General features: G+C 44.7%; 3 protein-coding genes and 1 long non-coding RNA gene across 8 annotated transcripts in view; all 4 read left to right on the top strand.

Annotated features, from left to right (window-relative positions):
- Positions 1-9,267, top strand: part of LOC116990128 (zinc-binding protein A33-like) — a 1,164,093-nt gene extending 1,154,826 nt beyond the window's left edge. For 2 of the 5 annotated variants that reach the window (XM_033047680.1, XM_033047679.1), the window contains 3 exons: positions 5,188-5,210; positions 5,311-5,429; positions 8,670-9,267. In XM_033047680.1, the coding sequence (XP_032903571.1) occupies positions 5,188-5,210; positions 5,311-5,429; positions 8,670-9,208 (681 nt within the window). In that variant the 3' untranslated portion in view covers positions 9,209-9,267. Of the gene's footprint in view, positions 429-519; positions 616-3,863; positions 4,098-5,187; positions 5,211-5,310; positions 5,430-8,669 lie in introns of all 5 variants that reach the window. The other 3 variants (XM_033047677.1, XM_033047678.1, XM_033047681.1) reach the window with 3 other exon arrangements.
- Positions 9,268-37,669: 28,402 nt separating this feature from the next.
- On the top strand, positions 37,670-55,753 carry LOC116990132 (zinc-binding protein A33-like). Its single transcript, XM_033047684.1, has 7 exons — positions 37,670-38,117; positions 38,208-38,303; positions 43,106-43,339; positions 48,036-48,058; positions 48,154-48,272; positions 53,907-54,050; positions 54,268-55,753. The coding sequence occupies exons 1-7, from the start codon at positions 37,707-37,709 to the stop codon at positions 54,297-54,299; spliced, it is 1,059 nt and encodes a 352-aa protein (XP_032903575.1). The 5' UTR covers positions 37,670-37,706; the 3' UTR covers positions 54,300-55,753.
- A 7,304-nt stretch (positions 55,754-63,057) lies between these two features.
- On the top strand, positions 63,058-100,919 carry LOC116989966 (zinc-binding protein A33-like). Its single transcript, XM_033047522.1, has 9 exons — positions 63,058-63,099; positions 63,444-63,593; positions 63,684-63,779; positions 66,379-66,612; positions 74,235-74,257; positions 74,343-74,461; positions 79,608-80,121; positions 99,170-99,180; positions 100,864-100,919. Exons 1-9 carry the CDS (start codon positions 63,058-63,060, stop codon positions 100,917-100,919), a joined length of 1,245 nt encoding a protein of 414 aa, XP_032903413.1.
- LOC116990145 lies at positions 89,321-90,094 on the top strand. Its single transcript, XR_004416439.1, has 3 exons — positions 89,321-89,377; positions 89,469-89,564; positions 90,058-90,094. It is a non-coding gene; the product is annotated as an uncharacterized LOC116990145 (long non-coding RNA).
- Positions 100,920-144,179: the final 43,260 nt, after the last annotated feature.

Below are 144,179 nucleotides of genomic sequence, written 5' to 3'. Positions count from 1 at the left end.
GTGCGGGATATAATAAAATGGATGCGAAACGTTCGGCCGGGAGTTGGACCGAGGAGGTAGTTTGTCCCATCTGCAAAGATTTCTTCACCGCTCCAGTGGCGCTGGACTGCGGGCACAACTTCTGCCGCCCCTGCATCACACAGAGTTGGGACAGGGAGGGGAGAAACTCATGCCCGGAATGCAGAGAGGAATCTGCAGAACGCACCCTTACGGTGAATCGGGCCTTGTTTCGACTGTCCATGAAAGCTCGAACACTGAGCCCGAATCTCAACGCGAAGAAAAGCAAACTTCAGTGCGAGGAACATCAGGAAGAACTGAAGCTGTTTTGTGAAACTGACAAGAAACTGATCTGTTTGATTTGTGCAACTGTGAAGGAACACGAGTCTCACAGCTTAATGCTGTTAGAAGAAGCAATTGAATTCTACAAGGTAAAACCAAATCACTTTTGTTCACATCATTGTCTAGTCTTTTCTTCATTGTCTGACCTTTTTATTCTCTGATCTGAAACCCCAACCACAGGAACAAGTGAAATCTTCTTTCGAATCTCTCACAGAAAAGGAATCAGAGATCCAGAAAATGGAGCAGGAACAGAAAGAGAGCATTTCTGGAGTTCAGGTGAGGCTTTGTGCTATCGATTGAATGTTTTTGTGTAGATTTCAACCCTGTGATGTGTGCAATAATTTGGCACCTCTATAGAACTCAGTAATCGAGTGGCAGAATACTTGGGAGAGGTTGATCAGCCAAGGACTTTACTCCCTGGAGCACAGCAATCTGCAGAATGGTCTGTGGCATGTGTACAATATCATGAAAGGAAATGATACGTTGGATGGTCAGTCTTTTACCCTTAGTAGGGGGGTCGAGAATGTGAGGGTGTGGGTTTTAGGTGAGTGGGAAAAGATTTAAAACGAACATGAAGGACAACTTTGGTAGTGGGTACATGGAACAGATGAGGTAGTTGAGTCGGTTACCGTAACAACATTTAAAAGATATCCAAACAAATTTGTGGAGAGAGAAGTTTGAGAACTGTCTTGGCCAATTGTGGACAAGTGGAAATAGCGCAGATAGGGCATTTTGGTCGGTATCTAACACCCTTGCTGTATGAATCCATGAAGTTTGTCATTCTAAGTGGTGCTGCTGTCTGCTAGTTTCGGTGACCTGGTTCTGTCTACTGAGGGTAAATGGCCACATTAAATTGAATAGGTTGCAGGGAATTGTACTTGTAAAATGGGAGTGATGTGATAGTATGTTACTTTCACCAAATATTTCAGAATTATCAAGACGAGCTCTTGAATTGCCAAGGTCATGAAACCTATGGATTAAATACATGTAAATGGGAATAGTGTAGAAACATACAGAGCCCAGCATAGACATGTTGGGCCGAATGGCATATTTCTGCTCTCAAGAGTGACATATTCACTGAATATTCAAGGGTATACCTCCTATTGAAAAGACAGACAGGTGGGCAGAGGGGGTGAGGTAGCTCTGTTGTTGAGGAATTAAATACAGTCCCTTGCAAGGGGTGACATTGAAACAGGAGATGTGGAGTCAGTATGGATAGAACTAAGGAATTAAAAGGGTAAAAAGACTCTCTTGGGGCTTACCTATAGCCCTGCAAACAGTAGCCTGGATATGGGGTGCAAGTTGAATCAGGAGTTAACATTGGTATGTAGTAAAGGTAATGATACGGTTGTTATGGGAGATTTCAACATGCAAGTAGACTGGGAAAATCAGGTTGGTACTGGACCCCAAGAATGGGAGTTTGTGGAGTGCCTTCGTGATGGATTCTTAGTGCAGCTTGTATTGGAGACGACCAGGGAGAAGGCAATTCTGGATTTAGTGTTATGTAATGAACTGGATTTGATAAAGGAACTTGAGGTTAAGGAGCCTTTAGGAGGTAGTGACCCTAACATGGTCAGGTTTAATCTACAATTGGAGAGGGCGAAGGGTAAATCGGAGGTGGCAGTGTTGCAGTTGAATAAAGGGGACTATGGGGCCATGACGGAGGAGCTGGCCAAAGTTGACTGGAAAGATACCCTAGCAGGGATGACAGTGGAACAACAATGGCAGGTATTTCTGGGAATAATACAGAATTTAAGACCAAAGTTGGACTCTTGAAGACTGAAAAAGGTGAATTTATTATGGGGAACAAGGAAATAAGATAAGTTGAACAGGTACTTTGGATCCATCTTCACTAAGGAGGACACAAACAATCTTCCTGATGTACTAGTGACCAGAGGATCTGGGGTGACAAAGGAACTGAAGGAAATCCACATTAGGCAGGAAATGGTGTTGGGTAGAATGATGGGACAGAAGGCTGATAAATCCCCAGGGCCTGATGGTCTGCATCCCAGGGTACTTAAGGAAGTGGTTCTAGAAATCGTGGACGCATTGGTGATAATTTTCCAATGTTCTATAGACTCAGGATCAGTTCCTGTGGATTGGAGGGGAGCTAATGTTATCCCACTTTTTAAGAAAGGCGGGAGAGAGAAAACAGGGAATTATAGACCAGTTAGCCTGAGTCAATTATAAAAGATGAAATTGCGGCACATTTGGATAGCAGTAACAGGATCAGTCCGAGTCAGCATGGATTTACGAAGGGGAAATCTTGCTTGACTAATCTTCTAGAATTTTTTGAGGATGTAACTAGGAAAATGGACAAGGGAGAGCCAGTGGATGTTGTGTACCTGGACTTTCAGAAAGCATTTGATAAGGTCCCACATAGGAGATTAGTAGGCAAAATTAAGGCACATGGTATTGGAGGTAGAGTGCTGACATGGATAGAAAATTGGTTGGCAGACAGGAAACAAAGAGGAGGGATTAACGGGTGGGTCCCTTTCAGAATGGCAGGCAGTGACTAGTGGGGTACCGCAAGGCTCGGTGCTGGGACTGCAGCTATTTACAATATACATCAATGATTTAGATGAAGGGATTCAAAGTAACATTATCAAATTTGCAGATTACACAAATCTGGGTGGCAGAGTGAACGGTGAGGAGGATGCTATGCGAATGCAGGGTGACGGACAGGTTGGGTGAGTGGGCAGATGCATGGCAGATGCAGTTTAATGTGGATAAATGTGAGGTTATCCACTTTGGTAGCAAAAACAGGAAGGCAGATTATTATGTAAATAGTGTCAAGTTGGGAAAAGGGGAAGTACAACGGGATCTGGAGGTCCTTGTTCATCAGTCAATGAAAGTAAGCATGCAGGTACAGCAGGCAGTGAAGAAAGTGAATGGCATGTTGGCCTTCATAATAAAGAGGAGTTGAGCATAGAAGCAAAGAGATCCTTCTGCATTTGTACAGGGCCATAGTGAGACCACACCTGGAGTATTGTGTGCAGATTTGGTCCCCTAATTTGAGGAAGGACATTCTTGCTATTGAGGGAGTGCAGCGTAGGTTTACAAGGTTAATTCCCGGATGGCGGGACTGTCATATGCTGAGAGAATGGAGCAGCTGGGCTTGTACACTCTGGAGTTCAGAAGGATGAGAGGGAATCTTATTGAAACATGTTAGATTATTAAGGGATTGGACACGCTAGAGGCAGGAAACATGGTCCTGATGTTGGGGGAGTCCAGAACCAGGGGCCACAGTTTAAGAATAAGGGGTGAGCCATTTAGAACGGAGACGAGGAGACACTTTCTCACACAGAGAGTTGTGAGTCTGTGGAATTCTCTGCCTCAGAGGGCAGTGGAGGGAGCTAGATAGGGCTCTTAAAGATAGCGGAGTCAGGGGATATGGGGAGAAGGCAGGAACGGGGGTACTGATTGGGTATGATCAGCCATGATCACATTGAATGGCCTCCTCCTGCACCTATTGTCGATTGTCTATTGGGATAATATATTGATTCTCATCTTTCATCTGGCAGAAAGAGTCACACAACCTTCAGTCACTGATCGCATCCCAGTTTGCTGAAATGCACCAGATTCTCACTCTGAAAGAGCAGCGTTTACTCGGAGAAGTCCGGGAAGAAGAGGCGAAGATTGTAAAAACAATGGAGAAAAATCTTCAAGAGATACAAGAGAATTTAAATTCCATTCAGGAGGAACTCTCAACGTTTCGGGAACAGACAGGACATAAGGACGGCATGATATTTCTTCAGGTGAGGGGTCGCATAGAAACATAGAAAATAGGTGCAGGAGGAGGCCATTCGGCCCTTCAAGCCAGCACCGCCATTCATTGTGATCATGGCTGATCATCCCCAATCAATAACCCGTGCCTGCCTTCTCCCCATATCCCTTGACTCCACTAGCCCCTAGAGCTCTATCTAACTCTCTCTTAAATCCATCCAGTGATTTTGCCTCCACTGCCCTCTGTGGCAGGGAATTCCACTAATTCACAACTCTCTGGGTGAAAAAGTTTTTTCTCACCTCAGTCTTAAATGGCCTCCCCTTTATTCTAAGTCTGTGACCCCTGGTTCTGGACTCGCCCAACATTGGGAACATTTTTTCTGCATCTAGCTTGTCCAGTCCTTTAATAATTTTATATGTTTCTATAAGTATCCCCTCATCTTTCTAAACTCCAGTGAATACAAGCCTAGTCACACTACAGTTTGGCAAAATGGAAGTGCGCAGTCACAAAATGGTGGGTTAAATTCCTGAAATAAATGCTGCATTTACCAGTAATTCTGTACTGGGTCATTGTTCCGTCAGTTCCATCTACTCTCCACATCTGACAATAATGCCCCAAATTCCAAGAATCCTCATGTATTGATCCTACTTCAACTTAAATTTATCTGCAATATTGTCTTCAGGCCACCCTGTGAGTTCCACGTTCTGTTTACTGCATTTCTTGTGGAATTTATTAAAGGCCATCATACATATCAGATTTTATTTTTATTCTCCCCACAAGCATTGATAATATTTCCAACCCCCACACATTTAAATCCGCCTCTGACCTTAAAATGTTCCATCCCATTATCTCTGACATCTCCTCCAGATAAAATCCCACAACCTACTCGGTCTTACTCGTAAGCTGCATACTCGCAGTTATTTTCATCGACATTCCTAATGCTTTCCCCCGTGTTCGATGTCTCTACGACAATATCCACTTTCTGTCTGTGTGACAGCGGCAAGGAGTTGGGAAATGGGAATTATCAGAGGGGTTTTTTGTTGCAATTTGGTGAAATACCCGCCGTCGGGATCATGACGATCCATCTCAGTCTAATGAGATTTGTGTTTTATTTATTTCAGGAGGAAGCTGGTCGCAAGAGGAGGTAGGACATGCTTTTGACTGAAACAATGTTATGTTTTTATAGTACAGCTCAAAATAAACACCTAATGCTCAGCTGCTAACCAGCCGTTAAATATTTGCAGGGATAGTGATGAAAACAAACCAATGTTGGTGGTAGATGGCGCGTTGCCCATTGAAAAGTATGATTGCACCTTATTCTACAACGTGGCATTGAGCGAAACATCTGATATCATCAAACGAGGTAAAACTGATACCTTTTCCATTGTTCTATTTTAAGACATCTTTATGCAATACTTAATGGTATTAATGGGCTCTGGGGGAAGCATCACAGCGAAGTTTGTTTGCACTTGAACAAGTTCCTGGGAGAATAGGTTTACTGTGCTGGGGTGGAATTGCGTAGACTAGGCCTGTGTACTCGAGAGTTCAGGTGTATTGGAGAGGATCTCAGTGAAACACAAAGTCCTTACAGGGCTCCATGGGCTGGATGCAGGGAGGAAGTTTCCCCTGTCTGAGGGGGTCTGGCAGTCCCGCCATCCCAGGAATTATACTTGTAAACCTACGCTGTGCTCCCTCAATAGCAAGAATGTCCTTCCTCAAATTAGGGGATCAAATCTGCACACAATACTCCAGGTGTGGTCTCACTAGGGCTATACAACTGCAGAAAGACCTCTTTGCTCCTATATTCGACTCCTCTTGTTATAAAGGCCAACATGCCATTCGCTTTCTTCACTGCTTACTGTACCTGCATGCTTACTTTCATAGACATGAACAAGGACCCCCAGATCCCGTTGTACTTCCTCTTTTCACAACTTGACGGCATTAAGATAATAATCTGCCTTCCTGTTTTTGCTACCAAAGTGGATAACCTCACATTCATCCACATTAAACAACATCTGCCATGCATCTGCCCACTCTCCCAACCTGTACAAGTCACCCTGTGTTCTCATAGCATCCTCACAGTTCATACTGCCACCCAGCTTTGTGTCATCTGCAAGTTTGCTGATGTTACTTTGAATCCCTTCATCCAAATCATTGATGTATATTGTAAATAGCTGCGGTCCCAGCACCGAGCCTTGCAGTACCCCACTAGTCACTGCCTGCCATTCTGAAAGGGACGCGTTAATCCCTACTCATTGTTTCCTTTCTGCCAACCACTTCTCTATCCATGTCAGCACTCTACCCCCAATACCATGTGCCCAAATTTTGCCCACTAATCTCCGATGTGGGACCTTATCAAATGCGTTCTGGAAGTCCAGGTACACCACATCCACTAGCTCTCCCTTGTCCATTTTCCTCGTTACATCTTCAAAAAATTCCAGAAAATGGGTCAAGCATGATTTCCCCTTCGTAAATCCATGCTGACTCGGACCGATCCTGTTACTGCTATCCAAATCTGCGGCTATTTCATCTTTTATAATTGACTCCAGCATCTTCCGCACCACTGATGTCAAGCTAACTGGTCTATAATTCCCTGTTTTCTCTCTCCCGCCTTTCTTAAAAAGTGGAATAACATTAGCTACCCTCCAATCCGCAGGAACTGATCCTGAGTCTATAGAACATTGGAAAATTATCATCAATGTATCCACGGTTTCTGGAGCCACTTCCATAAGTACCCTGGGATGCAGACCATCAGGCCCTGGGGATTTATCAGCCTTCAGTCCCATCAGTCTATGCAACACCATTTACTGCCTAATGTGGATTTCCTTCAGTTCCTCCGTCACCCCAGATCCTCTGGCCACTACTCTATCAGGAAGACATTACTGTACGCAGACACTGGCCAACCTTTGGAATTCCCTGCTCCGGTGGCTGGGGATAAACAGTCATTCAGTGCTCTTGGAGCCAGAGAGCCATGGTTATACATTACAGAGTCGGGCCCTTCGGCCCATCGCGTCCATGTCCACCTTTTCCCCCAACCACACAAATCCTATTTCCACACATTAGAACCATATTATTCTACACCTCGTTTGCTAAATCGCAATGTCTCTTAGATGTAGTGGTTACATCTGATTCCACCACATCCTCTGGCAAAATATTCCAGGCAATAACGACTCTTTGTGTGAAAAAAACTGCGTAGAAACCTCCAGTATTGATATCCCTGCATGACAATAAGGTTTCGATGATCTAGCCTATATCCTGCTGCAGACTTTGACAGACTACCTTGCTATCCACAACATTACCCGTTCTCCACAATCTTAGTAGTCGCACCTCCGACATTCACATCCAAGCCATGAAAACATAAAATGAACAGCAATGGTTGCAGCACCGATCTCTGCTGCACACCACCAGTCACAGATCTCCAGGCAGAAAAATCATCCTTCTACCGCTACCTACTACCTCCAACCACCAAAGGTACACAAAAATGCTGGAGAAACTCAGCGGGTGCAGCAACATCTATGGAGCGAAGGAAATAGGCGACGTTTCGGGCCGAAACCCTTTTTCAGACTGATGGGGGGTGGGGGGGGAGAAGGAAGGAAAAAAGGAGGAGGAGGAGCCCCCGAGGGAGGGGGGATAGGAGGAGACAGCTCGAGGGTTAAGGAAGGGGAAGAGACAGCAAGGGCTAGCAAAACTGGGAGAATTCAACGTTCATGCCATCAGGACGCAAGCAACCCAGGCGGAATATGAGGTGTTGTTCCTCCAATTTCCGGTGTTGCTCACTCTGGCAATGGAGGAGACCCAGGACAGAGAGGTCGGATTGGGAATGGGAGGGGGAGTTGAAGTGCTGAGCCACTGGGAGTTCAGGTAGGTTATTGCGGACTGAGCGGAGGTGTTCGGCGAAACGATCGCCCAACCTCTGCTTAGTCTCCCCGATGTAAATCAGCTGACATCTAGAGCAACCACCAAGTCAATTGTGGGTCCATTTTACCAACTCGTCAGGGATTCCACCTGCCTTCACTTTCTGGACCAGCCTTACATGCAAAACATTGTCAAGTCCCTCAGTGAAGTTCATATATTGGTCACAATGAGATCAGAGTGTTCTTGGTTGTACAGATGCATCAGATTTACCCTTCTCTAAAGCAAGCAAATAAACAGTAGCAGATTGCCTCGCCCGTCCAGTCCACCCACGTTCAGTATGATCACGGCAGTATGATCCGCCCCACATCTCTACATCCTCTTTAACCACCTCTAATTACCACACACCTCCGTCTCCTCATCTTCCAATCTGTCTCTCCCTCGCCATCTACTGGCAAGATATTTGAATATCCGCCTTATTTCTCCATCTCCACCCGCAATCTCTCGTTCATAGGCACTTTCCACATTTGTTTTCCCTGTCCGCACACCTCGCCCCCTCCTGTTCCCGATAACATGCGGAATTTCCCCTCTCCTTCCCGGTTCAGAAACTCCGGGAAAGATGTCTGTTGTCCTTCCGTTGTGGTTGTGGGGGAAACCCCGGGCAAGGTTTGAGTTTCCCCCCCGCCCCTGAGGCTGAGCGACTTCTCCCCCGATCCCTGGGGACTCTCTGATTCTCTGCTTCTCCCCCCAGTCTCCGTCACCCTGGATGTGGAAACAGCCGGTCCGCTGCTTGAGGTGTCTAAGGATCGGAAGAGGGTGAAATGTACCAGGATCTGGATCCGGAGAAGTCTCCCTGACACCGGGAAGACGTTTACAGGCTCGGCGTGTGTGCTAGGATCGGAAGGATTCACATCGGGGAGACATTACTGGGAGGTGGAGGTGGCGGGGAGTCGGGGATGGTGTCTGGGAGTCATCGCAGAGTCTGTGGAGAGGAAGGGAGAGGTCACACTGACCCCGGAGACTGGAGTCTGGAGCATCGAGCGGTTGGATGACAAGTCTAAAGCATTCACCTTCCCTCCATTCCGTCTCCCCACACGCCGGGTCCCCGGGAAGGTGGGAGTTTATCTCAGTTACGAGTCGGGGACAGTTTCTTTTTACGACGCGGACACCAAGTCCCATCTCCACACCTTCACTGGGAATAAATTTACGGAGAAACTTTATCCTTACTTTGAGAATTGGCATAAAAACCAGTGGCTGAGAATCTGCTCCGGTTCTTCTCCGGGTGTGTAAAAGGGTCGGGTCCCGGGACCCGCGTCAGGAGCGGGGCTCGGGGGCTGTGGGGCAGAAACCCGGTGGACAACAGGTCAGCGCCGAACGGCTCACATTTAATCCCCAAATTCCGCGTCGTGAAACCCCAGTGAGCACGGAAATAAAACCAGGGGGAATGTAAATGTGGGAAGAGTGAAATAAACAGCAACTGAAATCAGAACTGTCTGTCGATCCATTCATTTTAACGTGTTAACCGCGTCCGGCAACGGAACAGAAATACTTTTGATACTTTTGTGACAATATAAAGATTGAAACAATCGCCCTTCCCGCGGGTTCATCAGCAGCCGCGGGCAACGGGTCCTGAGCTCCGGTCTCCCCCAGATCCTAAAGTCCGCCAATTCAGTGGATTCAGAGAGGGTAGTGTTGTGGGCTGACGGGACTGGTTTCCAGAGGGCTAGTATGGACATTGTGGACTGAATGGATTCTTGCAGTTCGGTGAGTCATGGCTGGTGGGCTGGCAGTTCACTAAGTCATGGCTGGTGGGCTGGCAGTTCACTAAGTCATGGCTGGTGGGCTGGCAGTTCACTAAATCATGGCTGGTAGGCTGGCAGTTCACTAAATCATGGCTGGTGGGCTGGCAGTCCAGTCACTCACGGCTGGTGTGGCAGTTCACTCAGTCACCCCTCCTCCCATAACCCCCCACTGTGCTGCCATTCAATCCCGCCCACGCAATCAGTCCCTCTCCCCTCAACGTCCCCCCCCCCCCCCGTGCACTTCGACAGCGCAGCCATTCCTGCCTATTAGGTTCACATTGTGATGAAGAACACTAGGTATGGCAAGACATGGCAAGTGGAAAAATGATTTATTAAAGTTTAAAATGTGAAAATGTGAATTATGTAAAATATAACAACAAAGTTAAAGATAAGATTTATTAAGTTCAGTTCTTTCTTGTTGAGACAATTTTAATATAGAAAGGCTGAGCGCTCAAATTTTAACAGATAATCTGAGAATTTTTTTTTTTTTAATAATATTTTTATTAGAGGTAAACATATTATAAAGTATAGTTACATATTATAGTAAAAAAACTTTTCATATACATCAGTCATACATTATTAACATTTTCAATTGTCGATTACTTCTGCTTCTAGTGTTTCTTTTATATAGATAGAAAAAGAGAGTAAGAGAGAAAAAATAGTTACAAATATCCAAAAAACAGAAAAGGTGGAATGGATTACTTATAATACGTCATTGGAGATAGGTTCGTAGATTATAAAGTATAACTTTTCATCTAATCCTGAGTTCAAGTTTCAGTTGGGTTTTCGTGCTGGGCCAATCTATCCCGTCAGATAATTAATGAATGGAGCCCATATTTTAACAAAGAGTTCTTGTTTGTCCATTAAGACAAGTCTAATTCTCTCTAGATATAGGGTCTCCGACATTTCCACAATCCACATTTTAATTGTGGGGGTTATTGGGCCTTACCAAAATGTTAATATTAATTTTTTCCCAGTTATTATACTGTAGTCGAGGAAATTTATTTGGCTTGTTGTGAGTGTTAAACGTTGTTCTGATATTCCAAGTATTATTAATTTTGAGTCTGGATCCAGTTTAGTATTAATAACTTCTGAAATTATTTCAAAAATATCAGTCCAGAAATGTTTAATTTTTGTACAATTTGCAAACATATGTGTTAAATTAGCATCTAGATGTAGACATTTATCACAAATAGGAGAGATATGTGGGAAGATTCTATTTAGTTTTATTTTGGAGTAGTGTAATCTATGTAAGACTTTAAATTGTATTAAAGCATGTCTGGCATTTAACGTGCATTGATGTATATGTTGTAAACTTTCGTCCCACATATCTTTCGTTATAGGATGACCTAATTCATTTTCCCATGTGTGTAAATGGTTCCATCGGTGGTACCTCGTTGTTTAGGAGGGTGTTATAAATATAAGCTATTAATTTTTCAGTTTTAGGATGCTTGTTCAAACATTCATCAAGGATTTCTGGTTCCCTAGTCCTGTGGACTTGTGTATTAGATTTAACATAATCTCTAATTTGTAGATATCTGAAGAAATTTGAGTGCAGTCCATGATTCTGTTGTAACTCTTGAAATGAAAGAAAAGTGCCTTTCCCATAAAGATGTCCAATCTTTTTAATTCCATAACTTTTCCATTGTGTGAAACCCTTATCCGATAAGGATGGCTTGAATAAAGGATTATTTACAATGGGAAGGCATAGTGGTATATTATTCAATTTTAAAGCTTTTTTTAATTGTTTCCAAATTTGTATTCCACTATGAGGTTTTCCTTATAGGCTTTTTGTGTAGTTTTGTGGTAGCAAATATGATCGGTCCAATTTCAAAAGGTAATCAGTCTTCCTTTTCCATCCTTAACCAATCTGGTTGTTGATCCATTTCTTCCAGCCAGAAATTCATGTTTTTAATATGGACTGCCCAGAAATAAAACAAGAAATTTGGCAAAGCCAAACCTCCATTTATCTGTGACTTACATAAATGTTTTTTACTTATTCTATGATTCTTATAATCCCAAATAAAACTTGTAACAATGGAATCGACTTTTTGGAAAAAAGTTTTTGGGATATATATCAGGATTAATTGAAATAGGTACAGTAGCTGCGGTAAGAAGATCATTTTTATAGCATTAATTCTACCAAGCATTGAAATGGGAAGTGTTTTCCAGAATTGAATATTCTTGTGTAGTTTATTCAGTAAGGGTGGAAAATTTTGTTTAAATAAAGAGTATATGTCTTAGTTACGTAGATTCCTAAGTATTTAAGTTTATCTTTAACTATTTTAAAAGGGGATTGTTGTAATGTATGTAGATTGAGTTTTGTTATTGGCATGATTTCACTTTTATTCCAATTAATTCTATATCCTGAAAACTGACCAAATTGAGTTATTAAATTTAATAGATTTGGAATACTAGTTTCTAACTTTGTAATATATATTAGTACATCATCTGCATATAAATTAATTTTATTCCATGTGTCTCTAGTGTTGTATCCGTATATTCCTGGATGGGTTCTAACGCTTTCTGCTAATGGTTCAATTGCAAGAGCAAATAATAGTGGGGATAGTGAACATCCTTGTCTACAACCTCTAAAGAGATTAAATTTAGTTGATAACATTTGGTTTGTTAATATTCTAGCTGTTGGATTAGAGTATAACAATTTAACCCCTGTACAGTACTTCTCTCCCAATTGAAATTTTTCCATCACCGAAAATAAATATGGCCATTCTACCTGGTCAAATGCTTTTTCAGCATCTAACGAAATAATTGCTAGATCTGCATTAGGAATTCTATTGGAGTATATAATATTGAATAGTCTTCTCAGATTATAAAAGAGTAACGTTTTGGAATAAAACCTGTTTGGTCGGGGTGTATTCATTTGCTAATCACTAAGCTCAATCTATGAGATAGAATTTTAGTTAATATTTTCTTATCAGTATTTAAGAGGGCTATTGCTCTATATGAACCTGGGTCTTCAAGATCCTTATCTGTTTTTGGTATGAGTATGATTGTAGATTCATTTAGAGTTTCTGTTGAGTGTAAGCATATTTGTACAGTGTCTAGGCGTGGTGAAACCAGATAATAATGTTTTTAATAAAATTCAGAACTTAGACCATCAGGACCTGCAGCCTTTCCGTTTTTTAAAGATTTAATTGACTCTATAGATGTGGTCTACCTTCCTGTTTTTGAAAACGTGCTCAAGTTACTTTAAATCCTTTCATCAAAATCATTGATGTATATTGAAAATAGCTGCGGTCCCAGCGCCGAGCCTTGCGGTGCCCCACTACTCACTGCCAGCCATTCTGAAAGGGACCTGTTAATCCCTACTCTTTGTTTCCTGTCTGCCAACCAATTTGCTATCCATGTCAGCACTCTACCCCCAATACCATGTGCCCTAATTTTGACCACCAATCTCCTATGTGGAACCTTATTAAATGCTTTCTGAAAGTCCAGGTACACTACATCCACCATACCTGCCAACATTTTTAAATGAAAAATCTTACTCTGAGTGCACGTGTTGCCGAAGGCGCTCGCCCATTGTGGGTAGGGTCCAGGGGCCCGTTTTAGCTCCTGGATTTTAAGGTTTTTTTCAGTAGTTTGCCGATATCGTGATATATTCAAAGCTGCCAAGTTTTGTCAGAACATTTCAATATTCTAGTACCTTCCAAGATTCCAAGATGGCGGCGCTGCCTTAGCAGCTGCGGCTCGCCTGCAGTCCATTTGTTTTTTTTCTTTTTCTGTTTGTTCTTTTGTCCTGTTTTAGTTAATTTTTGGTTTTATTTTTATTTTATTATGTTGTGTATGGGTGTGGGGGGGGGAAGAAACGTGTTTTTGGTCTCTTCCTTCGGGGGGGATGCGACTTCTCTTGTCGTATCCCGTCTCCGTCTGCGCCGAGGCCTATTGGCGGAGCTGTGGCAGCGTTCCAGCGGCAACAACGGAGCTGTGGCGTTCCGGAAGCAGCGGCGACCCGACAACGGAGCTGTGGCGTTCCGGCGGCAGCGGCAACCCGGCCGCGGAGGATCGGCCACGGGCCCGGTGGACGACGGCGTCGGGAGCTCACAGGTCGCCTCGGAGCAGAGGGAGAACAAGGAGGGAAGAGACAAAGACTAAGATTTTTGCCTTCCATCACAGTGAGGAGGTGTCTGGTGAACTCACTGTGGTGGATGTTAAATTTGTGTTTATTGTGTGTTTTTGTCATTTTTATTATATGTACGACTGCAAGGCAACTACATTTCGTTCAGACCGAAAGGTCTCAATGACAATAAAGGCTACTTTACTTTTCTTTACCTGAAAATCAGTATTTTGCTGAGGAAATCAGCATTTTTCCAGTGCCATTTTGCTGAATTTAAAAAAAAATGTATGTGCAGTCATACCCATGTAAGAGTACCAGAATGCATAACTTGTTTATTGTGTAATTGTAATACGGTTTATTGTGTATTATATGTCATAGTTGCTTTCTTGCATTTGTCCAGACGTTTATCATTTAAAGTCATTTAGTATCAACGTTTCCCCATGGCCTGGGGAAACATTAAGGGACTGGATGGAAGGAAGGAATCTCTCTCCCCCCCCCCCCCCCCCCCCCCCCCCCTCTCTCCCTCCCTCTCTCTCTCCCCCCCCCTCTCTGTCCCGCCCTCTCTCCCCCTCTTTCTCTCCCTCTGCCCCCTCTCTCCCTCATTCTCTCTTTCCCCCCCCCCCCCCTCGCTCCACACACACACACACACCTACACTACACCTGAAATTTCTCATTGCCCAGCACTGTGTGCAAACAGCAGAGACAAAGTGTTGGCTGCAGCCACCTGCTTCAGTAAGGGAAGCTGGTCGGTGATTGGCCGCAACGCCCCTCGGAGACAGCGTCTGATTGGCCGCTGAGTGACCAGCGCATTATGTGATTGGACATAATGCTCTTGGAGACAGACAGCGGCTGATTAAACGTGACTTTTATGGGAAGCTGCTCGGTGATTAGGCGCAACTCCCTTAGAGATAGCGGTTGATTGGCCATTTTTTTCCCTCCTGCAAAATCGTAGTTCCGATATTTCACTTTTTCAACTTAAAAACCGGAACAAATACGATAAAATCGGACTTGTTCGCAGGTATGCATCCACTGGCTCTCCCTTGTTCATTTTCCTAGTTACATCCTCAAAAAATTCCAGAAGACTTGTCAAGTATGATTTCCCCTTCGTAAATCCATGCTGACTCAGACCGATCCTGTTACTGCTATTCAAATGTGCCGCTATTTCATCTTGTTTAATTTCCTCCAGCATCTTCCCCACCACCGATGTCAGGCTAACCGGTCTATTATATGCTGCAACCTTCCCTCCATTGATGAACTGTACACTGCAAGGGCCAGGAAGCGAGCGGGTAAGATCATCTCTGATCCCTTCTCACCCTGGCCACAAACTCTTTGAATCACTTCTCTCCGGAAGGCTACTCCGGACTGTCAAAGCAACAGCTTTTTTCCACGAGTAGTAGCTCTACTCAATAACCAAAAATCTGTGGCCTCCTTTTGCTTTGTTATTTTATTTAATTCACATTTAATTTAATTCACATGTTTAATCAATGTTTTAATATTACTGTTTTATGTGTCATTCCTAACTGTCACTATAACCATATGATATAACCATATAACAATTTACAGCACGGAAACAGGCCATCTCGACCCTTCTAGTCCGTGCCGAACACGTATTCTCCCCTAGTCCCATATACCTGCGCTCAGACCATTCCTTTCCCGTCCATATAACTATCCAATTTATTTTTAAATGATAAAATCGAACCTGCCTCCACCACCTTCACTGGAAGCTCATTCCACACAGCTACCACTCTCTGAGTAAAGAAGTTCCCCCTCATGTTACCCCTAAACTTCTGTCCCTTAATTCTCAAGTCATGTCCTCTTGTTTGAAGCTTCCCTACTCTCAGTGGGAAAAGCTTATCCGCGTCAACTCTGTCTATCCCTCTCATCATTTTAAAGACCTCTATCAAGCCCCCCCTTAACCTTCTGCGCTCCAAAGAATAAAGCCCTAACTTGTTCAACCTTTCTCTGTAACTTAGTTGCTGAAACCCAGGCAACATTCTAGTAAATCTCCTCTGCACTCTCTCTATTTTGTTGACATCCTTCCTATAATTAGGCGACCAAAATTGTACGCCATACTCCAGAATTGGCCTCACCAATGCCTTGTACAATTTTAACATTACATCCCAACTTCTTGGTTCCATCTGTCTCCTCAGATCCTGGTGAACTTCTACCGCTGCACCATCGAGAGCATCCTTACCAACTGCATCACAGTATGGTATGGCAACTGCTCTGTCACCGACCGGAAGGCATTGCAGAGGGTGGTGAAAATTGCCCAACGCATCACCGGTTCCTCGCTCCCCTCCATTGAGTCTGTCCAAAGCAAGCGTTGTCTGTGGAGGGCGCTCAGCATCGCCAAGGACTGCTCTCACCCCAACCATGGACTGTTTACCCTCCTACCATCCGGGAGGCGCTACAGGTCTCTCCGTTGCCGAACCAGCAACTCCAGGAACAGCTTCTTCCCGGCGGCTGTCACTACTCAACAACGTACCTCGGTGACTGCCAATCACCCACCTCCCCGGACACTTATTATTTATTCAAATCATTTGCTATGTCGCTCTTCCAGGGAGATGCTAAATGCATTTCGTTGTCTCTGTATTGTACACTGACAATTAAAATTGAATCTGAACCTGAATCTGAATACTCAATGCTCTGATTTATAAAGGCCAGCACACCAAAAGCTTTCTTTACCACCCTATCTACATGAGATTCCATTTTCAGGGAACTGTGCAGTTATTCCCAGATCCCTCTGTTCACCTGCATTCTTCAATTCTCTACCATTTACCATGTACGTCCTATTTTGATTTGTCCTGCCAAGATGTAGCACCTCACAATTATCAGCATTAAACTCCATCTGCCATCTTTCAGACCACTCTTCCAACTGGCATAAATCTCTCAGTAGACTTTGAAAATCTACTTCATTATCCACAACCCCACCTATCTTAGTATGTCATGCTGTCACTTGCGTGCGGAGCACCAAGGCAAATTCTTTGTATGTGAATACTTGGCCAATATTCATTCATTCCTTCATAAGGCTTGGTTCGTTGTCGATATCCAGAATTCACTGGGATACAAGAGTCTGCAGATGCGGCGCATGCAAGAGGTGGAATAGTGGAGAGACCCTCAATGCAGGAGTGAGAAGTGAACTGGTAGAATTAAATTGATCAAGAAGCATTTGTGGAAGCTATGAGCTGATCGTCTATGAGGGTAAAGACCCCTAAACATGACGAATTGATACATTAATAGATTAATGCAATAGTTACATTTAATGCCCCTTTGTTGAATTTGTATAATTCGCACAACCAGTAAAATTCACAAGAACACAATAGAAATATTTTGTTTATTCGAATTACGTGCCAAGGCGCTTTCAGTGTGTAAATGAAACAAACCGTTTGGACTTTAGAGCTTGGTTTTAATATCTGTTTGTGAATGTCCCTGTCAGCAAATTGACTCCTGCTTTTCTGTCGCAAATAGTGACTGCATTTCACTCACTTTGACGTCAGTAAAGCATTTTGGGGTTCCTTTAAAAGAGATGCGAGGACATTGTGTAAATATAAGTGGGTTGTTGTTGTACGCACTCGATCTTGAAGTGAATGTTCCATTTCTGATGCGCAAACTGGGGTCGTGGATGGACGAAGTAGCCGGTGTCAACCGCAGGCTTGGAATGGACTCCGAAACGGAGAGAAAGCGAAGGGAAGAGTCGGGGTTCGAGAAGAGGAAAGTGGGAGCTGGTTGGAAACTGGCAGTGAGGGAGATGAAGCGTTAAGGCGGTGAACGAGAGCAGGAAGCAGCACCGATACAGACATGATGTACCTGAGAGAGAGGTGAGGTAGGGGTCTGGCGGCGACTGACACAAGGAGTGATCTACATATCCTACAGAGAGACAGACAGAGCCTGAGCACAACAGGTTCCCACCTGGATCCAGGAATTCGGTTTGAACCCATTCTTCCAAAGCTCCGTTCCGAAGAAAACAAATCTGTTGTGTGGAGAGCAAATGCTGCAAACACGCTTAAAATCTCTGAATCTGCGGACTTTAGAACCTGGGTGAGCCCGGAGCTCAGGACCCGCAGCTGTTGCTGAACCCGCGGGAAGGGCGATTGTTTCAATCTCTATATTTTCACAAAATTATTTCTGTTCCGTTGACAGATGCAGTTAACGGGTTAAAATGAACAGATCGACAGACTGCTCTGATTTCAGTTGCTGTTTATTTCACTTTTCCCACATTTACATTCCCTCTGGTTTTATTTCCGCGTTTACTGGGGTTTTCACGACACGTAATTTAGGGAAGAAATGGGATCCGTTCTTCGCCGACCTGTTGTCCACCGGGTTTCTGTCCCACAGCCCCCGAGCCCCGCTCCTGACTACAGCAAATTCTCAGCCAGTTACCATGCCAAGTTGCAAAGAAAGGATAAAGTTTCTCCATGAATTTAATCTTATTGAAGGTGTGGAGATGGGACTTGGTGTCCGCGTCACAAAATGAAACCGTCCCGGACTCGTAACTGAAATAAACTCCCAGCCTCCCGGGGATGGGACGGGCGGGGAGAGGGGATGGAGGAGAGGTGAATGTAACAAACTCGCCACCCACCCACCCGATGCTCCAGACCCCAGTCTCCGGGGTCAGTTTGACCCCTCTCTTCCTCTCCACAGACTCTGTGGCGACTCCCAGACTCCAGTACTGATTCCCCGCCACCTCCACCTCCCAGTAATGTCTCCCCGATGTGAATCCTTCCGATCCCAGCACACACGGACTGGATGTAAACCTCTTCCCGGTGTCAGGGCGACACCTCTGGGTACGGGTCCGGATCAATCTCACCCTCTTCCGATCCTCAAACACTTCGAGCTCCGGATGCGCTGTTTCCACATCAAGGGTGACGGAGACTGGGGGGAGAAGAAGAGAGTCAGAGAGTCCCCAGGGGTCGGGGGGGGGGGGGGGGGAGACTCGGGCAGCGCGGTCCCAGAACCCGGGGGAGAAGCCGCTCGGCCTCAGGCACAGGCGGGCGGACAACTGAACCCTTCACCCACAACAACATCAGATGGACAACACACATTTTACCCTGAGTTTCTCAAGCGGGCAGGAGAGCGGGAATTCTGCAGGTTATCGGGAAGGGGAGGGGGCGAGGCATGCGGACGGGGAGAACGAACGCGGAAAGTCATGATGAACGGGACATTGCGGGTGAAAATGGAGAAATGAGGCGGGTATTCCAATATCTTGCCTGTTGCAGGGGAGGGAGAGGCAGATTGGCAGATGAGACTGGTGTGACTGGTAAATACAGATGGTTAATGAGGATGTAGAGATAGACAATAGGTGTAGGAGTAGGCCATTTGGCCCTTTGAGCCAGCACCACCATTCAATGTGATCATGGCTGATCATCCCCAATCAGTACCCCGTTCCTGCCTTCTCCCCATATCCCCCGACTCCGCTATTTTTAAGAGCTCTATCTAGCCAGAGAACCTGCCTCCACCGCCCACCGGGAATCCGTCTGGAAGGGAATACTCGTTTTATTCAATGGTACACAAAACATACTCACGTATAGATTATTTCCTAGTGGATACAAATGAATCCCTTATACTATGAACCCTAAATATCACACCAATACGATTTCAGATCACTCCCCGCTAACTTTCTTTTTAAAACTGGAAGGAATGTCTATGAATAAATCGTTTGAGGTTTAACTCGCAAATTTTAAAAGATCCACAAGGGAGTATATATCTAAAAAAAGATGGACTTATTTTTTGAGACAAACGATACACCAGACATACCGCCCACTTTACTATGGGAATCCTTCAAAGCATTTATTAGAGGAGTCATTGTCTCATACCAAGCTTTTCATAACAAAAAGAATAAGAACGAACAAAGATAATTAGAAGAACAAATCAGACAACTAGATATAGATAATGCTAAAGATCCAACTATGGATAAACATAATAAAATATTAATATTGAAATTTAAACTAAATAAGTTATTATCAGATAAAGTTATAAGACTATTCCAAATTACAAAACAGGAACACTTTGAATTCGGGGATAAACCCCACAAACTTCTGGCACGCCAACTGAAAAAAAGGGAAAAAGACCACGCAATTTTAAAGATTAAATCAGATAGAGGGGAATTATTAACACTACCCAATGATATCAACAAAGGATTCGCTCAATTTTACCAGAATTTATACACATCCAAAACGCTAACAGACAATAATAAAGTTTCAGAGTTCCTGGACAATTGTAATCTTCCAAAACTAGAATTGAAGGAACAAGAGGAACTGGGAGCACAAATTACATCTAAGGAAATAGAAGACACAATAAACACATTAAAGAATGGAAAATCACCAGGACCAGGTGGATTCAGTAATGAATTTTATAATGTTTTTACGACATAGTTACACCACGTTTACAGAAAATGTATACATATGCTTTTAAAGAACAAACCCTACCTGAAACACTAGCGGAATCAGCGATTACATTAATACTTAAAAAAGATAAAGACAAAGAAGAGCCAGGTTCTTACGGAGTTATTGCATTGTTAAATACGGATCAAAAAATATTAGCGAAAACACTAGCTAGAAGACTAAGTAAATATGTTAGTAAATTAATAAATGTGGATCAAACGGGATTCATACCCAAGAGACACTCATTTAATAACCTGAGACGTCTGCTTAACATAATGCACTCACACAAACCTCAAGAACAAGAGTTATCAATCATTTCATTGGACAGAAAAAGCATTTGATCAAGTAGGATGGGATTATATGATTAAAGTATTGCAAAAATTTCAAATGGGAGAGAACTTCATCGCATGGATAAAATTATTATATAACAAACCTACAGCTAGAATATTAACTAATAATATACTATCTACGAAATTCCAATTATCAAGGGGCAATAGACAAGGATGTTCATTATCACCTCTGTTATTTGCTCTGGTAATTGAGCCTTTAGCTGAAAGAATCAGAACACACCCGGATATTTACGGTTATAATACAAAATATTCAAATAACATAATATCTTTATATGCAGACGATGTACTACTGTACATCACAAAACCCCAAATTAGTATACAAAACATGCTAAATCTAATTGAGGACTTTGGATCTTTCTCAGGATACAGAATAAATTGGAAGAAAAGTGAAATTATGTCGATAAAACCGAAAGACTCAACACATCTCTTAAAATTCCCCTTTAAAATAGCCACAGAAAAATTTTAATATTTGGGAATTGAAATTACTAGAAATTATCAAGCTATGTTTAATGCCAATTATAGTCCCTTACTTAAGAAACTAAATACTCTAATCAAATTCTGGAAAACGCTCCCGATGTCTTTAATAGGTCGAATACATGCTATAAAAATGATCTTTTTACCACAAATCCTATATTTCAATCAATCCCTATATACCTTCCAAAAAAGTTTTTCAAAAAACTGGACTCAGACATTACAAATTTTATATGGGACTATAAATCCCACAGAATACAAAGAACACATTGGAGCAAACCCAAAGAGCTGGGTGGTCTAGCACTCCCTAACGTTATGTACTATAATTGGGCAGTAAATATTAAAAATATGATTCACCTGCTGGACAACTCTGCCCCGCAGGTGGACTGGATTGTAATGGAGAGAGAGGACTGCTCTCCGTGCAATATAGGAGCGACTCTTCTCTCACCAATGAATCTGAATAACAAAAATTATAATAAAAATCCAATTATACATAGCACAATTAGAACTTAGAAACAAATAAAACAGAATCTAAAATTAAGAAATCCATCTCTTTTATCGCCAATAGTCAATAATCCGTCGTTTAAACCCTCTACTATAGATAAATCATTTACACAATGGGAAAGAATAGGAATCAAAACGCTCGGAGACTTGTATGAATTTGGAAAATTACTATCATTTCAACAATTACAACTGAAATATAATTTGAGAAATAATCAATATTTTAAATATCATCAAATACGTGACTATCTGAAAAAATACACAAAAGACTATCATAATATGCCTCCAGACTTACTGGACGAAGCAATGAAGACAAAGGCCGAATCAGCAAACTTAATATCATACTTATATAACACTATTTATATTACTAAATCTCTGATCTTGACCGCTTTTGGCCCACTGTGCCGCGATTTCCGACAGAACGCCGCCACCTACTGCCGTTATTTTTGGCCACCTCACTCAGAGCCCCCCTCCGCCTTACGGATGCGGAGGATTTTTCCCATCGATGACAAATCAGAGATATATTAATGTTTTTTAAAAATTCACCATTCTCTCTGCTGCCCCTGCTGGAGGGAGGGGGAGGGACTATAAAACCAGGAAGTGGTGTGCCTCACTCATTGTCTGCAAGATGGATGAAGCCAAGGGTCACATCTCTCTGAGCTCTGAATAAAACTGAACAAATGTCTACACAACTGTGAGTACCCTTAATGTCGTTTGAAAATGAAAATATGGTTTGTTTGAAGTAAAAAGGCACTGCCTGCAAATGCTTGTTTGGGTGCTTTGGCTTGAAGTTGAAAGGCACTACTTACTGCAAATGGTGGCTTGGGAGCTTTTGTTTAAAGTTGAAAGGCACTACTTACTGCAAATGGTGGCTTGTGAGCTTTGGCTTGAAGTTTAAAAAAATCACCATTCTCTCTGCTGCCTCTGCTGGAGGGAGGGGGATGGACTATAAAACCAGGAAGTGGTGTGCCTCACTCATTCTCTGCAAGATGGATGAAGCCAAGGGTCACATATCTCTCAGCTCTGAATAACACTGAACAAATGTCTACACAACTGTGAGTACCCTTAATGTGGTTTGAAAATGAAAATATAGTTTGTTTGAAATAAAAAGGCACTACTTACTGCAAATGGTGGCTTGAAGTTGAAAGGCACTATTTACTGCAAATGGTGGCTTGGGTGTTTTGGCTTGAAGTTGAAAGGCACTACTTACTGCAAATGGCGGCTTGAGTGCTTTGGCTTGAAGTTAAAAGGCACTACTGCAAATACAATTAGTTCCTGTTTGCACTGTATATTGATTTTAGATAAAACGCTACCACTTACGGCTGTGATTTTTGGCCATCTTACTCAGTCCCCCCTCCGCTGAGCAGGTGCAGAGAATTCTTCCCATCAATGAAAAATAAAAGTGTTATTAGTGTTTAGAAAATGTTGAGAATCTCTCTCCTGTCAATCACGCCCTGAAAGCCACACCTTTGCCGGTGGGAGAGGGAGGGGTTATAAAACCCGGAAGTGTGGGTGTGGCTCAGTCTCTGCATTATGGGGGAGGGAGAGGTCATGACTCTGTCTGAGCTGTGAATCAACTGAACACACTGAATGTCTACTGAACTGTGAGTTTGGTGTTTTGTGTGGTTTTATGCTGGTTTCACCCTGCATGAAATGGTATGAAACTGCATTTGAATTTGGCGGCCTTGCATCCTGCTTGAAGTGGTATGAAACTGCACTGAATTTGGTGGCCTTGCACCCTGCTTGAAGTGGTTGGAAACTGCACTTGAATTTGGTGGCCTTGTACTCTGCTCATAGTGGCAAGAAACTGCACTTGAGTTTGGTGACCTTGAACCTGCTTGAAATGGTAGGAACATGGATTTGAATTTGGTGGCCTTGCACCCTGCTTGAAATGGAATTTCAAGGAATAGTCATGAGTCAACTGCCAGCCCACAAGCCGTGAGTGAGCTGCCAGCAGATCAGGCTTGAGGGACTGAGCTGCCACCCCAAGAACCCATACCAGCACTCCAGAAAGCCCCCCCACTGGCCACCAATATTGGAATTAGTGGAGGTAGAATATAGCGTCGGGGGACCAGCCCTCCCGTGTGAACATGGGACCCACTTAGTTAAGTCTATATTATTAAATCTCTGATCTTGACCGCTTTTGGCCAACTGTGTTGCTCTTTCCGAGAGAACGCCGCCACATACGGCCGTCATTTTTGGCTACCTCGCTCAGAGCCCCCCTCCGCCGTATGAGTGTGGAGGATTTGTTCCGTCGATGAAAAATGAGAGATATTAATGTTTTTACAAAATCCCCATTCTCTCTGCTGCCCCTGCTGGCGGCAGGGGGAGGGACTATAAAACCTTTTTATTACCTCGCCTTTTTAACAAGTTTGTGTTCACAAAATGAATTTTGGTTGTCGGGTGTCTGCAGCCCAATTGTTTGCCTTGGCTTGGCTTTTAAAATTGTTGCAACAGTTGGATGCCTGCCCAAGCATACGGCCCACAATGGCCCACAATGTCTATACTAGCCCTCTGGAAACCAGTACCTTCAGCCCGCAACACCCATATTAGCGCAACAGACAGCCCCCCCCCCCTCACTGGCGAGCAGTATTGGAATTGGTGGAGAGGTGGAATATTGAGTTGGTGACCAGCCCTCCCGTGTGATGCTGGGACCCAACGGGTCCCACTTAGTCTAGTTTTAAATATAGAAATACCTACAACTGACGGTATTAGAAGAGACTGGGAACAAGAACTAGCTATAAAAATCTCAAGAGAGCTGTGTCAATTCAAGACACTTACTATATGTGCATAAATGCTCGATCAACGTAAGACACACTCTAATTCAATTCAAACTTTACATAGACTATATTATTCAAAAACCAAAATAAATAAACTTTTCCCTAGCGTGTCACCCATTTGTGATAAATGTCAATCTCAAGAAGCTACCATAGCGCACTCTTTTGCTTTTTGTATAAAAATCCAAAAATTCTGGAACTAAATATTTGAAATCTTCACAAAATTATTTAAAATAAAACTGATACCAAAATCAGAATGGATTATCTTTGGAATAATGGAAGGTAGCCCTGAACTAAACGTGTTTCAAAAGAATTTATTTAATTACGGGCTAATAACGGGAAAAATGCTTATACTCAAATTCTGGAAAAACGCTCGTATACCAACAATAAAAATGTGGATTTCAAACATGTTCGAAACATTACACCTGGAACATATGAGACTCCTCCTCGCAGGCAAAGCAGACCACTTCCAAAAGACGTGGTCTGCATTTATGGACTTACTACAAGCATAAGGTGCAACAATAATTTAAAAAATAAATGGTGCCAGGATCTGGTAACGGGGGGTGAAAAATATGGCTGGTATATCCCTTTTTGCAGAGTTTTTTTTATAATAGAGCGATTGTTTCTCTTTCTTTCTTTCTTTTCTAGGGTCTATTTCTTAACTTTCTTCTCTAACTCTCTCTCTAATGGGCTCTCTTTTCCCAACACTTTCCTGCACTTTCACGACTCTTTCTCACTTTCCTTACTTCTTTTATTTCTATCTTTCTTAAAGCTCAAAAAATGAAGGGGTGCAACAAATGTAATAAGATATATGTGGTGTGTATTACTGTAACTTATTGTACTTCTAATAAAAATAAATAAATAAATAAAATAAAAAAGGTGAGGCAAACAATTGGGCTGCAGACACCCGACAACCAAAATTCATCTTGTGAACACGAACCTGTCAAAAAGGCGAGGCAAACAATTGCCTGTTTATTTCACTCTTCCCACATTTACATTCCCCCTGGTTTTATTTCTGCGCTCACTGGGGTTTCATGACGCGGAATTTGGGGATTAAATGGCCACCGGAAGAAACCTGTTGTCCACCGGGTTTCTGCCCCACAGCCCCTGAGCCCCGCTCCTGACGCCGGTCCCGGGACCCGACCCATTTACACACCCGGAGCCGAACCAGAGCAGATTCTCAGCCAGTTGTCATCCTCAGCCCGGAAGAAAGGATAAAGTTTCTCCGTGAATTTATTCCCAGTGAAGGTGTGGAGATGGGACTTGGTGTCCGCGTCGTAAAATGAAACTGTCCCGGACTCGTAACTGAGATTTAGTAATATAGACATTGCAATAGTCTTGGCCTGGTTCAGTCTGAGCCACAGCCCACTGTTCCAATGCACATTATAAGCAGATGGCACTGTGCTAAATGTCGCAACTCTCCCTACACACAAAGAGCAATTTACAGAGGCCAATTAACCAACAAACCCGCATGTCTTTTGTACGTGGGAGAAACCAGGTGCACCTGGAGGAAACCCACGTGGTCACGGGGAGAACGTGCAAACTCCGAACAGACAGCACCCTGGTCTCTGGCCCTGTGAGACAGCGGCTCTACCCGCAGCTCCACTGTACCTCAGAAATATTAACCCTTTCCAGCCACTGCATACTGCCCAACCTGCTGAATGCCCACAACGTTTTTTGTTTTTTGTTGGCAGTTTATGGTCAGACTCACATTCCAATCACCCATTCAACTGGAAAATATTGAAACAAAACACAGATGCTGAAAATCCAAATGTAAACACCATTCGTCATCTTTTTGTATGTATGACTGCAGAAACGAGGTTCAAATGACAAATAAAATTGTATTGTATTGTATCAGTATTAGATCTGAAATGTCAGGTCTGTTTCACCTTGCAGATGCTGCCTGACCTGCTGAGTATTTGGGGCAATTTCTGCTTTTATTCCACATTTTAAGCCCTGCATTTGGTTTGAGCCGCAGGTGTGGTAACGGGTCACAAAAGTCACTTATTAAATCAGATTCCCGCTGTTTCTGCAAATGTCAAAGTTAATTCTCAAAGTTACAGCTGGTCTGTGGTCGCACCACGTGGCTTTGCTGCCATCCAGTGGCGGAACCAAGAAGTGACGCAGTTAACGCGTTGAAATGAACGGATCGACAGACAGTTCTGATTTCAGTTGCTGTTTATTTCACTCTTCCCACATTTACATTCCCGCTGGTTTTATTTCCGAGCTCACTGGGGTTTCACGACGTGGAATTTGGGGATTAAATGGGAGCCGTTCAGCGCCGACCTGTTGTCCACCGGGTTTCTGCCCCACAGCCCCTGAGCCCCACTCCTGACGCCGGTCCCGGGACCCGACCCCTTTACACACCCGGAGCCGAACCGGAGCAGATTCTCAGCCAGTTGTCATCCTCAGTCCGGAAGAAAGGATAAAGTTTCTCCGTGAATTTATTCCCAGTGAAGGTGTGGAGATGGGACTTGGTGTCCGCGTCGTAAAATGAAACTGTCCCGGACTCGTAACTGAGATGAACTTCCACCCTCCCGGGGATGGGACGGGCGGGGCGAGGGGATGGAGAGGTGAATACATCAAACCCGCTTTGCCGCCGCCTGATGCTCCAGACTCCAGTCTCCGGGGTCAGTGTGACCTCTCCCTTCCTCTCCACAGACTCTGCGGCGACTCCCAGACTCCACCACTCACTCCCCGCCACCTCCACCTCCCAGTAATGTCTCCCCGATGTGAATCCCTCCGATCCCAGCACACACGGACTGACTATAAACCTCTTCCCGGTGTCAGGGAGACTCCACACGGTCCCGGTACATCTCACCCTCTTCCGATCCTCAGACACCTCGAGCCACGGATGCGCTGTTTCCACATCCAGGGTGACGGAGACTGGGGGGAGAAGCAGAGAATCAGAGAGTCCCCGGGGGTCGGGGGGAGACTCGGGCAGCGCGGCCCCGGGACCGGGGGGGAGAAGCCACTCGGCCCCAGGCACAGGAGGGCGGACAACTGAAACCTTGCCCGGGGTTTCAGCCCAACCACATCGGGTGGACAACAGATATCTTTCCTGGAGTTTTTCTCCAGAGACTAGACTATGTGGGACCCGTTGGGTCCCAGCATCACACGGGAGGGCTGGTCACCAACGCAATATTCCACCTCTCCACCAATTCCAATACTGCTCGCCAGTGGGGAGGGGGGCTGTCTGTTGCGCTAGTATGGGTGTTGCGGGCTGAAGGTACTGGTTTCCAGAGGGCTAGTATAGACATTGTAGGCCGTATGGATTCTTGGGCAGGCATCCAACTGTTGCAACGATTTTAAAAGCCAAGCCAAGGCAAACAATTGGGCTGCAGACACCCGACAACCAAAATTAATCTTGTGAACACAAACTTGTTTAAAAAAGCGAGGCAAACAATTGTGCCGCAGACACCCGACAACCACATTTGGGCTGCAGACACCCGACAACCAAAATTAATCTTGTGAACACAAACTTGTTAAAAAAAGGCGAGGCAAACAATTGGGCCGCAGACCCACGACAATCAAAATTCATTTTGTGAACACAAACTTGTTAAAAAAGGCGAGGCAAACAATTGGGCTGCAGACACCCGACAACCAAAATTCATTTTGTGAACACAAACTTGTTAAAAAGGGCTGCAGCCACTTTACAGGGGACTCACCGTGGAGTAGACGTGCGTTCAGTGTTATTCGCAGCTCAGAGAGCCGTGACCTTCTCGCTTCCTGGACTGGCAGAGACTGAATGAGGCACGACACTTCCTTGTTTTATAGTCCCTCCCCCTGCCGCCAGCGGGGGCAGGAGAGAGAATGGGGAATTTTGTAAAAACATTAGCTCTTCCATTTTTCATCGACGGAAAAAATCCTCCGCACTCATACGGCGGAGGAGGGCTCTGAGCGAGGTGGCCAAAAATGACGGCCGTAGGTGGCGACGTTCTCTCGGAAATCGCAGCACAGTCGGCCAAAAGCGGTCAAGATCAGAGATTTAGTAATATAGATAGAGAGATGTGAAGCAATATATGAACTTCACTGAGGGACTTGACAATGTTTTGCATGCAAGGCTGGTCCAGAAAGTGAAGGCAGGGGGATCAAAGACAAGTTGGTAAAATGGACCCACAATTGGTTTAGTGGTTGGAAGTAGAAGGTGAAGGTTGAAGGATGATTTTTCTGCCTGGAGGGTCTGTAACTGCTGGAGTGCAGCAGAGATCGGTGCAGCAACCATTGCTGTTTATTTTATGTTTTCATGGCTTGGATGTGAATGTAGGAGGTGTGACTACTAAGATTGTGGAGAACGGGTAATGTTGTGAATAGCAAGAAAGTCTGTCAAAGTCTGCAGCAGGATATAGGCTAGATCATCGAAACCTTATTGTCATGCAGGGATATCAATACTGGAGGATGCACAAAAAGTTAATACCTGGAATATTTTGCCAGAGGATGTGGTGGAATCAGATGTAACCAGTACATCTAAGAGACATTGCAATTTAGCAAACGAGGTGTAGAATAATACGGCTCTAATGTGGGCAAATAGGATTTGTGTGGCTAGGAAAAAAGGTGGACATGGACGTGATGGGCTGAAGGGCCTGATTCTGTAATGTACAACCATGTCTCTCTGGCTCCAAGAGCATTAAATGATTGATTATGCACAGCCACCAGGTGTGCAGTGAATTCTAAAGGTTGCCTAGTCTCAGCATGCAGTAATGTCTCCTTGTCTCTGTCCTAAATGGTGCAGCTCACATTCTGAGAGGGTTTCCGCTGGCTCCAGGCACCCTCAGACCGGGGAAACATCCTCCCTGCATCCAGCCCACTGAGCCCTGTCAGTACTATGTGTTTCACTGAGATCAAATGATCTTAAATGAGGTGGAGGAACTGAGTGAAATCCAGGTTAGCCAGGAAGTGGTGTTAGGTAAATTGAATGGATTAAAGGCCGATAAATCCCCAGGGCCAGATAGGCTGCATCCCAGTGTACTTAAGGAAGTAGCCCCAGAAATAGTGGATGCATTAGTGATAATTTGTCAAAACTCTTTAGATTCTGGAGTAGTTCCTGAGGATTGGAGGGTATTTAATGTAACCCCACTTTTTAAAAAGGGAGGGAGAGAGAAAACGGGGAATTACAGACCAGTTAGTCTAACGTCGGCAGTGGGGAAACTGCTAGAATCAGTTATTAAAGATGGGATAGCAGAACATTTGGAAAGTGGTGAAATCATTGGACAAAGTCAGCATGGATTTATGAAAGGTAAATCATGTCTGACGAATCTTATAGAATTTTTCGAGGATGTAACTAGTAGAGTGGATAAGGGAGAACCAGTGGATGTGTTATATCTGGACTTTCAGAAGGCTTTCGACAAGGTCCCACATAAGAGATAAGTATACAAACTTAAAGCAAACGGTATTGGGGGTTCAGTATTGATGTGGATAGAGAACTGGCTGGCAGACAGGAAGCAAAAAGTAAACGGGTCCTTTTCACAATGGCTGGCAGTGACTAGTGGGGTACCGCAAGGCTCAGTGCTGGGACCCCAGCTATTTACAATATATACTAGACTAAGTGGGACCCGTTGGGTCCCAGCATCACACGGGAGGGCTGGTCACCAACGCAATATTCCACCTCTCCACCAATTCCAATACTGTTCGCCAGTGGGGGGCTGTCTGTTGCGCTAGTATGGATGTTGTGGGCTGAAGGTACTGGTTTCCAGAGGGCTAGTATAGACATTGTAGGCCGTATGGATGCTTGGGCAGGCATCCAACTGTTGCAACGAATTTAAAGGCCAAGCCGATTTGCGATTTAGCAAATGAGGTGTAGAATAATACGGCTCTAATGTGGGCAAATAGGATTTGTGTGGCTAGGAAAAAAGGTGGACATGGACGTGATGGGCTGAAGGGCCTGATACTGTAATGTGCAACCATGGCTCTCTGGCTCCAAGAGCATTAAATGATTGATTATGCACAGCCACCGGGTGTGCAGTGAATTCTAAAGGTTGCCTAGTCTCAGCATGCAGTAATGTCTCCTTGTCTCTGTCCTAAATGGTGCAGCTCACATTCTGAGAGGGTTTCCGCTGGCTCTAGGCCCCCTCAGACAGGGGAAACATCCTCCCTGCATCCAGCCCACTGAGCCCTGTAAGTACTATGTGTGTTTCACTGAGATCTCCTCTAATACACCTGAACTCTCAAGTACGCAGGCCTAGTCTACGCAATTTCACCCAGCACAGCAAACCTATTCTCCAGGATTTGTTCAAGTGCAAACAAACTTCACTCTCTGGTTCTGTGATACTTCCCCAGAGTCCATTAATACCATTAATCTTCACATATAAGTATAGGGTGATTTCACGAAAGGTCACTGGAGCGTAGATCCGCACCCACGTGACCGAAAATTTTAACTGGGGGACAAGCGTCACTTCCGGTACATGTTAGTGAATGGGAAAACACGCACTTTCACACACGTTAAAAACATCGAAAACGGCCCGTTTTTGAGCTGCAATTAACTGTACCGGTCGGGGTGACCGTGAGGCACAGCTACCTAAATTTACAGTCCAAAAAAAAGATAGAAACTAAGGTAAATACAAGAGGGAGCTGAGGGGGCAAAATAAGCGGAAGTGCTTGCGGACATTTTTCGTGGAGATTTAAAGATCCAAAATATCGGGAATTATCGCGTTTGCTCGCTGCATTTCATCAAAAGTAAGGCATTATTGGCTTTGTTATATTTATTCATTTGTTAGATGAAAAGTATTAAAAGTTAGAAATCCTTCAGTAAAATTGCAAAACCGCCCATGGTTCTCGGGTGGGTTTTAACATGCAAAATGAACACGCTTCTGAAGCTACATTCACCATTTAAATATCCGTGAATCATAAATGCGTCTTGAAATAAATTTTACTCAGATGCAAGCTAAGGAATGGTATAATTCTCAGCTGTTCATTTGACAAAATCAGGACATTTTTTGGCTACTAATAAAATGTCCTGATTTTGTCAAAATGTCCTGCTTTTGTCAAATGAACAGCTGATAATTATACCATTACTTAGCTTGCATCCGAGTAAAATTTATTTCAAGACGCATTTATGATTCACGGATATTTAAATGGTGAATGTAGCTTCAGAAGCGTGTTCATTTTGCATGTTAAAACTCACCCGAGAACCATGGGCGATTTTGCAATTTTACTGAAGGATTTCTAACTTTTAATACTTTTAATCTAACAAATGAATAAAGATAACAAAGCCAATAATGCCTTACTTTTGATGAAATGCAGCGAGCAAACGCGATAATTCCCGATATTTTGGATCTTTAAATCTCCACGAAAAATGTCCGCTAGCACTTCCGCTTATTTTGCCCCTTCAGCTCCCTCTTGTATTTACCTTAGTTTCTATCTTTTTTTTGGACTGTAAATTTAGGTAGCTGTGCCTCACGGTCACCCCGACTAGTACAGTAAATTGCAGCTCAAAAACGGGCCGTTTTCGATGGTTTTAATAGGTGTGAAAGTGCGTGTTTTCCCATTCACTAACATGTACCGGAAGTGACGCTTGTCCCCCAGTTAAAATTTTCGGTCACGTGGGTGCGGATCTACGCTCCAGTGACCTTTCGTGAAATCACCCTATTGCATAAAGATGTCTTAAAAAAGAACAATGGAAATGGTATTAGTTTTACCTTGTTTGTTGATATCAGATGCTTCGCTCAATTCTATTTTGTAGTGTAAGTTGCAATCATACTTTTCAATGGGAAAAGCACCATATACCACCAACATTGGTTTGGTTTCATCACTAACCCTGCAAATATTTAACAGCTGGTTAGAAACTGGGCATTAGATGTTTTTTTGAGCTGTACTATAAAAACATACATTGTTTCAGTCAAAAGCATGTCCTACCTCCACTTGCGACCAGCTTCCTCCTGAAATAAATAAAACACAAATCTCAATAGACTGAGATGGATCGTCATGATCCCGATGGCGGGTATTTCACCATATTGCTGCCAAAAATACCCTCTGCTAATTCCCATTTCCCAACTCTTTGCCGCTGTCACACAGACAGAACTTGGATATTGTCGTAGAGACATCAAACACGGGGGAAAGCATTAGGAATGTCGTTGAAAATAACTGCGAGTACGCAGCTTACGAGTAAGTCTGGAGAAGATGTCAGAGATAATGGGATGGAACATTTTAAGGTCAGCGGTGGATATAATGGATGGGGATTGGAAATATTATCACTACTTGTGGGGAGGAGAAAAATAAAACCTGAAATGTATGATGGACTTTAACAAATTCCACAAGAAATGCTGTAAACAGAAACTGGAACTCACAGGGCGGCCTGGTTATTGCTGATAAATTTAAGTTGGTGGGATAAATACAAGAGGATTCCTGGGATTTGGGGCATTATTGTCACATGTGGCGAGTAGATGGAACAGACGGAACATTGACCCAGTACTGAAATACTGGTAAATGCAGCATTTATTTCAGAAATGTAACCCACCGTTTTGTGATTGTGCACTTTCACTTCACCAAACTGTAGTGTAACCCCTCACCTTCAGAAATATCAGGCCGTTCTTGTGGTCTGTCTGTTCCTGTAGCTTTGAGAGTTCCTCCTGAATTGATTTTAAATTCTCTTGTATCCCTTGAAGATTTTTCTCCATTGATTTTATAATCTTCTCCTCTTCTTCCCGGACATCACCGAGTAAACGCTGCTCTTTCACAGTGAGAATCTGGTGCAGTTCAGCAAACTGGGATGTGATCTGTGACTGAAGGTTGTGTGACTCTTCCTGCCAGTTGAAAGATGAGAATCAATATATTATATCACTCGAGTAAAGTCCTTGGCTGCTCAACCTCTGCCAACAGTTCTGGCTCTCGACTACTGAGCTTTATAGAGGTGCTAAATTATTGCACACATCACAGGGTTGAAATCTACACAAAAACATTAAATCGATAGCACAAAGCCTCACCTGAACTCCAGAAATGCTCTCTTTCTGTTCCTGCTCAATTTTCTGGATCTCTGATTCCTTTTCTGTGAGAGAATCGAAAGAAGCTTTCACCTGTTCCTGGGGTTGGGTTTCAGATCAGAGAATAAAAAATGTCAGACAAGGAAGAAAAGATTAGACAATGATGTGATCAAAAGTGATTTGGTTTTACCTTGTAGAATTCAATTGCTTCTTCTATCAGCGTTAAGCTGTGAGACCTGTGCTGCTGCCCAGTTGCACAAATCAAACAGATCAGTTTCTTGTCAGTTTTACAAAAGAGCTTCAGTTCTTCCTGATGTTTCTCGCACTGAAGTTTGGTTTTCTTCGCTTTGAGATTCAGGGTCAGTGTTCGAGCTTTCTCAGACAGTCTAACCAAGGCCCGATTCACCCTGAGGGTGCGGTTTGCAGATTCCTCTCTACATTCCGGGCAGGAGTTTCTCCCCTCCCTGTCCCAACTCTGTGTGATGCAGGAGCGGCAGAAGTTGTGCCCGCAGTCCAGCGCCACCGGATCGGTGAAGAAATCTTTGCAGATGGGACAAACTACCTCCTCGGTCCAACTCCCGGCCGGGCGTTTCGCAGCCATTTTATTATATCCCGCACTTTCTTTGCTTTCTGGTTTTAAATGTTTTTACTCCACGTGTAGTTGCAGAACCCCTGCAGTACCGCGAGTGTCCACTGCGCTCGCTGCCGTCCCGGGCAGTGAATGTAATTTTGCTGTCTCCTCCCCTTCCTTAACCCTCGAGCTGTCTCCTCCCATCCCCCCGCCCTCGGGCTCCTCCTCCTCCCTTTTTCCTTCCTTCTCCCCCCCACCCCCCATCAGTCTGAGTTTCTCCAGCATTTTTGTGTACCTTCGATCTTCCAGCATCTGCAGTTCCTTCTTGAAAACAGTGAATGTAACTTGTTTAAGAAGGAACTGCAGATGCTGGAAAATCCAAGTTGCACAAAAATGCTGGAGAAACTCAGCTGGTGCAGCAGCATCTATGCAGCGAAGGAAATAGGCAACGTTTCAGGCCGAAACCCTTCTTCAGACCAAAGATTTTAGAGCAGAGATCCGCTCTAAGATCTTTGCTTCAGACTGGTGGGGGGCAGGGAGAATAGAGGAAAAAGGAGGAGACAGCCAGAGGGCTGAAGGAGAGGTAGGAAGGGGAGGAGACAACAAGGGCTAACAATAGAATAGAATAGAATAGAATACCTTTATTGTCATTCAGACCTTACGGTCTGAACGAAATTTCGTGCCTGCAGTCATACATACAATCATACAATAATAAACAACAATAAACACAAATTAACATCCACCACAGTGTATCCTCCAAGCACCTCCTCACTGATGGAGGCAAAAATCTTAGGGCTGCAGTCTCTTCCCTCCTCTTCTCCCTCTGTTCTTCCAAAATTGGGAGAATTCAATGTGCATGCCCCCATCTAGCAATGTTTTTTTGTTTTTTTTTGAAAATATTTTTTATTGGAGATAGGTACATAACCTAATTACATCATTACATCATTACATAGTCTTACATTTTTAAATTGATAATATTGTCAATTATTATTACATTGTCTCCAATACTTTTTGCCTTTTTTTTTTAAAAAATTAGATAGAACTAAAGAGATAGATGAAGTAAAGAAAGAAAAGAAAGAGAAGAAAAACAAAAACAAAAACAAAAAAACAAAAAAAAAAAAAAAAAAAAAAGGAAAAAGATAGTTAAAGAAGAATGGAAAAATTTATTAAAATAAAAAAGACTTCATTCGAGATATATTCGTACATTTCAGAGTATAGTATTTCATCCATTCTTTAGCCCGCGTGCTAGTCAGGTTCCTGTGCTGAACCATTCTGACCCTTTAAGTAATCAATAAAAGGAGACCATGTTCCAACGAATAATTCCTGTTTGTCCAACAGGGAAAATCTGATTCTTTCCACGTTTAAGGTCTCCGTCATTTCTATAATCCACATTTTGATTGTGGGGGCCGTAGAGATCCGCTCTAAGATCTTTGCTTCAGACTGGTGGGGGGCAGGGAGAATAGAGGAAAAAGGAGGAGACAGCCAGAGGGCTGAAGGAGAGGTAGGAAGGGGAGGAGACAACAAGGGCTAACAATAGAATAGAATAGAATAGAATACCTTTATTGTCATTCAGACCTTACGGTCTGAACGAAATTTCGTACCTGCAGTCATACATACAATCATACAATAATAAACAACAATAAACACAAATTAACATCCACCACAGTGTATCCTCCAAGCACCTCCTCACTGTGATGGAGGCAAAAATCTTAGGGCTGCGGTCTCTTCCCTCCTCTTCTCCCTCTGTTCTTCCAAAATTGGGAGAATTCAATGTGCATGCCCCCATCTAGCAATGTTACAAAATTTTGAGATTTAAAAAATCAAGTTATTAAAAATCAAGCAATTTATCCCATCAGATAAAGCATAAAAATATGTTTAATTTGTCACCTAATTCACTTTCATATCTTCAGTATTAAAAAAGTTATAGATATATATACTGGGAGCTATAGGATCTTTGATACGCAGCGTCTTGACGCCATACGCAGCGTCTTGACGTCATACGCAGCATCTGGACGCCATATGCAGCGTCTTGACGCCATACGCAGCGTCTTGACGCAATACGCAGCGTCTTGACGCCATACGCAGCGTCCTGTCCAAAGATCCTATAGCGGATCTTTGGTCTTGACGGCGGACGCCCAGCGCCTGGCTTTGCGCGATGACGTCAACGCCAGGCGTGCTGTTGCGCGATGACGATGACGTAACCGCCCGGCGTGCCGTTGCGTGATGACGTCCAAATTCTGTCGGCCCGCCTCCCCGCCCAGCTGATTGGTGAGTATGACGTCGGGACCAGCCCCGCCCACAACTCCAGGCCAAAGTTCTTATAGCAAATAAATAAATAAATAAATTACTTTATTACGGACTCAAGGTCCAGACAAGGGGCAACATTACATTAAAAATGCATTGCATATCAAATATCATAAATATATATAAAATCATGGTATATCACATAAAAACATCATAATTTATATTTAACAAAAACCCACAATACTTAAGTTAAAAATCCAGATTAAAAGATGATCAATGTCCTACAACGAGACAACGATACCAGTGTCTCCACAACTGGGATGCGTAGCGTGTAATAATAATAATAATAATACTAAATTTTATTTATGGGCGCCTTTCAAGAGTCTCAAGGACACCTTACAAAAATTTAGCAGGTAGAGGAAAAACATGTAAGGGGAATGAAATAAATAGTAGAGACACGACCAGTACACAAAGTACAGACAGAATTCAATTCAAAACACAATATGAGGTAATTAATGCACAGATAAAAAGGGATGGGGACGTGGGCTAAGGATAGGGAAAGGTGAAGAGATGGGTCTTGAGGCGGGACTGGAAGATGGTGAGGGACACGGAATTGCGGATCAGTTGGGGGAGGGAGTTCCAGAGCCTGGGAGCTGCCCTGGAGAAGGCTCTGTCCCCAAAACTGCGGAGATTGGACTTGTGGATGGAGAGGAGACCGGCTGATGTGGATCTGAGGGACCGTGAGGGTTGGTAGGGGGAGAGGAAGTCAGTGAGATATGGGGGGGCAAGATGGTGGAGGGCTTTGTAGGTGAGGATAAGGATTTTGTAGATGATCCGGTGGGAGATGGGAAGCCAGTGAAGTTGTTTGAGGACTGGAGTGATGTGATGCCAGGATTTGGTGTGGGTGATGAGTCGGGCGGCTGCGTTCTGGACCAGTTGGTGTCGGTTGATGTAGGTGGAGCTGATGCCAAGGAGAAGTGAGTTGCAATAGACCAGTCGGGAGGAGATGAAGGCATGGATGAGTCTTTCAGCAGCGGGAGGTGTGAGAGAGGGTCTGAGTTTGGCGATGTTGCGGAGATGAAAGAAGGAGGTTTTAATGACATGGCGGATGTGAGGCTCAAGGGAGAGGGTGGAATCAAAGATCACGCCAAGGTGTACACACCAAGTGTAGTGCTAACCCTTATGTTTGTCAAGGCCACAATAAGCAAAGATCCTATAGCAGAGCAAAACATTAAAAAAGACAATTACCAGAGTCAAATTTTATTCTTGACAAGAATTAACAGAAGTATGAACTGACAGAATTATGAATCTAACCCTATATCACACACACAAACTGTTGCCCCGCAACATTGATTACACTGCGAGTCGGGTCGGGTCAGGTAGGCTCAGGTTACTAAAATGGGTGGGGAAAAATGCCCAGGATCCCCTCCGTAGCTACTACACGTCAGCCCATTGCATTTCGCAGGAGTAAGCTATCTTGCTCCGCTATAGGATCTTTGCTTATAGCGGAGGATCTTTGCTATAGGATCTTTGCTCCAGACGGCTCCGCGAGGAACGTACGCCTCAAGCCACCACGTTTGGTCGCGCCAGACGCATGCAGGTGGGACAGGGATGGGAGCGGGCAGTCGCGGTACTGCAGAGGGTTCAGCAGCCCGACGTCAGTGAAAACAGTTTGAACCCTGCAGGAACATCCGGAGTGAAAATGGCTGCGAAAGAGCAGATCGAAAGTTGGACCGAGGAGGTAGTTTGTCCCACATGCAAAGATTTCTTCACCGATCCGGTTGCACTGGAGTGCGGGCACAACTTCTGCCGCTCCTGCATCACACGGAGTTGGGACAGGGAGGGGAGAAACTCATGCCCGGAATGCAGAGAGGAATCTACAGAGTGCACCCTCAGGGTGAATCGGGCCCTGGTTAGACTGTCTGAGAAAGCTCGAACACTGAGCCTGAATCTCAAAGCGAAGAAAAGCAAACTTCAGTGCGAGGAACACCAGGAAGAACTGAAGCTGTTTTGTAAAACTGACAAGAAACTGATCTGTTTCATTTGTGCAACTGTGAAGGAACACAAGTCTCACAGCTTAACGCTGATAGAAGAAGCAATTGAATTCTACAAGGTAAAACCTAATCACTTTTGATCACATCATTGTCTAATCTTTCCTTCATTGTCTGACATTTTTATTCTCTGATCTGAAACCCACCACTAGGAACAGGTGAAATCTTCTTTCGAATCTCTCACAAAAAAGGGATCAGAGGTCCAGAAAATGGAGCAGGAACAGAAAGGGGGCATTTCTGGAGTTCAGGTTTGTACTGCCCATTTAATGTTCTTGTGTGGATTTGATCCCTGTGATGTGTGCAATAATTTGGCACCACTGTAGAGCTCAATAGTCGAGGGCCACAACTCTTGGGAGGGGTTGATCAGCCAATCACTTTACTCCCTGGAACACAGCAGTCTGAAGAATGGTCTGTGGCAGGTGTATAATATGAAACAAAATGATACTTTGGATGGTCAGTCTTTTACCCATAGTAGGGGGGTTGAGAATGTGAGGGTATAGATCTGAGGTGAGTGGGAAAAGATTTAAAACGAACATGAAGGATAACTTTGGCAGTGGGTACATGGAACGAGCTGCCAGATGAGGTAGTTGAGTCAGGTACCGTAACAACATTTGAAAGATACAAAAGGGAAATGTTTGAGAACTGTTGGCCAAACACGGACAAGTGGAAATAGACAATAGACAATACGTGCAGGAGTAGACCATTCGTCCCATCGAACCAGCACCGCCATTCAATGTGATCATGGCTGATCATCCCCAATCAGTACCCCGTTCCTGCCTTTTCCCCATATCCCCTCACTCCGCTATCTTTAAGAGCCCTATCCAGCTCTCTCTTGAAAGCATCCAGAGAACCTGCCTCCACCACCCTCTGAGGCAGAGAATTCCACAGACTCACAACTCTCTGTGAGAAAAAGTGTTTCCTCGTCTCCGTTCTAAATGACTTACTGCTTATTCTTAAACTGTGTCCCCTGGTTCTGGACTCCCCCAACATCGAGAACATGTTTCCTGCCTCCAGCATGTCTAAACCCTTAACAATCTTATATGTTTCAATAAGATGCCCTCTCATCTTTCTAAACTCCAGAGTGTATAAGCCCAGCTGCTCCATTCTCTCAGCATATGAAATAATAATCTGCCTTCCTGTTTTTGATACTAAAGTGGATAACCTCACATTTCTTCACATTAAACTTCATCTGCCATGCATCTGCACACTCCCTCAACCTGCCCAAGTCACCCTGCATTCTCATAGCATCCTCCTCACAGTTCACACTGCCACCCAGCTTTGTGTCATCTGCAAATTTGCTAATGTTACTTTGAATCCCTTCATCCAAATCATTGATGTATTATGTAAATAGCTACGGTCCCAGCACCGAGCCTTGCTGTACCCCATTGGTCACTGCCTGCCATTCTGAAAGGGACCGCTTAATCCCCACTCTCTGTTTCCTGTCTGCCAACCAATTTTCTATCCATGTCAGCACTCTACCCCCCAATACCATATGCCCTAATTTTGCCCACTAATCTATGAGGGATCTTATCAAATGCTTTCTGAAAGTCCAGGTACACTACATCCACTGGCTCTCCCTTGTCCATTTTCCTAGTTACATCTTCAAAAAATTCCAGAAGATTAGTCAAGCATGATTTCCCCTTCGTAAATCCATGCTGACTCGGACCGATCGTGTTACTGCTATCCAAATGTGCAGCTATTTCATCTTTTATACTTGACTCCAGCATCTTCCCCAGGCTAACTGGTCTATAATCCCCTGTTTTCTCTCTCCTGCCTTTCTTAAAAAATGGGATAACATTAGCTACCCTCCAATCCACAGGAACTGATCCTGAGTCTATAGAACATTGGAAAATTATCACCAATGCATCCACAATTTCTAGAGCCACTTCCTGGGATGCAGACCATCAGGCCCTGGGGATTTATCAGCCTTCAGTCCCATCAGTCTACCCTTGAATATTCAGTTCCCAGCCCTGGCTCTCTTGCAGCCATGTCTCTGTAATCCTACATCATACTTGCCAATTTCTAACTGAGCCTCAAGCTCGTCCACTTTATTTCTTATACTTCGTGCATTCATATACAACACTATGACCTCCGCTTTCACTTCCCCCCTCGCACCGCTCGCAATTGGCCCTGACCTTACGCTCTTATCCCTTCTCGAACTTTCCTTCCCATTAATCCGAGAATCTTTTGTAACTTTTCCTGTAGTCACTTCCCCTTCAACTCCATCTTTATACTCCCAATTTGTCAATCCCTCCCCTGCCCCCACTATTTAGTTTAAACCCACACGTGTAGCCCTAGCAAACCTGCCTGCCAGAATGTCGGTCCCCCTCCAGTTAAGATGTAGCCCGTCCCTTTTGTACAGGGCACCCCTACCCCAGAAGAGATCACAGTGGTCTATAAACCTAAATCCTTGCTCTCTGCTCCAGCCCCTCAGCCACACATTCAGATTCCCTATCTCCCTGTTCCTGTCCTCACTAGCACGAGGTACACAGAGAGCATATTAACGTATGGCATCTCTGTGTGGTATCTCAGCTGCACGGAGGCGGAGAGGAGAGCTCTTCAGCGCGTCGTACACAGAGCGCAGAGGATCATTGGGACAGAGCTGCCAGCTTTGGAGGGCATCTACCACACACGGTGCCTCAGGAAGGCCGTCAGCATCCACAAAGACTCATCACACCCCTGTAATGGACTGTTTGAACTACTTCCCTCCGGCAGACGTTACAAGGCCTTCTACGCCCGTACCTCCAGACTCATAAACAGCTTTATTCCCAGAGCTATAGCGGCTCTGAACCGGCCCTGCTGAGTGCCCCCCACCCCCCCGGACTGTCTCCCTCGGATGGTCACGACACACAGCTTATTTATTTATTTTACTTTTCTTTTTCATCGGTTGGAGCTGCATACTAAATCTCGTTGCAATGACGTGCAATGACAATAAAATATATTATTATTATTATTACCGGAAGCAATCCAGAGATAACTACCCTAGAAGTCCTGCCTTTCAGTCTTCTTCCCAACTCTCTGAACTCATGTTGGAGAACCTCCTTCCTCTTCTTCCCGATGTTGTTTGTGCCTATGTGCACAACTACTGTTCACCTTCTCTCTCAAGGATGTTCTGAATTCGACTCATGACATCCTGATCCCTGGCACCGGGGAGGCAACAGACCATCCTCGCGTCTAGTCTGCCGCCACAGAATCTCCTGTCTGCTCCTCGGATAATGGAGTCACCCACCACTAGTGCTGTGCCCGACGTCGGTTTGCCAGTCGAGTCCCATCTCTAGGTTTGGAGCCCCCGACGTGTCCGCCGCTCGGACTGGAAACATCGTCTCTCCTGACTTCCCAAGAGGGCGTACCTGTTTTCATTAGGCAGAGCCACCTGGGTCTCCTGCACTCCACAATTACCACCCTTTCTCTCCGTCACACACCTTGGTTCTTCCCGTATCCTCGGCGTGACAGCCTCACTGTAGGTCCTGTCCAGGAAACTCTCGTTTTCCCGGATGGCCCTGAGGTCATCCAGCTGCTTCTCCAGTGCCCCAACACGGTCCTTCAGGAGCTGAACCTGGACGCACTTGCCACAGTTGTAGCAGCCAGAGGCTCCATCCGTGTCCCTGGGCTCCCACATTCTGCAAGCCTCACACTGTCTCATCTGTACTGTCATGTGTTCAACACATTCCGTCCTCTCCAGCTCTTTGCGTAGCCTCCTCTCCTCAGCCTCCTCTCCTCAGCTTCCTCTCCTCAGCCTCCATCATCAGCCTCCTCTCTTCAGCCTCCTCGCCGAAGACATAGAAACATAGAAAATAGGTGCAGGAGTAGGCCATTCGGCCCTTCGAGCCTGCACCACCATTCAATATGATCATGCCTGATCATCCAACTCAGTATCCTGTACATGCCTTCTCTCCATACCCCCTGATCCCTTTAGCCACAAGGGCCACATCTAACTCCCTCTTAAATATAGCCAATGAACTGTGGCCTCAACTACCTTCTGTGGCAGAGAATTCCAGAGATTCACCACACTCTGTGTGAAAAATGTTTTTCTCATCTCGGTCCTAAAAGATTTCCCCTTTATCCTTAAACTGTGACCCCTTGTTCTGGACTTCCCCAACATCGGGAACAATCTTCCTGCATCCGGCCTGTCCAACCCCTTAAGAATTTTGTAAGTTTCTATAAGATCCCCCCTCAATCTTCTAAATTCTAGCGAGTACAAACCGAGTCTATCCAGTCTTTCTTCATATGAAAGTCCTGACATCCCAGGAATCAGTCTGGTGAACCTTCTCTGCACTCCCTCTATGGCAATAATGTCCTTCCTCAGATTTGGAGACCAAAACTCCAGGTGCGGTCTCACCAAGACCCTGTACAACTGCAGTAGAACCTCCCTGCTCCTATACTCAAATCCTTTTGCTATGAAAGCTAACATACCATTCGCTTTCTTCACTGCCTGCTGCACCTGCATGCCTACTTTCAATGACTGGTGTACCATGACACTCAGATCTCGTTGCATCTCCCCTTTTCCTAATCGGCCACCATTTAGATAATAGTCTGCATTCCTGTTTTTGCCACCAAAGTGGATAACCTCACATTTATCCACATTATACTGCATCTGCCAAACATTTGCCCACTCACCCAGCCTATCCAAGTCACCTTGCAGTCTCCTAGCATCCTCCTCACAGCTAACACTGCCCCCCAGCTTAGTGTCTTGGAGATGTTGCCTTCAATTCCCTCATCTAGATCATTAATATATATTGTAAATAGCTGGGGTCACAGCACTGAGCCTTGCGGTACCCCACTAGTCACTGCCTGCCATTGTGAAAAGGACCCGTTTACTCCTACTCTTTGCTTCCTGTTTGCCAGCCAGTTCTCTATCCACATCAATACTGAACCCCCAATACCGAATTATTAAGACAAGCTCTTAAATTGCCAAAGTTACGGATTAAATACATGTAAATGGGATTAGTGTAGATACGTACAGGGCCCAGCATGGACATATTAGCCCGAATGGCATATTTCTGCACTCAAGAGTGACATAATATATTGATTCTCATCTTTCATCTGACAGGAAGAGTCACACAACCTTCAGTCACTGATCACATCCCAGTTTGCTGAGATGCACCAGATTCTCACCGATAAAGAGCAGCGCTTACTCGGAGATGTCCGGGAAGAAGAGGAGAAGATTGTAAAAACAATGGTGACAAATCTTCAAGAGATACAAACTAATTTAAATTCCATTCAGGAGGAACTCTCAAAGCTACAGGAACAGATAGACCTCAAGGACGACCTGATATTTCTGAAGGTGAGGGGTTACACTACAGTTTGGTGAAGTGAAAGTGCACAGTCACAAAATGGTGGGTGACATTTCTGAAATAAATGCTGCATTTACCAGTAATTCAGTACTAGGTCAATATTCCATCTGTCCAACTACTCACCACATCTGACAATAATGCCCCAAATTCCAGGAATCCTCGTGTATTTATCCCAATTCAACTTAAATTTATCTGCAATATTGACTTCAGACCACCCTGTCAGTTCCATGTTCTGTTTACTGCATTTCTTACAGTAAGATTATTAAAGACCATCATACATTTCAGGTTTTGTTTTTCTTCTTCCCACAAGCCTTGATAATATTTCCAACCCCTATCCATTTGAAACCGCCGCTGATCTTAAAATGTTCCATGCCATTATCTCTGACATCTTCTCCAGATAAAATCCCACAACATGCCCTAGTCTTACTCGCAAGTTGCACACTCGCAGTTATTTTCATCGACATTCCTAATGCTTTACCCCGTGTTCGATGTCTCTACGACAATATCCACTTTCTGTCTGAGTGACGGCGGCAAAGAGTTGGGAAATGGGAATTATCAGAGGGGTTTTTTGTTGCAATTTAGTGAAATACTTCAGTGAGTGAGGCAAGGCAGAGCCTTTACCACCTCGGGCAGCTGAGGAAATTCGGATTCGCACTGAGGAACCTTCAGTGCTTCTACTCTGGGGCTGCAGAAAGCATCTTGTCCGGCAACCTCACAAACTAGTTTGGGAACAGCTCTGCCCAGGACTGGAAGGCTCTGCAGAGAATAGTGCGTTCGGCTGAACGCAATCTGGGAACCACACTCACCCCATGCAGGAACTATACATCATAAGGTGCAGATCCAGAGCCAGCAACATTAAGGGGGACCCCTACCACCCCAGCAACGGACTGTTCCAACTGCTACGGTCAGATAAACGCCTCTGCTGTCATGCTGGGAAAACAGAGAGGATGAGACGGCGTTTCTTCCAACAGGCCATCAGGACTGTAAACTCTTATCTCACCAAAGGCAAAGGCAAATTTATTTGTATAGCACCATTCGTGCAAACAGCAATTCAAGGTGCTTTACAGGAAAGAAAAAATAAGATAGTCAATAATTAAAAATTGCAAAATAAGCAATACGACAAATGTATGAATAATAAAACAACGTCAATGAAACAATAAAACGATTTTAAAAAGCACATAAAAGGGTTAAAATTAGACGGTTAAGATTACCTGCATGTCGGGTTATGGAAAAGCTATAGTAAACAACAGTGTTTTTAGGCCTGATTTAAATGCGCTTACAGTCTGTGCACACCTCAGGTGTTCAGGGAGCTTGTTCCACAGGTGTGGAGCATAAAAACCGAATCCTGCTTCAGCCTTTTTAGTTCTGACCCTGGGAACACAGAGTAAACCTGTCCCAGAAGACCTGAGGAGTCTAGGCGCCTCATATCCAACAAGTAGGTCAGAGATGTATTTTGGACCTAGACCATTCAGTGACTTGTAGGTCAGTAACAGAATTTTAAAATCTATCCTCTTACACACAGGGAGCCAGTGCAAAGATTTAAGGACAGGTGTAATGTGGTCCATTTTCTTGGTGTTGGTCAAGACTCTGGCAGCGGCATTTTGGATAAGCTGCAGTTGTTTAATTGATTTTTTATTGAGACCTGTAAAGATGCCATTACAATAATCTAACCTACTAAAAATATATGCATGAACAAGTTTTTCAGTGTCTTCTTTGGACAGAAATCCCTTGATTCTTGCAATATTTTTTAGATGGTAATAGGCAGATCTGGTAATGGTCTTTATATGGCTGTTAAAATTCAAATCCGAGTCCATAACTACACCAAGGTTTCTGGCTTTGTCTGTGGTTTTCAGAGCAATTGAGTCGAGTTGAGCACTCACCTCTAGCCTTGTTTTTTTGGGACCAAAGACAATAATTTCTGTCTTATTTGCATTGAGCTGGAGGAAGTTCTGGTTCATCCACTCATTGATATGTTTGACACACTGGCTCAGTGAGTGTAGGGGACTATGGTCATGTGGTGACACTGCGATATATAGTTGTGTGTCATCGGCATAAGTGTGGTAGGATATGTTAAAATGCTCTATGATCTGAGCTAGGGGGAACATATAAATGTTGAACAAAATGGGTCCAAGAATGGAGCCCTGAGGAACCCCGCATGTGAGTTTTGTACGTTCTGATTCAAAATTACCAAGGGAAACAAAATAATCCCGATCTTTCAAGTAAGATTTGAACCAGTCCAGCACAGAACCAGAGAGTCCCACCCACTTCTCCAGTCTGTCAAGCAGTATGTTGTGGTCCACCGTATCAAAAGCAGCACTGAGATCTAGAAGTACCAAAACTGAAGCTTTTGATGCATCACTGTTTAGATGTATGTCGTTTAGGACCGTAGTGAGTGCAGTCTCGGTGCTGTGATGTGGCCGAAATCCCGACTGGAAAACATTAAAAATATTGTTTAGGGTCATAAAGCAGTAAACTTGTTGGTAAACTACCCTTTCAATAATCTTTGCCAAAAATGCTAAATTAGATATGGGCCTGTAGTTGCTCATAGCTGAGGCATCCAAATTAGGCTTCTTCAATAGGGGCTTGATCACTGCTGTTTTTAAGGCTTCGGTAAAATGCCCCGATTGAAGGGAAGTGGTCACCAGGGACTAATTTACTGTTGTGTTGCGTCTTTAATACTTTTTTTCCCTAACATGTAAATACTGATTCTGTTCTGTATTTTTTTGCACAATTCGCAGGCATTGCCACTTTCATTTCACTGCACATCTTAGATTTAGATTTAGATTATACCTTTAATAATCCTTTACAGGAAATTACAGTGCCACGACAGCTTCAAGACAGACATAACACCACACATTTCCTCAAATGGCTTCCATACTTAACAAGTTAAAATACAAGTTAAAATACAAGCTAAAATACAATTAATTAAAAAAAGTGCAGTTATTTATGCGCATTATATAACCTTATAGCAGCTGGTAAACAGGACTTCCTATGTCTCTCAGTTTTGCACATTGGTGCAATCAGTCTCTGACTGAAGATGCTGCTCTTGATCACCTTCAGGGCATGGAGTGGGTGAGTGGGGTTGGTCATTATTGAACCCAGTTTGTTCAGAGTTCTGGCCTCTGCCACCTGCTGGACCGTTCGTTGCTCAGCCCCGACCACTGAGCCGGCCTTCCTGATCAGCTTGTCCAGTCTGTTTTTGTCCGCTATGCGGGCGCCATCTCCCCAACAGGCCACAGCAAAAAACAGAGCACTGGCCACCACTGAATGGTAGACACTGCACAGTAGGGGTTGGCAGATGTTAAATGACCTCAGCCTCCTTAAAAAATACAGTCGGCTTTGTCCCTTCCTGTACACCGCCTCCATATGACACTTCCAGTCCAGCTCACTGTCAAGCTGCACCCCAAGGTACCTGTGGTTAGCGACCACCTCCACCTCAGTGCCCTTAATGGTGATTGGTGTTGCTTGAGTCCTCCTCCTCCCCCTCCTGAAGTCCACAACTATCTCCTTGGTTTTTTTGGTGTTAAGATGGAGGTTATTGTGTGCACTCCACTCCACAAAGTTACTTATTATGTCTCTATACTCCTCCTCATTGCCCCCTTTAATGAGGCCGACAACAGCTGTGTCATCCGAAAACTTCTGCAAAAAGCAGCTGTTGGTGTTATATTGGAGATCCGCTGTGTAGATGGTAAACAGGAACGGAGCCAGCACAGTTCCTTGTGGAGCCCCTGTGCTGCTCAAGATGGTGCCCGAGACACTGTTCTGTAGGCGCACATACTGTGGTCTGTGGGAAAGGTAATCCAAACACCACAGTACCAGTGATGGATCCACTTTCATCTTCTCCATCTTCTCCCCTAGCAGTCGGGGCTGAATTGTGTTGAAGGCGCTTGAAAAGTCAAAAAATGTAATCCTTACAGATGCATCAGTAGTGTCCAAATGTGTGTACACCCTCTGCAGCATGTAAATGAGGGCATCATCGACACTGATGTTAGGCTGATATGCAAACTGTAAAGGATCCATTTGATTTGACACACTAGTCCTGATGTAGGAAAGGACAAGTCTCTCAAATGTCGTCATTATATGTGAAGTGAGCGCTACTGGTCTGTAGTCATTGTAGAGAGTGGGATGGGTCTTCTTTGGGACAGGTACCAGGCAAGATGTTTTCCACAGCCTTGGAACCTTCTGTAGACGCAAGCTCAGGTTGAACAGGCGTGTTAGAATACCACACAGCTCTGAAGAGCAAGTCTTCAGTAGCCTTGGGCTGGTGTCATCAGGCCCCACTGCTTTCCCTGGCTTCAGTCTGTCCAGCATCACCTTGACCTGAGCAGTATGAAGAGTCATGGGTGGGGCTGCCGGTGGAGTGGGAGGTGGAAAGAGGGGACTCCGTACAGGTGACATCTCAGGAGTGATGGAGATGATGGAGAGAGGGAGGGGAGGTGGAGAGGAAGCAGCAATGGTCAGCAGACCAGGTGGGGGAGGCTGGGGTGGTGTGGGGCAGTCAAATCTGTTGAAAAATCTGTTCAGATCATCAGCCAGACTCTGTTCACCATCAGGCAGTGTATCAGCCAGACTCTGTTCACCATCAGGCACCATCTTGTATGTGTATGTGTGACAAATAAAGTCGACTTGACTTGAAATACCCACCGTGGGGAACAGTCTATTGAGATTTGTCTTTTTTTATTTCAGGAGGAAGCTGGTCGCATCACATGGTAGGACATGTTTTTGACTAAAACAATGTACGTTTTAAAAGGACGCCAAAAACAAAATATTGCTCAGATTATAACCCGCTGTTAAATATTTGCAGGGTTTGTGATGAAGCCAAACCAATGTCGGTGGTGGATGGCGCGCTGCCAATTGAAAAGTTTGATCGCACCTTTTTCTTCAACATTGCATTGAAAGAACATTTTGATATCATCAAACGAGGTAAAACTGAAACCTATTAACAACTCTTTGTGTGAAGAATACTGCATCCTCCAGTATTGATATCCCTGCATGCATGGGCGTAAATCCCAGGGGCCACACACAAACCCGCATGTTTTGAGAGGTGTGGGACAATCCCCCCCATGTATTCTTGTATGTCGAAATGTAACTTAGACCTATTCTCCAGCCCCTTTACGCCCCTAAGTGCTCCCACCCACCACGGAAGGAAGCCAGCACTACACTCTTCCCAATTAAGCCAAACAAAGAGTAGGAGTAAACGGGTCCTTTTCACAATGGCAGGCAGTGACTAGTGGGGTACCGCAAGGCTCAGTTCTGGGACCCCAGCTATTTACGATATATATTAATGATTTGGAAGAGGGAATTGAATGCAACATCTCCAAGTTTGTGGATGACACGAAGCTGGGGGGGCAGTGTTAGCTGTGTGGAGGATGCTAGGAGGCTGCAAGGTGACTGGGATAGGCTGGGTGAGTGGGCAAATGCATGGCAGATGCAGTAATATGTGGATAAATGTGAGGTTATCCACTTTGGTGGCAAAAACAGGAAAGTAGACTATTATCTGAATGGTGGCCGATTAGGAAAGGGGGAGATGCAACGAGACCAGGGTGTCATGGTACACCAGTCATTAAAAGTAGGCATGCAGGTGCAGCAGGCAGTGAAGAAGGCGAATGGTATGTTAGCATTCATAGCAAAAGGATTTGAGTATAGGAGCAGGGAGGTTCTACTGCAGTTGTACAGGGTCTTGGTGAGACCACACCTGGAGTATTGCGTACAGTTTTGGTCTCCTAATCTGAGGAAAGACATTCTTGCCATAGAGGGAGTACAGAGAAGGTTCACCAGACTGATTCCTGGGATGTCAGGACATTCACATGAAAAAAGACTGGATAGACTCGGTTTGTACTCGCTAGAATTTAGAAGATTGAGGGGGGATCTTATAGAAACTTACAAAATTCTTAAGGGGTTGGACAGGCTAGATGCAGGAAGATTGTTTCCGATGTTGGGGAAGTCCAGAACAAGGGGTCACAGTTTAAGGATAAGGGGGAAATCTTTTAGGACCGAGATGAGGAAAACATTTTTGTACAGAGAGTGGTGAATCTGGAATTCTCTGCCACAGAAGGTAGTCGAGGCCACAGTTCATTGGCTATATTTAAGAGGGAGTTAGATGTGACCCTTGTGGCTAAAGGGGTCAGGGGGTATGGAGAGAAGGCAGGCACAGGATACTGAGTTGGATGATCAGCCATGATCATATTGAATGGCGGTGCAGGCTCGAAGGGCCGAATGGCCTACTCCTGCACCTATTTTCTATGTTTCTATGTTTCTAAAGGGGTCTCCCAACTCTCGCCCACGGGTCACATGCGGCCTGCCACGAGATTTTATCCGGCCCGCAGCAAGCTCAGCGCAGGACGGAGCTGAGTTAGCTAGGAGTCGATTAGAGTCGGGGTGCACGGCGGCCCGGAGCTGCTCTTAGTAATGTTACTGGGTAGATCCCTCCAATTGTCAGAACCGAGGCATAAACGGGCCGCCGTGAAGAAGGGTGCAATGGGTGGGGTGTTCGGCAGCGGCCAAAATCAGGGGCGACAGTGGGGGCGCTGTGGATGTGAATTTCAAATATGTTCGAAACATTACACCTGGAAACATAGAAACATAGAAAATAGGTGCAGGAGTAGGCCATTCGGCCCTTCGAGCCTGCACCGCCATTCAATATGATCATGGCTGATCATCCAACTCAGTATCCTGTACCTGCCTTCTCTCCATACCCCTTGATCCCTTTAGCCACAAGGGCCACATCTAACTCCCTCTTAAATATAGCCAATGAACTGGCCTCAACTACCTTCTGCGGGAGAGAATTCCACAGATTCACCACTCTCTGTGTGAAAAAAGTTTTCCTCATCTCGGTCCTAAAACTGAGGAGTGAATGAATAATGCGATGTAAAGCGCCTTGAGCATTAGAAAGGCGCTATATAAATCCCATCCATTATTATTATTATTAAAAGATTTCCCCCTTATCCTTAAACTGTGTGAGCCCTTGTTCTGGACTTCCCCAACATCGGGAACAATCTTCCTGCATCTAGCCTGTCCAACCCCTTAAGATATGAGACTCCTCCTCGCAGGCAAAGCAGACCACTTCCAAAAGAAGTGGTCTGCATTTATGGACTTACTACAGGCATAAGGTGCAACAGTAATTTAAAAAAATAAATGGTGCCAGGATCTGGTAACGGGGGGTGAAAAATATGGTTGGTATATCCCTTTTTTGCGGAGTTTTGTATAATAGAGCGATTGTTTCACTTTCTTTTCTAGGGTCTATTTCTTAACTTTCTTCTCTAACTCTCTAATGGGCTCTCATTTCCCAACACTTTCCTGCACTATCATGACTCTCTCTCACTTTCCTTACTTCTTTTATTTCTATCTTTCTTAAAGCTCAAAAAATGAAGGGGTACAACAAATGTAATGAGACATATGTGGTGTGTATTACTGTAACGTATTGTACTTCTAATAAAAATAAAATAAAAAAGACAGTGTATGGCATCGGCCAGAATCGAATGGGTCGGCGACACGTTATAATAGAATAGAATACGTTTATTGTCATTGCACAAACATCTGTGCAACGAAATTCCATTGCAACTCCTTCGGTGTGTACATAAAAGACACAGGATAAAAAAAATTTTAAAGAACAAAACACAACAGCCATTGACTCACATATACACAAGATAATAATAATAATAATAATAAATTTTATTTTCGGGCGCCTTTCAAATCTCAAGGTCACCTTACAAACATTTAGCAGGTAGAGGAAAAACATGTAAGGGGAATGAAATAAATAGTAGAGACATGACTAGTACACAAAGTAAAGACAGAATTCAATACAAAACACAATATGAGGCAATTAATGCACAGATGAAAAGGGAGGGGGACGTGGGGCTAAGGATAGGCAGAGGTGAAGAGATGGGCCTTGAGGCGGGACTGGAAGATGGTGAGGGACATGGAATTGCGGATCAGTTGGGGGAGGGAGTTCCAGAGCCTGGGAGCTGCCCTGGAGAAGGCTCTGTCCCCAAAACTGCGGAGTTTGGACTTGTGGATGGAGAGGAGACCGGCTGATGTGGATCTGAGGGACCGTGAGGGTTGGTAGGGGGAGAGGAGGTCAGTGAGATATGGGGGGGCCAGATGGTGGAGGGCTTTGTAGGTGAGGGCCAGGATTTTGTAGGTGATCCGGTGGGAGATGGGAAGCCAGTGAAGTTGTTTGAGGACTGGAGTGATGTGATGCCAGGTTTTGGTGTGGGTGATGAGTCGGGCGGCTGCGTTCTGGACCAGTTGGAGTCGGTAAAGATCAGTAAAGAAAATAATAGATTGGTATTAAAAACATTTAAAAATAATATTGCGCATTATCTTGCACCCCAAATTATATTGTGCTTCCCCCAGTGATAGTGTTAAGTTATTTTATCGCACATGGGTAGAAACTATTTTTTTGGCTTCAGAGACCTGTATCGCCTCCCAGAGGGTAGCAGAGTGAAAAGGTGGTTGGCAGGGTGGGATGTGTCCTGCTTGATGTTTGTGGCCCGGCGCAAGCATCGGGCCCTGTATATGTCATCCAGGGAGGCCAGTTGAGCGTTTGTGATGCTCTGTGCAGTTTTAATAACTCTCTGCAGCGCCCTCCTCTCAGCCACAGTGCAGCTAGCAAACCACACCAGGATGCCATAGGAGAGGATACTTTCCACGGCGCACCGGTAGAAGGGCAGCAGCAGCAGCGGCTGTGAAACGTTTTCTCTCTGCAGAGACCTCAGGAAATACAGCCGCTGCTGTGACTTCTTCACGAGAGTGACGGTGTTCATTGTCCATTTGAGGTCCTGGGAGATATATATTCATAGCAAAAGGATTTGAGTATAGGAGCAGGGAGGTTCTACTGCAGTTGTACAGGGTCTTGGTGAGACCACACCTGGAGTATTGCGTGCAGTTTTGGTCTCCTAATCTGAGGGAAGCCATTCTTGCCATAGAGGGAGTACAGAGAAGGTTCACCAGGCTGATTCCTGGGATGCCAGGACTTTCATATGAAGAAAGACTGGATAGACTTGGTTTGTACTCGCTAGAATTTAGAAGATTGAGGGGGGATCTGAAAGAAACTTACAAAATTCTTAAGGGGTTGGACAGGCTAGATGCAGGAAGATTGTTCCCGATGTTGGGGAAGTCCAGAACAAGGGGTCACAGTTTTAGGATAAGGGGGAAATCTTTTAGGACCGAGATGAAGAAAACATTTTTCACACAGAGAGTGGTGAATCTGTGGAATTCTCTGCCACAGTAGGTAGTTGAGGCCACTGTTCATTGGCTATATTTAAGAGGGAGTTAGATGTGGCCCTTGTGGCTAAAGGGATCAGGGGGTATGGAGAGAAGGCAGGTACAGGATACTGATTTGGATGATCTGCCATGATCATATTGAATGGCGGTGCAGGCTCGAAGGGCCGAATGGCCTACTCCTGCACCTATTTTCTATGTTTCTATGTATATTCCCAGGAACTTAAAGTCAGTGACTCTCCACCATGTCTCCTTTGATGTAGAGAGGAGCAGGTTCCTCTCTCCTCCTCCTGAAGTCAACAACCAGTTCTTTTGTTTTCGTTGGGTTGAATAGCAGGTTATTTTTAGTGCACCAGACAGTCAGTTTTTGGACTTCATCTCTGTAGGCAGACTCGTCGTTGTTATTTATCAGCCCCACCGTGCGATCGTTCCTCTCGCCCCTCTTCGCACTCAAGTCAAGTTCAAGTGAGTTTATTGTCATGTGTCCCTGTATAGGACAATGAAATTCTTGCTTTGCTTCAGCACACAGAACACTGTAGGCATTTACTACAAAACAGATCAGTGTGTCCATATACCATAATATAAATATATACACACATGAATAAATAAACTGATAAAGTGCAAATAAGAGAAAGTGGTTATTAATAATCAGAGTTTTGTCCGAGCCAGGTTTAATGGCTGTGGGGAAGTAACCTGAACCTGGTTGTTGCAGTCTTCAGGCTCCTGTACCTTCTACCTGAAGGTAGCAGGGAGATGAGTGTGTGGCCAGGATGGTGTGGGTCTTTGATGATACTGCCAGCCTTTTTGAGGCAGCGACTGCGATAAATCCCCTCGATGGAAGGAAGGTCAGAGCTGATGATGGACTGAGCAGTGTTTACTACTTTTTGTAGTCTTTTCCTCTCCAGGGCGCTCAAGTTGCCGAACCAAGCCACGATGCAACCGGTCAGCATGCTCTCTACTGTGCACCTTTGGAAGTTAGAGAGAGTTCCTTGACAAACCGACTCTCCATAATCTTCTCAGGAAGTAGAGGCGCTGATGAGCTTTCTTGATAATAACTCTCTCCTTGTGCCACACCCTCCCCATGTTTTAAAAGCAATTTCCACCCATGGAATGGTGGAATCGATTAACTAGCTTGTAGTTCATCTTGTTGCAAACTTTGACAGACTTCCTCGCTATTCACAACAGTAGTATCGAGCAAATCCGTCCGCCCGCCTGTGCCTGAGGCCGAGCGGCTTCTCCCCCCGGTCCCGGGACCGCACTGCCCGAGTCTCCCCCCCCCCCCCCCCCCCCCCCGACCCCCAGCAACTCTCTGATTCTCTGCTTCTCCCCCCCCAGTCTCCGTCACCCTGGATGTGGAAACAGCGCATGCATTGCTCGAGTTGTCTGAGGATCAGAAGGGTGTGAGATGTACCCGGACCCGGGGGAGTCTCCCTGACACCGGGAAGAGGATTACACGCAGTTCGTGTGTGCTGGGATCAGGTCGGTGATAAATGGCTCAAATTCCCGCATTGTAAAATTCCAGTGAGCGCGGAAATAAAACCAGGGCGAATGTAAATGTGGGAAGAGTGAAATAAACAGCAACTGGAATCAGAGCTGTCTGTCGATCCGTTCATTTTAACCCGTTAACTGCATCCGGCAACTGAACAGAAATGCTTTTGTGAAAATATAAAGATTGAAACAATCTCCCTTCCTGCAGGTTCAGCAGCAGCCGCGGGCAGCGGGTCCTGAGCTCCGGTGTCCTAAAGTCCGCAGTCAGAGAAGTGATAGCGTGTTTGCAGGATTTGCTCTCCACACACCAGGTTCCATGTGGGAGGCCGTTGTGCTCGGGCTCAGCCTGTCTCTCTGTAGATCATTCCTTGTTTCAGTCTCCCTCCCTCACCTCTCTCTCAGGTACATCATGTCTGTATCGGTGCCGCTTCCAGCTCTTATTCACCACTTTAACATAGAAACATAGAAAATAGGTGCAGGAGTAGGCCATTCGGCCCTTCGAGCCTGCACCGTCATTCAATGTGATCATGGCTAATCATCCAACTCAGTATCCTGTACCTGCCTTCTCTCCATACCCCCTGATCCCTTTAGCCACAAGGGCCACATCTAACTCCCTCTTAAATATAGCCAATGAATTGGCCTCAACTACCTTCGGTGGCAGAGAATTCCACAGATTCACCACTCTCTGTGTAAAAAATGATTTTCTCATCTCAGTCCTAAAAGTCTTCCCTCTTATCCTTAAACTGTGACCCCTAGTTCTGGACTTCCCCAACATAGTCTTCCTGCATCTAGCCTGTCCAACCCCTTAAGAATTTTGTACGTTTCTATAAGATCCCCCCTCAATCTTCTGAATTCTAGCGAGTACAAGCCGAGTCTATCCAGTCTTTCTTCATATGAAAGTCCTGACATCCCAGGAATCAGTCTGGTGAACCTTCTCTGTACTCCCTCTATGGCAAGAATGTCTTTCCTCAGATTAGGGGACCAAAACTGTACGCAATACTCCAGGTGTGGTCTCACCAAGACCCTGTACAACTGCAGTAGAACCTCCCTGCTCCTACACTCAAATCCTTAACACTTCATCTCCCTCGCTGCCAGTTTCCATCCAGTGCCCACTTTCCTCTGCTCGAGCCCCGACTCTTCCCTTGGCTTTCACGCCATCTTGGTCTCCGCTTCACTCAAAACGCGAGTGACCAAAGTCCATTCCAAGCCCACGGACGCCTTTGGCTACTTTGTCTATCCACTACTCCTGTTTGCACTATCCCTCCAAGATCGAGTGCTTCCAGCAAAACCTCTGGTGGGAGACTGACATTCACACAATGTCCTTGCATATCTTTTAGGAGTCCACAAAGTGTTTTATTGACGTAAATCTCTTTAAAGTGCAGCCACAAACTGCAACGGAAATGCAGCCGTCAACCTGCAGACAGGAACATTCACAAACAGAGTTTAAAAGCAAGGTGTACCGTCCAAAGCGATTTGGGTTTATTTCAATTGCAGTATTAGAAGCACCAAGCACATAATGCAAATGAACACAATCTTTCTATTTGGTTCTTGTAAATGTTACTGGTGATGCGAATTATCCAAATTCAACAACTGGGGTATTAAATGTGTATGTGGTATTAATCGACAAACCTACAATATTGTAAGTGGGTTTGGTTTCAATGATCCAATCCCATTACAAATTTCCTCTCTGATTATCTGCCTCTGTTTCTTCCCTTCTTTCACCCCATCCACATGGTGACTTTAATTGCCGGCGTTAGCCCAAGGGAGAGAAAGAGTCACGGGTTTTTAATTGTTCCGAGATCAAGGGGGACCCATTGGGTCCCGTTCCCTCATGCGCAGTTGTGGGGGGGGGGTTCCTGCGTCACACGCACACTAACAACCCCCCACACACACAGGAGGGAAGGGGGATGAGAGGGGGGGGGGGAAGGGACGTAGGGGGAGAGGACGGGTGGGAGGGGGGCAAAGGGGGGGGGGGAGAGAGAGGAGGGGGGATGGGTGGGGTGAAGGGAGTGCAGAGAGGGGAGAGAGGAGGGAGGGGAGAGGGATGGGGGAGTGGGGGACATAGGGAGGGGGAGGTGGGCTGGAGAGGGGCAGAGGGGGAGGGAGAGGGTGAGGTGGAGGGAGGGCAGAGGGTGAGGTGGAGGGAGGGCAGAGGGGGACAAAGGGAGGGGGAGGTGGGCTGGAGAGGGGCAGAGGGGGAGGGAGAGAGAGGAGGGAGGTGGATGTGGAGGGGAGAGGGAGAGGGGTGAGGTGGAGGGAGGGCAGAGGGGGGGGAAGGGACGGGGAGTGGGGGGGGGCTGTGCTGCGTACGCCCAGCCGAGTGCGAGTATTGACACAATCAGGGACTGACTATGTTGACAGTTTGCAGGCAGTTGTTAGAGCCCCCGGCAGGCGATGGTAAGTCCCGCGGCCATTTAAGCCGAACCGGGTGATGCAAGGCCCCGCTCTGGGTCGATTTAAACCCCTCGATTTGGGCGGGTGAAGTTTGCCATTGCAGGAGCTCCGAAAAGCAGTCTCCCACCAGGGACCCGCGAGCTCCCGATGTTACCGTCCGTAGGGCCTGCGGCCGAAGCCTCCGAGCTCTGAAGTCGGGTCGCAGCCGCGCACCACCACAACGCTCCGTGCTCCAAAGTCGTCCAGCTCCGCGATGGTGAGTCCGCAGGCTCTGTGACTGGAGCCCCAGGTCGATTCCGGTTGGAGGCCGCTGGCTCCACGATGTTAGGCCCCAACGACAACGGGGACCCGACAGGGAAAAAGTCGGGTCCCCGTACAGAGAGGAGTTTAAAAGTTTTCCCCCCCCCCCCCCCCCCCCCCACACATATACGCATCTAAAAATAAAATAAAACAAAAACCAAAACATACACCTAACAGGCCAAAAAGAATGAAAAGACAGACGGACTGCAGAGGCCGCTGCCACAATTTCCTCTTGATAGTCGACTTTAGGAGAGCTCCCACTCCCCTCACACCACTCACCATCAACAACACCACACTCACATCTGTGGAGTCTTTTAAGTTCCTGGGAACCATCATCTCCAGGGACCTTATGTGGGGGGCTACCATCGACTCCACAGTCAAAAAGGCACAACAGCGGATGTCCTTCATGCAGCAGCTGAGGAATCTGCCACAGGCAATGATGGTCCGATTCTATACTGCCATCGTAGAGTCTGTCCTCATCTTCTCCATCATGGTCTGGTTTGGCTCAGCCACAAAGCACGACATCTGGAGGCTGCAGCGAATTGTCCGATCAGTTGAGAAGGTTATTGGCTGCAACCTTCCATTCCATTGACGAACTGTACACTGCAAGGGCCAGGAAGCGAGCGGGTAAGATCATCTCTGACCCCTCTCACCCTGGCCACAAACGTTTTGAATCAGTTCCCTCTGGAAGGCGACTCCGGACTGTCAAAGCTGCCACAGCCAGACATAAAAACAATTAGTAGCTCTACTGAATAACCAAAAATCTGTCGCCTCTTTGTGCTCTGGCATTTTATTTAATGCAGATGTTTAATCAATAATGTTTTATTATTAATGTTTAATAGAAACATAGAAAATAGGTGCAGGAGGAGGCCATTCGGCCCTTTGAGCCAGCACCGCCATTCATGGTTTATGTATCATTCTTAACTGCCACCATATTCATGTTGACACTTGCGGGCGGAGCACCAAGGCAAATTCGTTGTATGTAAACACTTGGCCAATAAACTTATTAAATCATTCATTCAACATTAAAAACGTCTGTTATTAATGTTGTTATGAATTCACTGAGACACGAAAGTCTGCAGATGCTGCAATCTGCAACCCTGCATCATTTTGTCCTGATTCTGGGTCGCGACCCTTTTTTAAATTTTATTTTTTAGATGTTTTTATTAAGGACAGTGCATATTTATAAACATTTGCATGCAATACGCAAGATTATAGCTATAGGCTAATTTGCATCTGTAGTCCCTCTGGTAAACCAGGTTAACACATCACAACACATTCAATCCATAAGAAAAGAATCAAAACAAAAGACAAACAAAAACATAACAAAACAGACAATAACGTTAAAAAGTAACAATAAAAGACTACCAGATGATTATATTATGGTTGATTATGAATACAGGTTTGATTTTCCAGTAACCATTTTTTGAGTTGTTTTGTAAATGTGGTGATGGTTGGCAGATCCCGTATGAAGCAGGGGATCGCGTTCCAGGTATGCGACGCTCTATAGGAAAATACTGTCTGGCCAAATACACTTTTCTTAAACGGGACAACACAATCACCCCTGGATGCTGCTCTTGTCGACCTATTTATGTTCTTCTTTATAAATTCTTTTAACGGAGGTGGGGCTAGTCCATGGATGATTTTATAAACTAAAATTGAGTCCGAATAATTTATTACATTTTCCTAGCTCAGCAGATCAATTTTTTTAAGGATGCTGCAGTGATGGTACATTCTGGGCTTTTTATCAAGAGTTTTTAAGGCTTGTTTGTAAGCAATTTCAACAGGCTTTATCGTGGACTTACATGCCAGTGACCAAGTCGTTATACCGTAGGTCATGTATGGCATAATCATAGCATTAAAATATAATTTAGCCGAATCAGTAGTTAAATTATTCCTAATTATCCCTTGACTCTTGTCCTCAACAAGTGCTTATTTATCCCTCTAATTCTACGAGATTTCTCGCTCCTGCATTGAGGAAGCCTCCACTATTCCACCTCATGCATGTCAGGAAGATCAGTACCGACGGAAATGCTGCCAATGGGGCTTTCGAATGTGAGTGTTTCGTGTTCCACGCTCACGGATTCCACGGTGGCGCAGCGGTAGAGTTGCTGCTTTGCAGCCGCCAGAGACCCGGGTTCGATCCCGAATACGGGTGCTGTCTGTACGGATTTGTACGTTTTCCCGCAGGGTTTTCCCACACTTCTTTGGTCTCCTTCCAAAGATGTACAAGTATATAGGGAGGTTTCACGGCAGTCGGGTCACGACCAATGAATCTGGCTGTCATTTTTTTTAATCGCCCATGGTTCTCAAGTGGGTTTTTACATACAAAATGAAAACGCATCTGAAGGAAAATTTACAGCCAGTTTGATCACTTCTGAGAATTTTTAGATACCAAAGGAATCAAGAAAAAACACAAATAATGCCTTACTTGATGAAATGCAGTGAGCAAACACGATAATTCACAATATTTTCAATGTTTACCAAGCACTTTAGCTGCTGTTGTCCCTTCAGTTCTCGCTTCTCTATACCTTCATTTCGCTTCACGTTTGGAATTATAAAGTTGGGTACATGTCTCTCACACTTACCCCGACTCCCACAATTTTTTTCAGCGCAAAAATTCAACATTTTGGCGGTTTTTAACAGGTAGGGAAGTACGCGTTTCTAGCATTAATAACATATACCGGAAGTGCCGGATGTCTTCCAGTTGGATTTAGCGGCTCCGTGCGTCGAGCCCTATGACCCAGTGACCTTTCGTGCAACTATAGGTTGTGTTTAAGAAGGAACTGCAGATGCTGGAAAATCGAAGGTACACAAAAAAGCTGGAGAAACTCAGCGGGTGCAGCAGCATCTATGGAGCGAAGGAAATAGGCAACGTTTCGGGCCGAAACCCTTCTTCAGACCGGTATAGAGAAGCGAGAACTGAAGGGACTACAGCAGCTAAAGTGATTGGTAAACATTGAAAATATTGGGAATTCTCTTGTCCTGTCTGAAGAAGGGTTTCGGCCCGAAACGTTGCCTATTTCCTTCGCTCCATAGATGCTGCTGCACCCGCTGAGTTTCTCCAGCTTTTTTGTGTATCCCCCTATAGGTTAATTGGCTTGGTGTATGTGTAAAATTGTCGCTATTGTGAGCAGGATAGTGTTCATTTGGGGGGTCGCTTGTCCGTGCGGACTCGGTGAGCCGAAGGTCATGTTTTCGCAAATGTAGCTAGAAATTAAACCAAACCCAAAGGTCAGAGCATTGGTACTTGCATAGATGGGGCAGCCAAATGCCTCTTAAACGCCACTATCGCATCTGCCTCCACCACCACCACCCTTGGCAGCGCGTTCCAGGCACCCACACCCTCTGTGCCCCGCACATCTCCTTTTAACTTCCCCCAGCCGGCGCATGCAGGAAAGTGTTAATGTGCGGGGATGGTTGGTCGGTGCGGACTCGGTGGGCCGAATGGCCTGTTTCCCAAAACTAAACATAACGAAGCAGAACTGATCATCAGACAAAGTCAACCTTTGCAAACTGCAATAAATGTTAAAGGGTCATATAATATCCTTTAAACCATACACGCAAACATAGATTGCCCCGAAGGCTGTTGCATGAGAGACAGATGCACTGTTGTGGATTAAAATGAGGGCGGAGGGAGGTCTCCGGGGGGGGGGGGGGGCTGTGAACGGAGATGCGGGCGGCGGGTCCCACTGCCCCACAGGTGTAACATCTCCTCAGGTTACACCCGAGGCTCCGTTCCTTTCTGTCCTGCCTTAGTCTTTCACAAGCCCCTTGCTCAGCTTTCGTCTTTTTTCAGGCCAGTTTAATGTCTAACTGTCCCCTCCCTCGTGTGAGATTAGTTGGAAGCAAATATCCTAGAGCAGTGGTTCCCAACCTTTTTTAGCCCTTGGGATCTTTTCATTTTTCTGTGCCCCCCACCCCCCCCCCCCCCGACATTATTAGCGGAAAAAAAGCACTTCAATATTATAATACCTTCCACAAGTGTCTATTAATTGCACTCACACATATTCTCTTTTATTCTATTCCACAAACATCAAAAATATTTCAACTACATTTTGAATTTATTAGAACTGAAATTTAGGAGGCAACAGGGTGGTAACTCTGTGGCCCCCTTCACTGGCATCAGCCAAACTTCCCTGTCCCGCCTGCAACTGGTCCAAAACGCCGCAGCGAGACTCCTGATGGGCACCCGAAAAAGGGACCACATCAACCCGATCTTGGCCTCTCGCCACTGGCTCCCTGTGCGGTTCCGTATAAACTTCAATAATAATAATACATTTTATTTATGGGCGCCTTTCAATAGTCTCAAGGACACCTTACAAAAATTTAGCAGGTAGAGGAAAAACATGTAAGGGGAATGAAATAAATAGTAGAGACATGACTAGTACACAAAGTAAAGACAGAATTCAATTCAAAACACAATATGAGGCAATTAATGCACAGATGAAAAGGGAGGGGGACGTGGGGCTAAGGATAGGCAGAGGTGAAGAGATGGGTCTTGAGGCGGGACTGGAAGATGGTGAGGGACACGGAATTGCGGATCAGTTGGGGGAGGGAGTTCCAGAGCCTGGGAGCTGCCCTGAAGAAGGGTCTGTCCCCAAAACTGCGGAGGTTGGACTTGTGGATGGAGAGGAGACCGGCTGATGTGGATCTGAGGGACCGTGAGGGTTGGTAGGGGGAGAGGAGGTCAGTGAGATATGGGGGGGGGGGGGGGGGGCAGATGGTGGAGGGCTTTGTAGGTGAGGATCAGGTTTTGTAGGTGATCCGGTGGGAGATGGGAAGCCAGTGAAGTTGTTTGAGGACTGGAGTGATGTGATGCCAGGATTTGGTGTGGGTGATGAGTCGGGCGGCTGCGTTCTGGTTCAAGATACTCCTCCATGTCTACAAAGCCCTCAATGGGCTTGCCCCCACCTACATTAAAAGTCTTCTCACCCACCACTCCACCTCCAGGCCCCTCATATCGGCCGACTTGGGGTTGCTGAATATCCCACAGTCTAAGCATAAGCTCAGGGGTGACCGCGCCTTTGTGGTTGCAGCCCCTAGACTGTGGAACAGCATCCCCCTTCCCATCAGAACTGCCCCCTCCATCGACTCTTTTAAGTCAAGACTATAGACTTACCTATACTCCCAAGCCTTTCATGACGTCCTCTGAGCGAGGGCTACATGTATATATGTATGTAATCTGTTTTGTTGTGCTATTCTTATAACAAATGTAAAGCACTTTGGCCAACGAGAATTTTTTAAATGTGCTATAGGGAGGTTGCACGAAAGGTCACTGGGTCAGAGGGCTCGACGCACGGAGCCGCTAAATCCATCTGGAGGACATTCGTCACTTCCGGTATATGTTATTAATGCTAAAAACGCGTGCTTTCCTACCTGTTAAACACCGCCAAAATGTTGAATTTTTGCGCTGAAAAAAATTGTGTCGGGGTAAGTGTGAGAGACATGTACCCAACTTTAGAATTCCAAACGTGAAGCGAAATGAAGGTATAGAGAAGCGAGAACTGAAGGGACTAAAGCAGCTAAAGTGTTTGGTAAACATTGAAAATATTGTGAATTATCGCGTTTGCTCACTGCATTTCATCAAGTAAGGCATTATTTGTGTTTTTTCTTGATTCCATTGGTATCTAAAAAATCTCAGAAGTGATAAATCTGGCTGTAAATTTTTCTTCCGATGCGTTTTCATTTTGTATGTAAAAACCCACGGGAACCATGGGCGATTTAAACAAATTACAGCCAGATTTATCACTTCTGAAACGTTTTAGATGCCAAAGGAATCAAGAAAAAACACCGTAGTTGATGAAATGCAGGGAGCAAACGGCCAATGTTCGCCACGCACTCTGGCTGTTGTTGTCCCTTCAGCTCTCGCTTCTATCTGCCGTCATTTCTCCTCACGTTTGGAATTGTGAAGTAGGCTAAATGTCTCACACGCTTATCCCGATTTCCATAATTATTTACAGGCAAAATTGACAATTTCAGCGGGTTTTAACGGGCCCGCTACGCTGGAAACAATGGTAAGCGCCTACCTGCAGTTCATCGCGTGTAATCCATTTGGAGTAGCGTAGCAACAGTACGGGTCATTGGTTGTGACCCGACTGCCGTGAAACCTCCCTATATAAATAAATGTGACTTGACTTGACTTGACTTGATTGAACCTGTGGCCCCCTAAAATCCCAATTTTTTTCTGTGGCCCCCTGAAATTTGCCATGGTATGGCCCCAGGTTGGGAATCACTGTCCTAGGGAATCTTTGGTTGGAAGTGGCCAGGACACCTTCATACTGAACACTTGCAGCCGAATAACATGCATTGCCCGGGACGGCAGCGAGCGCAGTGGACACACGCGGTAATGCGGTGGCAACTCGCTGTAATGCAGGGATTCTGCAACTACACGTCAGTGAAAGCATATTGAACCAGGGAGATAATAAAATGGCTGCGAAAGGTCCGGCCGGGAGTTGGACCGAGGAGGTAGTTTGTCCCATCTGCAAAGATTTCTTCACCGATCCGGTGGCGCTGGACTGCGGACACAACTTCTGCCGCTCCTGCATCACACAGAGTTGGGACAGGGAGGGGAGAAACTCCTGCCCGGAATGTAGAGAGGAATCTGCAAACCGCACCCTCAGGGTGAACCGGGCCTTGGTTAGACTGTCTGAGAAAGCTCGAACACTGAGCCTGGATCTCAAAGCGAAGAAAAGTAAACTTCAGTGCGAGAAACATCAGGAAGAACTGAAGCTGTTTTGTAAAACTGACAAGAAACTGATCTGTTTGATTTGTGCAACTGCGCGGGAACACAAGTCTCACAGCTTAACGCTGATAGAAGAAGCAATTGAATTCTACAAGGTAAAACCAAATCACTTTTGATCACATCATTGTCTAATCTTTTCTTCATTGTCTGACATTTCTATTCTCTGATATGAAACCCAACCCCAGGAACAGGTGAAATCTTCCTTCGAATCTCTCACAGAAAAGGAATCAGAGATCCAGAAAATTGAGCAGGAACAGAAAAAGAGCATTTCTGGAGTTCAGGTGAGGCTTTGTGCTATCGATTTAATGTTCTTGTGTGGATTTGATGCAGTGATGTGCAAAAATTTGGGAGAGAGGGGTGGGAGGAGGAGGGGAGGAGTCGGAGAGGGGTGAGGAGAGGGAAATGGAGAGGGGGGATGAGAGAGTGGTGGGGGAGGGGAGGAGAGAGGGGAGGGGGAGAGAGGTGTGGGGGAGGAGGGAAATGGGGTACCACCATGAGGTACCACCTCCAGTTTAAATTCCATTTGGAATATTTTGGAGGACCAAGAACCTCTATAGAACTCAGTAGTTGAGAGCCAGAACTTTTGGTAGAGGTTGAGCAGCCAAGGCCTTTACTCCCTGGACCACAGCAGTCTGTGGCAGGTGTATAATATCATGAAACAAAATGATATGCTGGATGGTCAATCTTGTACCCTTTTTATAGGGATCGAGAATGTGGGGCATTTTGGTTTTAGCTGAGTGGGAAAAGATTTAAAATGAACGTGAATGACAACTGTGGAAGTACTAGGGTACATGGAACGAGCTGCCAGATGAGGTAGCATACTCGGGTACCGTAACAACATTTAAAAGATATTCAAACAAATTTGTGGAGAGCACCGTTTTAGAACTGTCTTGGCCAAATGCGGACAAGTGGAACTAGTGCAGATGGGGCGTGTTGGTCGGTATCTAACACTTTTTCATCATTGAGCTGACGGTCCCATGGGAGGAGGCTGTGGACGAGGCTTATGAAAGGAAAAAGCTTTGATATTCAAACCTTGCAGCAGAGGCAGAGGAGAGAGGTTGGAGTGTAAGGGTGTGTCCAGTGGAGGTGGGGTGCAGGGGCTTTGTAGCCAGTTCCACCGCAAGGCTCCTGAGGGAAGTATGAGTCAGAGGGCAGGCACAAAGGAGGGCAAGAAAATAACTTGCCAATGCTGCCGAACGGAGCTGTCACTGGCTGTGGCTGAAGAGGAAAGATGCTGTCTGGGCTGCCACGTGACCATCTAGAGGCTAGCAATAAGACACACACCCAGGTCTGATCAACCTGCAATGGGCCTGCCTCGACTTAGGGTGTCTTGTGATAAAAAGGCCGTAACACCCAGTGACGTTGAGGTCCACAACTGAAGATGTGTCTGATTGTTAACAAATTCACTTGGTGGTCATACCCAAGAATGTCAATTGTAGTGAAAATCTTAGGGATTGTAACACCCAGTCCTACTAATCAACCTTGCTGTATGACTCTATGAAGTCTGTCATTCTAAGTGGTGCTGGTGTCTGCTACTTCTGACGACCTTGTTCTGTCCACTGGGGGTTAATGGACACATGAAATGGAATAGGCTGCAGGGAATTATACTGGGGAAATGGGAATTATTTGATTGTGCGTTACTTTCACATAATATTTCATAATTATCAAGACGAGTACTTACATTGCCAAGGTAATGAAAGCTATAGATTAAATACATGTAAAGGGATTAGTGTAGATACGTACAGAGCCCAGCATGAACATGTTGGGCTGATTGGCATATTTCTGCACTCCAGAACTCGACATTGATTAGCCGATTGTCACATTCCATGTCATGAGGAAACACGGCAGAGTGACACATTATATATATTTTTTAAATTTAATTTTATTATTTATTTCAAACAGAATAAAAGAATAAAAAGCAAATGTGAAACAGCATAAAAAAACAAAACAAGAATATTTATAGCGTCATAAACAATATCTATAAATAAATGAAATCATATGTGTCCGAAAAGGAGCAGGAAGAAGCCAAAGCTTATTAATTCCCACCCCTTATTCAACTGCTTGTAATTATCTTTTACAAATTTAGCAGCTATATGTACACCATATGTACACCAGCCACTATATGTACACCAAATTAGTTACATTTGAACACTAATCAAATATTTACAAAGCCATACAAAAAATAAATAAATAAAAATCCCGCATATACTATACAGTATCTTAGTCATATATACAACCCATCACTCTATAATCACCCTTCCCAATACAATCAGTATAACAAATATCCCACTCACCTATCCTCATCCCAATATCCCTTTAAACAAGTGTTTTTGTACATCTTTTTAAACTGAATTATGCTTGTGCTAAGTTTTATCTCCTGTTCCAGACCATTCCACAAATTCACACCACAGATTGCTATGTACATACTTTTAGAAGTTGTTCTGTTTAAGAGTTTTTTTAAATTATGTTCCCCTCTCAAATTATACCCACCCTGTCTTTCCATAAACAGTTTTTGTATATTTCTTGGAAGTAAATTATTTCTTGCTTTGTACATGATTTGCGCAGTCTTAAATTTAACCAGATCAGTGAACTTCAGTGTATGTGACTTTAAGATTAATAAATTGGTATGTTCAAGATATCCAACGTTATTGATAATTCTTATTGCTGTTTTTTGTAATGTGCATAACGGCTGTAGGTTGGTTTTGTAGGTGTTACCCCATATCTCCACACAGTAACTCAGATATGGCAATATGAGTGTATTATACAAAGTATGTAATGATTTGTGGTCTAGAATGTGTCTTGATTTTCCCAATATTGCTATAGACTTTGCCAGTTTTGCTTTGACGTGGTTTATATTGATTTGCATCTTTCATCTGACAGGAAGAGTCACACAACCTTCAGTCACTGATCACATCCCAGTTTGCTGAACTGCACCAGATTCTCACTGAGAAAGAGCAGCGGTTACTCGGAGATGTCCGAGAAGAAGAGGCGAAGATTGTAAAAACAATGGAGAAAAATCTTCAAGAGATTCAAGAGAATATAAATTCCATTCAGGAGGACCTATCAAAATTACAGGGACAGATAGACCACAAGGACGGTGTGATATTTCTGAAGGTGAGGGGTTACACTACAGTTTGGCGAAGTGAAAGTGCACAGTCACAAAATGGTGCGTTAAATTTCTGAAATAAATGCTGCATTTACCAGTAATTCAGTACTGGGTCAATGTTCCATCTACTCACCACATCCGACAATAATGACCCAAATTCCAGGAAACCTCATGTATTTATCCCACTTCAACTTATATTTATCTGCAATATTGTCTTCAGGCCACCCTGTGAGTTCCACATTCTTTTTACTGCTATTCTTGTAGAATTTATTAAAGGCCATCATACATTTCAGGTTTTATTTTTCTTCTCCCCACAAGTAGAGACAATATTTAAATCTGCCGCTGATCTTAAAATGTTCCATCCCATTATCTCTGACATGTTACAATAATAGACAAATGGTGCAGGAGTAGGCCCTTCGAGCCATTCAATATGATCATGTCTGATCATCCACAATCAGTACCCCGTTCCTGCCTTCTCCCCATATCCCCTGACTCCGCTATCATTAATAGCTCTATCAAACCCTCTCTTGAAAGCATCCAGAGAATTAGCCTCCACTGCCTTCTGAGGTAGATCATTCCACAGATTCACAACTCTGGGTGAAAAAGTTTTTCCTCATCTCTAAATGGCCTATGCCTTATTCTTGAACTGTGGCCCCTGGTTCTGGATTCCCCGAACATCAGGAACGTGTTTCCTGCCTCTAGCGTGTCAAATTCCTTAATAATCCTATATGTTTCAATAAGATCCCCTTCCATCCTAAATTCCAGACTATACAAGCCCAGCTGCTCCATTCTATCAATATATGACAGTCCCGCCATCCCGGGAATTAACCTTGTGAACCTAAGCTGCACTCCCTCAATAGCAAGAATGTCCTTCCTCAAATTTGGAGACCAAAACTGCACACAATACTCCAGGTTTGGTCTCACTTCAGTCTAGTACAACTGCAGAAGGACCTCTTTGCTCCTGTACTCAACTCCTCTAGTTTTGAAGCCCAACATGCCATTAGCTTACTTCACTGCCTGCTGAATCTGTGTGCTTACTTTCAGTGACTGATGAACAAGGACCCCCAGATCTCTTTGTACTTCATCTTTCCCCAATGATACCATTCAGACAATCTGCCTTCCTGTTCTTGTCACCAAGGTGGATAACCTCACATTTATCCACATTAAACTGCATCTGCCATGCATCTGCCCACTAACCCAACCTGTCCAAGTCCCTCTGCATCCTCATGGCATCCTCCTCACAGTTCACACTGTCACCCAGCTTTGCGTCATCTGCAAATTTGCTCATGTTACTTTGAATCCCTTCATCTTAATCATCAATGTATATTGTAAATAGCTGCAGTCCCAGCACCGAGCTTTGCGGTACCCCATTAGTCACTGTCTGCCATTCTGAAAGGGACCCGTTAATCCCTCCTCTTTGTTTCCTGTCTGCCAACCACTTCTCTATCCATGTCAGTACCCTACCCCCAATATCATGTGCTGTAATTTTCCCACTAATCTCCTATGTGGGACCTTATCAAATGCTTATGAAAGTCCAGGTAGACTACATCTACTGACTCTCCCTTGTCCATTTTCCTAGTTACACCCTCATAAAATTCCACATTAGTCAAGCATGAATTCCCCTTGGAAAATCCATGCTGAATCGGACCGATCCTGTTACTGCTATCCAAATGTGCCGCTATTTCACCTGTTATAATTGACTCCAGCAACTTCCCCACCACTGATGTCAGGCTAACTTGTCTATAATTCCCTGATTTCTCTCTCCCGTCTTTCTTAAAATATGGGGTAACATTCGCGACCCGCCAATCCACAGAAACTGATCCTGAATGTATAGAACATTGGGAAATGGTCACCAATGCATCCATGATTTCTAGAGCCACTTCCTTAAGTACCCTGGGCTGCAGACCACCAGGCCCTGGTGATTTATCAGCCTTCAGTCCCATCAGTCTACCCAACACCATTTCCTGCCCAATGTGAATTTCCTTCAGTTCCTCTGTCACCCTAGGTCCTCTGGCCATTAGTATATCAGGGAGATTGTATGTGTCTTCCTTCAGGTAGAAGGTACAGGAGCCTGAAGACTGCAACAACCAGGTTCAGGAATAGCTACTTCCCCACAGCCATTAGGCTATTAAACCTGGCTCGGACAAAACTCTGATTATTAGTAACCACTTTCTGTTATTTGCACTTTATCAGTTTATTTATTCATGTGTGTATATATTTACATTATGGTGTATGGACATACTTATCTGTTTTGTAGTAAATGCCTACTGTGTTCTGTGTGCTTAAGCAAAGCAAGAATTTCATTGTCTTATACAGGGACACATGACAATAAACTCACTTGAACTTGAACTTGAAGACAGATCCAAAGTACCTGTTCAACCCGTCTGCCATTTCCTTGTTCCCTATAATAAATTCACCTGTTACAGTCTGCATTCTTGGCTAGCTTACCTTTGTACCTTATCTCTCCCCCCCCCCCCCCCCCCCCCCCCCCCCCCCCCCCCCTGTATTACCTTTTCAGTTATCTTTTGTTGCCCTTTAAAAGTTTCCCAATCCTCACTCAGGCTTCCCGCTCATCTTTGTTACGTTATACTTCTCTTTTATTTTTATACTGTCCTGGTCTTCCCTTGTCAGCCATGGTCGCCCCTTACTCCCCTTGGAATCTTTCTTCCTCTTTGGAATGAACTGATCCTGCACCTTCTGTATTATTCCCAGAAATACCTGCCATTGTTGTTCCACTGTCATCCCTGCTGGGGTATCTTTCCAGTCAACTTTGGCCAGCTCCTTCCTCATGGCTCCATGGTCCCCTTTGTTCAACTGTAATACTGACACTTCCGATATTCCCTTCTCATTCTCAAATTGTAGATTAAAACTTATCATATTATGGTCATTATCTCCTAATGGCTCCTTTACCTCGAGTTCCCTTATCAAATCCGGTTCATTACACAACACTAAATCCAGAATTGCCTTCTCCCTAGCAGGCTCCAGTACAAGATGCTTTAGGAATCCATGACGAAGGTACTCCACAACTCCCTTTCGTGGGGTCCAGCACCAACCTGATTTTCCCAATCTACCTGCATGTTGGGCAAGAGTGACCATAATATGGTTGAGTTCTTCATTAGGATGGATAGTGACATTGTTAATTCAGAAACAAGGGTCCTGAACTTAAAGAAAGGTGACTTTGAGGGTATGAGACGTGAATTGGCCAAGATAGACTGGCCAATGATTCTTAAGGGTTGGCGGTGGATATGCAATGGAAGGCATTTAAACTACAACAAGTGTTCATCCCAGTTTGGCAAAAGAATAAATCAGGGAAGGTAGTGCATCCGTGGATAACAAGGGAAATCAGGGATAGTATCAAAACAAAAGAGGAAGCCTACAAATTAGCCAGAACAAACAGCCTACCAGAGGACTGGGAGAAATTCAGAGTCCAGCAGAGGAGGACAAAAGGCTTAATTAGGAAAGGGAAAATAGATTATGAAAGAAAACTGGCAGGTAACATAAAAACTGACTGCAAAAGATTTTATAGATATGTCAAGAGGAAAAGATTAGTTAAAACAAATGCAGATCCCTTGCAGTCAGAAAGAGGCGAATTGATCATGGGGACCAAGGACATGGCAGACCAATTGAATAATTACTTTGGTTCTGTCTTCACCAAGGAACACATAAATAATCTGCCGGAAATAGCAAGGGACCGGGGTTAAATGAGATGGAGGAACTGAGTGAAATCCAGGTTAGCCGGGAAGTGGTGTTAGGTAAATTGAATGGATTAAAGGCCGGATAAGTTGCATCCCAGAGTACTTAAGGAAATAGCCGCAGAAATAGTGGATGCATTAGTGATAATTTTTCAAAACACTTTAGATTCTGGAGTAGTTCCTGAGGACTGGAGGGAAGCTAATGTAACCCCACTTTTAAAAAAGGGAGGGAGAGAGAAAACGGGGAATTACAGACCAGTTAGTCTAACATCGGTGGTGGGGAAAATTCTGGAGTCAGTTATTAAAGATGGGATAGCAGCACATTTGGAAAGTGGTGAGTTCATTGGACAAAGTCAGCATGGATTTATGAAAGGTAAATCATGTCTGACGAATCTTATAGAATTTTTCGAGGATGTAACTAGTGGAGTGGATAAGGGAGAACCAGTGGATGTGTTATATCTGGACTTTCAGAAGGCTTTCGACAAGGTCCCACATAAGAGATTAGCATACAAACTTAAAGCACATGGTATTGGAGGTTCAGTATTGATGTGGATAGAGAACTGGCTGGCAGACAGGAAGCAAAGAGTAGGAGTAAACGGGTCCTTTTCACAATGGCAGGCAGTGACTAGTGGTGTACCGCAAGGCTCAGTGCAGGGACCCCAGCTATTTACAATATATATTAATGATCTGGATGAGGGAATTGAATGCAACATCTCCAAGTTTGCGGATGACACGAAGCTGGGGGGCAGTGTTAGCTGTGAGGAGGATGCTAGGAGGCTGCAAGGTGACTTGGATAGGTTGGGTGAGTGGGCAAAGGCATGGCAGATGCAGTATAATGTGCATAAATGTGAGGTTATCCACTTTGGTGGCAAAAACAGGAAAGTAGACTTATCTGAATGGTGGCCGATTAGGAAAAGGGGAGATGCAACGAGACCTGGGTGTCATGGTACACCAGTCATTGAAAGTAGGAATGCAGGTGCAGCAGGCAGTGAAGAAAGCAAATGGTATGTTAGCATTCATAGCAAAAGGATTTGAGTATAAGAGCAGGGAGGTTCTACTGCAGTTGTACAGGGTTTTGGTGAGACCACACCTGGAGTATTGCGTACAGTTTTGGTCTCCTAATCTGAGGAAAGACATTCCTTAAATTAAACAGTAACAAAACAGAATTTCTCCTCATTGGCTCCAAATCAACACTTACAAAAATTAACAACCCCACTCTCACTATTGACGGCACCACTGTCTCCCCATCTCCTCAGGCCCGCAACCTTGGCGTGATCTTTGACTCAACCCTCTCCCTTGAGCCTCACATCCGCCATGTTGTCAAAACGTCATTTTATCACCTCCGCAACATTGCCAAAATCAGACCCTCTCTCACACCCCCCGCTGCTGATAGACTCATCCATGCCTTCATCTCCTCCCGACTGGACTGATGTAACTCTCTTCTCTTTGGCATTAATTCCAGCATCTTCAACCGACTCCAACTGGTCCAGAACGCAGCCGCCCGACTCATCACCCACACCAAATCCTGGCATCACATCACCCCAGTCCTCAAACAACTTCACTGGCTTCCCATTTCCCACAGGATCATCTACAAAATCCTGGTCCTCACCTACAAAGCCCTCAACCACTTGGCCCCCCCTTATCTCACTGACCTCCTCTCCCCCTACCAACCCTCACGGTCCCTCAGATCCATTTCAGCCGGTCTCCTCTCCATTCTGAAATCCAACCTCTGCACTTTTGGAGACAGAGCCTTCTCCAGGGCAGCTCCCAGGCTCTGGAACTCCCTCCCACAATTGATCCGAACTTCTGAGTCCCTCACCATCTTCCAGTCCCGCCTCAAGACCCATCTCTTCACCTCTGCATACCCTTAGTCCCATGTCCCCCTCCCCTTTGCATCTCTGTCTTACTGCTCTATTTTGTTTTGTTCTTGACTCACCATGTAAAGCGACTTTGAGTCCTTGAAAAGCGCTATACAAATAAAATGTATTATTATTATTATTATTATTATTATTATTATTATTATTGCCATAAAGGGAGTACAGAGAAGGTTCACCAGACTGATTCCTGGGATGGCAGGACTTTCATATGAGGAAAGACTGGATAGACTCGGCTTGTACTCGCTAGAATTCAGAAGATTGAGAGGGGATCTTATAGAAACGTACAAAATTCTTAAGTGGTTGGACAGGCTAGATGCAGGAAGATTATTCCCGATGTTGGGGAAGTCCAGAACTAGGGGGTCACAGTTTAAGGATAAGAGGGAAGACTTTTAGGACCGAGATGAGGAAATCATTTTTTACACAGAGAGTGGTGAATCTGTGGAATTCTCTGCCACAGAAGGTAGTTGAGGCCAGTTCATTGGCTAAATTTAAGAGGGAGTTAGATGTGGGCCTTGTGGCTAAAGGGATCAGGGGGTATGGAGAGAAGGCAGGGATGGGATACTGAGTTGGATGATCAGCCATGATCATATCAAATGGCGGTGCAGGCTCGAAGGGCCGAATGGCCTACTCCTGCACCTATTTTCTATGTTTCTATGTTGAAATCTCCCATAACAACCGTAGCATTACCTTTGCGACATTTTGCGACCAATTTTAACTCTTGATTCATCTTGCACCCTATATCCAGGCTACTATTTGGGTGCCTGTAGATAAGTCCCATTAGGGTGTTTTTACCTTTACAATTCCTCAGTTCTATCCATACTGACTATACATCTCCTGATTCTATATCACTCCTTGCTGGGGACTGAATTTCATTCCTCGCCAACAGAGCTACCCCACCCCCTCTGCCCACCTGTCTGTCTTTTCGATAGGACGTATATCCTTGAATATTCAGTTCCCAGCCCTGATCCTCTTGCAGCCATGTCTCTGTAACTCCCACAACATCATACTTGTCAATTTCTAACTGAGCCTCAAGCTCATCCACTTTATTTCTTATACTTCGTGCATTCATAATAATAATAATAATAATAATATATTTTATTGTCATTGCACATAAGCACAACTAGATTTGGTTTGCAGCTTCCATCCAATGTCATAACTTAAATAACTAATAAAATTTAGATATCCCGAGAACATGGTTTGTAAAAGAATAGAAAATAGTCAAAACAGTTCAAACAGACTAAAGTGCAGATGTGTCTGTGTGACGTGACCATCCGAGGGAGACAGTCCAGGGGGGATGGGGGCCACTCAGCAGGGCCGGTTCAGAGTCACTATAGCTCTGGGAATGAAGCTGTTCCTGAGTCTGGAGGTTCGGGCGTAGAAGGCCTTGTAACGTCTGCCGGAGGGAAGTAGTTCGAACAGTCCATTACAAGGGTGTGAGGAGTCTTTATGGATGCTGACGGCCTTCCTGAGGCACCGTGTGTGGTAGATGCCCTCCATGGCTGGTAGCGGTGTCCCAATAAACTTCTGCACTCTGGAAGACGCTCCTCTCCGCCTCCGTGCAGCTGAGATACCACACAGAGATGCCATACGTTAATATGCTCTCTGTGGTGCAGCGGTAGAAGGTTGTCAGCAGCGCCCTTGTCATATATAATACTTTTAATCCATTACTCCCCGCACCTTTCACATTGATGCCCATTTCACTTGGCCTTACTCTCCAATCCCTTCCTGGGCGTTCTGCCCCGTTAATTCTGGTGTCTTATCTTTTCTTTTACTCTCTTTCCCTTGTATCTCCATTTTGTCCTCCCTTCTCCAGATAAAATCCCACGACCTGCCCTGTCTTACTCGTAAGTTGCATACTCGTAGTTATTTTCATTGACATTCCTAATGCTTTCTCCCCCGTGTTCGATGTCTCTACGACAATATCCACTTTCTGTCTGTGTGACAGTGACAAAGAGTTGTGAATTATCAGAGGGTATTTTGTAACAATCTAGTGAAATACCCGCCGTCGGGATCATGACGATCCATCTCAGTCTATTGAGATTTGTGTTTTATTTATTTCAGGAGGAAGCTGGTCGCAAGAGGAGGTAGGACATGCTTTTGACTGAAACAATGTACCGCTCAAAAAAACAGCTAATGCCCAGTTTCTAACCAGCTGTTAAATATTTGCAGGGTTATTGATGAAACCAAACCAATGTTGGTGGTAGATAGCGCGTTGCCCATTGAAAAGTATGATCGCACCCTTTTCTACAACATAATATTGAGCGAAACATCTGATATCATCAAACGAGGTAATACGGATACCTTTTCCATTGATCTTTTTTTTTTTTTTTTTTAATATTTTATTTTATTAGAAGTAAGTACAGTCATATGGCACCAAAGTGCCTAATATATATTTTCATAATACATTTTATGTACAACTTCTTTTTTTTTTTTTGTTACACTGAAAAAAGATTAGAATAAGAAAAAGAAGTTAGATAGTAAAGGATAGAAAGATGTGAAATATATAGTGTGTGAAAAAAGAAAACGAGTAAATGAAAAAAGTTGAGAGAGAGAATAGAGAGAAAAAAAGAAAAAAAAAAAAAAAGAGGAGATCATTATTTATAGTCTTGACCAACCCTCGTCCAGTCCTGAAACAGTTATTTTTTACAATTGTGTTGCACCATATGATTCCAAAAAAACGACGAATGGAGACCAACTCGTTATGAATTGGTCTGATTTATCCATTAGGAGGAATCGCATTTCCTCAAGATGAGCGGTGTCCAACATACTTGCAATCCACATTTTAAGCGTTGGTATTGATGTACCTTTCCAAAATTTAAGAATTAATTTTTTTGCTATTATTAAACCATAGTTAAGGAATAGATTTTGAGATGTGTTCAATTTATTCCCATCTTCCATTACGCCAAATATAATCATTTCAGTATTAGGTTCCATTCTTGTCTTGAATAATTTTGTAAATATTTCAAAAATATCATTCCAGAATCTATAAAGTTTTATGCAGGAGACTAAGGAGTGTGTTATAGTTGCCTTTTGGGCTAGACATTTATCACAAGTGGCGGATATATTTGGATAAAATTTGTTCAATCTTGTTTTTGAGTAATATAATCTATGTACAATTTTAAATTGAATTAAATTATGTCTTACATTAATTGAACATTTGTGAATATATATCAGGTATTTTTCCCATTTAACCTTCGTAATTTTTATCATTAGTTCCCGTTCCCACTCTTCTCTAAGTACCTCTGTCGATGGTAGGTCTATATTTAGAATACTATTATATAAATATGATATTAATTTTTGTGAGTCAGCTTCAATATTCATTGCCTCTTCCAATAAGTCAGGAGTTACTTTTTGATATCCTTGTATATATTTTTTCACGAAATCGCAAATCTGAAGATATTTAAAATATTGGTTGTTTTTCAATTTAAATTTTAATTGTAATTGTTGGAATGATAGTAAGTTTCCCATTTCATACATATCCCCGATCCTTCTAATTCCGAGACTTTCCCATTGGTTATATGTCTTATCAATAAGAGATGGTTTAAATAAAGGGTTATTCGCTATTGGCATTAACAGTGATAGATTTCTTAATTTTAAAGATAATTTTATTTGTTTCCAAATTCTTATTGTACCATATATAATTGGGTTCTTCTTATATATTGTGTTATTCAGTTTTTTTGGGGAGAAGAGGATCGTTCCTATATTACTAGGATGGCAATCCTCCTTCTCCATTTTTATCCATTCTGTCTGTTGGGTAGCACTATCCAACCAATAAATCATATTCTTAATATGCACTGCCCAGTAATAATACATAAAATTCGGAAGTGAAAGTCCCCCGACCTCTTTTGGTTTACATAAATGTTTTTTTGTGATTCTATGTGATCTATAGTCCCAAATATAATTAGTAATATTAGAGTCTAATTTTTAAAAAAAGTATTTTGGTATATATACCGGTATAGATTGAAATAGGTATAATAATTGTGGTAGGAAGATAATTTTTATTGCATTTATTCTACCTAATAATGATAAGGGAAGTGTTTTCCAAAATTTAATCAACGTATTAAGTTTATTTAATAAAGGCATGAAATTAGCATTGAATAATGCTTTATATTTTCTAGTAATCTGAATACCCAAATATTTAAATTTTTCTGTTGCGATTTTAAAGGGGAACTTCAGTAAGTGTGTAGGTTCTTGAGGTTTTAATGTCATGATTTCACTTTTATTCCAGTTTATTCTATATCCAGAAAAAGACCCAAATTCCTCTATTAAGTTTAATAAATTTGGTATGCTCGTTTGTGACTTTGTAATATATAAAAGTATATCGTCTGCATATAATGAGATTTTATTCTTTGAGTCTCTGGTATTATAGCCCTGAATATTCGGATGAATTCTTATACTTTCAGCCAGGGGTTCTATCATAAGGGCAAATAGCAGGGGTGATAGTGCACATCCCTGCCTATTACCCCTTGATAGTTGAAATTTTTGAGATAACATGTTATTAGTTAAAATTCTTGCCATCGGTTTATCATATAATAATTTTACCCATCTTATAAAATTCTCTCCCATATTAAATTTTTGTAGTACTTTATATAAGTATTGCCACTCTACCTGATCAAATGCTTTCTCTGCATCCAAAGAAATAATTGATATATCTTCTTCCTCTACTTTATGCGAGTACATTATATTAAACAGACGTCTCAGATTATTAAATGAGTGTCTTTTAGGTATAAACCCCGTTTGATCAGGGTTTAACAATTTACTAATATATTTGCTTAATCTTCTTGATAAAATCTTTGCTAAAATTTTCTGATCTGTATTTAAAAGTGATATAGCTCTGTACGAGCCCGGATCTTCTAAATCTTTATCTTTTTTTGGAATAAGTGTAATAGTTGATTCTGTTAGTGTTTCAGGTAGTTTGTTTTCTTTAAAAGCATGGGAGTATAAATTAAATAAATAAGGGGTTGTTATCTCCTGAAATTTTTATAAAATTCATTATTAAAACCATCTGGTCCCGGTGTCTTACCATTTTTCAGCGATTTTATTGTTTCACCTATTTCTTTGATTGTAATTTGAGCTCCTAATTCCTCTTGTTCCAAAAGGTCCAGTATTGGAAGATTACAATTATCTAGAAATTTTTTTATTTTACTATCTTCTCTTTTAATTTTAGATGTATATAAGTTTTGATAAAATTGGGCAAATCTATTATTAATATCTTTAGGTAGTATTAGTAATTCTCCTTTCTCTGATTTAATTTTGGTTATAGTATTTTCCTTTTCTTGTTTTTTCAATTGGCGAGCTAAAAGCTTATGTGGTTTGTCACCAAACTCAAAATGTTCCTGTTTTGTCATTTGGAATAGTCTTATTACCCTTGCCGATAAAATTCGATTAAGTTTAAATTTCAGTAATATTATCTTATTGTGTTTATCTGTCGTGGAATCTTTGGCATTATCCATCTCTAACTGTCTGATTTCTTGTTCTAACAACAATTGTTCTGTCTTATTCTTTTTATTTTGAAAACTTTGATATGAAATTATAATTCCTCTCATAAATGCCTTAAAAGTTTCCCATAGTAAAGAAGGCAAAGTACCTGGTATATCATTTGTATCGAAAAAAAGTTCCATTTGTTGTTTTAAATATTGATAGCCTTGCACATCATTTAAAATATGTGTATTAAACCTCCAAAAAAATTTTTTGCCCGGCATTCCCTCAAATTTTACTGAGAATGTCAACGGGGAGTGATCTGAGATACTACTAATGTGGTATGTTGGGTTGTTTGTATATGGCATTAATTTCATATCCACTAAAAAATAATCCATTGATCTTTTTTAAGACATCTTTATGCAATACTTATATGTGAAGATTAATGGTATTAATGGACTCTGGGGGAAGTATCACAAAGACAAAGCAAAGATTGTTTGCATTTGAACAGATCCTTGTTCCTGGGAGAATAGGTTTGCTGTGCTGGGTGAAATTGCGTAGACTAGGCCTGTGTACTCGAGGGTTCAGGTGTATTAGAGGAAAATTCAGTGAAACACAAAGTCCTAACACGGCTCAGTGGGCTGGATGCAGGGAGGATGTTTCCCCTGTCTGAGGGGGTCTGGAGCCAGCGGAAACCCTCTGAATGTGAGCTGCACCATTTAGGACAGAGACAAGGAGACATTACTGCATGCTGAGACTAGGCAACCTTTGGAATTCACTGCACACCCGGTGGCTGTGCATAATCAGTCATTCAGTGCTCTTGGAGCCAGAGAGCCATGGTTGTACATTACAGAATCAGGCCATTCGGCCCATCGCCTCCATGTCCACCCTTTTCCCCAGCCACACAAATCCCATTTGCCCACATGAGAACCATATTAGTCTGAAGAAGGGTTTTCGGCCCGAAACTTTGCCTTTTTCCTTCGCTCCATAGATGCTGCTGCACCCGCTGAGTTTCTCCAACATTTTTGTGTACCTTATTCTACACCTCGTTTGCCAAATCGCAATGCCTCTTAAATATAGTGGTTACATCTGATTTCACCACATCCTATGGCAAAATATTCCAGGTATTAACAACCCTTTGTGTGAAGAAAACTGCGTCCTCCAGTATTGATCTCCCTGCATGACAATAAGGTTTCGATGATCTAGCCTACATCCTGCTGCAGACTTTGACAGACTACCTTGCTATCCACAACATTACCCGTTCTCCACAAACTTAGTAGTCACACCTCCTACATTCACATCCAAGCCATGAAAACATAAAATGAACAGCAATGGTTGCAGCACCGATCTCTAATGCACACCACCAGTCACAGATCTCCAGGCAGAAAGATCACACCTACTTTTTACCATTTTACCAACTCGTCTTGGATCCAACCTGACTTCCTTTTATGGACCAGCCTTACATGTGAAACATTGTCAAGTCCCTCAGTGAAGTTCATATATTGCTTCACAATGAGATCATAGTGTTCTTGGTTGTACAGACACATCAAATCTACCCTCCACTAAAGAAAGCAAGTAAAGAGTAGCAGATTGCCCCGCCTGTCCAGTCCACTCCCGTTCAGTATTATCACGGCTACTCCACCCCACATCTCTACTTCCTCTTTAATTACCACACACCTCCGTCTCCTCATCTTCCAATCTGCCTCTCCCTCGCCATCTACTGCCAAGATATTTGAAAACCCGCCTTATTTCACCATCTCCACCCGCAGTTTCTTGTTCATCCTCACTTTCCACGTTTGTTTTCCCCATCCACGCACCGTGCCCCCTCCTGTTCCCGATAATCTGCGGAATTTCCCCTCTACAGCCCGGTTAAAAGCTCATGGAAAGATGTCTGTTGTTCATCCAATGTGGTTGTGGGTGAAACCCCTGAGCAAGGTGTCAGTTGTCCGCCCGCCTGTGCCTGACTCTCCCCCACCGACCCCCGGGGACTCTCTGATTCTCTGCTTCTCCCCCCAGTCTCCGTCACCCTGGATGTGGAAACAGCGCATCAGTGGCTCGAGGTGTCTGAGGATCGGAAGAGGGTGAGACGGACTGAGACCCGGAGGAGTCTCCCTGACACCGGGAAGAGGTTTACAGCCGGGGCGTGTGTGTTGGGATCGGAGGGATTCACATCGGGGAGACATTACTGGGAGGTGGAGGTGGCGGGGAGTCGGGGCTGGAGTCTGGGAGTCGCCGCAGAGTCTGTGGAGAGGAAGGGGCCGGTCACACTGACCCCCGAGAATGGAGTCTGGAGGATATGGCGGTGGGATGAGGTGTTTGATGCATTCACCTCCCCTCCATCCCCTCTCCCCGCCCGTCCCATCCCCGGGAGGGTGGGAGTTTATCTCGGTTACGAGTCCGGGATAGTTTCATTTTACGACGTGGACACCAAGTCCCATCTCCACACCTTCGCTGGGAATAAATTCACGGAGAAACTTTATCCTTTCTTCAGGCCTTGGGATGAAAAGTGGCTGAGAATCTGGTCCGGTTCTGCTCAGCATCAGGAGCAGGGCTCAGGGGATGTAGGGCAGAAACCCGATGGACAACAGGTCGGCGCTGAACGGCTCCCATTTAATCCCCAAATCCCGCGTCGTGAAACCCAGTGAGCGCGGAAATAAAACCAGGGGGAATGTAAATGTGGGAAGAGTGAAATAAACAGCAACTGAAATCAGAGCTGTCTGTCGATCCGTTCATTTCAACGTGTTAACTGCATCCGTCAAAGGAACAGAAACACTTTTGTGAAAATATAAAGATTGAAACAATCGCCCTTCCCACTTGTTCAGAAGTTCATCAGGTGTTTGCAGCATTTGCTCTCCGCACAACAGATTTGTGTTCTTCGGGAAGGATCTTTGGAAGAATGGGTTCAAACCGAATTCCTGGTTCCAGGTGGGAGCCTGTTGTACTCAGGCTCTGCCTGTCTCTCTGTAGAATATGTAGAACATTCCTTGTTTCAGTCGCCGCCAGACCCCTCCCTCAACTCTCTCCCAGGTACATCATGTCTGTATCGGTGTTGCTTCTTGCTCTCGTTCACCGCCTTAACGCTTTATCTCCATATAACCATATAACAATTACAGCACGGAAAACAGGCCATCTCGGCCCTTCAAGTCCGTGCCGAACACTTATTTTCCCCTGGTCTCATCTACCTGCACTCAGACCATAACCCTCCATTCCTTTCCCGTCCATAGACCTATCCAATTTATTTTTAAATGATAAAATCGAACCTGCCTCCACCATTTCCACTGGAAACTCATTCCACACAGCTACCACTCTCTGAGTGAAGAAGTTCCCCCTCATGTTACCCCTAAACTTCTGTCCCTTAATTCTCAAGTCATGTCCTCTTCTTTGAAACTTCCCTACTCTCAATGGGAAAAGCTCCCTCACTGCCAGTTTCCAACCAGCTCTCACGTTCCTCTGCTCGAGCCCTTTCCCTTCACTTTCTCGCCGTCTCTATCTCTGTCAGAGAAAACAAGAGTGAACAAAGTCCATTCCAAGCCCGCGGACGCCATCGGCTACCTCGTCTAACCTCGACCCCTTTTCATGCATCAGAAATGCAATATTCCCCACAAGATCGAGTGAGTACAACAACAACACGCTTACATTTACAAAATATCCTCGCGTCTCTTTTAGGAGACCCCACAGTGCTTTACATGCGTAATGCCCCTGTCCCACTTAGGAAACCTGAACGGAAACCTCTGGAGACTTTGCGCCCCACCCAAGGTTTCCGTGCGGTTCCCGGAGGTTGCAGGTGGTTGCCTGAGGTTGCAGGTAGGGAGACTGACAAAAAACCTCCGGGAACCGCACGGAAACCTTGGGTGGGGTGCAAAGTCTCCAGAGGTTTCCATTCAGGTTTCCTAAGTGGGACAGGGGCATAAGTCTCTTTGAAGAGCAGCCACGAATGGCAACTGAAATGCAGGAGTCAAATTGTAGACAGGAACACACAAAAGGAGTTTAAAAACATGCTATACAGTGCAAAGCGATTTGGGTTTATTTCAATTGCAGTATTAGAAGCACCAAGCACATTATTCAAATAAACACAATCTTTCTATTCAGTTCTTGTGAATGTTACTGGTGATGCGAATTATCCAAATTCAACATCAGGGTATTAAGTGTATGTTGTATTAATCTACAAACCTACAATATTGTAAGTGGTTAAGAAGTTTTTAAGATGGAACTGCAGAAGCTGGAAAATCGAAGGTACACAAAAATGCTGGAGAAACTCAGCGGGTGCAGCAGCATCTATGGAGCGAAGGAAATATGCAACGTTTCGGGCCGAAACCCTTAGGCTAAAACCAAGTTTAAATGATCTATCACACCATGGGTGGGGGATATAAAATGACCCTATCTGCTGATCTATGACCTATAAATGAACAATTATCTGCTGCCTTGGGTCTACCAGACACCCTAAACGGACCCTTGGGCCCATCTAGGCTAGCCTAGATATTAAAGATACCAGTTAAAACCAGGTTTATGTGGCCAATCACAGCCTTGGAAAAACAAAATCACCCATTGCCTTGGTCCTACCAGACTCCCCAAATAGTCCCTTAATTGCCTAACTGGGGGAAGTTGAGGGTTTGATAGGCACAAGGCATCCACACCACCCCACCCCCTCTCTCCCCACTTCTTCCACCCCCCACCCCACCCCCCCCCCCCCTCTTCCCCCCCACCTCTCTCTCACTTTCTCTGCCTCGAGGAGGGGGTAGAGAGGGAGGGGGAGGGGGTAGAGGCAGCAGCTACCGGTCATGGAGCACAAGCCTCCCCATCGGGCACTGGGCCCAAGCTAGGCTGCCGGCGTCGTGGACCAGAGCGAGGACCGCAGCGCTCGGAGGACTGAAAAACAGCAGAGGGCTGGCAGGGCACTCACCAGCGTGACAGTCTACAACTCCGTCAGTTTCACCACCTCCAACGTGACCCCACCACTGGCCCCATCTTCATATCTCCCCACATGTCTGCCTTCCGCAAAGACCGCACCCTCCGTAACTAAAAATGTTAATCTATTCTTAAGAAATTGATAGATGTTTAGATCTGGTAATTGAATTTTGTAATTAGCTACAATTAGGTAACTAACTAATTATATGCTTTAATTTCAAGTCATCAAAGTAAGATTGTTTCATATTTGTTTCAGAATGCTTCAATCTATAATAACTGAAAATTTATTTTAGTTCTCTTAATTTTTAAGAAATTTATGGCCATTTGACTGTCCTCGATCACAGCTTTTGTGTTAAGTCAATGGAAAAGTAATAGGGAACAAGATGCTAATTTCCGAGTATGAAAATGGCCACATATTCTTATAGAAACTTACAAAATTCTTAAGGGGTTGGACATGCTAGATGCAGGAAGATTATTCCCGATGTTGCGGAAGTCCAGAACTAGTGGTCACAGTTTAAGGATAAGAGGGAAGTCTTTTAGGACCGAGATGAGAAAATCATTTTTTACGCAGAGACTAATGAATCTGTAGAATTCTCTGCCACAGAAGGTAGTTGAGGCCAGTTTATTGGCTATATTTAAGATATGGCCCTTGTGGCTAAAGGGATCAGGGGGTATGGAGAGAAGGCAGGGATGGGATACTGAGTTGGAATGATCAGCCATGATCATATCGAATGGCGGTGCAGGCTCGAAGGGCCGAATGGCCTACTCCTGCACCTATTTTCTATGTTTCTATGTCTATGTTTCTATGACTTTTTTTAATACTGAAGATATGAAAGTGAATTAAGTGACAAATTAAACTTATTTTTATGCTTTATCTGATGGGATAAATTGCAGACTTGATTTTTTAAATCTCAAAAATTTGTAACATTGCTTGATGGGGGCATGCACATTGAATTCTCCCAATTTTGTTAGCCCTTGCTGTCTCCTCCTCTTCCTACCTCTCCTTCGGCCCTCTGGCTGTCTCCTCCTCCTTTTTCCTCTATTCTCCCCGCCCCCAACCAGTCTGAAGAAGGGTTTCGGCCTGAAACGTTGCCCATTTCCTTCGCTGCATAGATGCTGCTGCACCCGCTGAGTTTCTCCAGCATTTTTGTCTACCTTCGATTTTCCCGCATCTGCAGTTCCTTCTTAAACAAATAACATTCACCAAAGATCCTATAGCTCCACTATGGGATCTTTGCTGCCGCATGGAGTCAGTCGCATGCTGGTGGGACAGGCCTCGTAAACAAAGATCTTAAAGCGGAGCAAGATAGGCTACTCCTGCGAAATGCAATGGGCTGACGTGTAGTAGCTATGGAGGGGATCATGGGCATTTTCCCCGCCCATTTTAGTAACCTGAGCCTACCTGACCCGACCCGACTCGCAATGTAATCAATGTTGCGGGGCAACAGTTTGTGTGTGTGATATAGGGTTAGATTCATAATTCTGTCAGTTCATACTTCTTGTCAAGAATAAAATTTGTTCTGGTAATTGTCTTTTTTTATGTTTTTTAAATCATTTCTTTTTAAATGGCTCACAAGCAGTGTTTGAGTTGATTTTGTAGTAACCGGAACCGACCCGACTCGCAGGGTAATTGACGTTGCGGGGGAAGTTTTTGTGTGTGATATAGGGTTAGATTCATAATTCTGTTAGTTCATAATTCTGTTAATTCTTGTTAAAGAATAAAATGTTTATAAACACATACATGAAAATTATATAAATGTATATAATCATATAACACACACAATTATATTTCAGACTAGACAAGGGACATTAAATAAGAAACATTGTTCTTTGCTCGTAAACACTGCCTCGTTAACCTGCCGTCACTCATGAGCGCGCTCCAGTTAAAGCTCCATTCACAAAATCCTTTGTTCTCTCTGACATCAGCGGGGCCGCCCACTGACGCGTGATTGGCCGGTCCAGATCACTATGACCCGCCCAATGACGCGTGATTGGTGGATCCAGACCACGATAGTCCGCCCACTAACGTGTGATTGGCCGGCCGTGATCACGATGGCCCATCCGCTGACGCGTGATTGGTCGGCCCAGATCTTGATGACCCGCCCCCTTAAGCATGATTGGTCGGTCCAGATCACCATGTCCCGCCCACTGTCGCGTGATTGGCCAGACCAGGATAGCCCGCTGACCGCGTGATTGGCCGCGCCATCCCTTCTCTCCAGGGATGCCAAGTCAAGTCAAGTTTATCCGTCAGATACACACACGAGATGTGCAGTGAAATGAAAAGTGGCAAATGCTCGCGGACTTTGTGCAAAAAGACAAACAAACAAACAACCAAACAAACTATAAACACGTGTTCAAAGGGGAACTGCAGATGCTGGAATATCGAAGGTACACAAAATTGCTGGGGAAACTCAGCGGGTGCAGCAGCATCTATGGAGCGAAGGAAATAGGCGACGTTTCGGGCCGAAACCCTTCTTCAAACTATAAACACAATCATAAACACACACATATTATTTTACATATTAAATATTGGAAGGAAAAACGTTCAGTAAAGTTAGTCCCTGGTCCTTTGGGACTGCCCTGAGATACTGGAGGAGGAGCAGGAGCAGCATCTTTAGCTGGGACAGCCCTGAGATACTGGAGGAGCAGCAGCAGCATCTTTAGCTGGAACTGCCCTGAGATACTGGAGGAGGAGCAGCATCTTTGCTGAGACTGCAATGAAATACTGGAGCAGCATCTTTGGCTGGGACTGCCCACAGATACTAGAGCAGGAGCAGCAACTTTGGGACTGCCCTGAGATACTGGAGAAGCAGGAGCAGCATCTTTGGGACTGCCCTGAGATACTGGAGAAGCAGGCGCAGCATATTTGGGACTTCCCTGAGATACTGGAGGAGCAGCAGCAGCAGCATCTTTGCTCAGACTTCCCTGAGATACTGGAGCAGGAGCAGCATCAGCATCTTTGCCGGGACCAAAGATCTTATAAGATCTTTAGCTGGGACTGCCCTGAGATACTGGATCAGGAGCAGGAGCAGCATCTTTGTCAAGTCAAGTCAAGTCAAGTCAAGTTTATTCGTCACATACACATACGAGATGTGCAGTGAAATGAAAAGTGGCAATGCTCGCGGACTTTGTGCAAAAAGACAAAAAAACAAACAACCAATTGAAGTTTCCTTATTGGATCTTAACTATTTACCAATAATGTGATGTAGCACTTTCTTACTGATAAACACAATCATAAACACACACATATTCTTTTACATATTAAATATTGGAAGGAAAAAACGTTCAGTAAAGTTAGTCCCTGGTGAGATAGGAGTTTACAGTCCGAATGGCCTCTGGGAAGAAACTCCTTCTCAACCTCTCCGTTGGCTATTTCCATGCCTGTCCTGTCCCGCTGAGTTATAGACCCAGAGACAGACAAAAAAACAAACAACCGTGCAAGCTATTCATTCACACGTGGTCAGTATCTGTACATTTAATAGTGTTATTTATTCATGCGATGACTTCGACTTCTGTACATTCATCACCTATCGTTCCAGAGAGTACTCGTGGAAAAAACGTTAAAACGCGTGCAAAGGTTGTAATTTGTCTGTACACAAAAAAGCTGGAGAAACTCAGCGGATGCAGCAGCATCTATGCAGCGAAGGAAATGGGCAACATTTCAGGCCGAAACAATTCTTCAGACTGGTGGGGGAGCGGGGAGAATAAAGGAAAAGGGAGGAGGATATAGCCAGAGGCGAAACTATCGCCAAGCCTACGCTTGGTCTCAGACTCTGCACAGTAACATCACTTCAATACCAGACACTGCAATGAAGAAGGGGTCTAGTCCCGAAACGTCACCCATTCCATCTCTCCAGAGATGATGCTTGTCCCGCTGAGTTACTCCAGCTTTTTGTGTCTATCTGCAGTACCTTCTTATACGCTCGATTTTTATTTAATAATCTCATCTGTAAACTTGAATTCAATGATTCAATTATACTCTATTGTCACGTGTACCTTGTGACAGTGGAATTATTTGCTTCTGCATGCAAACCGGTAAAATACAGACCTCGCCTCCTCCATGGCCAGAGTGAGTCCCACCGCAAATTGGAGGAGCAGCACCTCATATTTCACTTGCGTAGTTTGCACCCCAGCGGTATGAACATTGACTTCTCCAATTTCAGGTAGTCCTTGCTGTCCCCCAGCTCTCTCACATCCCACTGTCTCCGCCTCCTCCTTTCTTCTTCCCGCCCCTCCCCCATCCCCATACCAGTCTGAAGAAGGGTGATAACATCACTTCAATACCAGACACAATAACATCACTTCAATACCAGGCACTGTAATGAAGAAGGGTCTCGACCCTAAACGTCACCCATTCCTTCTCTTCAGAGATGCTGCCTCACCCGCTGAGTTTCTCCAGCATTTTTGTCTACCTTCGATTTTTCCAGCATTTGCAGTTCTTTCTTAAACAATTGTTCAATGTACCTCGGATCAGTGAAATGCCTTGTTTTTGCCAGTAACCCGGTAAAATACAGACCTGACCTGGGCGGTACAGTGGGCGCCGACTAGGTTGCGAGAAGTTCATGGAACAGTCTATATTTCCCCGCAGCGGTGAACCAGGCCCCGCCGCACCAGGCAGCAGGCGCCCCCGCGCCGGGTCCCCCTTCGTTCTCGGCTGCCCCCCGCCGGGTTGCTCTCGGCTTGGAATGATTCAGGGCTATTTTCCCAGCGTGGAAAAGTCAATGATGGGACGACATGGATTTTAACACAGTACGGGGATCTTTCAAGGAGATGTGCGGGGCATGTTTTATCACACAGGGTGATGGGTGCCTGGAACGCGCTGCTGGAGTGGTGGTCGAGGCACATACGGTGGAGGCATTGCAGTCTGATGTGGGGTGAAGGAACTGTTCTGGTTCTAGATGGCCGTCAACAAAACCGACAGGTTCATTAGAGCTCCCATACCCAGCTCCTTACCCACAACCATTAGGTTCTTGAACCGACCTGCACTGCCCGCGTTTGGCCCATATCCCTCTAACCTGTCCTAGCCATGTGCCTGTCTAAATGCTTCTGAAACGTTACGATAGTGCCCGCCTCATATACCTCCTCCAGCAGCTCATTCCATACACCCACCACCCCTTGTGTGAACAAAGTTACCCCTCAGGTTCCTATTAAACCTTTCCAACCTCACCTTAAACCTATGTCCTCTGGTACTTGATGCCCCTCCTCTGGGCAAGGGGCTCTGTGCGGCTACCCGATCTGTTCCTCTCATGATTTTTTTACATCTCTTCTAAGATCATCCCTCATCATGGAAAAGCAGCCAACATAATCAAATACTTGTCCCACCCCGGTCATTCCTTCTTCTCACTGTTCTTGTCGGGCAGAAGGTACAGAATCTTGAAAGCGCGTACTACCAGTCTCAGGAACAGCCTCCTTCCCTCTGTTATCAGGCTTCTGAATGGTCCTTCCATAAGCTAGACATTGTGTGTTGAAGGGCCTGTTCCTGTGCAGTATTGATGACGACTTGTTTTCTCTGTTGAGCGGCAGTGCAAGGTTCATTTTCTGACCAGAGCGGAGCTTACTTTACTTTAGAGATACAGCATGGAAGTAGGCCCTTCGGCCCACCGAGCCCACATCGACCATCGATCTCCAATTAACACGTGGTCTCTGTTATCCCACCTTCCCGTTCACTCCCAACATACTTGGGGCAATTTACAGAGGACCAATTACCCTACAAACCCGCATGTCATTTGAATGTGGGAGAAAACCGGAGCACCCGGAGGAAACCCATGCGGTCACAGGGAGAATGTGCACGTTCCGAACATTGAACATGGTCAGGATCGAACCCGGGTCTCTGGCCCCGTGAGGCAGCTGTTCAATCTGCTGCTCCATATTACCTCAGAAATATTAACCCTTCCCTTTCCAGATACTGTACACTGCCCGACCTGCTGAATGCCGACAACGTTTTCTGTTTTTTTGTTGGCATTTTATGGTCAGACTCACGTTCCAATCACCCATTTAACTGGAAAAACTTTAGTTTCAGGGAATGAAATTTACCCGAAGCTGATTACAAATGACATCGGCTTTCTGGTCAGGGCTGTGATTGACGGGGCTGAGCTCCGCCTCCCCTCAGCCGTGCCCCGCCCCTTTCATTGATCGTTCCACAGCTCCGGGCTCCCTCGGATCCTAAACCCCGCCCACATGTTGTTGTCCAGCCTCACTGACCTCCTCTGGCAGCTTGTTCCATTTCCCCACGACCTTCTGTGTGTAAATATTGTTACTCAGGTTCCGATTAAATCTTGCACCTCTCACCACAAACCTGTGTCCTCTAGTTCTCGACTCCACTACTCCGGGTAAAAGACTGTGCATTCACCCTATCCATTCACCTCTTGATCCCATGCACTTCAGCCTCCGGCGCTCCAATTAATTGCTGCAGGGCGTCAGCAGTTTCAGCGAATGGGAATGCGTTTTGAACCAGGACGTGGAGGATTAAAATGGCTGCGAAAGAGCAGGTCGAGAGTTGGACCGAGGAGGCAGTTTGTCCCATCTGCCTGGATTTCTTCATCGATCCGGTGGCGCTGGACTGCGGGCACAACTTCTGCCGCTCCTGTATCACACAGAGTTGGGACAGGGAGGTGAGAAACTCCTGCCCGGAATGTAGAGAGGAGTTTACAGACCGCACCCTCAGGGTGAATCGGGCCTTGGCGAGACTGTCTGAGAAAGCTCGAACACTGAGCCTGAATCGGACAGAGAAGGAAAGTAAACTTCAGTGCGAGGAACATCAGGAAGAACTGAAGCTGTTTTGTGAAACTGACAAGAAGCTGATCTGTGTGATTTGTGCAGCTGGGCGGGAACACAAGTCTCACAACTTCATGCCGGTTAAAGAAGCTGTTGAAACCTACAAGGTAAAAGCAAACCGGTTTTGATCGCATCATTGTTTAAATCCATCTTTATAATCTAACACTTTTATTCTCTGATTTTCAATCACAATCCCAGGATCAGGTGAAATCTTCCATCTAGTCTCTTACAAAAAAGCAATCGGGGATCCAGCAAATGGAGCAGCAACAGAAACAGAAGATTTCTGGAGTTCTGGTGAGGCTTTTAAGTTTCGATTTCCTGATCTTGTGTAGATTTGATACCTTTGACGCGTGTAATAATAGGGCAGTGCAGTGACACAAGTAGTGCTGCTGTCTCCTAGTTCTGGTGAGCGGGTTCGATCCTGACCTCGGGTGCTGCCCGTGTGGTTCACGCCTTCTCCCTGTGACCGCGTCGGATTCCCTCCACGTCCCCAATACACGCTGGTTCAATGGTCAATCTGTGACTGTTATAATCCCTGGGAAAGTGGGTGGCGGACGGATAAATGGGAATTAATGGGCACGCGAAAAAGAATAGGCAGCAGAGAATTGTATTAGGGGTAGAGGATTGATAGGTTATAACATTACCCTCACGACATTTCAGAAGCATTTAGACAAAGAATTGAATTGGCAAAGCAAATAAAAAATGTCCAGGACAAATGTTACGGTCAAAGTCGTGAGGAAACACAATCAGTGACATTATATATTGTTCTTCACCGTTTATTTCACAGGAACAGTCACACGACTTTCGGTCCAAGATCACATCCCAGTATGCTGAACTGCACCAGATTCTCACTGAGAAAGAGCAGCGCACACTGGCAGATATCCGGGAGGAAGAGAAGAAGATTCTAAATACAATGGAGACAAATCTTGGAAAGGTTCAAGAGAATTTAAAATCTATTCAGGAGGAACTCTTAAAGTTGCAGCAACAGATGGATCAAAAAGACAGTGTGGAGTTTCTGAAGGTGAGGGGTTACACTACAGTTTGGTGAAGTGAAAGTGCACAGTCACAAAATGGTGGGCGACATTTCAGAAATAAATGCTGCATTTACCAGTAATTCGGAACTGAGTAAATGTTCCCTCTGTTCCAGCTGTTGTTGTTCAGAAACTAATTGGCCTCCCGCTGAATCTATGGGATCTCAGGACTGTCTGGCGGGAATGTAGAGAGGTGTTTATATTATGTGGAGTTTAGAACAATGACACGTGATCCTATATCTGATCCCAAGGACCACGAACGGACAGAGGGCAGTGAATATCTGGGAGTCTCCAACCAAGAGACTCTGAGAGGTTTTACATGTTGGACATATTTTAAACCAGAGGAGCATACATTAAAAAAAAAAAAATCGGGTAATTGTAATAGACGGGAATGAGGCAAAGAGGAGGAGTTCAGTCCTGGGCTAGATCAGCCATGACCACATTGTGGGATTAACATTGAAATCTAGAACGTGGTGCACACATCAGATTGATCATTTATATCCGGTTCCCATCAGCAGTGGGTGGACACCTTGGGGGAATTTGCTCTGTGTGTTTTGTGCACCCTGTTTCACCATAGAATGACATCCCATTCTACGCCATAGACAGGCCATTCGGCCCATCCTATCCAGTCAAGATTTCTGCTCCACTCATCATCCCTCCTATCCATTCTCCACACCCGGTAACAATACCCCAAATTCCAGGAGCCCTAATGTGTTTATCCCGCTTGCACTTATATTTATCTCTGCTGTTGGCTTCAGTCCCTCCAATGCAAGTGAGTTCCATGTTCTCATGACTGCATTCCTTTCGGTAATAATTGAAGACCAGTTACATTTCAGCTTTGATTCTTGGTCTCGCCTTCGATTTGAGATTTTAATTCAACCCCACTCATTTAAATCCACCGATAAACTTAAATTCCCTCTTATCATTCCTGACATCTTCTGCAGATGAAGTCCCATGACCTGCCCAGTCTTTTCATTAAGTTCCATCCTCTCAGTTATGACGTCATTCTCATGAACATTCCTTGTGCTTTCCCCCATCGTTCTACATCTCTGCGACAATATCCGCTTTCTGTCTGCATGACAGTGGCGATAAGAGTTGGGAAATGGGAATTATCAGAGGGTTGTAGAAATTTGGTGAAATTCCCGCTGTCGGGATGAGGACGGTCCATCTCAGTCAATTGAGATTTGTGTTTTATTTCTTTCAGGGGGAAGCTGGTCGCAAGCGAAGGTAGGACATTGTCTTGATGGAAACATTGTAAGTTTTTGAGGAACAACTCAAAACATTTCTAATGCTCAGTTTATAACCAGCTGTTAAATATTTCCAGGGTTCGTGATGAAGCCAAACGACTGTCGGTAGTAGATGAAGCCTTGCCGATTGAAAAGTTTCATTGCCCTGCTTCGTTCTACACGGCATTCAAAAAAATATCTGATAACCTCAGGTCCTACCCTGCACTAGTTTGGTGAAGTGAAAGTGTGCAGTCACAAAATGGTAGGTGACATTTCAGAAATAAATGTTGCATTTACCAGTAATTCAGAACTGAGTAAATCTTCCCTCTGTTCCAGCTGTTGTTGTTCAGAAACTAATTGGCCTCCCGCTGAATCTATGGGATCTCAGGACTGTCTGGCTGGAATGTACAGAGGTGTTTGTATTATGTGGAGTTTAGAACAATGACAGGTGATCCTATATCTGATCCCAAGGACCACGAATGGACAGAGGGCAGTGAATATCTGGGATTCTCCAACCAAGAGACTCTGAAAGGTTTTACATGTTGGACATATTTTAAACCAGAGGAAGATACATTTAAAAAAAATCGAGGAATTGTAATCGATGGGAATGGGGCTAAGAGGAGGAGTTCAGTCCTGGGCTAGATCAGCCATGACCACATTGTGTGGATTAACATTGAAATCTAGAACGTGGCGCACACATCAGATTGATCATCTATATCCGGTTCCCATCAGCAGTGGGTGGTCACCTTGGGGGAATTTGCTCTGTTTGTTTGGCCACTTTGTTTCACCATAGAATAAAATCATAGACAGGCCATTTGGCCCATCCTATCCAGTCAAGATTTCTATTCCACTCATCATCCCTCCCATCTACTCTCCACACCCGGTAACAATAACCCAAATTCCAGGAGCCCTAATGTGTTTATCCCGCTTGCATTTAAATTTATCTCTGCTGTTGGCTTCAGTCCCTCCAGTGCAAGTGAGGTCCATGTTCTCATGACTGCATTCCTTTCGGTAATAATTGAAGACCAGTTACATTTCAGCTTTGATTATTGGTCTCCTTTTCGATTTGAGATATTATTTCATCCCCACCTATTTAAATCCACCAATAATATTAAATTCCCTTTCATCAATCCTGACATCCTCTCCAGATGAAATCCCACGACCTGCCCAGTCTTTTCATTAAGTTCCATCCTCTCAGTTATGACGTCATTCTCATGAACGTTCCTTGTGCTTTCCCCCATCATTCTACATCTCTGCGACAATATCCGCTTTCTGTCTGCATGACAGTGGCGATAAGAGTTGGGAAATGGGAATTTTCAGAGGGTTGTAGAAAATTGGTGAAATTCCCGCTGTCGGGATGAGGACGGTTCATCTCAATCAATTGAGATTTGTGTTTTATTTTTTTCAGGAGAAAGCTGGTCGCAAGCTAAGGTAGGACATTGTCTTGATGGAAACATTGTAAGTGTTTTGTGGAACAACTCAAAACATTTCTACTGCTTAGTTTATAACCAACTGTTCAATATTTCCAGGGTTTGTGATGAAGCCAAACCAGTGGTGGATAAAGTCTTACCGATTGAAAAGTTTCATTGCCCTGTTTCGTTCAACACGACACTCAAAGAAACATCTGATGACTTCAAGCGAGGTAAAGCTTGTACCTTTTCCATTATTCTTGTTTCTGGCATCTAAGCCGTACACCTGACACCTTATCATTTCCCAGCCTCGCACAGCCAAGTTTTACCTTCTCCCCAAAATCCATAAACACAACTGCCCTGGCAGACCCATTGTTTCTGCCTCCTCCTGTCCCACTGAAATGATTTCCACGTACCTCGAATCCATCCTATCCCCCCCCCCGGTCCGATCTGTACCGACCTATGTCCGAGAGACAACCATGCCATTTGTCACTTTAATGACTTCCACATTCCGAGCCCCCACCCCATCATCTTTACAATGGTCGTTCAGTCACTCTACACCTCCATCTCCATCCAGGAAGGACTTAAAGCCCTCTCCGTTTCTTCCTCGACCGCAGAACCATCCAATTTCCCTCTACTAACACTACTCCGCCCACCGGAGCTGGTTCTCACTCTTAATAACTTCTCCTTGGAATCCTCCAAGGCCCTATCCCCGAACTCTATCTCTATTACACTGATGACTGCATCGGTGCTACCTCCTGCACCCATGCAGAACTCATGGACTTCACCAATTTCCATCCTGCAATCAAATTTACTTGGACCATCTGCGACAGCTCCCTCCCCTTTCTTGATCTCACAGTCTCCATCACAGGAAATAGACTATCGATAGACGTCTATTACAAATGGGGGTTCCCCTCTCCCATCATAGATGAGGCCCACACTTGTGTCTCCTCAGTATCCTGCAGCTCTGCCCTTGCTCCCCCTCCCCCTAGTCACAACATAGACAGAGTCCCCCTTGTCCTTACCTTTCACCCGATCAGCCGCCGCATACAACTAATCCTCCAAAACTTCCGCCACCTCCAATGGGATCCCACCACTAGCCACATCTTCCCATCGCCATCCCTTTCTACCTTCCACAGAGACTGCTCCCTCCACAACTCCTTGGTTAACTCATCCCTTCCCACCTAAACCACCCTCTCCCCATGTACGTTCCCATGTAACCGCAGAAGATGCAACACCGGTCGCTATAACTCCTCCCTTGATTGTCCAGGAACCCCAACAGTCCTTTCAGGTTAGGCAGAGGTTCACTTGCACCTCCTCCAACCTCATCTACTGTATCCATTGTTCAAGATGTGGACTCTTATACATTGATGAAACCAAACGCAGACTGGGCGAACGTTTCGCTGAACACCTTTGCTCCGTCTGCCTGAAACTCCCTGATCTCTTGGTTGCTGAACACTTTAATTCCCCTTCCCATTCCCACACAGACCTTTCTGTCCTAGCTCTCCTCCATTGTCAGAGTGAGGTTAAACACAAATTGGAGGAACAGCATCTCATATTTGGCTTGGGCAGCTTACAGCCCAGTGGTATGAAATGGTGATTTCTCTAACTTCAGGTAGCCCCGGCATTCCCTCTCTCTCTCTCTATCCCACCCCCACCCAAGTCGCACTAGTTTCTCATTTTCACCAAACAAACAACTAACAATGGCCTGTCTCCTATATCATCGTTATTTTTTACATATCTTCCATTCATTGTTCTTTAACTCTTTACATCATCGCCTATATCTCTTGTTTCCCTTATCCATAACCAGCCTGAAGAAGGGTCTCAAATTGAAACTGTAAAGGAGTGATTGCTGACACACTGTAACCTTTACTGGTAGTTTATTATAGCACATGGCACACACGTCCCAGCACTGACTGCATCCAGCCTTCAGGCGTACTGGGACCTAGTGGGAGGAACAAAGGGAGGATACTACAGTTATACTAATATGATGGGGCGTGGTTAGTGGTGATGAGGTAGCTACATTATAGGTTGCATGCTTAACCATCTACATCCTTCCCCTTACAATTCAAACAAGTTACTACAGTAGCAGGTTTATTATACAGTACCTGCAAAGCTAAGCATATTCTCCGTAGCGAGCCGGAGGTTTTACAATCCGACCCGAGCGAGTGCGCACAGCACCTTCACCCTCCCCGCCCGAAAGAATAGGAGGAGGGACAGGAACAGAAACAGGAGGAGGAGAGAAGATGGGTGGGGAACCCAGCTTGAAGGGGGAATGGAGAGACACAGGAGAGCCAGGTGAGAATGAAGGGGTAGAACGAGATGAAGTTGGAGAGAGAGAAGATTTTGCAGGGGACAACAGAGCCTGGGGAGCAAAACCCGGTGGAGCAGGGGGGGCTATCCGAGGCAAGAGGACCGACCGTGGCATGCAGGGAGCAGATGGAACGTTAGTGGAGGAAGGCTCGACACGCGATGGAGGGGTATACGGAACCGCAGGAGATGGTTTGGGCTCGTTAACCGCCAACAGGTGCTAGCGGCTGCGTCGGTATACAGTCCCTTCGAAATCCACGAGGTAGGACCGTGGCGCGCTGTCAAACCCGACGACGGTGGCAAGTCGGGAATAGCCGGTGGGCGTCTGTAAACGGACGACCTGTCCAGGCATCAGTGGAGAAAGAGGGCGGCAGGATTTATCATGCGATCATCGCTGGATCTCGTGCTTCTGGGCAATACGTTTCTTGACATCAGCAGGCTGCAGGACTTTAGGCATCAGGGACTGCTGGGCAATAGGCATCGGAGGGCGGACGACTCGGGACATGAGTCGCTGGGCAGGGGATCCCATGGTAATGTCTCTGGAAATGTTGCGAAGGTTCAGGAGACCCTGATAGAAATCCCCGTTCGAGAGGCGGGTTTGTTCAAGCAGGTGCTTAGCGCTGCGGACCGCCCGTTCAGCCAGACCATTGCTTTGCGGGTACTCCGGGCTGCTAGTGAAATGATTAAAGTTCCACTTTGTGGCAAATGCTCGAAACTCGGCGCTGGTGAACTGGCGACCGTTGTCTGTCTGCAGCCGGACAGGGGAACCAAACGTGGCAAAGTGGCGGCGAAGCTTGCTGATCACCATCTCGGAGGTGATGGCAGGGAGGAGGTCCACCTCGAACCAATTCGAGTAAGAGTCTACTAGCACAAGGTATTGCTTCCCACGCCAGTCGAAAATGTCGGCAGCCAGAGAAGACCAGGGCATGTCAGGTGCAGGCTGCTGCAAAAGTGGCTGTCTTTGATGATGCGGGGCAAGCGAGTGACAGTCAGGACAGGAATCCACCCTGGCCTGGATGTATTTAGCCATGGCCGGCCAGTAGTACTGTTCCTGGGCATGTGAGATGGTGGCATCTGCCCCGGGATGACCCATGTGGGCGGCATCAAAATACAAGCCACGCAGCGATTCCGGGATGACAACTTTGTGTCCTTTGATAATAATACCGTCCCGGAGGACTAACTCATCGCGGACCAAAAAATAGGGGTGGACGCTGGCAGGCAACGAATTCCGCTTGGTGGGCCACCCGCGCTTGATGACAGCAGCAAGCTGCTGCAGGTCGGGGTCGTTTGCGGTATGTTCAACCAAGCACTGCAGCTGGTGAGAAGGGACGAAGTTGACGTTCAGTACCTGTAAGTCCGACTGCTCGAAGGGGTGCTGGTCGCAGGAGGTCCAGGGCACCCGGGACAGTGCATCAGCCACATGCATCTCGGTGCCCCTCTTATATACGATTTTAAAGTCGAAGCGCTGTAGCTGCAGCATCATCCGCTGTAGCCTGGCAGGAGCGCAGTGTATTGGTTTGTTAAGTATCGTTACCAGTGGCTGGTGATCCGTCTCAACGGTGAACCTGGTGCCAAATAAGAAGTCCTTAAACTTCGAACACGCGAAAACCACCGCCAGCAGCTCCTTCTCTATCTGGGCATAGCGCTGCTCTGTGTCCGTCATGGTCCTGGAGGCATAGGAGATGGGCAGCAGTGAGTCACCAGCGTGGGTTGCAGGCAGGCAGCACCCAGTCCAAATCGAGAGGCGTCGCAAGTGACCACGATCGGATGCAGCAGATCAAAAAACTTCAGTGTAGGTGTGCTGACCAGCCTCGTCTTTAGCAGATCAAATGCCTGCTGGTGGTGCGGAAACCATGCCCAGGCAATGTCCTTCTTTGTGAGCTGTCTCAGGGGTGCGCTCAACTCGCTGAGGTCGGGGATAAACTTCCCCAGGTAGTTCACCATACCCAGGAAGCGCTGCAGACTGACAGCGTCTGTCGGGGCAGGCAGCTCAGAGATAGCGCTGGTCTTTTGCGGGTCTGGCTTCAACCCTTGGGCCGTGAAAATGTGGCCGACATATGTGACTTCAGGCACCCGGAACTTGCACTTTGACCGATTGAGCTTCAAATTTATCTGCCGAGCACGGTCCAAAATCCGCCGGAGGTTGTGGTCATTTTCGGCCACATCCCTCCCATAGACCAGAATGTCATCCACAATAATCGCGCAGGGCAGACCTGCAAATAATTGTTCCATAGAACGCTGAAATACCTCGCTGGCAGAGTTGATGCCGAACGGCATCCGTAAAAACTTAAACCTGCCGAAGGGCGTGCTGAACGTGGTCAGGTCCGTGGAGCGTTTGTCCAGTGGTATCTGCCAAAACGAACTCCTTGCATCGAGGACGGAGAACACAGTAGCTTGTCCCACCTGGGCGGCAACATCTTCGACAGTCCTCATGGGGTAGTGGGGCCGTTTAATCGCCATATTCAAGTCCTTAGGGTTAATGCATACCCGTATCTCATTTTTTCCTTTCTTCAACGTGGTGACCATGGTGGAGACCCATACGGTTGGATCGCTGACAGCCTCCAGCACTCCCATGTTGACCATGTCCTTAAGCATATTCTCCACCTTGCCCTTCATGGCAAAAGACACTCTGTGGGGTGGACGGATCACGGGCTCCACAGATGGGTCTGTCGCGATTTTGTACACCACCGGCAGCTTCCCCAGCTTGTCGTCAAACAGGTCTGGGTACTCACATAGTGGATCCATCACAGGTTGCACCTCGTGGACCGTATGGTTAAACGACACCAGCCCAAGATCCTGGCAGGCCCGGTTGCTAAGCAACGTCACACAGTCACTGTCCAGAATGAAGAAAGACAGGTCCTGGGAAGATTCCTGCAGCACGCAGTGGAAAGTCGCCCTCCCCACAGGTGTTAGTTCCTCTCCCCCATAGGCACGCAAAACAGAGCGGTCGGCAATCAGCAGCTCATTATTCCTTATCTGGTGGAACAGCTTTGTTGGCATTACGTTCACTTTCGCCCCCGTGTCAAGTTTAGCAGAGAAGGACTTATTGTTTACAGTTATGTTCACAGAAGGATCGGGGAGGCGAGATCGGCTGTGGAGGAGAGTGTAAATACTTACATCTCCCGTGGAAAAGCTGAGCTCAGAGTCGGGGGCAGCGTCAACAGAGGGCTGAGAGTCCATCCCGCTATCAACTTGCAGAAGGTTGTTTAGGAGTTGTCTGGGAGCTGAGGGTACTTTCCCACGGGATCGGCAGGCAGCTGCAAAATGGTTTCTTCTCCCGCAGAAATTGCAGGTCTTCCCAAGGGCTGGGCACTGTGATTCTGAGGAGTGCACGTAGCTGCAGTTAGGACACTTGTTAGATCTTGGGTCCCGGGGTGTACGAACGGGCCGCGGTGGAGGGCGAAAGTTCTCCTTCATCCGTCGTTGTCCAGCAACACCAGTTAAATTTATGGCTCGGTTGTCAGACCCCCTCTGTCCATGAGGAGGGTTGACCACTTCGGCAATGCGGCACGCATGCATTGCCTGAGTCAGGGTTAGGTCAGGCCGTTGCAGCAGGTCGGCACGCAGCTTCTGATTGATCATACCGGTAACGAGAATGTCTCTGGTGAGCTGGTCACGCATGGTTTCGAATCGGCACCGCTGAGCAAGGTGCCGCAGGTCGGCAATGAAGCATTCAACAGGTTCATCCGGCTGTTGCTTGCGTGAGAAGAACCTGGCCCGCTCCAGTATACGGTTGGAGGGCAGGTCGCATATCTCCGCGAATTTGCGCAAAAGACATACCGGGTCGTCGGCCGATTCAGCTGGCTCGACCGGTTGGCCGTTGTCATCCAGGACCGCTGGTTCGTAGACAAAGGCTTGAGCTCTCTTCATTGCGTCGGGACCGGCCAGGTTGAGCAAGAGGGATGCTTTGACCACGGCTGGGTCGTTCCGGTGTGCAATATTGACGTAGTGAGTGTAGTCCATCACAAAAGTCGACCATCGTTCCGCAATGTCAGCGTCGAAGACAAGGGGAGATGGCTTTCGGCATGAGGATGCCATATCAAGGGAAACCCAAAACGGCACTAACGGGGACAAAATAAATGAAAACCGGTAAACGGGAAACGCGAGTTTTAAACTTCTGACGCCATGTAAAGGAGTGATTGCTGACACACTGTAACCTTTACTGGTAGTTTATTATAGCACATGGCACACACGTCCCAGCACTGACTGCATCCAGCCTTCAGGCGTACTGGGACCTAGTGGGAGGAACAAAGGGAGGATACTACAGTTATACTAATATGATGGGGCGTGGTTAGTGGTGATGAGGTAGCTACATTATAGGTTGCATGCTTAACCATCTACAGAAACGTTACCCATTCCTTCTCTCCAGAGATGCTGACTGTCCTGCTGAGTTCCTCCAGCTCTTTGAGTCTATCTTGAGTTTAAACCAGCATCTGCAGTTCATTTCTATACATCTTTAAGCAATACCTAGATGCAAAGATTAATTCTATTGTGGACTGAAGGGAAATTGGAGATTTGATCTACCACTAAACTCATCAGCTGGGAAGCATCATGAAGTCAGAGGTTTAGACTCTCCTGCCTTGGGCAAAATACTGTGGCTATTCACCTGATCTGTGCACATTATATAAATCTTATACACGTCTATAAAAGCACCCGATGAAATGATTGTAAATCCTTTTGCACCCTCTCTAATTTTCTAACAACCTTATTTTATCAAATGCTGTAATTAATATCCTGACCTATGAAAGCATGAGTGACAAACACATTCTTCACCACCCTGCCTGTCCCTGTTGCATCTTTCATGGCACTGTGTACCTGCAGCCCGCGATCTCTCAGTTCTATAAAGTTCCCCGTTTACTGTGTATGTCCTGCCCTGGTTTGTCTCAGCAAAGTGCATCACCTCACCTCCACATGAATAAATCCCACCTGCCGTTCCTGAGCCCATTGGCCCAGTTCACAGGGATCCCATTTACTCTCAGATAACCTTCTTCACTCTCCACAATGTCACCAATTTTAGTTCCATCTGCATGTACTGTGTACTCGAGAGTTCGGGTGTATTGGAGGAGATCTCAGTGAAACACAAAGTTCCTACAGGGTTCAGTGGACTGGATGCAGGGAGGATGTTTCCACTGTCTGGGGGGTCTGGAGAATGGGAACCCTCTCAGAATGTGGGCTGCACCATGTAGGACAGAGATAAGGAGACATTACTGCACGCAGAGACTGGGATACATTTGGAATTCCCTGCACTGGTAGCTGTGGAGACCCAGTCATTCAGTGCTCTTGGAGCTGAGAGCCATGGTTGTACATTACAGAATCAGGCCCTTTGGCCCATCACGTCCATGTCCACCTTTTCCCCAGCTGTACTAATTGATTTTCCCCACATTACATCGCTATTCTTCTGCACCTCACATATAGTACCTCAAAGATAGTGATTATATCTCACTCCACCACCTCCTCTGTAGCATGTTCCAGATATCACCCACTCTCAGTGTAAAGAAAACTTCCAACTCAGATCCACTTTAAAATTCCTTGCTCTGAAGATAAACCTGCACTCTCTTGATCTGATATCCCTGCATGCGAATACAATTTTGATAATCTACCCGATATCCTGCTGCAGATTTTGACAACCTTCCCCGCTATCCACAATTTTTGAGTCCTCCACAGACTTACTAATCACACCTCATGCATTCACATCCAAGCCATGAACATATCACATAAACAGCAAAGGTTGCAGCACCGATCTCTGCTGCATTCCACCAGTCACAGACCTCCAAGCAGAAAACTCATCCTTCTACCTCCAACCACCAAGCCAATTGTGGATCCATTTCACCAGCTCGCCTTGGATCCCACCTGCCTTCACTTTCTGGACCAGCCTTACATGCGCAACATTGTCAAGTCCCTCAGTGAAGTTCATATATTGGTTCACAATGAGATCAGTGTGTTCTTGGTTGTACACACCCATCAAATCCACCCGTGAATCCCCTTTCAGCGACCCTACAACCACAAGTCTCCACCCATTCTGTCTGACACCTGATCATTCAACCTCTGCTTCCTTCCATGGTCCAAGCCACCCCTCCCTCTCTCTCACCCTCCATTGAAAGAAACAGGGGCAGGTCATCTGGCCCCTCATGTCGTCCCTCATTCATTATGATCATGGTGGCTCCACCCCACACCTCTACCTCCTCTTTAACAACATCAAATTACCACTCACCTCAATATCTTCTTCCTCCGATCTGTCTCCATATCTGAATAGCCGGCTACATTCCTCCATCCCCACCGCAATCTCGCAATCCTCCTCAGTCTTCGCTATTTACAGCGCAAAAATTGACAATTTCAGCGGGTTTTAACGGGCCGCTACGCTGGAAACAATGGTAAGTGCCTACCTGCAGTTCATCGCGTGTAATCCATTTGGAGTAGCGTAGCAACAGTACGGGTCATGGGTCGTGACCCGACTGCCATGAAACCTCCCTATAGCGGCCCTGTGTCCCAAAGATCCTATAGCGGCCCTGTGTCCCAAAGATCCTATAAGATCTTTGCTGTGTCATGGGCATCCTCCATGGCCAGAGCGAGCAACATCGGAAATTGGAGGAACAGCACCTCATATTCCGCTTGGGGAGTCTGCATCCTGGTGGTATAAACATTGAATTCTCACAATATTGTTAACCCTTGCTGTCTCCTCCCTTTCCTATCTCCTCCTCCTCCTTTTTCCTTTCTTCTCCCCGCCCCCCATCAGTCTGAAGAAGGGTTCCCGCCTGAAACGTTGCCTATTTCCTTCGCTGCATAGATGCTGCTGCACCCGCTGAGTTTCTCCAGGATTTTTGTCCACCTTCGATTTTCCAGCATCTGCAGTTCCTTCTTAAACAAGTTACATTCACTGCCCGGGACGGCAGCGAGCGCAGTGGACACTCGCGGTACTGCAGGGGTTCTGCAACTACACGTGGAGTGAAAACATTTTAAACCAGAAAGCAAAGAAAGTGCGGGAGTTAATAAAATGGCTGCGAAACGCCCGGCCGGGAGTTGGACCGAGGAGGTAGTTTGTCCCATCTGCAAAGATTTCTTCACTGATCCGGTGGCGCTGGACTGCGGACACAACTTCTGCCGCTCCTGCATCACACAGAGTTGGGACAGGGAGGGGAGAAACTCCTGCCCGGAATGTAGAGAGGAATCTGCAAACCGCACCCTCAGGGTGAATCGGGCCTTGGTTAGACTGTCTGAGAAAGCTCGAACACTGAGCCTGAATCTCAAAGCGAAGAAAAGCAAACTTCAGTGCGAGAAACATCAGGAAGAACTGAAGCTGTTTTGTAAAACTGACAAGAAACTGATCTGTTTGATTTGTGCAACTGGGCAGCAGCACAGGTCTCACAGCTTAATGCTGATAGAAGAAGCAATTGAATTCTATTCTGTTATAATCCCTGGGAAAATGGGTGGTGGACGGATAAATGGGAATTAATGGGCACGTGAAAAAGAATAGGCAGCAGAGAATTGTATTAGGGGTAGAGGATTGATGGGTTATAACATTACCCTCACGACATTTCAGAAGCATTTAGACAAAGAATTGAATTGGCAAAGCAAATAAAATATGTCCAGGACAAATGTTACGGTCAAAGTCGTGAGGAAACTCAACCAGTGACATTATATATTGATCTTCACCTTTTATTTCACAGGAAAAGTCACACGACCTTCAGTCCAAGATCACATCCCAGTATGCTGAACTGCACCAGATTCTCACTGAGAAAGAGCAGCGCACACTGGCAGATGGGAGGAAGAGAAGAAGATTCTAAATACAATGGAGACAAATCTTGGAAAGATTCAAGAGAATTTAAAATCTATTCAGGAGGAACTCTTAAAGTTACAGCAACAGATGGATCAAAACGACAGTGTGGAGTTTCTGAAGGTGAGGGGTTACACTACAGTTTGGTGAAGTGAAAGTGCACAGTCACAAAATGGTGGGTGACATTTCAGAAATAAATGCTGCATTTACCAGTAATTCGGAACTGAGTAAATGATCCCTCTGTTCCAACTGTTGTTGTTCAGAAACTAATTGGCCTCCCGCTGAATCTATGGGATCTCGGGACTGTCTGGCGGGAATGTAGAGAGGTGTTTATATTATGTGGAGTTTAGAACAATGACACGTGATCCTATATCTGATCCCAAGGACCACGAATGGACAGAGGGCAGTGAATATCTGGGAGTCTCCAACCAAGAGACTCTGAGAGGTTTTACATGTTAGACATATTTTAAACCAGAGGAGGATACATTAAAAAAAAAAATCGGGTAATTGTAATAGACGGGAATGAGGCAAAGAGGAGGAGTTCAGTCCTGGGCTAGATCAGCCATGACCACATTGTGGGATTAACATTGAAATCTAGAACGTGGCGCACACATCAGATTGATCATCTATATCCGGTTCCCATCAGCAGTGGGTGGTCACCTTGGGGGAATTTGCTCTGTGTGTTTTGTGCACCTTGTTTCACCATAGAATGACATCTCATTCTACACCATAGAGAGACCATTCGGCCCATCCTATCCAGCCAAGATTTCTGCTCCACTCATCATCCATCCTATCCATTTTCCACACCCGGTAACAATACCCCAAATTCCAGGAGCCCTAATGTGTTTATCCCGCTTGCACTTATATTTATCTCTGCTGTTGGCTTCAGTCCCTCCAATACAAGTGAGTTCCATGTTCTCATGACTGCATTCCTTTCGGTAATAATTGAAGACCAGTTACATTTCAGCTTTGATTCTTGGTCTCGTCTTCGATTTGAGGTATTATTTCATCCCCACCCATTTAAATCCACCGATAAACTTAAATTCCCTCTTATCATTCCTGACATCTTCTGCAGATGAAGTCCCATGACCTGCCCAGTCTTTTCATTAAGTTCCATCCTCTCAGTTATGACGTCATTCTCATGAACATTCCTTGTGCTTTCCCCCATCGTTCTACATCTCTGCGACAATATCCGCTTTCTGTCTGCATGACAGTGGCGATAAGAGTTGGGAAATGGGAATTATCAGAGGGTTGTAGAAATTTGGTGAAATTCCCGCTGTCGGGATGAGGACGGTCCATCTCAGTCAATTGAGATTTGTGTTTTATTTCTTTCAGGGGGAAGCTGGTCGCAAGCGAAGGTAGGACATTGTCTTGATGGAAACATTGTAAGTTTTTGAGGAACAACTCAAAACATTTCTAATGCTCAGTTTATAACCAGCTGTTAAATATTTCCAGGGTTCGTGATGAAGCCAAACCACTGTCGGTGGTAGATGAAGCCTTGCACATTGAAAAGTTTCATTGCCCTGCTTCGTTCTACACGGCATTCAAAAAAATATCTGATGACCTCAGGTCCTACCCTGCACTACAGTTTGGAAAAGTGAAAGTGTGCAGTCACAAAATGGTAGGTGACATTTCAGAAATAAATGCTGCATTTACCAGTAATTCAGAACTGAGTAAATGTTCCCTCTGTTCCAGCTGTTGTTGTTCATAAACTTATTGGCCTCCCGCTGAATCTATGGGATCTCAGGACTGTCTGGCTGGAATGTACAGAGGTGTTTGTATTATGTGGAGTTTAGAACAATGACAGGTGATCCTATATTTTTTACATATCTTCCATTCATTGTTCTTTAACTCTTTACATCATCGCCTATATCTCTTGTTTCCCTTATCCATAACCAGCCTGAAGAAGGGTCTCAAATCAAAACGTTACCCATTCCTTCTCTCCAGAGATGCTGCCTGTCCCGTTGAGTTCCTGCAGCTCTTTGAGTCTATCTTGAGTTTAAACCAGCATCTGCAGTTCATTCCTATGCATCTTTAAGCAATACATAGATGCAAAGATTAATTCATTTGTGGACTGAAGGGAAATTGGAGATTTGATCTACCTCTAAACTCATCAGTTGGGAAGCATCATAAAGTCAGAGGTTTAGACTCTCCTGCCTTGGATAAAATACTGCTCCTATTCACCTGATTTGTGCACATTATATACATCTTATAAACATTTTTAAAAGCATTCTGATGGGCTCCAAAGAAAAATGTCCCTGCCTGTCCAACGTCTCCTTCTAACCCAGCCATTCAGATCTGATGAAATTATTGTAAATCTTTTGCACCCTCTCTAATTTGCTAACAACCTTATTGTGTCAAATGCTGTATTTAATATCCTGACCTATGAAAGCATGAGTGACAAACACATTCTTCACCACACTGCCTGTCCCTGTTGCATCTTCCATGGCACTGTGTACCTGCAGCCAGCGATCTCTCAGTTCTATAAAGTTCCCCGTTTACTGTGTATGTCCTGCCCTGGTTTGTCTCAGCAAAGTGCATCACCACACCTTCATATGAATAAATCCCACCTACCGTTCCTGAGCCCATTGGCCCAGTTCACAGGGATCCCATTTACTCTCAGATAACCTTCTTCACTCTCCACAATGTCACCAATTTTAGTTCTATCTGCAAACTGACTAACCGTGCAACCTACACACACACCCAATGATGTATATAAATAAGGAACAACAGTGGACTCTGTGAAAAACACCCCTCTACCAACATCCTCTGTCTGCGACCTTCAGGTAAATGTTGTATTCCATCGGCTAGTTCACCCCGGATTCCATGAGATCCAACCTTCCAGAGCGGCATCTCGTGCGGTGTGTAGAAGTTGCATCTCTCAGAGGGCAGTGAATATCTGGGATGTTGTGCCCAAGGTGGTGGTAAAAGGCTGAGTTGTTGGATATGTGCAACTTGGCTACAAATAAATATTTGATTGATCGAATATTTAAGATTATGGGGAACTCACACAGAAGATGAATTGGTGGCAGCTTAGATCAGCCATGATCACATTGAATGGAGGGGCAAGCCTGAGGAGCGGATCCTCATCCTGCTCCTGTTTTCTTGTGTTCGTATGCTCCTGTGTACCGATAAATAGACAGACTTGACACAGAGGGAATGCAACAAAGATTAACAATACTTGTTCCTGGGACAATGAGTTTGCTGTGCGGGGTGAGATTGAGTAGACTAGGCCTGTGTACTCGAGAATTCAGGTGGAAAGGAGGAGATCTCAGTGAAATACAAAGTTCTTACAGGGCTCAGTGGGCTGGATGCAGGGAGGATGTGTCCCCTGTCTGTGGGGTCTGTAGAACGGCACCCTCTCAGAATTTGGGCTGGACCATGTAGGACATAGATAAGGAGACATTACTGCACGCAGAGACTGGAAAACCTTTGGAATTTCCTCTTATCCTTAAACTGTGATCCCTAGTTCTGGACTTCCCCAACATCGGGAATAATCTTCCTGCATCTAGCCTGCCCAACGCCTTAAGAATTTTGTAAGTTTCTATTAGACCCCCCCTCAATCTTCTAAATTTCTGCGTGTACAAGCCGAGTCTATCCAGTCTTTCTCCATATGAAAGTCCTGCCATCCCAGGAATCAGTCTGGTGAACCTTCTCTGTACTGCCACTATGGCAAGAATGTATTTCCTCAGATTAGGAGACCAAAACTGTACGCACTCATTTGTTTTTTTGTATAAAAATTTTGGACTGACATTTTTGAGATCTTCACAAAATTATTTAAAATAAAATTGATACCAAAAGCAGAATTGATTATTTTTGGAACAATGGAAGGCAGCCCTGAACTAACTGTGTTTCAAAAGAATCTATTTAATTACGGGTTAATTACGAGAAAAAACTTATACTTAAATTCTGGAAAAACGCCCCTATACCAACAATAAATATGTGGATTTCAAATATGTTCGAAACATAACACCTGGAAGATATGAGACTCCTTCTTGCAGGCAAATCAGACCACTTCCAAAAGACGTGGTCTGCATTTATCAACTTACTACAAGTATAAGGTGCAACAGAACTCTGAAAAGAAATGGTTTCAGGCTCTGGTAAGGGGGGATGAAACATACGAAGTTGGTATATCCCTTTCTGCCCTGTCTTCTTAATAGAGCTTTTGTTTCATTTTCTCTTTTTTCTTTTCTACGGCCTATTTCTTAACTTTTTTCTCTAACTCTTCGCGTAATTGGCCTTTTTTCTTGATCACTTTTTCACACAATCACGACTCTTTCTCACTTTCTTTACTTTTTTCTCTTTTGAAAGCTTAAAAAATGAAGTGGTACAAGAAATGTAATAAGTTATATTTGGCTTGTATTAATGTAATGTACTTTACTTCTAAAAAAAAATTGTTAAATAAAATAAATATAATGATAATAATTTTACTGGAGCAAAAATAAAATAACTTTATAAAGCATCTTTAGGGTGGCATTGTGACGTAGTGCGAAAAGAGTGAAGACATACACCACCAGATTCAGGGACAGTTTCTTCCCAGCTGTTATCAGGCAACTGAATCATCCTACCACAACCAGAGAGCAGTCCTGAACTAACATCTACCTCTTTGATGACCCTTGATCGAACTTTGCTGGCTATACCTTGCACTAAACGTTATTCCCTTATCATGTATCTGTACTGTAAATGGATCGATTGTAATCATGTGTTGTCTTTCTGCTGACTGGTTAGCACGCAACAAAGGATTTTCACTGTACCTCGGTACACGTGACAGTAAACTAAACTAACTAAACTGGCGTTAGATCACCTGCCTTACGGCACCAGAGACCCGGGTTCAATCCTGACTACGGGTGCTTGTCTGTGCGAGGTTTGTACATTCCTACATGGGTTTTCTCCGACATCTTCGGTTTCCTCCAACGCTCCAGAGACGTACAGTTCTGTAGGTTAATTGGCTTGGTATAAATGTAAATTGTCCATAGTGTGTGTAGGATAGTGTTGATGTGCGGGGAACGCTGGTCGGTACGGTCTCAGTGGGCCGAATGGCCTGTATCCGCGCTGTATCTCTACGCATTACACCAAAATTACGGACGCACGGGCGGAACCACAGATTTGCACGATAATCCCGCAGCTAATTCGTGAATGGAGGGGGCGAGAGAGGGGGGAGAAAAGAGTTAAGAGGAGAGGAGAAAATGAGAGGATTGGAGGGGGAGGGGGAGAGTGGAAGGAGCGGAGAGGGAGAATGGGCAAGACTGAGGAGGGGGGTGGGAGAGAGAGAGGGTGGGAGGTTAGAGAGGGGAGGAGAGGGAGTTGGAGGAGGATTCGGGGGAGTGGAGGGGGGCAAATATTAGTCGCTGGGGAGCGCGTGATCGAGACCCATGGAAGGTCGGGGAAAGGAGGGGGCGTAGGGTAGGCATCTGTCCCCGTAGGGCCCGAGACAGGTGGCACGGTGTGGACTGTCTTTGTACCGTCCTCCACCTCCCCTCCCCCCCCTTGTGTCCTCCCCCTTCCCTCAACACAGTCACGCATGTGGGAGTCTCTTCACCCCCCCCCCGCCACAGATCGGATGTATTGAAATAAAATTGGTCTTGCTCAACACTGGAGGTAGCGTGGGGGACATTGAATGAAGCGCCGGGGGCCGGTGTACTGTACTGTCTGTGTGGACTTTGTGCGTTCCTTCCCCTGTGACCTGCCTGCGGTGGGTTTCCTCCCACACTCCAAAGACGTGCAGATTTGCAGGTTAATTGGCTTCGGTAACAGCTACAAATTGTGTGTAGGTGGTGTTGTGTCGGATGGGGTTAGTGTACCGGGAGAGGAGAGGGAAAGGGGATCGTCCCCTTTGGGGTCAAAATCATAAGTGATAGGAGTAGAAGGCCATTCGGCCCATCAAGTCTACCCCGCCATTCCATTGTGGCTGATCTATCTCTCCCTCCTAACCCCATTCTCCTGCCTTCTCCCCATAACCTCTGACACCCGTACTAATCAATAATCTATCTACAGTGCCCTCCATAATGTTTGGGACAAAGACCCATCATTTATTTATTCGCCTCTGTACTCCACAATTTGAGATTTGTAATAGAAAAAAATCACATGTGGTTAAAGTGCACATTGTCAGATTATAATAAAGGCCATTTTTATACATTTTGGTTTTACCATGTAGATATTACAGGAGAGTTCATACAAAGCCCCCCCCCCCCCCCCATTTCGGGGAACCATAATGTTTGGGACACAGCAATGTCATGTCAATGAAAGTAGTCATGTTTAGTATTTTGTTGCATATCCTTTGCATGCAATGACTGCTTGAAGTCTGTGATTCATGGACATCACCAGTTGCTGGGTGTCTTCTCTGGTGAAGCTCTGCCAGGCCTGTATTGCAGCCATCTTTAGCTTATGCATGTTTTTGGGGCTAGTCCCCTTCAGTTTTCTCTTCAGCGTATAAAAAGCATGCTCAATTAGGTTCAGATCGGGTGATTGACTTGGCCACTCAGGAATTGACCATTTTTTAGCTTTGAAAAACTCCTTTGTTGCTTTAACAGTATGTTTAGGATCATTGTCTTGTGGTAGAATGAAACGCCGGCCAATGAATTTTGAGGCATTTGTTTGAACTTGAGCAGATAGGATGTGTCGATACATTTCCGAATTCATTAAATTACTACCATCAGTAGTTGTTTCATCAATAAAGATGTGAGTCAGTACCTTCAGCAGCCATACATGCCCAGGCCATAACACCCCCACCACCGTGTTTCACAGATGAGGTGGTATGCTTTGGATCTTGGGCAGTTCCTTCTCTCCTCCATGCTTTGCTCTTGCCTCAATATAACTCCGATAGAAGTTAATCTTCGTCTCATCTGTTCACAAGACCTTTTTCCAGAACTGTGGTTGCTCTTTTAAGTACTTCTTGGCAAACTGATTTTTGCGGTTAACCAGTGGTTTGCATCTTGCAGTGTAGCCTCTATTTCTGTTCATGAAGTCTTCTGCGGACAGCGGTCATTGACAAATCACACCTGACTCCTGAAGAGTGTTTCTGATCTGTCAGACAGGTGTTTGGGGATTTTTCTTTACTATAGAGAGAATTCTTCTGTCATCAGCTGTGGAGGTCTTCCTTGGCCTGCCAGTCCCTTTGCGATTAGTAAGCTCACCAGTGCTCTCTTTCTTCTTAATGATGTTCCAAACAGTTGATTTGTAAGCCTAAGGTTTGTCTGATGTATCTAACAGTTTTATTCTTGTTTCTCAGTCCCATAATGGCTTCTTTGACTTTTATTGGCACAACTTTGTTCTTCATGTTGATAAACAGCAATAAAAGTTTCTGAAGGTGATGGAAAGACTGGAGGAAAGACTAGATGCTGAGAGCTCTATTATACCTGCATTAAGGAGGCATTTAAACACACCTGAGCAATTACAAACACCTGTGAAGCCATGTGTCCCAAACATTATGGTGCCCTGAAATGGGGGGGGACTATGTAAAAACACAGCTGTAATTTCTACATGGTGAAACCAAAATGTATAAAAATAACCTTAAATAATACTGACAATGTGCACTTTAACCACATGTGATTTTTTTTCAATTACAAATCTCAGATTGTGGAGTACAGAGGCAAATAAATAAATGATGTGTCTTTGTCCCAAACATTATGGAGGGCACTGTATCTCTGCCTTAAGTATATCCATTGACATGGCCTCCACGGCCTGCCTGCTGTGGCAAAGAATTCCACAGGCGGATTCTACAGATTAACTCCACAGACCACCCTCTGACTAATGAAATTTCTCCTCATCTCCTTCCTAAAAGAATGTCCTTTAATTCTGAGGCTATGACTTCTAGTCCTAGACTCTCCCACTAGTGGAAACTAATAAATTGTCCCCTAGTGTGTAGGGATGTAGTGGATGAGAAAGTGGGATAACTAGTGTGTTCAATGGTCGGCGTGGACTGAAGGTTCTGTTTCCACGCTGTATCTCTGTCTGTTTGGAGTTTGCACGTCCTCTCTGTGACTGCATGGGTTTCCTCCCACACTTCAAAGGCATGCAGGTTTGTGGGTTAATGGCTGGCAGTTGCCTGATGGGCCGAATGGCCTGTTTACGTGCTGGCTGGAGACAGAAACCAGGCCGATCGGGATTAAATAATTCACCAAAAACCTTCCAAACGGGAACTACCACGCTCCATCTGTCCCACCTCGTCCTTGTCTGAAGAAGAGTCTCGACCCGAAAAGTCACCCATTCTGATAGAATCTTATAGAAACATATAAAATTCTTAAGGGATTGGACAGGCTAGATACAGGAAAAATATTCGCCAAGTTTGGGGGGGGGGGGGGCAGAACCAGAGGTCACAGTTTATTAATAAGGGGTAGGCCATTTAGGACTGAGATGAGGAAAAATAATTTCACCCAGAGAGTTGTGAATCGATGGAATTCTCTGGCACAGAAGGCAGTGGAGGCCAATTCACTAGATGTTTTTAAGAGAGAGTTAGATTTAGCTCTTAGGGCTAATGGAATCAAGGGATATGGGGGGAAAAGCAGGAACGGGGTACTGATTCTGGATGATCAGCCATGATCATGTTGAATGGTGGTGCTGGCTCGAAGAGCCGAATCGCCTACTTCTGCACCTATTTTCTAAGTAACATCCTCTCCACATCCACTCTATCCGAGCCTTTCACTGTTCGGTATGTTTCAATGAGGTCCCCCCTCACACTTCTAGACTCACTCTGTGACTTTGTGGCAGGGTAGGGGAATGTGTCACACCTATTCTCTGTGTTTCTATTCTGTTTCTTCAGAGATGCTGCCTGACCCACTGAGTTACTCCACCTTTTTGTGTCTTATCTTCTTGTGTTGTGAGTTAGGGTGGATCTGCAGGCGGGGGGGGGGGGGGTTCTGGATAAAGGGACAAAGTGCTGGAGGGCCCCATGGGTCACCTTCTTTGCACATGTGATTTGATGCCTGCCATCCAGGGCAGGGACCAAGTGTACACGTGATTACATGTGGCCCGCCATCTGCTCACAGACATGCGTCCTGGCCCCTATGCAGAACAAGGTTGCCGACCTCTGGACTAGATGTACAGGGTACCGCTAACTGGAACCCGCCTGGAGGGGAGGGAGGGCCGGTGCGCAGACCGGCTGCAGAAGGGGCTAAAAGGCCTTGACGGGGGGGTGGGCCGCTGGAGGCCCCGCAGCAGACTAGGGCCCGGCTGGACCAGGCGCTGCTCCAGGAGGCCGAGCACGTAAAAACAAAAAGAGAAAAAGAATTAAAAGAGAAAAACAAAAACCCCTAAACGCAAAACAAAATCTGGGCTACAAAGAATTTCAACAATTGAAGTCCCTGTTTGTCGTCAAGTCCGTCCCACCGTATAAAGGTAAAATAATTATAATAACGGTTGGAGAGGGGACAATTTATATTGTGTGAAAATGTTGAATAAAGCTTCCCCAAGTCCTATCAAATTTAACCAAGGGTTCAACAATGTCACTCCTAATGTTTTTTCTAAATTTAAACATGATATCGTTTCAGAGTACCAATGAAACGTGCTAGGAGGATTAGAGTATTTCCCATTAAATAAAATAGATCTTCTGGCAATTAATGTAGGAAAAGCAATGAGCCGATGGGCAGAATGGAACAGATAAGTAGAATCTAACATTGGTTGCCCAAATATTGCAGTAATAGGTTGAGGTTGTACCTAAAACTACAGAAATAGTGTCAAAAATTTATTTCCAATGTTTTTCCAAAGTTGGGCAAGGCCAAAACATGTGAGTCAGTGAGGCCACTTCAGAGTTACATCTGTCACAGATAGGATTTATATCACCATAAAAACAAGCTAACTTATCCTTTGACATATGAGCGCTGTGAACCACCTTGAATTGTATCAGAGCGTGTCTTGCACACATTGAAGAGGTATTAACTAATTGAAGAATCATCTCCCATTTCTCTATAGGTACAGAAATTTGAAGTCTCTTTCCCAGAGAAATTTGAAGTTCTCTTTCCCAGTCATTCTTAATTTTATCCAATGTATCTATTTGTAATTTCAAAATCAACTCATAAATAGTCGTTATTAAACCTTTCTGATAAGTGTTCAAATGTAAAAATGTTTCCAAGATTTCAGTTTGATGTGGTAACGGAAAAGTGGGTAGAGTAGCCTTCAAAAAATGTCTAATTTGTAAATATCTAAAGAAATGTGAGTGAGGTAGATGATATTTATTGGAGAGTTGTTCGAAAGACATGAAACAGCCATCCAAAAACAAGTCACGAAAAACTGATAATCCCTTCCTCTTCCATAACAGAAAGGCTTGATCAGTACTAGGTTGGAAGGAAAAAATAGATATGATAGGACTCGATAAGATAAAATCATTCAATCCAAAAAACTTACGAAATTGAAACCATATTCGGAATGTATGTCTTATTATTGGGTTAATCGTAAACTTATTCAATCTCGTAATTGTAAAAGGTAACGAGGCCCCTAGAATAGAAGCCAATGATAACCCTTGCATAGAATCACGTTCAAGATTTATCCATCCTGGGCATTGGGTAGCTTCTAAATCTTTTGTCCAAATGGATAAATAGCGAGCATTAACTGCCCAATAGTAAAATCTAAGGTTCGGCAGTGCCAAACCATCATTTTTTTGTTGAATTCTGTAAGTATTTTTTACTTAGTCTGGGATTTTTATTCTGCCATATCTATGAAGAAACTTTTGAGTCAAAAAAGATTTAGCAATAAAAATTGGTATCGTCTGAAATAAATACAAGCATTTATGTAGGATAAACATTTTAATAGCATTGATTCGGCCGATTAGAGATAAGGACATTGGTGACCATTTAGAAAACTGTTGTCTAATGTGGACAATTAGGGGCATAAAATTGGCTTTAAATAGATCCTTGTGTTTCTTGGTAATCTTAATGCCTAAATAAGTAGATCAGTCGGTAGTCAATCTAAATGGAAACTGTCCATAATACGAAATTTGATTGTTTAATGGAAAAAGCTCACTCTTACTTAGATTTAGTTTATAACCAGAAAAACTACTAAATTGATTAAGTGGTGCTACTGTTGCAGGAATAGAATTTTCCGGGTTAGAGATAAATAATAACAGATCATCTGCATAGAGGGATAGCTTATGCGTCTTATTCTCACCAACAATACCAAACATATTAGGGGATTCCCTAATAGCGGTGGCCAAAGGTTCCAAAGTGATATCAAACACTAAAGGACAGCCCGTCTATTACCTCGAAAGAGCCCGAAAAAAGGGGATTTCTGATTACTGGTAAGTACAGAAGCTTGAGGTATATGATATATCAGCTTGATCAAAGAGATACATTTTGGACCAACCTTAATTTTTTCAAGTGTATTGAATAAGTATTCCCATTATAATCTATCAAATGCATTCTCAGCATCAAGTGAAATGACACATTCTAGAGTTTTATTTCACGCTGTATATACAATATTCATTAATCTCCTAACATTAAAGTATGAGTAACGATTTTTAATAAAACCTGTCTGATCTTCAGAACTAATTTGCGGTAAAAGATTTTCCAATCATAGAAACATAGAAACATAGAAAATAGGTGCAGGAGTAGGCCATTCGGCTTGTACTCGCTAAAATTTAGAAGATTGAGGGGGGATCTTATAGAAACTTACAAAAGTCTTAAGAGGTTGGACAGGCTAGATGCAGGAAGCTTGTTCCCGATGTTGGGGAAGTCCAGAACAAGGGGTCACAGTTTAAGGATAAGGGGGAAATCTTTTAGGACCGAGATGAGAAAAACATTTTTCACACAGAGAGTGGTAAATCTCTGGAATTCTCTGCTACAGAAGGTAGTTGAGGCCAGTTCATTGGCTATATTTAAGAGGGAGTTAGATGTGGCCCTTGTGGCTAAAGGGATCAGGGGGTATGGAGAGAAGGCAGGTACAGGATACTGAGTTGGATGATCAGCCATGATCATATTGAATGGCGGTGCAGGCTCGAATGCACCTAATTTCTATGTTTAAAAATTCATGCATTAAATTGGAATCAGTAGGAAATTCTGATTGGTATAGGGAGGTATAAAATTCCTGAAAGGGTTTATTAATTTCATCATGGTCTACAGTCAACGTACCATCCCGTTTACTCACTTTAATAATCTGACGTTTGGCTGACACAGCTTTTGACTGATTGGCCAGTAATTTGCCAGATTTATCACCATGTATATAAAATTGACTTTTGGTTTTAAGTAGCTGATTCTCAATCGGTGATACTAATAACAACTCATGTCTCAGTTGAAGTTCAACTCTATTCTTATAGAGCTCTAGACTAGGAGCTATTGAATATTTTTAATCAATCTCATCAGCCAATATACGTGTTTCATTTTTTGTTGTTTTTTTAGATCCCGTGGAGTATGAAATAATTTGTCCACGAATATATGCCTTAAAAGCTCTGTTCCAAAGGGGAAGAGAGATTCGAAGGGGAGTAATGGACTGACAAGGGAAGTCAAGGACAGTATAAAAATAAAGAGAAGAAGGAGAAGAAGTGTAAGAAGGGGGCTATGAAGGCATGAGAGGGGAGCTGGCCAAGGTAGTCTGGAAAGGGATCCTAGCAGGAATGATGGTGGAACAGCAATGGCAGGAAATTCTGGGCATAATCCGGAAGACGCAGGATCGTTTCATTCCAAAAAGGAAGAAAGAATCTAAGGGGAGTAGGAGGCAACCGTGGCTGACAAGAGGAGTTAGGGATAGAATAAAACTAAAAGAAAAGATGTATAACACAGCAAAGAGTATCCAGAAGCCAGAGGATTGGGAAACTTTCATAGGACAACAGAAGGAAACAAAACGGGCAATACGGGCTGAAAAGATGAAGTGCGAAGGGAAGCTGGCCCGGAATATAAAGAAGGACAGTAAAAGCGTCTTTAGATATGTTAAGGGAAAAATAGTAGCAAAGTCAAATGTGGGTCCCTTGAAGGCAGACACGGGTGAAATTATTATGGGCAACAAAGAAATGGCAGAAGAGTTGTATTGTATTTTATTCTATTGTATTTTAATGACCACACAGCCAGGCTGGTGGAATTTGTTATCAGTACAGCTCGGTACAGGTTCCAACATTTCATCAAACATTAAACATATAACATAGATATACATACACAGACACATTACATAATACATAAGGGTCATGCTTATTCTTATTCCTCACCGTACAGAGTTTAAAATGTTAATTGCAGTGGGAATGAAACTGTTTTTGAAGCGGTTTGTTTTGGAGGCAATTGTCCTGTAACGCCTCCCAGAGGGCAGTAGCTGAAAGGCATAGTGTGCAGGGTGAGTAGGATCAGAGATGATCTTGCGGGCTTTGTGTAGTGTCCGTTTGTGGTAAAGTGGTTCAAGGGATGGTAGGGGTAAGCCAATAATTTTGGATGCTCTGTTGATGATGCGCTGTAATTTCTTCCGGCAGAGTGAGTCGAGACTACCGAACCAGACTGTGATGGATGAAGTGAGGATGCTTTCGATGAGGGCTGTATAGAAGCGGAGCATGAGATGAGACCTTACTCTGAACTTCCTTAGCTGTCGGAGATGGAAAAGTCTTTGCTGGGCTTTTCCATAGATGTGGTCTGCGTTTGACTTCCATTTGAGGTTGTTGCTGATGTGGGTTCCAAGGAGTCTGAATGTATCAGTGATGGAGATGGATTCACCTTTAATGAGCACAGGAGTTTTGGGGGATGGCTGGCGTCTTGGGTCGATGATGAGTTATTTTGTTTTTGATGAGTTGAGTAAGAGATCATGGTCTGTGCACCAGGTCACTGCTTGGTTGACCTGTGCACGGTATTCAGTTTCTTGGTTGTTGGTGATGAATCCTATGATGGTTGAGTCGTCCGCATATGATGCATCGTCCGCAATAGGTACTTCGGATCTGTCTTCACTAAGGAAGACACAAACAATCTCCCAGATGTACTGGAGGACAGAGGATCTAAGGGGGTAGAGGAACTGAAAGACATTTTCATTAGGCGAGAAATAGTAGTGGGACTGAAGGATGATAAATCCCCTGGGCTTGATGGTCTGCATCCCAGGGTCCTCGTGGAGGTGGCTCTAGAAATAGTGGACGCATTGGTGATCATTTTCCAATGTTCAATAGATTAATTTAATAAATCCTTCCCTGCCCAACCTCTCCCTTTCGCTCTGGCCCCCAAATCCTGGCACCATTTTCGTAAATCTACTCTGCAGTTTTTCCCAGGAGGAGGTAGTTGAGGCCGGTTCTATTGCAACGTTTTAGAAGCATTTAGACAGGTACTTGGATAGGACAGGTTAGAGGGATATGGGCCAAACGCGGGCAGTGCAGGTCGGTTCAAGAATCTAATGGTTGTAGGTAAGGAGCTGAGAATAGGAGCTCTAATGAACCTGTCGGTTTTGTTGACGGCCACATAGAACCAGAACAGTTCCTTCAGCCCACATCAGACTGCAATGCCTCCTCCGTATGTGCCTCGACCACCACTCCAGCAGCACGTTCCAGGCACCCACCACCCTGTGTAATAAAACATGCCCCGCAGATCTCCTTGAAAGATCCCCCTACTGTGTTAAAATCTATGTCGTCCCGTCATTGACTTTTACACGCTGGGAAAATAGCCCTGAATCATTCCAAGCCGAGAGCAATCCGGCGGGGGGCAGCCGAGAACGAAGGGGGACCCGGCGCGGGGGCGCCTGCTGCCTGGGGCGGCGGGGCCTGGTTCACCGCTGCGGGGAAATATAGACTGTTCCATGAACTTCTCGCAAGCTAGTCGGCGCCAGAAACGTGGCCACTCTCTCTGTACCGCCCAGGTGAGGTCTGTATTTTACCGGATTGCATGCAAAAACAAAGCATTTCACCGCGCCTAGGTACATGTGACAATAGAGTATAATTGAGTCGTTGAGTGAATTCAAGTTTGACCATGAGACTGGTAAATAGAATTATAGTGTGTAGAAAGGAACTGCAGATGCTGGTTTAAACAGAAGACAGACATAAACACACAATGCTGGAATAACTCAGCGGGACAGGCAGCATCTCTGGAGAGAAGGGATGGGTGACGTTTCGGATCCTTCTTCATTACAGTGTTTGCTGCAGAAGTGATGTTATTGTGCAGCCTAATATACTGAACAATTCACGATAGGAAACAGGGATGTATTTAGTTTAAGGGAATGCAATTTACCCGAAGCTGATTACAAATGACATCGGCTTTCTGGTCAGGGCTGTGATTGACGGGGCTGAGCTCCGCCTCCCCTCAGCCGGGCCCCGCCCCTTTCAGTGGTTGTTCCACAGCTCCGGGCTCCCCCGGGTCTTAAATCCCACCCACACGTTGTTGTCCAGCCTCACTGACCTCCTCTGGCAGCTTGTTCCATTTCCCCACGACCTTCTGTGTGAAAATATTGTTCCTCAGGTTCCGATTAAATCTTGCACCTCTCACCACAAACCTGTGTCCTCTAGTTCTCGACTCCACTACTCCGGGTAAAATACTGTGCATTCACCCTATCCATTCACCTCTTGATCCCATGCACTTCAGCCACCGGCGCTCCAATTAATAAATCCTTCCCTGCCCAACCTCTCCCTTTCGCTCTGGCCCTCAAATCGTGGCACCACCTTCGTGAATCTACTCTGCAGTTTTCCCCAGCTCTTTATCCTGCCTTATATTGTCCCAAGCGCTACTCTCCGCTTTCATCTATATTCAGGACAGTTTAATGTGTAACTAACCCCTCCCTGCGGTAGAGAGCGGGAGAACCCTCCATATTTTCCGCGGGTGGATTTGTCTCCTTCCTTTAAAATGGTCGTAACGATGGTGACCCTCGGGTCCTGTGGCCGGCGCTCCTCTTCCCAGAGGAAGGCAGACATAGATAGTGAAATTCACCAGCGCCTTCAGTGCACCTGCACAACCTTTGGCCGTCTGAGGAGAAGAGTGTTTGAAGATCAGGACACAATTAGCAAGTCCTCGATCATTTTGTCACACACTTTCTGTCTTTCATCTCTGGACTTTGTCCAACCGTCTGCCGAGCAACTCCCCCCTCTCCCCCTCAAATGTATCAACCTATTACCAGCCAGGCTTTGTCCTGCCCCCTTCCATCCATCTTTCTTCCATCTCCCACCCACCGCCCCTACAATCAGTCTGAAGAAGGGTCCAGACCCGAAACATCACCTGTCCATGTTCTCCAGAGGTGCTACTTGACCCGCTGAGTTAATCCAGCACTTTGTGCCTTTTTGTTGTGAAGCAGCATCTGCAGTTTCATGTTTCTGCATCTTCACACTGAACACTTGCGGCCGAATTACATTCATTCCCCGAGACGGCTGCGTGCGCAGTGTCAGCAGTTTCAGCGAATGGGAATGCGTTTTAAACCAGGAAGTGGATGGTTAAAATCAAATGTTAAAATGGCTTCGAAAGAGCAGGTCGAGGGTTTAACCGAGGAGGCAGTTTGTCCCATCTGCCTGGATTTCTTCAGTGATCCGGTGTCACTGGAGTGTGGGCACAACTTCTGCCGCTCCTGCATCACACAGAGTTGGGACAGGGAGGGGAAAAACTCCTGCCCGGAATGTAGAGAGGAATTTACAGACCGCACCCTCAGGGTGAGTCGGGCCTTGGCGAGACTGTCTGAGAAAGCTCGAACACTGAGCCTGAATCGGACAGAGAAGGAAAGTAAACTTCAGTGCGAGGAACATCAGGAAGAACTGAAGCTGTTTTGTGAAACTGACAAGAAGCTGATCTGTGTGATTTGTGCAGGTGGGCGGGAACACAGAGATCACCGCTTCATGCTGGTGGATGAAGCTGCTGAAATATACAAGGTAAAAGCAAACCGATTTTGATCGCATCATTCTTTAATTCCATCTTTATAATCTAACACTTATTCTCTGATTTTCAATCACAATCCCAGGATCAGAAGAAATCTTCCATCCAGTCTCTTACAAAAAAGCAATCAGGGATCCAGCAAATGGAGCAGCAACAGAAACAGAAGATTTCTGGAGTTCTGGTGAGGCTTTCCAGTTTCGATTTCCTGATCTTGTGTGGATTTGATCCCTGTGATGCGTGTAATAATAGGGCTAACTGTCTAAATGCTTCTGAAGTCTGAAGAAGGGTCTCGACACGAAACGTCGCCTATTCCTTCTCTCAATAGATGCTGCCTCACCCGCTGAGTACCTCCAGCATTTTTGTCTACCTTAGACAAACTATTGAATTGCCAAAGTAAATAAAAAATGCACAGGCCAAACGTCACCATTAAAGTCGTGAGGAAACACAATCAGTGGCATTATATATTGATCTTCACCTTTTATTTCACAGGAACAGTCACACAACCTTCAGTCCAAGATCACATCCCAGTATGCTGAACTGCACCAGATTCTTACTGAGAAAGAGCAGCGCACACTGGCAGATATCCGGGAGGAAGAGAAGAAGATTCTGAATACAATGGAGACAAATCTTGGAAAGATTCAAGAGAATTTAAATTCCATTCAGGAGGAACTCTTAAAGTTGCAGCAACAGATGGATCAAAATAACAGTGTGGTGTTTCTGAAGGTGAGGGGTTACACTACAGTTTGGTGAAGTAAAATTGCAGTGGGTGACATTTCAGAAATAAATGCTGCATTTACCAGTAATTCGGAACTGAGTAAATGTTCCCTCTGTTCCAGCTGTTGTTGTTCAGAAACTAATTGGCCTCCCGCTGAATCTATGGGATCTCAGGACTGACTGGCCGGAATGTAGAGAGGTGTTTATATTATGTGGAGTTTAGAACAATGACAGGTGATCCTATACCTGATCCCAAGGACCAGAGGACAGTAAATATCTGGGAGTCTCCAACCAAGAGATTCTGAAACGTTTTACATGTTAGACATATTTTTAAATCAGAGGAGGATACATTTAAAAGAAATGTGGGGAATTGTAATTGACGGGAATGAGGCAAAGAGGAGGAGTTCAGCCCTGGGCTAGATCAGCCATGACCACATTGTGGGATTAACATTGAAATCTAGAACGTGGCGCACACATCAGATTGATCATCTATATCCGGTTCCCATCAGCAGTGGGTGGTCACCTTGGGGGAAATTGCTCTGTTTGTTTTGTCCACCTTGTTTCACCATAGAATGACATCCCATTCTACACCATAGACAGGCCATTTGGCCCATCCTACCCAGTCAAGTTTTCTGCTCCACTCATCATCCCTCCCATCTATTCTCCACACCTGGTAACAATATCCCAAATTCCATGAGCCCTAATGTGTTTACCCCACTGTTAATCCTGGCTAAATTGGACCAGCCAGGACTTCAAAATGGGGTTAAGTTTCAGGGTTTGCTGGGAGATTTGGTCAAATTGCAAGCTCTCTGGGACAGGCTACGAGAGATGCCAGGAAGTCTGGAACTTAGATACAATTTTCAAGCAAAGAATGGGAAGCCTTGCAAATCCTGTCAATCTGGTACAAAATGCATAGAATGGATTGGATGGCTGCAAACCAGACATATACCTTGTAAATAGCTTGTAAATAATGTTGCAGAGTCTGACTCTGCTAAGTGTTGATTGGATCGGTTGTTGAGCCTTGTTTGAGAGTTCTGTTCATCAGGGTAAATGTTTCCAAGTTGACTTCATCTTGAAGTCCGTTGTGAATACAATGTATTGAATTGTTGTATCATTGGGTTAGGGAAATGCCTGTTATGTATGGGGTTAATCGATATTTGTAATAGGGTGATTGCACGAAAGGTCATTGGGTCAGAGGGCTCAACGCACGGAGCTGCTAAATCCAACTGGAGGACATCCGTCATTTCCGGTATATGTTATTAATGCTAAAAACGTGTACTTTCCTACCTGTTAAAAACCGCCAAAATGTTGAATTTTTGCGCTGAAAAAAATTGTGGGAGTCGGGGTAAGTGTGAGAGACATGGACCCAACTTTAGAATTCCAAGCGTGAAGTGAAATGAAGGTATAGAGAAGCGAGAACTGAAGGGACAACAGCAGCTAAAGTGCTTGATAAACATTGGGCGTGCAGATATCGGAATTGAAAATGTTGGGAATTATCGCGTTTGCTCACTGCATTTCATCAAGTCAGGCATTATTGTGTTTTTTCTTGATTCCTTTCGTATCTAAAAAATCTCAGGTGATAAATCTGGCTGTAAATTTTTCTTCAGATGCGTTTTCATTTTGTATATAAAACCCATGGGCGATTAAAAAAAACTACAGCCCGATTTATCACTTCTGAAACTTTTGAGATGCCAAAGGAATCAAGAAAAAAACACCTTAGTTGATGAAATGCAGTGAGCAAACGGCCAATGTTCGCCAAGCACTCTGGCTGTTGTTGTCCCTTCAGCTCTCGCTTCTATCTGCCGTCATTTCTCCTCACTTTTGGAATTCTGAAGTAGGCTAAATGTCCCTCACGCTTATCCCCATTTCCATAATTATTTACAGGCAAAAATTGACAATTTCAGCGGGTTTTGTTGCTACGCTGGAAACAATGGTAAGTGCCTACCTGCAGTTCATCGCGTGTACTCCATTTGGAGTAGCGTAGCAACAGTACGGTCATGGGTCGTGACCCGACTGCCGTGAAACCTCCCTATTGGGTGATTAAGAGACAACCCCCGTGTGGTTCGGCCACTCGAGTTCGCGGGGCATATAAAAGTCCCTGGTCACGAGGCTCAGGGCCCATCTTCTGGAAGAGCGCTCAGGACCAGGTACCCTTCTGGAGTGCCTCTGTCTGTGCAAGGCCTAGAGGGCTTGAACAGATAGACGCAGGGATCTAACCCACGGTGGGATAGGTACAGTGTGTGATCTGTGGCGTGCTTTTGGTAGAATACAATTAATTGATTCAAGTGCTTGATTCAGTGTTTTTACTGAAACTAGACTGGGGGGAAGCTTAGAACCGAGCAATTGTCACCGCTTGCATTTAAATTTATCTCTGCTGTTGGCTTCAGTCCCTCCAATGTAAGTGAGGTCCATGTTCTCATGACTGCATTCCTGTCGGTATTTATTGAAGACCACGTTACATTTCAACTTTGATTATTGGCCTCCCCTTCGATTTGAGATATTATTTCATCCCAACACATTTAAATCCACCGATAATATTAAATTCCCTCTCATCATTCCTGAAAACTTCTAAAGATGAAATCCCACGACCTGCCCAGTCTTTTCATTAAGTTCCATCCTCTCAATTATGACATAGAATCATAGAAAATAGGTGCAGGAGTAGGCCATTTGGCCCTTCGAGCCTGCACCGCCATTCGATATGATCATGGCTGATCATCCAACTCAGTATCCCATCCCTACCTTCTCTCCATACCCCCTGATCCCTTTAGCCACAAGGGCCACATCTAACTCCCTCTTAAATATAGCCAATAAAGTGGCCTCAACTACATTCTGTGGCAGAGAATTCCACAGATTCACCACGCTCTGTGTAAAAAATGATTTTCTCATCTTGGTCCTAAAATATTTCCCCCTTATCCTTAAACTGTGACCCCCTTGTTCTGGACTTCCCCAACATCAGGAATAATCTTCCTGCATCTAGCCTGTCCAACCACTTAAGAATTTTGTAAGTTTCTACAAGTTCCCCCCTCAATCTTCTAAATTCTAGCGTGTACAAGCCGAGTCTATCCAGTCTTTCTTCATATGAAAGTCCTGCCATCCCAGGAATCAGTCTGGTAAACCTTCTATGTACTCCCTCTATGGCAAGAATGTCTTTCCTCAGATTAGGAGACATCATTCTCATGAACATTCCTTGTGCTTTCCCCCATCGTTCTACATCTCTGCGACAATATCCGCTTTTTGTCTGCATGACAATGGCGATAAGAGTTGGGAAATGGGAATTATCAGAGGATTGTAGAAATTTGGTGAAATTCCCGCTGTCGGGATGAGGACGGTTCATCTCACTCAATTGAGATTTGTGTTTTATTTCTTTCAGGAGGAAGCTGGTCACAAGCAAAGGTAGGACATTGTCTTGACGGAAACATTGTAAATTTTTGTGGAACAACTCAAAACATTTCTAATGCTCAGTTTGTAACCAGCTGTTCAATATTTGCAGGGTTCGTGATGAAGCCAAACCACTGTCGGTGGTAGATGAAGCCTTGCTGATTGAAAAGTTTCATTGCCCTGTTTCGTTCAACACGGCATTCAAAGAAACATCTGATGACTTCAAGCAAGGTAAAGCTTGTACCTTTTCCATTATTCTTGTTTCTGATATCTTTAAGCAATACCTAGATGCAAACATTAATAGTATTGTGGACTGAAGGGAAATTGGAGATACCACTAAACCCATCAGCTGGGAAGCATCACAGTGTCAGACGTTCATACTCTATTGCTTTGGGTGAAATACTGTGGCTATTCACCCTATCTGTGCACTTTATATAGATCTTATACACTTAGGCAATTGTAATAGGGGACTCTATAGTCAGGGGGTCGGATAGTCGATTCTGTGGACGCAGACAGGAGTCCCGGATGGTAGTTTGCCTCCCTGGTGCCAGGGTCAGGGATGTGTCTGAACGTGTCCAAGAAATCCTGAAATGGGAGGGAGAGGAGCCTGAGGTTGTGGTGCATATAGGTACCAACGACATAGGTAAAAAAAGAGAAGAGGTCCTGAAAGAAGAATTTAGGGAGTTAGGTAGAGAGTTAAGGAGAAGGACTGGAAAGGTAACAATCTCAGGATTACTGCCTGTGCCACGCGACAGTGAGAGTAGGAATGGAGCGAGGTGGAGGATAAATGCGTGGATGAGAGACTGGTGCAGTGGGTATGGATTCAAGTTTCTGGATCATTGGGACCTCTTTTGGGGAAGGTGCGACCTGTACAGAAAGGACGGGTTGCACTTGAACTCAAGGGGGACCAATATCCTGGCGGGGAGATTTGCAAAGGCTACTGGGGAGACTTTAAACTAGTATGGTTGGGGGGAGGGACTCAAATTGGGAAAGCTAGCAGTCAGTGTGTGAAGCAGGGGGCAGAGAATGGTAGCACTCTGACCCAAAATGTAGGGGAGAGAGAAGAAAAAGAAAATAATCAGAGAATAAGAGAGGGTGGGTTTCTTAAATGTGTATATTTTAATGCTAGGAGCATTGTAAGAAAAGTGGATGAACTTAGAGCCTGGATTGACACCTGGAAGTATGATGTTGTGGCGATCAGTGAAACATGGTTGCAGGAGGGCTGTGATTGGAAACTAAATATTCCAGGATTTCGTTGCTTCAGGTGTGATAGAATTGGAGGGGCAAGAGGTGGAGGTGTTGCATTGCTTATCAGGGAAGATATTACAGCAGTGCTTTGGCAGGATAGATTAGAGGGCTCGTCTAGGGAGGCTATTTGGGTGGAACTGAGAAATGGGAAAGGGGTAGCAACACTTATAGGGGTGTATTATAGACCGCCAAATGGGGAGCGAGAATTGGAAGAGCAAATATGTAAGGAGATTGCAGATATTAGTAGTAAGCACAAGGTAGTGATTGTGGGAGATTTCAATTTTCCACACATAGACTGGGAAACACATTCTGTAAATGGGCTGGATGGGTTGGAGTTTGTAAAATGTGTGCAGGATAGTTTTTTGCAACAATACATAGAAGTACCTACTAGAGAAGGGGCGGTACTGGACCTCCTGTTAGGAAATGAGATGGGTCAGGTGGCAGAGGTATGCGTTGGGGAACAGTTCGGGTCCAGTGATCACAATACCATTAGTTTCAATATAATTATGGAGAGGGACAAAACTGGACCTAGGGTTGAGATTTTTGATTGGAGAAAGGCTAACTTTGAGGAGATGCGAAAGGATTTAAAAGGAGTAAATTGGGACAGTTTGTTTTATGGGAAAGATGTGGAAGAGAAATGGAGTACATTTAAAGGTGAAATTTTAAGAGTACAGAATCTTTATGTCCCTGTTCGGTTGAAAGGAAATCGTAAAAATTGTAAAGAGCCATGGTTTTCAAGGGAAATTGGACACTTGGTTCGGAAAAAGAGGGAGATCTACAAGAGTTATAGGCAGCATGGAGTAAATGAGGTGCTTGAGGAGTATAAAGAATGTAAAAAGAATCTTAAGAAAGAAATTAGAAAAGCTAAAAGAAGATATGAGGTTGCTTTGGCAAGTAAGGTAAAAGTAAATCCGAAGGGTTTCTACCGCTATATTAATAGCAAAAGGATAACGAGGGATAAAATTGGTCCATTAGAGAGTCAGAGTGGCCAACTATCTGCAGAGCCAAAAGAGATGGGGGAGATATTGAACAGTTTCTTTTCTTCGGTATTCACCAAGGAGAAGGATATTGCATTATGTGAGGTAAGGGAAACAAGTAGAGTAGCTATGGAAACTATGAGGATCAAAGAAGAGGAAGTACTGACACTTTTGAGAAATATAAAAGTGGATAAGTCTCCAGGTCCGGACAGGATATTCCCTAGGACATTGAGGGAAGTTAGTGTAGAAATAGCAGGGGCTATGGCAGAAATATTTCAAATGTCATTAGAAACGGGAATAGTGCCGGAGGATTGGCGTACTGCGCATGTTGTTCCATTGTTTAAAAAGGGGTCTAAGAGTAAACCTAGCAATTATAGACCTGTTAGTTTGACGTCAGTGGTGGGCAAATTAATGGAAAGAATACTTAGAGATAATATATATAAGCATCTGGATAAACAGGGTCTGATTAGGAACAGTCAACATGGATTTGTGCCTGGAAGGTCATGTTTAACTAATCTTCTTGAATTTTTTGAAGATGTTACTCGGGAAATTGATGAGGGTAAAGCAGTGGATGTTGTGTATATGGACTTCAGTAAGGCCTTTGACAAGGTTCCTCATGGAAGGTTGGTTAAGAAGGTTCAATGGTTGGGTATTAATGGTGGAGTAGCAAGATGGATTCAACAGTGGCTGAATGGGAGATGCCAGAGAGTAATGGTGGATGGTTGTTTGTCAGGTTGGAGGCCAGTGACGAGTGGGGTGCCACAGGGATCTGTGTTGGGTCCACTGTTGTTTGTCATGTACATCAATGATCTGGACGATGGTGTGGTAAATTGGATTAGTAAGTATGCAGATGATACTAAGATAGGTGGGGTTGCGGGTAATGAAGTAGAGTTTCAAAGTCTACAGAGAGATTTATGCCAGTTGGAAGAGTGGGCTGAAAGATGGCAGATGGAGTTTAATGCTGATAAGTGTGAGGTGCTACATCTTGGCAGGACAAATCAAAATAGGACGTACATGGTAAATGGTAGGGAATTGAAGAATGTAGGTGAACAGAGGGATCTGGGAATAACTGTGCACAGTTCCCTGAAAGTGGAATCTCATGTAGATAGGGTGGTAAAGAAAGCTTTTGGTGTGCTGGCCTTTATAAATCAGAGCATTGAGTATAGAAGTTGGGATGTAATGTTAAAATTGTACAAGGCATTGGTGAGGCCAATTCTGGAGTATGGTGTACAATTTTGGTCGCCTAATTATAGGAAGGATGTCAACAAAATAGAGAGAGTACAGAGGAGATTTACTAGAATGTTGCCTGGGTTTCAGCAACTAAGTTACAGAGAAAGGTTGAACAAGTTAGGGCTTTATTCTTTGGAGCGCAGAAGGTTAAGGGGGGACTTGATAGAGGTTTTTAAAATGATGAGAGGGATAGACAGAGTTGACGTGGAAAAGCTTTTCCCACTGAGAGTAGGGAAGATTCAAACAAGGGGACATGACTTGAGAATTAAGGGACTGAAGTTTAGGGGTAACATGAGGGGGAACTTCTTTACTCAGAGAGTGGTAGCTGTGTGGAATGAGCTTCCAGTGAAGGTGGTGGAGGCAGGTTCGTTTTTATCATTTAAAAATAAATTGGATAGTTATATGGATGGGAAAGGAATGGAGGGTTATGGTCTGAGCGCAGGTATATGGGACTAGGGGAGATTATGTGTTCAGCACGGACTAGAGGGATCGAGATGGCCTGTTTCCGTGCTGTAATTGTTATATGGTTATATGGTTATCTATAAAAAACACCCGGACGGGCTCCAAAGACAAATGTCCCTGCCTGTCCAACGTCTCCTAATAACCCAGCTCTTCAGACCTGATGAAATTATCGTAAATACTTTAGCACCCTCTCTAATTTGCTAATAACCTTATTGTATCAAATGCTGTATTTAATATCCTGACCTATGAAAGCATGAGTGACAAACACAATCTTCACCACCCTGCCTGTCCCTGTTGCATCTTCCATGGCACTGTGTACCTGCAGCCTGCGATCTCTCAGTTCTATAAAATTCCTCGTTTACTGTGTATGTCCTGCCCTGGTTTGTCTCAGCAAAGTGCATCACCTCACCTTCACATGAATAAATCCCACCTGCCGTTCCTGAGCCCATTGGCCCAGTTCACCGAGATCCCATTTACTCTCAGATAACCTTCTTCACTCTCCACAATGTCACCAATTTTAGTTCCATCTGCAAACTGACTAACCGTGCAACCTACATACACACCCAATCATGTATATAAATAAGGAACAACAGTGGACTCTGTCTCCAGTCTGAAAAACAACCCTCTACCAACATCCTCTGTCTGCGACCTTCAGGTAAATGTTGTATTCCATCGGCTAGTTCACGCCGGATTCCATGAGATCCAACCTTCCAGAACGGCCTCTCATGCGGTGTGTAGAAGTTGCATCTCTCAGATGGCAGTGAATATCTGGGATGTTGTGCCCAAGGTGGTGGTGAAAGGCTGAGTTCTTGGATATGTGCAACTTGGCTACAAATAAATATTTGATTGATCGAATATTTAAGATTATGGGGAACTCACACAGAAGAGGAATTGGTGCCAGCTTAGATCAGCCATGATCACATTGAATGGAGGGGCAAGCCTGAGGAGCGGATCCTAATCCTGCTCCTGTTTTCTTGTGTTCCTGTGCTCCTGTGTACTGAAAAATGGTCAGACTTGACACAGAGGAAATGCAGCAAAGATTAACAATACTTGTTCCTGGGACAATGAGTTTGTTGTGTGGGGTGAGATTGTGTAGACTAGGCCTGTGTACTCGAGTGTTCGGGTGTATAGGAGGTGATCTCAGTGAAACACAAAGTTCTTACAGGGCTCAGTGTGCTGGATACGGGGGGGGGATGTTTCCCCTGTCTGAGGGGAGTGGGGAACGGGCACCCTCTCAGAATGTGGGCTGCACCATGTAGGACAGAGATAAGGAGACATTACTGCACACAGAGACTGGGGAACCTTTGATATTCCATGCACCAGTTGCTGTGGTGATTCAGTCATTCAGTGCTCTTGGAGCTGAGAGCTATGGTTGTACATTACAGAATCAGGCCTTTCGGCCCATCACGTCCATGTTCACCTGTTTCCCAGCTTTAATAATCGATTTGCCCACATTACATTGGTATTCTTCTGCACCTAGATAACTGCCTCAAATATAATGATTAGATCTCACCACCGCCTCCTCTGTAGCATGTTCCAGATGTCACCCACTCTCAGTGTAAAGAAAACTTACTACTCAGATCCACTTTAAAATTCCTTGCTCTCAAGATAAACCTGCACTCTTGTTTTGATATCCCTGCTGCAGCACTGATCTCTGCTGCACTCCACCAGTCACAGACCTCCAAGTAGAAAACTCATCCTTCTACCGCTACCTTCTACCTCCAACCACTAAGCCAATTTTGGATCAATTTCACCAGCTCGCCGTGGATCCCACCTGCCTTCACTTTCTGGACCATCCTTATAGGCGCAACGTTGTCAAGTCCCTCAGTGAAGTTCATATATTGGTTCACAATGAGATCAGTGTGTTCTTGGTTGTACACACCCATCAAATCCACCCGTGAATCCACTCTCTTTCAGCGACCCTACAACCTCAAGTCTCCACCCATTCTGTCCAACACCCGATCATTCAACCTCTGCTTCCTTCCATGGTCCAAGCCACCCCTCCCTCTCTCACCCTCCACTCAAAGCAACAGGGGCAGGTCATCTGGCCCCTCATGTCTCCCCCTCCCGTTCACTGTGATCATGGTGACTCCACCCCACACCTCTACCTCCTCTTTAACAACCTCAAATTACCACTCACCTCAATATCCTCTTGCTCCAATCTGCATCCATATCTGAATAGCCCGCTTCATTTCTCCATCCCCACCGCAATCTCGCAATCCTCCTCACTCTCCGCACTCGTCCTCCCCGTCCACCCTCCCCCACCTCACGAAATTCCCCTCTCCTTCCCTGGATAAAAACTCTGGGAAAGATGTCTGTTGTCCACCGGATGTGGTTGTGGGTGAAACCCCGGGCAAGGTTCCAGTTGTCCGCCCGCCTGTGCCCGAGTCTCCCCCCGACCCCCGGGGACTCTCTGATTCTCTGCTTCTCCCCCCAGTCTCCGTCACCCTGGATGTGGAAACAGCGCATGCGGGGCTCGAGGTGTCTGAGGATCGGAAGAGGGTGAGATGGGCCGGGACCCGGAGGCGTCTCCCTGACACCGGGAAGAGGTTTACAGGCTGGGAGTGTGTGCTGGGATCGGAGGGATTCACATCGGGGAGACATTACTGGGAGGTGGAGGTGGCGGGGAGTCGGCGCTGGTGTCTGGGAGTCGCCGCAGAGTCTGTGGAGAGGAAGGGACCGGTCACACTGACCCCGGAGACTGGAGTCTGGAGCATCTGGCGGGTGGTTGACCAGTTTGATGCATCCACCTCCCCTCCATCCCCTCTCCTCGCCCGTCCCATCCCCGGGAGGGTGGGAGTTTGTCTCAGTTACGAGTCCGGGACAGTTTCATTTTACGACGCGGACACCAAGTCCCATCTCCACACCTTCACTGGGAATAAATTCACGGAGAAACTTTATCCTTTCTTCGGGCCTTGGGACGGAAACTGGCTGAGAATCTGCTCCGGTTCCGCTCCGGGTGTGTAAAAAAAATGTAAATGTGGGAAGAGTGAAATAAACAGCAACTGAAATCAGAGCTGTCTGTCTGTCTATCCGTTCATTTTAACGCGTTAACCGCGTCCGGCAACGGAACAGAAATTACTTTTGTGAAAATATAAAGGTTGAAACAATCTCCCTTCCCGCGGATTCAGCAGCAGCCGCGGGTGAGCTGCGGGTCCTGAGCTCCGGGCTCCCCCGGGTCCTAAAGTCCTCCCGAGTAACAACGCGACACAAGCGGTGTTGGTGCGGAATTCAACAGTGGCGTAAAGGCGAGTTTGGGGATAGGTGAGGATAGAAGGGCGGAATAACATCGGAAGTGGTCAAGATCTTACTTTTGATATAGATATAAACTAAAATGTATTTACAAATAAGATCCGACATAATATTTATAGCGGATAGATGGATAGAGGTGTTTTAGAAATTGGTATATATGAGGGAGATTGAATTGAGTTACGCGAAGTGCGTGTAGGATGGTGTTAGTGTGCGGAGATTGTTGGTCGGCGTAGACTTGATGGACCGATGGGCTCGTTTCCACTCTGTGTTGTCAAATTAAACAAATTGCGAGCAATTTCGCAAAGTGCAAAGTGAGTAACTCAGCTGGTTTCCCCCAAGAATGATACCCAAAGCGTTGAGTTACTCCAGCACTTTGTATCCACAAGTACATCCACTTCCTCCCGAATGAGGAAGTTCAAACAGGCTGCCACCTGGCGTCACCTCGTCCGTTACTCAATTCTCCAACACACTGCACAACACCGTATCATGCAAACTATTCCGAGATTCATTTCACCCCATAATTTGCTGGAGCTACTGTATAAAACAGAGAAAAACAGAGAAAACATAGAAAAATAGGTGCAGGAATAGGCCATTCGGCCCTTCAAGCCTGCACCGCCATTCAATATGATCATGGCTGATCATCCAACTCAGTATCCCATCTCTGCCTTCTCTCCATATCCCCTGATCCCTTTAGCCACAAGGGCCACATCTAACTCCCTTTTAAATATAGCCAATGAACTGGCCTCAACTACCTTCTGTGGCAGAGAAATCCACAGATTCACCACTCTTTGTGTAAAAAAAGGATTTTCTCATCTCGGTCCTAAAAGACTACCCTCTTATCCTTAAACTGTGACCCCTAGTTCTGGACTTCCCCAACATCGGGAATAATCTTCCTGCATCTAGCCTGTCCAACCCCTTAAGAATTTTGTAAGTTTCTATAAGATCCCCCCTCAATCTTCTGAATTTTACTTCGGAGTCACGTGAGTGACTACGTGAAGAACCCTGCTAGGACGCATGCGTGTCTTACGCTACACGCATTCGAACTCGTCATTGCTGGAGGAAGGACGTTCCTCCCAAACGGCAGGGGTTGAACCTGCAACAGTAAGGTAAGGGAACGTCGTTCTTTTACTTACCTTTTTTTCCACAGAAGGCTGATGAAAACTGGCTGGGGAGAGTCTGCAGAACTGCAGGCAGCCAGCAACGGCCGGGGCCCTGCTATCTACCTTAAACGGGAGGTGGAGCCGACTTCAGCTCCAGGAGGACGCCGACAGCGGTGGAACATTTCTGGAGCAGTCATTTCCGACGACTCGGACTACAGCCCCACGGACCTATACATGGGTCCGAGGGGCTGGAAGGGGCGGGAAAGCTGGCGGGGAGAACCGCAAAATTGCGGGCAGCCGGCAGCAGCAGCAGCAAACGGCACGCTGATCTCCGGTAATGGGAACAACTGTGCCCGATTTCGCTCCCGACTTCGCTCCCGCGCCGGCCCCGCCCGGTCGGGAGAGGAGCAGCCGCGAGCGACCAGTGCCCGTGTGCATGGGGGTCGGTTTGAGCGGCTGGAGGAGGTGGTAAGCAGCCGCGAGTGACCAGTGCCCGTGAGCACCGGGGTCGGTTGGAGCGGCTGCAGCATGACGAGCAGCCGTGAGCGGCCGGTGCCCGTGAGCACCGAGGTCGGTTGTACCGGCTGCACCATGCAGGATAAAGAGCAGCCTGGAGCGGCCAGTGCCCGAGAGCATTGGAGCCGGTTGGACCGGCTGCAGGAGCAGTACCCCTTGTGGGGCTGCAGAGTGGAAATACTCCAAAGTGGCAAAGCCACAGTGGGCAACTAATAAGCCCCACAGCAGTACTCCTTGTGGGGCGGCACAGAGTTTCTCACTCATCAGAGGGGAACACCGGGAGCCAATCCTGGGCTGGCTACAGGAGCTGGAACAGGAGCAGCTTCAGGAGCAGCCGTGACGGCCATTGCCCGTGAGCATTGGAGCCGGATGGAGTGGCTGCAGGAACTGCAGCAGGTGCAGCCTCAGGAGTAACGGCTTCAGGAGCAGCCGCGATGGCCAGTGATCATGTGCATTGGAGCCGGTTGGGTGCCCGAGAGCATCGGGACCAGCTGGAGCGGCTGTTGGAGGAGGTAAGTGGCAGCTCCATGAGATGGAGACTAGCCACAGAGGGGCAGCAAGTAAGTCCTACAGCAGTACCTCTTGTAGGGCTGCACAGTGTTCTCCCTCATCAGAGAGGAGTATAGGGGGTCAGGTTTGGGCTCCACTTGAACAGGGGAGCAGAACATACCCCTAGTACACTTAGGGTGCGGAAAACCTATGGGGAAAACGCTTACCATCAGCGAACTGCAAAACCTGAATGTTCCCAGTATCAACCAAAACATGGTAGGACAGGGAATTGAAACGAAAGAATGTTCTAAGTCCTAACAGATGATAACCTGGAACCTCCCAACCTCCAATATTAAAATTTGGAGGCATCTTATCTTAACAGGGAAAGATCTTCACATAGAGGGAACTCTGGGACACATTAAGGAACGTCTTACAAACTACTTCCTGAGAAATGTGCTACCCTCATCAGACACCGGCACCTCAACGACCACGGAGGATGCCGAAATAGTAACTAACCTACTAATAGGAACCAGGGAGGTTGGTGGGGGATAACAGATCTATCTATATGCACAGAATTATTCTACCGACACTTAAAATTCAGAAGTACAGGGGTATACCTTAAAAATTTTCATTCCATTATTCTCCAGTTCAGCATGTACCAAACTGAATGTTCATGCTTACAGGGAAAGAAACAACTAAAGCGCATACTGAACTACAGTGCCCATATATTATAGGAGTTATGGAGGACATCCAACACGTATCACAGGAATTCGTGTCCTAAATATCCTTATCATAATTTAGAGGTGGTTGCCACTTCATCTTAGATTGACTAATTTGAATACTTCGTACTTTATATTCATTACAGATGGGAACCTTTGGTGCAACTAAGGGATTGATCCTAGGGTACTACATGGCAATTAAAATACAACATCCATACAGATTTTAATACTATTAAAATACGCTTGCTATATAGGACTCATTGAAGGTGCCCACAGATGTATTTAACACTACAGATCGTCTGCGGTCCACCGTTAACACACTTCACATGGCAGTAACTTTGCCGTAAGAAAGGGTACAGCCTTTATGGAGGCTTCCAGGGAACTAAACCAGCCAACAGACTGGTAGTAGAATAATTGGCATTAGGGGCTGTGTGACAGCCACATGATATCGGACCGTTACATAATCATAGTACAGAGCGCAACACGCGTCACTCAAGAAATTATGTGGGGGTCATTCTGACAAGACTTATGAAACAACCAAACACAGTTACCCTTCTATGGAACCACATACTGATGGGCCTTGGATTGGGATGCTACTAATTCCACCTCCAGCTGTGGGGGAAATGGAATGCTCAGGAGGCATCACTACTAACGTTGGGCATATATACCTGGGGAAGTGAGAGCTAGTCATGGCTTTAAGTCAAATTGTTTTGGGTTATATCACCATTATGTTAATCTACAAATTGACAACACCACCGGGGTAGCATATGTCAACCATATGGGTAGAAACATATCGACACCATATGACTATCTGGCCAACACTATTTGTGAATTGAATTGAATTGAATCCTTCTTGTCAATCAGACCTTTCGGTCTGTACGAGATGTTGTTGCCTGCAGCCATACATGTAATAATAGCATCACACAATGGGCACAGGCTGGCATCCGCCGCGGTGAGTTCACCGGGCACCTCCTCACTGTGATGCAGGCAATAGTCTTAGAGTCACTGTCTCTATTAATCTGGATTAATAGCGTATCCAGATAGAGATTGGATATCAGCTTCCAACTACCAGGAATTTAGTGGCAGACAACAGGTCACGGTAAGTCTAAAAAATCTGTATGGATGTTGGATAAAATATGTATTGCTGGAACAGCCGGTATGGAACACCAGATAACGACCTATTCACATCCATGCTCTTACCAGTTACCAAATTATGTTCTTGGGAGCCAGAACCTGGGGCAATGGTTCAGATGTATCTTCGCTGATTGGGGGATCATTTATGCATCCCTCCCTTTGCCTCATCAGTCGGGTATTTAGGAAGAAACTATAGACTCCACGTCTCGAATCTTGATATACCTGATTGCCCTACGCAACCAGGGGTACTGGTGATATCAACATGGGTCAGAACCATACATCACCATCCATCATAGATCTAACTTACTGGGTCTTCCCGCAACAAGGGGAGTTACCCATGTCACTATTATATATTAACCTATTTATTTAGAGTTGAAAGCACCTCTTCTACACCTCGGACTGACGGACCGAATGCGGAATTATTTCAGCGGGTCACAGACAGTCCACCTAAACATCAGTACTTGGTATCATCTAGTAATGGGAAGTACTGTCACAACAATAATCATCACCCACAGATCTATGAACATCCCGTTTGTTCTGGAATTCCTGGCAAGCCTCCATTACGATGAGAGGCTCAGTCATAGTGCCATCAACTGCGCTAGAGGTGCTCTGTCAATATACCTGACGAAGGTACAGAGCGGCATTCTGTTGGGACAAACCCTGGTAAACAAACTCATAAGGGGCATTTTTAAAATTAGTCCCCAAGAACCAGGTACTCCCAAATATGGGATGTGAGCATTGTACTGACCATGTTAAGAAACTGGTCTCCAGCTACAGCTCTGTTCCTACGGAAACTGACTATGAAAACAGTCATGCTGATGGTCCTGGTCACGCCACAAGGGTCCAGTCACCACAGAAAATAAGATTGGACAACATGATTAATCCATTTGGAATTTAAGGTTTACATCAGTGTAATAGTCATACAGAACAGACAGGGGTCAACACGCCTTAAAAATTAAAAAAAAAAAAAAAAACAGAATTCAGGGCCTACCCTACAGATGGTCGTCTCTGTATTATAACACACTTACAATAATACATGAAGTATACTAAGATCATCAGAGGAAAGGAATGTCACTTTAATCAGCTACTAACAGCCATTTAAAACAGTGACAGTCCAGACCATCTCTAGATGGCTAAAACAAGTCCTAAATAGGCTGGAGTGGAAACTAGCATCTCACTCCACCAGGGCTGCAGCTACATTGGCAGCTATGAAGTTGGACGTACCAATGGACCAAATCCTCAAGACAGCAGGATGGCCAACGGAGGAATTTTCCAACGACTTTATAACAAACCAGTCATTTAACCTGAAACATTTACAGAAACAAATTTAAGTTCTGTAATATAATATACCCATAAATAGGGGCAATAATTGGCGTTAATATTTTTACTGTTGGATTTCAATATCGTATTTATGTCTAATGATGTTAACTCTATTCTCCCCAAAAAATCAAGGCAGATGTGATGCATGGACTCGTTCCACGGCATGAAATCACAGAGCTTTAAAATCTTCACGTAGTCACTCACGTGACTCCGAAGTAAAATAGTAAGATTAAACGCGAACTTACCAGTTTGAAGTTTGATCTTTATTTTATGAGGAGGAACGTCGAGGGACTACGTGCCCTCCGCTCCCACCCTTGATCATAGTCTGAACTGGTATCTGTTGTCTAATCTTACTATGTTTAGTCATTATAGTTATCTGTGATTCCACACCGCTGCTTTGAAGAATGACACGCATGCGTCCTAGCGGGGTTCTTCACGTAGTCCCTCAACGTTCCTCCTCATAAAATAAAGATCAAACTTCAAACTGGTAAGTTCTCGTTTAATCTTACTATTCTCTGCTTCTCCCCCCAGTCTCCGTCACCCTGGATGTGGAAACAGTGCATCCGCGGCTCGAGGTGTCTGAGGATCGGAAAAGGGTGAGATACACCGGGACCCGGAGGAGTCTTCCTGACACCGGGAAGAGGTTTACAGACTGGGAGTGTGTGCTGGGATCGGAGGGATTCACATCGGGGAGACATTACTGGGACGTGGAGGTGGCGGGGAGTCGGGGCTGGAGTCTGGGAGTCGCCGCAGAGTCTGTGGACAGGAAGAGAGGGCCCACACTGACCCCGGAGACTGGAGTCTGGAGCATCAGGCGGCAGGGTGACGTGTTTGATGCATTCACCTCCCCTCCATCCCCTCTCCCCGCCCGTCCCATCCCCGGGAGGGTGGGAATTTATCTCAGTTACGCGTCCGGGACAGTTTCATTTTACGACGCGGACACCAAGTCCCATCTCCACACCTTCACTGGGAATAAATTCACGGAGAAACTTTATCCTTTCTTCTGGCCTTGGGATAGAAACAACTGGCTGAGAATCTGCACCGGTTCCGCTCCGGGTGTGTAAAAAAAATGTAAACGTGGGAGTTGAAATAAACAGCAACTGAAATCAGAGATGTCTGTCTGTCGATCCGTTCATTTTAACGCGTTAACCGCGTCCGGCAACGGAACAGAAATTACTTTAGTGAAAATATAAGGATTGAAACAATCTCCCTTCCCGCGGGTTCAGCAGCAGCCGCGGGCGGCGGGTCCTGAGCTCCGGGCTCTCCCGGGTACTAAAGTCTCCCCGAGTAACAACGCGACACAAGCGGTGTTGGTGCGGATTTCAACAGCGGCGTAAAGGCGAGTTTGGAGATAGATGGAGATAGAAGGGCGGAATAACATTGGAAGTGGTCAAGATCTTACTTTTGATATAGATATAAACTAAAATGTATTTACAAATAAGATCCGACATATTATTTATAGCGGATAGATGGATAGAGGTGTTTTAGAAATTGGTATATATGAGGGAGATTGAATTGAGTTACGCGAAGTGCGTGTAGGATGGTGTTAGTGTCAAATCCCATCCATTATTAGTGTGCGGAGATTGTTGGTCGGCGTAGAATTGGTGGACCGAGGGGCTCGTTTCCACTCTGTGTCGTCAAATTAAACAAATTGCGAGCAATTTCGCAAAGTGCAAAGTGAGTAACTCAGCTGGTTTCCCCCAAGAATGATACCCAAAGCGTTGAGTTACTCCAGCACTTTGTATCCACAAGTACATCCATTTCCACCCGAATGAGGAAGTTCAAACAGGCTGCCACCTGGCGTCACCTCGTCCGTTACTCAATTCTCCAACACATTGCACAACACCGTATCATGCAAACTATTCGTGCGTATCCTTCATTCATTGTTCTATATCTCTCTACATCACCGTCTATATCTCTCGTTTCCCTCTCTCCCCGACTCTCAGTCTGAAGAAGGATCTCCACCCGAAACGTCACCCACTCCTCTCCAGAGATGCTGCCTGACCCGCTGAGTTACTCCAGCACTTTGTGTCTATCCCTCTAAACCTTTCCTTGGTGAGGGGGGGAGGGGGGGGGGGGTGGCTGAGGGGTAGGAAGGGAGGAGGGTGGGGAAGCGGAGAGGGGAGGACGGGTGGGGGGCAAGAGAGGTGAGAAAGGAGGGGAGGGAGAAGAGGAGAGGTTTAGGGGAGGGGACAAGTTGGGATACATCGATAAATAGACAATAGGTGCAGGAGGAGGCCATTCGGCCCTTCGAGCCAGCACCGCCATTCAATGTGATCACGGCTGATCATCCACAATCAGTTCCCCGTTCCTGCCTTCTCCCCATATCCCTTGATTCCACCAGCGCTAAGGGCTCCATCTAACTCTCTTTTGAACGCATCCAGTGAATCGGCCTCCACTGCCATCTGAGGCAGAGAATTCCACAAATCGGTCACGGTGGTGCAGCGGTAGAGTTGCTGCCTTATAGCGAATGCAGCGCCGGAGACCCAGGTTCGATCCCGACTACCATATAACCATACAACCATATAACAATTTATGCACGGAAACAGGCCATTCGGCCCTACAAGTCCGTGCCGAACAACTTTTTACCCTTAGTCCCACCTGCCTGCACTCATACCATAACCCTCCATTCCCTTCTCATCCATATGCCTATCCAATTTATTTTTAAATGATACCAACGAACTTGCCTCCACCACTTCCACTGGAAGCTCATTCCACACCGCTACCACTCTCTGAGTAAAGGAGTTACCGCTCATGTTACCCCTAAACTTCTGTCCCTTAATTCTGAAGTCATGTCCTCTTGTTTGAATCTTCCCTATTCTCAAATGGGAAAGCTGGTCCACATCAACTCTGTCTATCCCTCTCATCATTTTTTTTTTTTTTTTTTTTTTTTTTTAATATTTTATTTTATTAGAAGTAAGTACAGTCATATGGCACCAAAGTGCCTAATATATATTTTCATAATACATTTTATGTACAACTTCTTTTTTTTTTTTTGTTACACTGAAAAAAGATTAGAATAAGAAAAAGAAGTTAGATAGTAAAGGATAGAAAGATGTGAAATATATAGTGTGTGAAAAAAGAAAACGAGTAAATGAAAAAAGTTGAGAGAGAGAATAGAGAGAAGAAAAGAAAAAAAAAAAAAAAAAAAAAAAAAGAGGAGATCATTATTTATAGTCTTGACCAACCCTCGTCCAGTCCTGAAACAGTTATTTTTTACAGTTGTGTTGCACCATATGATTCCAAAAAAACGACGAATGGAGACCAACTCGTTATGAATTGGTCTGATTTATCCATTAGGAGGAATCGCATTTCCTCAAGATGAGCGGTGTCCAACATGCTTGCAATCCACATTTTAAGCGTTGGTATTGATGTACCTTTCCAAAATTTAAGAATTAATTTTTTTGCTATTATTAAACCATAGTTAAGGAATAGATTTTGAGATGTGTTCAATTTATTCCCATCTTCCATTACGCCAAATATAATCATTTCAGTATTAGGTTCCATTCTTGTCTTGAATAATTTTGTAAATATTTCAAAAATATCATTCCAAAATCTATAAAGTTTTATGCAGGAGACTAAGGAGTGTGTTATAGTTGCCTTTTGGGCTAGACATTTATCACAGGTGGCGGATATATTTGGATAAAATTTGTTCAATCTTGTTTTTGAGTAATATAATCTATGTACAATTTTAAATTGAATTAAATTATGTCTTACATTAATTGAACATTTGTGAATATATATCAGGTATTTTTCCCATTTAACCTTCGTAATTTTTATCATTAGTTCCCGTTCCCACTCTTCTCTAAGTACCTCTGTCGATGGTAGGTCTATATTTAGAATACTATTATATAAATATGATATTAATTTTTGTGAGTCAGCTTCAATATTCATTGCCTCTTCCAATAAGTCAGGAGTTACTTTTTGATATCCTTGTATATATTTTTTCACGAAATCGCAAATCTGAAGATATTTAAAATATTGGTTGTTTTTCAATTTAAATTTTAATTGTAATTGTTGGAATGATAGTAAGTTTCCCATTTCATACATATCCCCGATCCTTCTAATTCCGAGACTTTCCCATTGGTTATATGTCTTATCAATAAGAGATGGTTTAAATAAAGGGTTATTCGCTATTGGCATTAACAGTGATAGATTTCTTAATTTTAAAGATAATTTTATTTGTTTCCAAATTCTTATTGTACCATATATAATTGGGTTCTTCTTATATATTGTGTTATTCAGTTTTTTTGGGGAGAAGAGGATCGTTCCTATATTACTAGGATGGCAATCCTCCTTCTCCATTTTTATCCATTCTGTCTGTTGGGTAGCACTATCCAACCAATAAATCATATTCTTAATATGCACTGCCCAGTAATAATACATAAAATTCGGAAGTGAAAGTCCCCCGACCTCTTTTGGTTTACATAAGTGTTTTTTTGTGATTCTATGTGATCTATAGTCCCAAATATAATTAGTAATATTAGAGTCTAATTTTTTAAAAAAGTATTTTGGTATATATACCGGTATAGATTGAAATAGGTATAGTAATTGTGGTAGGAAGATCATTTTTATTGCATTTATTCTACCTAATAATGATAAGGGAAGTGTTTTCCAAAATTTAATCGACGTATTAAGTTTATTTAATAAAGGCATGAAATTAGCATTGAATAATGCTTTATATTTTCTAGTAATCTGAATACCCAAATATTTAAATTTTTCTGTTGCAATTTTAAAGGGGAACTTCAGTAAGTGTGTAGGTTCTTGAGGTTTTAATGTCATGATTTCACTTTTATTCCAGTTTATTCTATATCCAGAAAAAGACCCAAATTCCTCTATTAAGTTTAATAAATTTGGTATGCTCGTTTGTGACTTTGTAATATATAAAAGTATATCGTCTGCATATAATGAGATTTTATTCTTTGAGTCTCTGGTATTATAGCCCTGAATATTCGGATGAATTCTTATACTTTCAGCCAGGGGTTCTATCATAAGGGCAAATAGCAGGGGTGATAGTGCACATCCCTGCCTATTACCCCTTGATAGTTGAAATTTTTGAGATAACATGTTATTAGTTAAAATTCTTGCCATCGGTTTATCATATAATAATTTTACCCATCTTATAAAATTCTCTCCCATATTAAATTTTTGTAGTACTTTATATAAGTATTGCCACTCTACCTGATCAAATGCTTTCTCTGCATCCAAAGAAATAATTGATATATCTTCTTCCTCTACTTTATGCGAGTACATTATATTAAACAGACGTCTCAGATTATTAAATGAGTATCTTTTAGGTATAAACCCCGTTTGATCAGGGTTTATCAATTTACTAATATATTTGCTTAATCTTCTTGATAAAATCTTTGCTAAAATTTTCTGATCTGTATTTAAAAGTGATATAGCTCTGTACGAGCCCGGAGCTCTGTAAGAGGGAAGTCTTTTAGGACCGAGATGAGAAAATCATTTTTTACGCAGAGACTAATGAATCTGTAGAATTCTCTGCCACAGAAGGTAGTTGAGGCCAGTTTATTGGCTATATTTAAGATATGGCCCTTGTGGCTAAAGGGATCAGGGGGTATGGAGAGAAGGCAGGGATGGGATACTGAGTTCGAATGATCAGCCATGATCATATCGAATGGCGGTGCAGGCTCGAAGGGCCGAATGGCCTACTCCTGCACCTATTTTCTATGTTTCTATGTCTATGTTTCTATGACTTTTTTTAATACTGAAGATATGAAAGTGAATTAAGTGACAAATTAAACTTATTTTTATGCTTTATCTGATGGGATAAATTGCAGACTTGATTTTTAAAATCTCAAAAATTTGTAACATTGCTTGATGGGGGCATGCACATTGAATTCTCCCAATTTTGTTAGCCCTTGCTGTCTCCTCCTCTTCCTACCTCTCCTTCGGCCCTCTGGCTGTCTCCTCCTCCTTTTTCCTCTATTCTCCCCGCCCCCAACCAGTCTGAAGAAGGGTTTCGGCCTGAAACGTTGCCCATTTCCTTCGCTGCATAGATGCTGCTGCACCCGCTGAGTTTCTCCAGCATTTTTGTCTACCTTCGATTTTCCCGCATCTGCAGTTCCTTCTTAAACAAATAACATTCACCAAAGATCCTATAGCTCCACTATGGGATCTTTGCTGCCGCATGGAGTCAGTCGCATGCTGGTGGGACAGGCCTCGTAAACAAAGATCTTAAAGCGGAGCAAGATAGGCTACTCCTGCGAAATGCAATGGGCTGACGTGTAGTAGCTATGGAGGGGATCATGGGCATTTTCCCCGCCCATTTTAGTAACCTGAGCCTACCTGACCCGACCCGACTCGCAATGTAATCAATGTTGCGGGGCAACAGTTTGTGTGTGTGATATAGGGTTAGATTCATAATTCTGTCAGTTCATACTTCTTGTCAAGAATAAAATTTGTTCTGGTAATTGTCTTTTTTTATGTTTTTTAAATCATTTCTTTTTAAATGGCTCACAAGCAGTCTTTGAGTTGATTTTGTAGTAACCGGAACCGACCCGACTCGCAGGGTAATTGACGTTGCGGGGGAAGTTTTTGTGTGTGATATAGGGTTAGATTCATAATTCTGTTAGTTCATAATTCTGTTAATTCTTGTTAAAGAATAAAATGTTTATAAACACATACATGAAAATTATATAAATGTATATAATCATATAACACACACAATTATATTTCAGACTAGACAAGGGACATTAAATAAGAAACATTGTTCTTTGCTCGTAAACACTGCCTCGTTAACCTGCCGTCACTCATGAGCGCGCTCCAGTTAAAGCTCCATTCACAAAATCCTTTGTTCTCTCTGACATCAGCGGGGCCGCCCACTGACGCGTGATTGGCCGGTCCAGATCACTATGACCCGCCCAATGACGCGTGATTGGTGGATCCAGACCACGATAGTCCGCCCACTAACGTGTGATTGGCCGGCCGTGATCACGATGGCCCATCCGCTGACGCGCGATTGGTCGGCCCAGATCTTGATGACCCGCCCCCTTAAGCATGATTGGTCGGTCCAGATCACCATGTCCCGCCCACTGATGCGTGATTGGCCAGACCAGGATAGCCCGCTGACCGCGTGATTGGCCGCGCCATCCCTTCTCTCCAGGGATGTCAAGTCAAGTTTATCCGTCAGATACACACACGAGATGTGCAGTGAAATGAAAAGTGGCAAATGCTCGCGGACTTTGTGCAAAAAGACAAACAAACAAACAACCAAACAAACTATAAACACGTGTTCAAAGGGGAACTGCAGATGCTGGAATATCGAAGGTACACAAAATTGCTGGGGAAACTCAGCGGGTGCAGCAGCATCTATGGAGCGAAGGAAATAGGCGACGTTTCGGGCCGAAACCCTTCTTCAAACTATAAACACAATCATAAACACACACATATTATTTTACATATTAAATATTGGAAGGAAAAACGTTCAGTAAAGTTAGTCCCTGGTCCTTTGGGACTGCCCTGAGATACTGGAGGAGGAGCAGGAGCAGCATCTTTAGCTGGGACAGCCCTGAGATACTGGAGGAGCAGCAGCAGCATCTTTAGCTGGGACTGCCCTGAGATACTGGAGGAGGAGCAGCATCTTTGCTGAGACTGCAATGAAATACTGGAGCAGCATCTTTGGCTGGGACTGCCCACAGATACTAGAGCAGGAGCAGCAACTTTGGGACTGCCCTGAGATACTGGAGAAGCAGGAGCAGCATCTTTGGGACTGCCCTGAGATACTGGAGAAGCAGGCGCAGCATATTTGGGACTTCCCTGAGATACTGGAGGAGCAGCAGCAGCAGCATCTTTGCTCAGACTTCCCTGAGATACTGGAGCAGGAGCAGCATCAGCATCTTTGCCGGGACCAAAGATCTTATAAGATCTTTAGCT

This window comes from Amblyraja radiata, chromosome 30, assembly GCF_010909765.2.
Source record: "Amblyraja radiata isolate CabotCenter1 chromosome 30, sAmbRad1.1.pri, whole genome shotgun sequence".
Taxonomy (NCBI): domain Eukaryota; kingdom Metazoa; phylum Chordata; class Chondrichthyes; order Rajiformes; family Rajidae; genus Amblyraja; species Amblyraja radiata.
The sequence above is the reverse complement of the archived record's forward strand: the minus strand, read 5'-3'. Positions and strand labels throughout refer to the sequence as shown.

Coding starts and splice junctions, on each gene's coding strand:
- LOC116990132 (XM_033047684.1), top strand. CDS start 37,707: ATGGCTGCGAAAGAGCAGATCGAAAGTTGGACCGAGGAGGTAGTTTGT. Junction 48,059..48,153: donor GAAGCTGGTCGCATCACATG/GTAGGACATGTT, acceptor AAATATTTGCAG/GGTTTGTGATGAAGCCAAAC. Junction 48,273..53,906: donor TTTTGATATCATCAAACGAG/GTAAAACTGAAA, acceptor CTCCCCCCCCAG/TCTCCGTCACCCTGGATGTG.
- LOC116989966 (XM_033047522.1), top strand. CDS start 63,058: ATGCATTGCCCGGGACGGCAGCGAGCGCAGTGGACACACGCG. Junction 63,780..66,378: donor AGAGCATTTCTGGAGTTCAG/GTGAGGCTTTGT, acceptor TTCATCTGACAG/GAAGAGTCACACAACCTTCA. Junction 74,258..74,342: donor GAAGCTGGTCGCAAGAGGAG/GTAGGACATGCT, acceptor AAATATTTGCAG/GGTTATTGATGAAACCAAAC.